The sequence below is a fragment of the Pan troglodytes genome, chromosome 16 (genome assembly GCF_028858775.2).
Source record: "Pan troglodytes isolate AG18354 chromosome 16, NHGRI_mPanTro3-v2.0_pri, whole genome shotgun sequence".
NCBI lineage: Eukaryota > Metazoa > Chordata > Mammalia > Primates > Hominidae > Pan > Pan troglodytes.
The window spans coordinates 70,687,485-70,828,604 of record NC_072414.2 but is presented as its reverse complement, the minus strand read 5'-3'; the positions used below and the strand labels follow the sequence as shown (position 1 = coordinate 70,828,604).

General features: G+C 52.9%; 2 protein-coding genes and 1 non-coding gene across 3 annotated transcripts; 1 reads left to right on the top strand and 2 right to left on the bottom strand.

Moving 5' to 3' along the window:
- The first annotated feature begins 30,867 nt into the window (after positions 1-30,867).
- On the top strand, positions 30,868-83,508 carry ADAMTS7 (ADAM metallopeptidase with thrombospondin type 1 motif 7). Its single transcript, XM_024349314.3, has 24 exons — positions 30,868-31,276; positions 41,858-42,213; positions 44,303-44,468; positions 45,630-45,826; positions 50,990-51,073; positions 51,419-51,543; positions 52,374-52,523; positions 53,842-53,985; positions 64,978-65,122; positions 65,724-65,816; positions 66,232-66,377; positions 67,766-67,935; positions 68,259-68,392; positions 69,306-69,426; positions 70,690-70,934; positions 71,216-71,357; positions 74,239-74,365; positions 75,120-75,333; positions 75,637-77,043; positions 77,980-78,132; positions 78,587-78,760; positions 78,841-78,987; positions 80,134-80,296; positions 83,132-83,508. The coding sequence occupies exons 1-24, from the start codon at positions 31,177-31,179 to the stop codon at positions 83,287-83,289; spliced, it is 5,061 nt and encodes a 1,686-aa protein (XP_024205082.2). The 5' UTR covers positions 30,868-31,176; the 3' UTR covers positions 83,290-83,508.
- A 15,843-nt stretch (positions 83,509-99,351) lies between these two features.
- LOC748774 (golgin subfamily A member 6A) lies at positions 99,352-113,975 on the bottom strand. The gene is given in 18 exon segments (XM_016927716.4): positions 99,352-99,744; positions 99,830-99,986; positions 100,076-100,179; positions 100,262-100,364; positions 100,927-101,018; positions 101,451-101,520; positions 102,858-102,926; positions 103,203-103,753; positions 104,144-104,231; positions 104,424-104,531; positions 104,640-104,726; positions 105,746-105,852; positions 105,949-106,030; positions 106,131-106,181; positions 106,446-106,484; positions 107,338-107,418; positions 109,311-109,430; positions 111,118-113,975. Coding segments are annotated over 18 exon segments (2,208 nt in total). The 5' UTR covers positions 111,202-113,975; the 3' UTR covers positions 99,352-99,529.
- A 7,303-nt stretch (positions 113,976-121,278) lies between these two features.
- LOC741080 (uncharacterized) lies at positions 121,279-130,886 on the bottom strand. Its single transcript, XR_008539362.2, has 3 exons — positions 128,882-130,886; positions 126,049-126,580; positions 121,279-125,888 (listed from the first exon to the last, which is right to left on the bottom strand). It is a non-coding gene; the product is annotated as an uncharacterized LOC741080 (transcript).
- Positions 130,887-141,120: the final 10,234 nt, after the last annotated feature.

Genomic DNA, 141,120 nt, shown 5'->3' with positions numbered 1-141,120 from the left:
GAAGCTTTAGAGCCTCAGCCACCTTAGGCCTGGCGGCCCACCTCACTGCCAGCTGGACCACTGGTCCTGCTGGGTCCAAGTGACAGACTGGGCCTCAGATACTTCTGCCTTTTCACTCTTCTAGAACTCGTCTGGAAGGCTTTATAGCCAGAGAGAGAAACCATGACCCACCATTGGGGTTTGCCTGAGGCTGTCTCAGTGTTAGCAATGAAAGTTCCAGGTGCCAGGAATTCCCTCAGTCCCAAGCAAACCGGAAGCTTGGTCACCCTGTCCGGGCTGGCCTGGCTTCCTCCTGGGACTCTGTCAGACTGAGAGGCAGGCTGTGACATCTCTTCCTTGTGTATCCTCGGACAGCAGCCTCCCTCCCTGGACCTCAATTTCCCCATCTCTAAAATAGGGGCATTTAGGCCGGGCGTAGTGGCTCATGCCTGTAATCCCAGCACTGTGGGAGGCTGAGTGGGCGGATTGCCTGAGGTCAGGAGTTCTAGATCAGCCTGGCCAACATGGTGAAACCCTGTCTCTACTAAAAATACAAAAATTAGCCAGGCGTGGTAGTGCACACCTGTAGTTCCAGCTACTGGGGAGGTTGAGGCGGGAGAATCATTGAACTGGGAGGCAGAGGTTGCAGTGAGCCGAGATCGCACCACTGCACTCCAGCCTGGGCAACAGAGCAAGACTCCATCTCAACAACAACAACGAAAAAAAGTTGGGGGGAGGCATTCGAAAGCACCCCTGAGGATGCTTCTAGCTTACACGTTCCACAGTTTCTGAACCAATGTTTTGTTGATTAATAGCATTTTTGGTCCCTTGCCTATATTCCCAACTCCCTGGGGCAGTGCTGAAAAACCACAGCAACCACTAGATCCCTGCAGGGGTGGCCTCCCCTACTCCCCGCACAGAGTCTTACTTTTTCCATTCTCAAAGGGTGTCATTTAGGAGATGATTATTCATGCCAGCCACAGCAGAAGGGCATTTAAAATGGAGCCGTTCCACTCCCCATGGAATTAAAAATGGGTTTACAGATCCCTGCTTACTTGACATTTTAATCAAGGAGTTAAGAGCAGAGAAACTTAAAGGGGAAAGGTCAAGAGCCAGGGCCACACACATTTCCATTTCAGCAAGGAATATTCCACCGCCCACTCCAGGCCAGAGGCTGTTGTGGGGGAGACACACACAGACAGCAGAAGCATGGTCCCAGCTTCCAGAAGCTCCTGCTCAGCCCAGGAAGGGGGGCCATGCCCACAAGGGATGGAACCAGAAGTACCCTGTGGCAGGTGCTCTTCAGGGCCCCCAGGAACCAGAGGAAGCCTGAACAAGTGCATGACTTAGTACAAACCTGCCGTATCTGGGGGTCTAAAACATTAACTCCATCAGGCCCAAATCACTGTCTGTGGAACCTGAGTGCTTTAAAAGAGGTGATAAAAAATGCTTTGAGAGGCAAGAAGGCCAAAAAGGGAAGCGGGTTCTGACTCAGGGCGCTGAGTCTAGGGATCAGCAGCCATGACAACGGAGCACCACAGTACCGGATACACAAGGGACTGTGGGAGCCCGAGAACACCTCCCACCCAGCAGGGCAGGGCAGGACTGGCACTCCAGGCAGAAGGAAGAGCAGGAAGTGGATTTGCTCAGGGCACAGGCATGAGGGGCATAGCCAGAGAAGACTGGAGAGGGAGCCTGGGCCACACCAAGGCCATGGGGGAGACAAAGGATTCTGAGCTTTACCTTGCTTCTCAAAGTTCATGCTTCTCAGACTGGGGCTCTCCACAGTGCTACTCAGGATATAGTTGGAGTATCTTTCAAGAGCATCAGTCACTTGAGGATGGGGGAAGGGGATCATTCTTTTTTGCTGTAAAATAAACTTGTATACAGTAGGCAGCAGACAACCAACTAGACTACTTTTGAAGACAAAACTCAAGATTTTGGCCGGGCATGATGGCTCATGCCTGTAATCCCAGCATGTTGGGAGGCCAAGGTGGGTGGATCACTTGAGGTCAGGAGTTCAAGACCAGTCTGGCCAACATGGTGAAATCCCATATCTACTAAAACTAAAAAAATTTGCTGGGCTTGGTGGTGCTCACCCATAATCCCAGCTACTCGGGAGGCTGAGGCAAGAGAATCACTTGAGACCAGGACGTGGAGGTTGCAGTGAGCTGAGATTGTGCCACTGCACTCCAGTCCGGGCAGCAGACCAAGACTCTGTCTCAAAAAAAGGAAAAAAATATTTTTCAAAGGCATGCTTCACTCACAACCGAATGCACAGCCCAGAAGTGACAGTGCTCATGCTTTCTCCTCCGTGCCACACTACCTGTACTGCAACCAGAGCCACCTTCACTTTCACACTGTCTGTCCTTCCCAGTCAACTAGCCTCCTTGAGCCCAAAACCTCTGCTGTGGCTCCCTGTTAGACCATGTGGGGCCACTCCCATACTTCTAATCTTGGGCTGGACTTCAACATATTTTTTTGGAGGCGGGGGGACACAATTCAATGCACAATAGCATCTTCTTTCAAATATGTTTGTCAATCTTGGGGTTCATGCTATCTACAACTACCTCCCCCAGCCCCCTTAATAACTCCAGGTGTTCTCATCCCCCGCAAGTGCTCACTCTTCCATGGTCTCCTCTCTTTTCTGTCTTCAGCCTCTTCTGCTCTACTGGCTCCTTCCCACTAGTACCTAAAGAGCCACCTGCTTCTCTCACAAACCTATGGCAACTTCCCATTCTCTTTCTCCATACCAGGTCATGTTGAAAGGGCTGTCTGCATTTGCAGTCTCAGCTCCTCGCCTCCCATGTGCTGACATCGCAGACTCTTCTTCTCACCTCCCACCTATTCCTCCAGCTGCTGTGATCTGGTTTTCCCTGCTCTGCTTCTCTCCCATCCTGTCCTGGGAGGTTGGAATTTAGCCAGGAGTGGCCTTATATCTGTCAGTGGTCAAGACTCCATTTCTCGGACAGTATCTTGAAGCCTCTGCTGCAAACCCAAGTCCACCCTCCTCAAGCAACCCCTACAAATCCAAAAGCCTCTAGGACAGGCTCTGTTAAGATAAAACAACTGTTGGCCGGATGTGGTAGCTCACACCTGTAATCTTAGCACTTTGGGAGGCCGAGGCGGGCAGATCTCCTGAAGTCAGGAGTTTAAGACCAGCCTGGCCAACATGGTGAAACCCCACCTATACTAAAAATACAAAAATTAGCCAGGTGTGCCTGTAGTCCCAGCTACTCGGGAGGCAGGAGAATCGCTTGAGCCCAGGAGGCGGTGGTTGCAGTGAGCCAAGATAGCACCACTGCTCTCCAGCCTGGGCGACAGAGTGAGACTCCATCTCAAAAATAAATAAATAAATAAAATAAAACAACTATAGAAAGTAGCAAGCCATCAGTCACCTCCACATTTACTCTAATCATTTCTGTCTTGATTAACTCCTGTCTGACAACTCTTATTAAAGGCAGTGCAGGGTGGGGGACCTAGGATTGTCTCTCAGCTCTGTTGTTACAGCTCTGTGGCATACAGGAGCAGCTGTATGCCATTCCTCTGCTTGAAGCCTCAGTTTGCTCCTCCAGGAGATGGGAATAATAATGAGATCCAGCTCCCAAAGATGCTATGAGGATTAACTGAGATGATGACATAAAGGGGAATGTGGCAGGCTGAACAAATGTGAGTGCCAGAGAAGACTCAGGCCAGCTGGCCCATTCCTCAAGAGCTTCGATTTTAGAAGCAGCCTTCTGCAATCTATGCGAGGCTTTGGCAGACTCTGCTCAGGCTAAGGGAATGAGGAAAGAGACCGAAGACAGCATCATACACAGGCGAACTGGAGAGTGAGGATGTACCATGTAGAGTGCACTCACATATTGGTTATATGTGTATATGTGTATAAGCAATTCAAGCAAAAGTCAGACACAGACATTGACAGTTCATAATTGAAAAGAAGACAGGAAAACATACTCAGCATTCAGGTTTCTATACTTCACAGGCAAAGCACTGTGCCGGGGGAGCCAGGTAGGCCAGAGGAAGTGCAGGGTGCCCGGGAGTGGAGAGTGACAGCCACAATACAGACAGAGAAAGGGCACAGGACACACGGGGGTGGAGCAGGGGGCACGAAGTGGGAATACAAGGGCCCCTAAGAGAGCAGGCTGGGGCTGAGGAAAAGACTAGAATAGTTTTTTCTTTTTTTTTTTTTTTTTGAGACAGAGTCTCCCTCCATCGCCCAGGCTGGAGTGCCAATCTTGGCTCACTGCAGCCTCTGCCTCCTCCTCCTGGGTTCAAGTGATTCTCGTGTCTTAGCCTCTGGTGTAGCTGGGGTTACAGGCGCCTGCCACCATGCCCAGCTAATTTTCGTATTTTTAGTAGAGACGGGGTTTCACCATGTTAGCCAACTGGTCTCGAATTCCTGACCTTAGGTGATCCATCCACCTTGGCCTCCCAAAGTGCTGGGGTTACAGGCGTGAGCCACCGCACCAGGCCAGGACTAGAACATTTCTGCCTGAGGTTCCAACATCTGGAAGATTCCACAGAGGGGAAGGAGCGAGGTGGAATAGAAGAGAAAGAAAGGCTCAGCTGCTGTCCTGTCTGAAGGGGAAAAGACAAAGGTGACCAGAGTCAGGAGGGGCTCCACGCCAGCGAGGCTGTGTGACTTAGGGTGGGGAGCTCAGAGAAGCAGCCTGCCCTCTTCAGGAGAGAATTCAGCACAGAAATCTTGACAGGGCCTAGCCTGCAGAAGCCAGGCTGCTGTGAGAGGTGGGGGACACCTCTGTGAGCTGAAGATGCTCTTTTGCTACCCACCCACATTTGCCCTCTTGGAGGGGGTGCAGGAGATGGAGAGCTGCCCCTCCCACCCCTCCCCCATTTGCCGCTGAGGGGACTGGGATGTGCTGGGATGAATGACAATATCACACATGCTTATGATTTGCTCAGGACACTGCTTCTCACCCTCCTCCCCTCCTCTGCAGCATCTGACACCAACACCAACCCAGCCACCATTCATTCATTCACCCAGAGCACCTATTCTTTTCCCAGGCACCTGGCTCCTTTGTTGCCTCTATGCACAGGATGTAAGTTCTTATTTGGCCTTTTAGAGCACTTTGCTCCCCTTCTTGGCACCTGGCAGATGAGCCATTAGTGATTATGAGTTTGGAGCCAGGCGCAGTGGCTCATACCTGTAATCTCAGCACTTTTTGAGACCAAGGTGGGAGGATTGCTTGAGCCCAGAAGTTCAAGACCAGTCTGGGCAACATAGTGAGACTCTGTCTCAGTACAAAATAAAATAAAATAAGGTAAAATAAGGCCGGTGCAGTGGCTCACCCCTGTAATCTCAGCACTTTGGGAGGCCGAGGCAGATGGATCACCTGAGGTCAGGAGTTCAAGACCAGCCTGACTAACATGGTGAAACCTCATCTCTACTAAAAGTACAAAATTAGCCCGACGTGGTAGTGCATGCCTGTAATCCCAGCTACTAGGGAGGCTGAGGCAGGAGAATCACTTGAACCCGGGAGATGGAGGTTGCAGTGAGCCAATATCACACTGTTGCACTCCAGCCTGGGCAACAAGAGCAAAATTCTGTCTCAAAAATAAATAAATAAATAAATAAGATAAAAATAAATAAAATAAAAGCTGGGCATGGTGTCATGTGCCTGTGGTCCCAGCTACCAGGGAAGCTGAGGTGGAAGGATCACTTGAGCCTAGAAGGTCTAGGTTGCAGTTAGCCATGATTGCACCACTGTACTCCAATCTGGGCAACAGAGACCCTGCCTCAAGGACAAAAACAAAAACAAAACAAAACAAAACAAATGAAAAACCCCAAGAGTTTGGACTTCAGAATCAGGGAGCTGTGAACTGAAACACTTGCTATGCCACCTTATAAGCTGTGTGACCATGGGCAATTTCATAACCTCTCTGAGCCTCAGCTTCTTCCATACAGCATAAATAATATGATGCACTCAAAACATTTGTGAAGGTTAAACATACACAAAGTGCTGCACCTGCCGCATTGTCAAGTGCTCAATAAATGCCAGCTCATGGCTCTTTTACAAGCTCTGGGGTTTGTTCTTTCCTTCAGAAATCTCACGTACTCTGCATTTCTCTGCATGCATTTCCTTTGTGTCTCTCTTCTCTACTCACTCTTCCAGCCGCCCTATCCAGACCATCTTCTCCATGTAACCCCATGCCTTCCTTTGGAGGCACACCAGAGACCCATGTCCACGCTGTAGCACAGTTCCCAGAGGACTCAAGAGCACAGCTCAGAACTGGGCCCACAGTCCAGTACTGGCAATATGTGTATTTATTTGATCTTCCCCTCTTAAGAGCCAGTCCTCTTCTGGGTGAGCCACTGATGCTTTTATAACAAAAGCCAATAAAATTTCACCCTGACCTTGATAAAAGAAAACATTCAGAAACTAAAAGTTCACTATTTTCTAGGATCTCAACTTTGTGGCAAGAAATGACCCAAAAACAATTTGTGCATAAAGAGTAATTAGAAAAGAATACAGAGTGGGTAAAAATTAACCACTGATCTGAAAAAATGCACAAGGAATTCTCAACTTTTCTCATTTTGTAGATGAGGAAACTGGGGCTCAGAGAGGCAAAGTTACTTGCTTAAGGTCACAGGGCAAGGCAGAGTAGGGGCTTCTGACCAGGCTGACTCCAAGTCGAATGCCTTTGCCTCCACACCCTGCTGTCCACTATATGGTGTTTATGGAGTAACTGGCATAGCTTTCTGCAATATTCTTTAAAGAGAATGGTTTTAGAAGTGACTGTTGGCCAGGATCAGTGGCTCACACCTGTAATCCTAGCACTTTGGGAGGCTAAGGTGGGCAGATTACTTGAGGTCAGGAGTTTGAGACCAGCCTGGGCAACATGATGAAACCCCGTCCCTACTAAAGATACAAAAATTAGCTGGGCGTAGGCCAGGAGTGGTGGCTCACACCTGTAATCCCAGGACTTTGGGAGGCCGAGGCGGGCAGATCATGAGGTCAAGAGATCGAGACCATCCTGGCTAACATGGTGAAACCTTGTCTCTACTAAAAATACAAAAATTAGCCAGTCGTGGTGGTAGGCGCCTGTAGTCCCAGCTACTTGGGAGGCTGAGGCAGGAGAATCGCTTGAACCCGGGAGGTGGAGGTTGCAGTGAGCCGAGATGGTGCCACTGCACTCCAACCTGGAGACAGAGCAAGACTCTGTCTAAAAAAAAAAGAAAAGAAAAGAAAAAAAAATTACCTGGGTGTGGCGGGCACTTGCAATCCCAGCTACTTAGGAGGCTGAGGCAGGAGAATCACTTGAACCTGGGAGGTGGAGGTTCCAGATCACGCCATTGCACTCCTGCTTGGGCAACAAGAGTGAAACTCCATCTCAAAGACAGAAAAAAGAAAAAGAAAAAAAAGTGACTGTTACCCTGGAGTTCTATTTAATAAGGTATTCTTTCTTTCTTTTTTGGAGGGTGGGGGACAGGGTCTCACTTTGTCATCTAGGCTGGAATGCAGTGGCATGATCTTGGCTCACTGAAACCTCTGCTCCCAGGTTCAAGTGATTCTCCTGCCTCAGCCTCCCTAGTAGCTGGCATTACAGGCAGGTGCCCCCATGCCTGGCTAAGTTATATATATATATATATATATATATATATATATATATATATTTAGTAGAGATGGAGTTTCACCATGTTGGCCAGGCTGATCTGGAACTTCTGGCCTCAGGTGACCCGCCCGCCTCGGCCTCCCAAAGTGCTGGGATTACAGGCGATGAGCCATTGCCACTGCGCCTGGCCTCCACCCTTTTAATTCTTTTTTTTTTTTTTTTTGAGACAGAGTCTCACTCTGTTGCCCAGGCTAGAGTGCGGGGGCACGATCTTGGCTCACTGCAACCTCTGACTCCCGGGTTCAAGCGATTCTCCCGCCTCAGCACTCTTTTCATTCTTAGGACTGGTTCTAACTCAGGGAATAGGCTGCAGGAAGATAGGGGAAAGCATCAGTAGGGAATTCTCCCTCCTATTGCTCCCACAAAACACATACCCCTGCACTTGAGGGAGAAATGAGCTACAAATGACTCACTTCATTTATTTTTATTTTTTATTTTTTTTGAGACAGAGTTTTGCTCTTGTCCCCCAGGCTGCAGTGCAATGGTGCGATCTTGGCTCACTGCAACCTCTACCTCCTGGGTTCAAGCAATTCTCCTGCTTCAGCCTCCAGAGGAGCTGGGACTACAGGCATGTGCCACCACACCCGGCTAATTTTTGTATTTTTAGTAGAGACAGGATTTCACCATGTTGGCCAGGCTGGTCTTGAACTCCTGACCTCAGGTGATCTGCTGGCCTCGGCCTCCCAAAGGGCTGGAATTATAGGTGTGAGCCACTGTGCCCGGCCATGACTCACTTTAAAAAGAACACCAAGAAAGGCCGGGCACGGTGGCTCAGACACCTGCAATCCCAGCACTTTGGGAGGCCGAGCCGGGTGGATCACAAGGTCAAGAGATCGAGACTATCCTAGCCAACATGGTGAAACCCGTCTCTACTAAAAATACAAAAATTAGCTGGGCATGGTGGCACGTGCCAGTAGTGTAGTCTCAGCTACTCAGGAGGCTGAGGCAGGATAATTGCTTGAACCCAGGAGGTGGAGGTTGCAGTGAGCCGAGATCGTGCCACTGCACTCCAGCCTGGCAACAGAGTGAGACTCCATCTCAAAAAAAAAGAACACCAAGAAAAATAATCAAGGTTTAGAGCTACCTGTGAACCACTGCATTCTCTTCTTTCTTTATTTTTTAAATGTTTCCTGACTCCTAGAACTGACACTGTGTTTTCTTCTTTCCAAAAATATAACTTTCCTTTTAAGACAACCGCTACAATAGGAGCTAAGATTCTTCCATCTGGAGTACTTTGAAGGAATAATAGTATCATCCACACCAATCAGTTCAGGCACTCTTATTCCATCAGGCGCTAGCTACGGGCATCGCCCCCAATTCGGGCTGCTCTGGGATGATACATCTGTAGACATTTGGGTTGACACAAGGTCCTGTGTAGGCTCCTTGCTTGGACAGCAGGCATTGTGGAATGTGTTTTCCCCTCTATGTTCAAGCATCAAGTCTTTCTCCATTCAACGCATCAGGCATGAAATTTATGAGCAGGTCTTTTTGCAAGTATGCAAATTAAATTCTGACCTCTGGCCATCTAATCTCGAGTGATGTATATTGAGAATGCTGCTTTATGGTGGCTCTGCATCAATATGAGGCTCAAGTGCTGCCTACCAGAGAAAGGATTTAACTTGGCTGTCTTTAGATTAACCTTCAGGTGCTTTTGGGGAGCAGGGGAAGAGAGGATGCTGACTGCTAAGGCTTACATCACGCAAACACTGAAGTTATACTACTACCTGGTCTCATATCAGGTGCAGGGTCTCCAGGCTAAAAGGAATTGCAGAAATCATCTAGTCACTCCACAGCCCCACTAGATGCACCAATTCTGTCTCCAACATTCTTGGTAAGTGATCAGCTACTCTCTGCTGGAATACCTTCAAAGACAGGGAGCTCATGAGGCTCAGTTGCTCAAAAATGGAAAAACTCTGTCATAATTAGGATTGAAATCTGCTTCCTATGACTTTTCTACCACTGGTCCCAGTTCTGCCCTCTGTGGCCACCCGGGCCACTGCTGCTTCATCCAGCCTGGGGGTAGGAGAGGGTGACTACCCTGTCCCCTTCTCCAAACTGCACAGCTCCAGCCCTCTGGCTGTTTCTTGCAGCCCCTTTTCATGCAACATCTAGCACTCTCAGAGTCAGCATACTGATGAATCAGTGCTGCTTGGGGTCAGCCAAGTCCCCAGGATCTTAAGAGGACATGTAACAGGAAGGTCTTAAAGATGAAAGCTCAGAAATCTTCAGCCATTGAGGGCTGTCTTTGAGCCTGATGTTCCTCCATTGTAGGTTTCCAAAAATGGCCCAGACCTCTCCCTGGGAGCTCCCTCCTAAAAATAAAAAGGAAACAAAACAGAAGCCAGGACAGTTAAGTCCCTTAAAGTGCAATGAATGGAGCTCATACTGTTTGCGAAGGCTGTGCTAGGAGGATCAAAGTGCTAGACCTGGCAGAGTCCCCAGGATTCATCTCATCCCCAAACTTTTCAAATGGGGAAACTGAAGCCAGGGGAGATAGGACTCACCTTAGGATACACAGATTAATGGTGAACTCTCAATCTTAAGTAATCTCCACCAATGGACCAACCCTGACCTTCTGAGAGACCCCAGAATACCGGCCTTGACGTCGGACCCTGCTTCTTGACGTCATCGCCCCAACCCGAAATGAGCCAATTTACCCCATGCCCTTGGTACTGACGCAGCGACAAGCGTCCCTCATTGGGAGAGTGCAGCCGCTGGGGCGCTGCCGTGGGAGCTTGCTCGGAGGGGCACCGGCCGCTGGGCTCAGCTACACAGCTCTCGAAGGCCCTGTCGGAAGTGGCGCCGCAGCAGGCAGTAAAGCAGCGGATTGAGGCTGTTGTTGCAGTGCGTCAGGCAGATGGAGACGGGGAAGAGGTAGGCCTGAGCCAGGAAGAAAGCGCGGTCCAAGGGCATGGCGTTCAGTTTGATCAGCACCCCTCAGAGTGTGAACGCTTGGCTGGGCAGCCAGCAGAGCACGAAGGCCAGTAGCACGCAGGCCAGCGCACAGGTGACTCGGGAACGCAGTCGGCGCCTGACCCTCGACGGCCAGCGTGCGCACCACAGTCGCAGGAAGCGCAGCAGCAGCGAACAGGTGCCCAGCGTGGCCAGCGGCAGCACGAAGGCTACTGCGATCTTCTGCAGGTGGTAGAGCACCTGCCATTTGGGGCCGCCGGCGGGGAAGCGCAGCAGGCACGAGTGCTTTCCCCCCACCCTAGCTGCCGTGGCGAACAGGGCGGTGGGCGCCGTAGCCAGGACGGCCATAGCCCAGAGCAGGCAGCACACACAGCTGGCCCGTGATGCGCCCCGATGGCTCGGAGGCAGCGCGCCAGTCACAATGCAATAGCGTGCCACGCTCATGGCACTGAGGAGGAAGATGCTGGCATACATGTTGAGCACGGTGAGCGTCAGCATCACCTTGCAGATGGCACCCCCGAAGGGCCAGCTAAAGTCGCGCACCGTGTCCACGGCCCAAAAGGGCAGCGTTAGCACAAACTGCAGGTCAGTGGCTGCCAGGTTGAGGAGGAAGCAATTGAGCAGCCAGTGGCGGCGCCGCTGCTGGGACCTCACCCGGACTGGCACCAGCACGTTGCCCACCAGGCCTACAGTGCACAGGGCCCAGTAGGCGCCCGCAATCAGCGCCCGCAGCGCCGGCGCCCGGACGGCCCCCGCCACCCCGTCCAGGCCACGCAGGCTGCGGGGACTCCGGGCCGGGCTAGTGTTCTCTGATCCGTTGCCCAGGGAGCTGTTAGGGAGCAGCCCCCGACGCCTCTTCCGGCCAGCTGAAGGGAAACACGGCCCAGACAGCTCGGGCGATTCGACCCTGCCTCTGGCGGATGCCATCGCCGTAGATGGCGATGCAGGGATCCGCTCAGATCCACTCCAACACCGGCAGCCGCTGGGAGAGAACTAGGGGGTCTGCAGTGCCTCGCGGCAGCGCCTTTAAAAAACTGGGGAACCACCTGCTAGCCTGCGATTGGCCAGCTGCACCTGTGGCCCACCCCAAAGGCCTCCGAGCTGCTTCTTCACCCTTTCCAGTAGCTGCTTCTTCACCCTTGAATTAGCGTTGAACTGGGGACCCTTTGCGGGTGAACTGAGACGCGGGGGCCGGAAGCCCCAACCGGAGGAAACAGCGTCTGCAATTCACCCAAGGTGTGGGTCCGCAGCTGCCGGTTCCCGCCCAAGGACGCAGCTCCAGCTTCCCAGTGCCTCCCAGAGGGACTCTGATACTCGGGGGGCGCTGAAGGGAGGTCATATAAATTCTTCCCGTGGAGGCAGTGCGCCCCTCCACCTCCCCTGTTGGCCCCGAGATAGCCAACTGAAGACCAAGGAGGGGTGCCCAAGTCCGACCAGTGGGGCCTGGCAGCCCCCTGCCCGCCAGCCCTGCTTCCTTGAACCCCTGCTCCTGATAAGGCATTTCTCCTCCCCTGCTTTAGCCATGGGTACCCTTCATTCCCACCTTCACTGTGGTCTGCTCTGCAAGTATCCCTGATCTTCTTCCCAAGGTCAGCCGCGCTGCTTACAACTGGGCTGAAGACGGAGAAGCAACTAATCTAGGAGCAGTCAGAGGAAGAGACATGCAAACAGGGTTTAAAAGACCAGTGCTGGGCCAGGCGCGAAGGCTGATGCCTGTAATCCTAGCACTTTGGGGGGCCAAGGCTGCAGATCACCTGAGGTCAGGAATTTGAGACCAGCCTGGCCAACATGGTAAAACCCCGTCTCTACCTAAAATACAAAAATTAGCTGGGCATGGTGGTGTGCGCCTGTAATCCCAGCTACTTGGGAGGCTGAGGCAGGAGAATCGCTTGAATCTGGGAGGCGGAGGTTGCAGTGAGCCGAGATGGCAGGCCTTTCCACTCCAGCCTGGGTGACAGAGCAAGACTCCATCTCAAGAAAAAAAAAAAGCCCAGTGTTGGGAGACTAAGACTGGGTCAGCACTCATGCTCAGCATGCACAGAGGAGGGGCCTAAAGCCTGGGGAATCCTGAAAGGCTTCTTGGAGGAGGTGATTTTTGAGCTGATCCCAATCCTGCCTTGGCTTCCAATTCCAGTGACTTCCTCCTATAGTTAGAATAAAATCCAGATTTCCTGCTTTGGACTACAAGGCCTCATGACAGAGGCACCCACTACAGCTTTTTTTTTTTTTTTTTGACACAGAGTCTTGCTCTGTTGCCCAGGCTGGAGTGCAGTGGCATGATCTCGGCTCACTGCAACCTCCGCCTCCTGGGTTCAAGTGATCCTTCTGCCTCAGCCTCCCGAGTAGCTGGGACTACAGGCGTGCGTCACCACACCCAGCTAATTTTTGTTTTTAGGAGAGATGGGGTTTCATTTTGTTGGCCAGACTGGTCTTGAATTCCTGACCTCAGCTGATCCACCCACTTCGGCCTCCCAAAGTGCTGGGTTTACAGGTGTGAGGCACCGTGCCCAGCCAGCCCTGGTATTTTTAAAAGTGCCTAGGCAATCCCACTGTATGCCAGGGTTGACAAGTCCTCTGTCTGTGGTCTCTCTGCCCACCTCCTAGACCTTGTCACCTACCACTCTGAGCCTTGCTAACTTCACTCCAGACACACAGGCCCTTCCCCAAATACACCACTCTGGCCTGCCTCAGGCCTTTGCCTTTGCTGTTCCCTCTGCCAAGAATGCCCTTCACCCAGATTACCATGTGGCTGCTCCTTCTCAGCACTCTGGCCTCAGCCCAAATATCACTTCCTAAGAAAAGACTTCCCTCTGCCACCACTCTGTTTACTTCCAAAAGCATTCATTGCATGCCCATTATGTGCCAACCACCTTGCTAAGCACGCAGGATGCAGCCTGCAGTGTGTCTTCTACTGGGGGATAAAGACAAACAAATAAATGAGATGAACTCATGGGGGAAAGAGTGACAATGAAACAAAGCAGGGTAACAAGACAGAGACTGAAGGGCAGGGCAGGAGACTCAAGGAAGGGGTATGAGTTTAGGGATGGGAGGGTTCCCAGGGGAGGAGGAGACCATGGTCCCCTTTATACCACTTACCAGGTATGTGTCTTGGGGATAACCAGTTTTTATTTTTCATATTTTATTTTATTTTTGAGATGGAGTCTTGCTCTGTCACCCAGGATGGAGTGCAGTGGCGGGATCTCAGCTGATTGCAATCTCTGCCTCCCAGGTTCAAGCAATTCTCATGCCTCAGCCTCCCAAGTAGCTGGGATTACACATGCCTGCTACCACGCCTGGCTAATTTTTGTATTTTTTAGTAGAGTCAGGGTTTTGCCATGTTTTCCAGGCTAGTCTTGAACTCCTGACCTCAGGTGATCCACCCATCTCGGCCTCCCAAAGTGCTGGGATTACAGGCGTGAGCCATCACCTCCGGCCGGGGGTTAACTAATTAATCTTGCCTATCTGTAAAAGAAGATGCTGATAACCCCTCATCAGGGTCATAGGAGAATTAACCAGCCTCCAGAGAGAAAGCCTTCAGCTCTGTGCCTGGTGCGGAACTCTTCTTCTTGTGATTATTATTGAGAGGCTAGAGTGACCTCCCGTTTTGCTGAAGGCCCTCTCTGGACCTTCTCTGCCAACTTTAGTCTGGAGCTCCCACTGTATGTCAACCCTGGCATATCGTGCACTTGCCTTTTCCTTCTTTCCTACCTCCATCAAGAACACAGGCACAGGCCGGGCTCACGCCTGTAATCCCAGCACTTTGGGAGGCCGAGGCGGGTGGATCATGAGGTCAGGAGATCGAGACCATCCTGGCTAACACGGTGAAACCCCGTCTCTACTAAAACATACAAAAAATTAGCCGGGCATGGTGGCGGGCGCCTGTAGTCCCAGCTACTCGGGAGGCTGAGGCAGGAGAATGGCGTGAACCTGGGAGGCAGAGCTTGCAGTGAGCAAAGATCACGCCATTGCACTCCAGCCTGGGCGACAGAGTGAGACTCTGTCTCAAAAAAAAAAAAAGAACACAGGCACAACATGCCACCAGGAGCTGGGAGGTAGTCCCTAGAGGGCAGATCTCCCTCATGTCTCCTGCCCTCAATCAATCACCACTGCCAGAGGCTCCCCATCACTCCCAGGCCTCTGCCTTGCTTGCCCAGGAGACAGGGAATCTGCAGTTAAGTGACATTCTCTCCCCAGCGGTTAGGAAAGGGGAGATTAACCTACTTACCAAGACATAGACTAGGCCAGAGCCTGGATGAACTGGGAATCTGATCGAAAGTTTGCAAAATTAGATCATGCTTTCCCAGGGTTTCCTTCCAGCAGGGCCTGATGCCTGGGACTTTTTCTTCCTTGAATGGAAGTTGTCACTGAATGTCAAGTGGCCTGGGTTCTAGTCTCTGTGCCCTAACACTCTGTGTAAAATGAAGTAACTGTCCCATTCTGGTCTGTTTTCTCATTTGTAAAATGAGACACCTTCTAATTCTAAGAGTGTTTTTAGAGACAAGGTCTCACTGTGTCACCCAGGCTGGAGTGCAATGGCCTGATCATAGCTCACTGCAGTTTCTTTGCATTGGCTGGGCATTTACTATGTGCCAGGCCCAGTGCCAGGCATTTTATAAGGATCATCTCATCTGGTCCCCATGACTGCTCTGTGAGACAAGGAATGTGATCCTGACTTACACAGGAGGAAGCAGGCTCAGAGAGGGGACTTGCCCAAAGGCCCACCCAGCAGGTGAACAGAAGCCTCCCTCTGAAGAGCCTGTCCAGTTTTCCCTGAGGTGCTCTGCTGACAACACTCCTAAAATCTGCACACCAGGGGAGTCTCCCAAGAGAAACAGTTATTGGTGAGAGAGGGTCACAATTTGGGGATACATTTCCTTTTCTTATTTATTTATGAGACAGAGTCTTGCTCTGTTGCCCAGGCTGGAGTGCAGTGGCTCCAACTTGGCTCACTACAACTTCCACCTCCCAGGTTCAAGCAATTCCCCTGCCTCAGCCTCCCGATTAGCTGGGGCTACATGTGTGTGCCACCATACCTGGCTAATTTTTGTATTTTTAGTAGAGATAGGACTTCACCATATTGGCCAGGCTGATCTCGAACTCCTGACCTCAAGTGATCTGCCCACCTCGGTCTCCCAAAGTGCTGGGATTACAGGTGTGAGCCACTGCGCCTGGCTGGATGCATTTATTTTTCTTTTAAAAAAGTATCTTTATGGTCAGGCACAGTGGCTCACACCTGTAATTTTAGCACCTTGGGAGGCTAAGGCAAGAGGAACACTTGAGCTCAGGAGTTCAAGACCAGCCTGGGCAACATAGTGAGACCCTTTCTCTATCAAAAAAAAAAAAAATTAGCTGGGTGTGGTGGTAGGTGCCTGTGGTCCTAGCTACTCAAGAGGCCGAGGTAGGAGGATCACTTGAGTCCAAGAGTTGGAGGCTGCAGTGAGCCATGCTTGTGCTACTGCACTCCAGCTCGGGCAACAGAGGGAAACCCTGTTTCAAAAAAAAATCCCTTTATGGCCAGGTGCAGTGGCTCACCCCTGTAATCCCAACATTTGGGAGGCCGAGGTGGGAGGATCACTTGAGCAGAGGAGGTTGAGGCTGCAGTGGGCCATGTTCATGCCACTGCACTCCAGCCTGGGTGACAGAGCAAGACCCTGTCTCGAAAAAAAAAAAAACAAAAAACCCTAAAACACAAAACTCTTTATATTATTACTGCAATGAAAATATAGCATTTCCACATGTAGTTTTGTACAAATTATGTGGTCAGTGTTGATTTTTCCCTTGAGAAAACTTCCCACCATGAGATTATAGGTGACTGTGTCAAGTTTTGGTGTCTTGCTGCATAATCCCTCTGATTCCCCATTCCCATCTCCACAATAGGCCACTCGGCCCCTTGCTTTGCTGCACTGGGAAGATCACAGAAATATCAGGGCAGTATTCCTGGAGTCCCTGGAGAGCCCAGAGGAAGTGGGGAGGTCCGGAAGCAACAGACAGTAGGTCAAGGCCATGGCAGGGAGACAGGCCTGGCTCAGGGGCCTTCCCCTCCTCCCACTGCATGAGTGCGTGTGTGCGTGCGTGTGTGTGTGTGTGTGTGTGTGTGTTTTTGATGGGCTAGGGCAGAGTGGGCTGGTTTTCAGCTTGTATTTCTGTAATACAACTTGACTCTTTTAAACCATGAACATGTATTACTTGGATGTAAAGCAAATTAAATAGCAAAAGCACAAAAACCTTTGCAAATTTGATAGGTGGTAAATGCTCCATGGTTGCTTGGATTTGCATTCCTTTAATTTCTGGCAAGGCTGTACATTTCTCAAATGTTTCTGCACCATCTGTATTTTCTCTACACTTTTGGCATTTCCCGCCAGGGAATAGGGTAATGGCTGTGGGGCCTGGCACCTGGAGGCAGACAGATCTACCTACAAGTCCTGGCTCTGCCGGTTACTGGCAAGGGACTTAATCTCCATTTTTTCTTGTCTGTACATTGGAGATAAAGGTTGGGTTTCCCTTATTCAAAATGCTTGGGATCAGAAGTGTTTTAGATTTTGGATTTTTTTGGATTTTGGAATATTTGCATATGTATAATGCAAATCTTGGGGATGGAGTCTACGTGTAAACATGGAATGCATTTATATTTTATATACACCTTATACACATAGCGTGAAGGTAATTTTATACATTGTTTTATTTTATTTATTTATTTTTTTCTTTTGAGATGGAGTTTCCCTCTGTCGCCCAGGCTGGAGTACAGTGGTACGATCTCGGCACATTGCAACCTCCGCCTCCTGGGATCAAGCAATTCTCCTGCCTCAGCCTCCTGAGTAGCTGGGACTATAGATGGGCACCACCATGCCTGGCTAATTTTTGTATTTTTAGTAGAGACAGGGTTTCACTATGTTGGCCAGGCTGGTCTTGAACTCCTGACCTCAGGTAATCCGCCCGCCTCGGCCTCCCAAAGTGCTGGGATTACAGGCGTGACCCACCATGCCCAGTCTATACATTATTTTAAATAATTTTGTGCATGCACACATCCATTCCCAGACCTCTTGAAATCTGTCCTGGGCTCCCTCATCCCACCTCTATCCAGAGGTGCCTAAGTTGCAGGTCCAGCAGAGGCAGGATTGCTTGGTGGTGAGAAGGTTAGGTCTGGCTCAGACCAAATAAGAAGAGATAAAATTTGCCTTAAAACTTGCCTGGCAATGGCTTTGCTGCACGGTCTGAAAACACCCGTTCCCGCCCTCTCGACTGAAATTTCCTTGTGACACAGAGAAGGACAAAGGTCTGAGCCCAGAGTTGACGGAGGGAGTATTTCAGGATTCAATTCTGGGACTCCTAAAACGACGAGGGTGTTAGGAAGCGAGGCACAGGGTGGGGACTGGGAATTTAAGGAGAGCTGGGAACAGATCCCTTAGGTTCAGGAAGCTTCTGCGCAAGCAGTGAGGATGGCTGGGGCTAGGGGGCTACTCCGCCTGCCACACTAGCTGTGAGTTGAGCAAAGCCCTGGGCTCATGGTGCCCCAAAAGCCTGCGGCCTCAATCCTAGGCCTGCACGACACATTCAAAAGGATTGTTTTGTTTTGTTTTTAAAGAAAGATGAGATTGGCTTGGTTCTTCATGGGCACATTTTATATAGCTCTTTTTCTTTTCCTTGCTCATTTTGTTTTGGGGAAGAAATTTGTACTGTATTGAGATTGTGAAGAACATCTCTGCACTCAAACAGTTTACAGAAATAAATATTTTTAAAATAATTTTGTGCATGAAACCAAGTCTAGGTACATTAAACCATTAGAAAGCAAAGGTGTCGGGTATGGAATTTTCACCTGTGGCGTGAGGTCAGTGCTCAAAAGGAGCATTTCAGATTTTGGATTTTTGGATTAGGGATGCTCAACCTGTAGTAAGTTTACCTCATAGGGTTGCTCAACTTTTAACTAGAAAATTAACATAATGCAACATGGTGAAACCCTGTCTCTACCAAAAATTAAAAAATTAGCCAGTCTCATAACTTGGTATCAAAAAAAATAAGTAAGTAAAAATTGAAAAATAAAATAATGTTTTTAAATGCTGTATTTTGTTTTATTTTATTTTGAGACAGGCTCTTGCTTTGTCACCCAGGCTGGAGTGTAGTGGCCCGATCTTGGCTCACTGCAACCTCTGCCTCTCAGGCTCAAACTATCTCCACTTGCCTCTCCCTGACACCCTGGCTCATTTTTGTATTTTTTGAAGTGATGGAATTTTGCCATGTTGCCAAGGTTGGTCTCAAACTCCTGAGCTCAAGCGATACACCCCCCTTGGCCTTCCAAAGTGCTAGGACTACAGGCGTGAGCCACCGCACCTGGCCTGTATTCTATTAATTTTCCTTCCTCCCTTCAGAAGGACATAGTATATCTGTTGTTTGTTTGTTTGTATGTTTGTTTTTTGAGACAGCATCACACTCTGTCACATAGGCTGGAGCGCAGTGGCACAATCACAGCTCACTGTAACCTCCAGCTCCCAGGTTCAAGTGATCCTCCTGCCTCAGCCTCTCAAGTAGTTGGGACTACAGGCATGCACCACCACGCCTGGCTAATTTTTGATTTTGTGTAGAGACAGGGTCTCGCTCTGTTGCCCAGGCTGGTCTTGAACTCCTGGTCTCAAGCAATCCTCTGGCCTCAGCCTCCCAAAGTGCTGGGATTACAGGAATGAGCCACCATACCCAGCCAGATGCTGTATTTCTTTTCTTTTTCTTTCTTTTTATTTTTTTTTGAGACGGAGTCTCACTTTGTCACCTAGGCTGGAGTGCAGTGGCATGATCTCAGCTCACTGCATCCTCTGCCTCCCGAGTTCAAGTGATTCTTCTGCCTCAGCCTCCCAAGTAGCTGGGACTACAGGTGCGTGCCACCACACCAGGCTAATTTTTGTATTTTCAGTAGAGATGGGTTTCACCATATTGGCCAGGCTGGTCTCGAACTCCTGACCTCATGATCCGCCTGCCTCAGCCTCCCAAAGTGTTGGGATTACAGGTGTGGGCCACCGGGCCTGGCCCAGATGCTTTATTTCTAACAAACTCCTAGGTGATGCTCTGCTGTTGGTCCAAAGGGCCACATTTAATGTAGGGAAGGAAACTATACTGTACTAGTAGCAATGGGCTAGCATGGCTGGGCATTAGTCTCTGTGTTTTACTGGGAGATTGGTGGTGTTGTAGTGAGCTAGGTTGGCAGAGGTTGCTAAGGAACTTCCACTGTGACTCACACTAGTTTACAAAGTACTTTCACATATATCATCTCATTTGGGGCATTATTTTGATGCCATAGGGTGTTACTGTAATCATTATTATATCATGGGTCGTTATTTTAATCCCCTGCCCTTTTCTTTTGAGTTGGGGTCTAGCTCTTATGCCCAGGCTGTAGTGAAGTGCTGTGATCATAGCTCACTGCAGCCTCGAACTCCTGGGCTCAAGTGATCCTCCTGCCTTGGCCTCTCAAAGTGCTGGGATTACAGGCATGAGCCACTGGACCCAGCCACCAGCTCTTCTTTTATACTAAGGATTTAAGACTCAGAAGGATTGGTTGGGCGCAGTGGCTCACACCTGTAATCCCAGCACTTTGGGAGGCTAAGGCGGGTGGATTACTTGAGGCCAGGAGTTTGAGACCAACCTGGCCAACACAGTGAAACCCTGTCTCTACTAAAAATACAAAAATTAGCCGGGTATGGTGGTGCAAGCTTGTAATCCCAGCTACTAGGGGGTCTGAGGCAGGAGAATCGTTTGAACCTGGGAGGTGGAGGTTGCAGTGAGCTGAGATCACGCCACTGCACTCCAGCCTGGGCAACAGAGCAAGATCCTGTCTGAAAAACAAAAACAAAAAAAAGGCCGGTCACAGTGCTCATGCCTGTAATCCCAGCATCTTGGGAGGCCGAGGCAGGTGGATCACGAGGTCAGGAGATCGAGACCATCCTGACTAACATGGTGAAACCCCGTCTCTACTAAAAATACAAAAATTAGCTGGGTGTTGTGGCAAGCGCCTGTAGTCCCAGCTACTCAGGAGGCTGAGGCAAGAGAATTGCTTGAACCCAGGAGGCGGAGGTTGCAGTGAGCTGAGATTGCGCCACTGCACTCCAGCCTGGTGACAGAGTGAGACTCCATCTCAAAAACAAACAAACAAAAAACACATAGCAGAGCTGGGACTTGAACCCAACTATATTTAACTCCAGAGCCTGCCACCCATTCCATCATTATGTGCAGCTCCCCTTAAGAACATCCAGAACCTGAATCTAGCCTGGAGGGAGGCAGCTGAGCTGAGCCAGGCCTGTGGGTCTTGTCTCTACCACGAGGTGTTACAATTGGTCACTCAGATGGTTTGCAATTAAGCTTTTGTGGGTTCCTGTTCATAGAGCCAATAATCTCTATTTCTTTGGGTTTTGTTCCTTTCTTGTGAAGCCTCCCTCCTAGGTCTCTGCCTTCCTGTTTCTGTCTGGACTGGTGTCTCTTCTGGCCTACTAACCAGCTGTGATCCCGGAATCTACCTTTACTATTATTCTGGGGGCTCCCATCACCTTATGTTTGTGTTGGATCTGTTCCTTAGGTCCTCAGCCTTTCTCTTTCTTGACTTACTTCTTCATTTTGGTGGAGCACAACCTCTAGTAACTTTTGGAAAAAGGGTGCATGGAAGGCAAATATTTTGAGCCCGGTGCGGTGGCTCACGCCTGTACTTCCAGCACTTTGGGAGGCTGAGACAGGCAGATCACCTGAGGTCAGGAGTTTAAGACCAGCCTGGCCAACATGGCAAAAACCTGCCTCTACTAAAAATACAAAAATTAGCCAGTCATGGTGGCAGGCGCGTGTAGTCCCAGCTACTCGGGAGGCTGAGGAGGGAGAATTGCTTGAACCTGGGAGGTGGAGGTTGCAGTGAACTGAGATCACACCACTGCACTCCAGCCTGGGTGACAGAGCAAGACTCTGACTCAAAAAAAAAAAAAAAAAAAAAAAAAAAAAAAGTTTGAGCTTGTATGTCTTAAAGTGTTCTTATTCCACTTTCTTACACTTGATCAAGACTCTGGGAGTTGAATCCTATGTTGGAAACCATTCTCCCTAGAATTTTGAAGGCATTGCTCTGTTTACCTCTAATCTGTAGCATTGCTGGAGGAGAATTCTGTTTGCACTCCAATTACAGAGTCTTTGGGACTATTTTTCTTCCTTCTCTGGAAAATCTGGAAACAATTTTCTCTAATATCCAAGAGTTACGGTACGCCAAGATATCATGTCTTGGTGTGGGTCTTTTTGTGTGTGTGCTGGAACCCAGTAAAACCATCTAGAAATTCATGAGCTTCAGTTCTGAGAAAATTCTTGTATTATTTATTTGATAGTCTTCCCTCTGTTTCCTCTGATCTTGCTAGGTCTCCTATTTTTTGGATGTTGGATTTATGAAGTTTTAAGATATGGACAAGTTTTTACTTTTCATGCAGGCACATCTATAAACTGTTTTCCTACAGATTTTGCTGTTGATTTCATCTTTAAAATATTCTTCCCAACCCCAAAATTATATAACCAACTTCACTTTTTATGTTGGCAATAGCAGTTTCAAAATAAGGCTCATGCTGTTTTTTCTTGTCTAAGCTGTACTGCAGGCAGCAGAAATGAGTGAGTATTTGTTAGATAAATAAAAGAGTGAAATGATTTATTGATTTAAAAAAAGAAAGATGATCCATGTAATTCATTTTATCTAGCATCTTATTGTCAGCAGGGATTCTGGTTTTTATTTTTTATTTTTAAAATTTATTATTTATTATATATTTTTGAGACAGAGTCTCACTTGTCACCCAGGCTGGAGTGCAATGGTGCGATCTTGGCTCACTGCAACCTCAGCCTTCTGGGTTCAAGCGATTCTCCTGCCTCAGCCTCCTGAGTAGCTGGAATTACAGGTGCCCGCCACCACACCCGGCTAATTTTTGTATTTTTAGTAGAGACGGAATTTCACCATGTTGGCCAGGTTGGTCTCAAACTCCTGACCTCCAGTGATCCACCCGCCTTGGCCTCCCAAAGTGTTGGGATTACATGTGTGAGCCACCATGCCCAGCCGGGATTCTAATTTTTAAATGTGAAAACAAATATTTTCTTTACAAAAGTTAGTAAAATGCATGAAAAAATAAAAGATAAATAATGAGCAGAAAGAGCTCCTAAATATTCAGTAAACACAATAGAAAAGCATTAAAAGTTTTCAAATTATTTCCAGACACAAAAATATGGAACATCCATTACTGAAACAATGGTGTGAACAAAGAAGAAAAACACAATTTTAAAAAGAAGAAGAGGCCACGCGTGGTGGCTCACACCTGTAATCCCAGCACTTTGGGAGGCTGAGGCGGGTGGATCACTTGAGGTCAAGAGTTCGAGACCAACCTGGACAACATGGTGAAACCCCGTCTCTACTAAAAATACAAAAATTAACCAGGCATGGTGGCGGGCACCTGTAATCCCAGCTACTCAAGAGGCTGAGGCAGGAGAATCGCTTGAACCTGGGAGGCAGATGTTGCAGTGAGCCGAGATCACGCCACTGCACTCCAGCCTGGGCGATACAGCGAGACTCAGTCTAAAAACAAAAAGAAGAAGAAGAAGAAGAAAACAGCCAAGCCAATAAGTAAGCTATAGCATCAAGGTGGTAAAGAAACCCAAAGATGGTTGGGTTTGTGCCAGGACAAGGGTCAGGTAGAGTGCACTGGCTCACACTTCCAGCACTGGTTAGACTCTCAGACAGCAGTTTTCTGAGATCCTACTAAGCATCAGCCCATCAGACATGGCCTGTACCCTCTCGGTGTTGATGAGCTAGAAGTGAAGATAAGATTTGACTGCAGGAAAGAACGTGATAGCTATCATTAAGGGTCCCTTTGGAAATCATCATGGCTCTTGGCAATTAGCACTTAGTAGGTGTTCATCAATGAGTCTCTGGTGAAGGGGATGTGGCAGCCTCCCATATATCCAGCTGTCTGACCGACTTAGAAACAACTCTAAAAGGAGGAGTCCTGAAGAAACAGATCCTTTAATGATAGAAGCCGAAATTGGTAATTTGGAGAGGCAGTGATATGGAGCGATTAGAAATCCAGGCACTGGAATTAGGCCAGTCCTGGCCCCGACACTTCCAAATGTGGGACGTTGGGCAAGTTACTTAACCTTTCCATGCCCCAGTTTCTTCATCCATAAAATGAGGAAAATAATATCTGCTTCATGTTGGAAAGATTACATGAGACATTGTGTGTAAGGCACAGTGACAGAAGATAGGATACAGCATTCCTTCACTATCTCAACTTGCCTCCATCAAATCATTATTCTCACTGCCCAAGTGGCGGCTCAAAGGCAGTAGAAGCCAATCATGAGCCTTTTTCCCATCAGCTAACTGATGGCTCCGAAATCTCAACGTGGATAATTTTCATGACTCTTCCTGTGGCATTTCTCCCCTACAGTGTGGGGGCAGGACACACTCCGAAGCTGCAGAGGCAGCTGTGGCCATGGCTTTCGCAGGTGAAGGCCGCAGAGCTCTAGAGAATGGGGATAGATTGAAAACATCCATGTCTCCAGGGCTTCCAGAACAATGACTAATCAGGCCCACAGTGGCAGCTCAGCATCCCTTTCCAAGTCAATCATCCCATACATTTTCAAGGCCAGCTCATACTCCGCCCAGTTCTGTCTTGTGAGGGAGCTTTTTTGAGCATCCTTGTTTAGAAATCTGCAACCTAAACTGGCATTTTCGATTATTTTGCAATCCTTGCAATTTACTGGGGTGGAAGGGACCCACCAAAAATAATGTCTTTAATTTGGCAATACCTGTCTATCAAAGTTACAAATGCACACATTTCTGACAGCAATCTCAGTTCAAGGACTTCATCCTACAGATGTACTCACATGGGTGCATCGTGGACATGGCCAGAAAGAGATTGGAAACAATCTAAATATCCTTCAGTAGGAGATGAGGATAATGGCATATGCACATAATGGAATATCAATCATGTAACATTTATTTAAATATTGAAAATAGCTATTGAACACACAGTATACGCCAGCCACTGTTCGAAGTACTTAGGACACATTAGAGAGCAAAATAAAGATTCCCTGCTCTCATAGATCTCATATTGTGGCTTATGTGCCACAAGCTCCACAACCAAGGATATGAAGCCATCTCCAAGTTTATATACATATGTATGTATGTGTGTGTGTGTGTGTGTGTGTGAGTATATATATATATATATTTTTTTTTTTTTTTTGAGACGGAGTCTCGCTCTGTCACCCAGGCTGGAGTGCAGTGGCACGATCTCGGCTCACTGCAAGCTCTGCCTCCCGGGTTCACGTCATTCTCCTGCCTCAGCTTCCTGAGTAGCTGGGACTACAGGCGCCCGCCACCACGCCCAGCTACTTTTTGTATTTTTAATAGAGACGGGGTTTCACCATGTTAGCCAGGATGGTCTCGATCTCTTGACCTCATGATCCGCCCACCTCGGCCTCCCAAAGTGCTGGGATTACAGGCGTGAGCCACCGCGCCTGGCCTATGTATATATATTTTTTAGACAGGGTCTTGCTCTGTTGCCCAGGCTGGAGTACAGTGGCATGATCATAGCTCACCACAGCCTCTCTGGCTAATTTTTTATTTTTTGTAGTCTCACTGTGTGGCCCAGGCTTGTCTTGAAGTCCTGGGCTTGAGCAATCCTCCCACCTTACCCTCTCAAAGTGCTGGGATTACAGGTATGAACCAGGGCACCCAGCCTCCAAGTTATAGTGTTAAATTTTTTTTAAAAGCCAGGTAAAGATAGAGAGGATATATGCTAGCATGTGTGTAAAATATATCTTTGTGTTTGCAATGCATTTTTCTGGAAGGATTCATGAGAAACTGAAACAAGTAATGGCCCCTCGGAAGGAGCACTGAGGGACCAGGGGTCAGGTTTGGAGGGAATAATTACTTTTCAATGTTTGTAAAGTTTACATTTTTAATTCTGTGCTGTCTTACCGCAAAATACAAAATAAAACATAAAGGCTTTTACTTTTGCCAAATGCCTCAAACCCTTTCTTTACTCCTCTAGAGCAGGGTTTCTCAGCCTTGGTACTATTGACACTTGGGGCTGAAGAATTCTTTGTTGCAGGGGGTTGTCATTTAGCCACATCCCTGGCCTCTACCCATTAGATGCCAGTAGCACCCTCTCCCTGGTTGTGACAACCAAAAATGTCTCCAAACATTGCAAATTCCATGGAGGCAGAATCACCCCCACTTGAGAACCACTGTTCTAGATAACACATGAAATAGGGGTGTAGGGTCACTGTCTCCACTAGACAGATAAGAAAGTTGAGGCCCAAAGAGGTTTTATTTTGTTTTTAAGAATTGTGTGCCTTGGCCAGGTGCCGTGGCTTATGCCTGTAATCCTAGCACTTTGGGAGACTGAGGAGGGCAGATCGCTTAAGCCCAGAAGTTTGAGACCAGCCTGGACAACAGAACGAAACCTCATCTCTACAAAAAATACAAAAATTAGTTGGGCATGAGGCACACGCCTGTAGTCCCAGCTACTCGAGAGGCTGAGGTGGGAGGATCACCTGAGCCTGGGGAGTTTGCGACTGCAGTCAGGCAGTCAGCCCTGAGCATGCCACTCCACTCCAGCCTTGGTGACAGAGCAAGACTCTGTCTCAAAAAGAAAAAAAAAATTGTGTGCCTCATTTTCTTTGTTATTTATTCATTTATAATTTTAAATGGACAGTGTTTTGCTATACTTTCCTACTTTTTATTTATTAGTATTTATTTATTATTTTGAGACAGGGTCTCACTCTGTTCCCCAGGCTGGAGTGCAGTGGCACAATCACGGCTTACTACAGCCTCGACCTCCCAGGCTCAAGCATTCCTCTCAACTCAGCCTCCCGATTAGTTGGGACTACAGGTGTGTGCCACAACACCCGGCTAATTTTTTGTAGAGACAAGGTTTTGCCATGTTGCTCAGGCTGGTCTCCAACTCCTGGGCTCAAGCAATCCTCCTGCCTCAACCTCCCAAAAGCCACCACATACAGCCCTTTCCTACTTTTTAAGCAATCTATCAATATATAAATGGATATATGGAAGCAGAATAAATATAGTTTCTTTTTAAATTTTGATCAGTTTCTGGTAATGTTTTAGCTATGTTAAAGCTTACTGGAGATGTTGGGTCATATAGCATGATAATCATTTAAACAATAAATGAAATAATTTATATCAAGATACGGGGGGGAAGCTCACTAACTGGATACTTGACACTCTGAACAATGACATAAAATATGTGTTGAAATATCAAATCTCTTACTTTGTTCAAAATGTACACTTTGGGGTAGGCATGGTGGCTCACGCCTATAATCCCAGAACTTTGAGAGGCCAAGGTGGGCGGATCACCTGAGGTCGGGAGTTTGAGGCCAGCCTGGCCAATATGGTGAAACCTTGTCTCTACTAAAAATACAAAAATTAGCTGGGTGAGGTGGCGAATGCCTGTAGTCCCAATTACTTGGGAGACCGAGGCAGGAGAATTGCTTGAACCCAGGAGGCAGAGGCTGTAGTGAGCCAAGATCGTGCCACTACACTCCAGCCTGGGCAACGGAGCGAGACTCCATCTCAAACAACAACAACAACAATAAAACCGAAAAACACAAAAACAAAATGTACACTTCACTCCCCGAAATTTGGAGTTGGCTGTTCCTGTTTTTCCAGTTGAATTATTTTTGCATCATGAGGGCATGACTAAGGCTTATCATTTTTTGTATCCTTTTTTTGTATCCTATGGTTTCCGAGAAGCTTTAAAATGAAGGCACCCAGCAGGGTGTGGATGGAGTAAAGACCAGGACCTGGGACAGAGGAGGAAGCAGGCAGGGACTGTCATCAGACGTGGGATTTGAAAACACAAACTCCAAGGCTGCATTTCAAAAAAGCCTCCAATCTACTGTTGGGCCTTGGCAGCATGGAGGCAGTTTGTGGCGTTGGCCAGGGAGGGCTGTGTGTCCCCTCCCCAGATCCTCCTGATCTCTAGGGTTTGCTGTGCTGGTGGCAGGGATCACAAAGACCAAGACATGACCTTAGCATCTCACAGTGTGTCGGGGTTGACAGACCCATAACCAGACAATAGCAGTCTAGTGAGCTGTCAACGGGGATGGCAAAGGGTGCTCTGGGGAACCTAAGAGGTCAGGGGGGACGTTCTGGAAGGGGTGACGTACAGCCTAGGTCTGAAAGGACAAGTCTCAGGGACATCAAGTTTATGCCCATCTTTTATTTATTTTTTATTTTTTGAGACTGAGTCTCGCTCTGTCGCTGGCTGGAGTGCAGTGGCAGGATCTCGGCTCAGAGCAAACTCTGCCTCCCAGGTTCAAGCAATTCTCCTGCCTCAGCCTCCTGAGTAGCTGGGATTACAGGCATCTGTCCGCCACAACGCCCAGCTAATTTTTTTTGTATTTTTATTAGAGGAGGGGGTTTCACCATGTTGGCCAGGTTGGTCTCGAACTCCTGACCTCAAGTGATCCGCCATCCTTGGCCTCCCAAAGTGCTGGGATTACAGGTGTGAGCCACTGCGCCTGACCAGTGTCCAGCTTTTTAAGATTTATTTTTATTTCTAGAGACAGGGTCTCTCATTCTCTCGCCTAGGCTGGAGTGCAGTGGTGCAATCAGAGCTCACTGCAGCCTCGATCTCCTGGGTTCAAGGGATCCTCCCTCCACATTCTCCTGAGCAGGTAGGACAACAGGCATGCATCCCATGCCTGGCTCACATCTTCTCCCTTTCACCTTCACATGACTGGCTCCTTTTTGTCATTCTGGTATCACAGCTTAAATGTCACCTTTTTAGGAAGGCCTTCCCTGACCACCCCATGGAAAGTAGACTCTCTAGTCACTTCCGGTTTTATTTTCTTCAAAGCACCTCTCTGTAGCTGGTCTTGTTTATATGGTGGTCTGAATTGTTTATCCATCTGTCTATTTGCTTGCTGTCCATGGCCTCCTCCAGAGTGGGAGCTCCAGGGAACAGAGACCTTATCCATCTGTTCACAGCTGTGTCCCCAGTGCCCTGGGTCTGCAGTGCATACTTGATCTTATGGAGTGAAGAAGAGATGTGCCAGGTGATGAGGGCAGAGTGGAGGTATGTGAACAGGGAGGGTATCTCTAGAATGCACTGTGCAGGTCAAGGTGGAGAAGGAATTTGGCTTTGACACCAAGATGGGGGGACAAGAGGCTTAGCCTGAGGTACAAATGGGAAAAGGGGGAATCTAGACAACCTTGAGGGAGAAGTTTGACTAAGACAGGGAGCAGATATGTGGGGTGGGAACTAGAGGGGACACCCAGTCCATGGAGGGGTATTATCAGTACTTTTTTTGTTTTTTTTGAGACAGGGCCTCACTTTGTTGCACAGGCCGGAATGCAGTGGCGTGATCTTGGCTACTGCTCATTGGTGGGGCCAGGCCTGGCCCAGCCTCAATCTCCTGGACTCAAGTGATCCTCCCACCTCAGCCCCCCAAATAGCTGGGATCACAGGCATATGCCACCATGCTGGGCTAATTTTTAATTTTTTTGTAGAGACGGTGTTTCACTATGTTGCCTAGGCTGGTCCCAAACTCGGGGCTCAAGTGACCCTCCCACCTCGGCCTCCCAAAGTGTTGGGATTATAGGTGTGAGGCACCTTGCCTGTTTTTTGTTTGTTTGTTTGTTTTTCCCTAGAGACAGTGTCTCAGTATGTCTCCCAGACTGGCCTGAAACTTCTGGGTTCAAGTAATCCTCCCTCCTCAGCCTCCTGAGTATCACTGGGACTACAGGCCTGTGCCACTATACCCAGCTATTATCAGTATCTTTAATAGGAGGAAGACAAGAATGTTTTTAGACTGACGGTCACCAACCCAAGGAGACCAAGGAAAGCGGGGGACACCTGGAGCACACAGGGCCCACAGGAGGGGAGCACACAGGAGGGGAGGGAGCCACAGAGCCCTGGTGGAAGCATTGTCTCTGACTGCTGGAGGGCACCTGTTTCACTGTGTCCAGATGGAGGGAGACGTGAGTGGGTGCCAGCTACAAAGGCTCATTGTATGCAGTGTGCATGGTAGGATGTGGTGGTCTGAATTGTCCCTGTCACTGAGCAGCAAGACCAGCTGGTGTAAGCAGTGGGGAAGAAATGGAAGGTGGTTGGGTAGGGGCCAGGAGTCAAGCAGTGGATGTAGCTGGGAGGGAAGTAGGTGAAGCCAGGAGGGGCTGGTAGGTGGGGCGAAGAGGAAGGTATCAAGGGACTGGAGGAAGAGCAATACATAGTGGGATTGTGAAGGTGGAAAGGACTGCAGAGTCGGGTCTGACAGGGGGGCACCTGAGCTTCGGATTTCCAAGATGGAGCAGTTCTGAGGGATGACACAGCCCAGGCTGTGGCCCTGAGACCTGATGGCTGAGGTGGAGTGGAAGGTCACTGGAGATGAGATGGAGGAAGTAGGTGACCCTGTGCTACACAAATTCCCTAGAGGACAGACAGGTTGAGGGTGGAGAGGAAGCCAGAAGTGAGCTTCCAGGAATTGAATGAAAGGGCCCAGGAGACTGGACAATGAGGAGGTGTGCGGGCCTCAGAGGGCAGGGGGCACACAAAGACTAACCAAGGGGAGGAAGCTGACCGCAACCGCCCCGAGGACAAGACGGGCGTCCTCGGTACAGGGCCATGTTTAGTGACGGCAGAAGGGAGAAAGGAAGCTCCTGGGAGCACAGGGGGAAGGGGAGCCGGAAGCCAGAGCCAGGGCTGGGGCCACGAAGGACAGACGGCCGGTGTTGGAGGCGGAGGCTGGCCTGGGATGTGAGGCTGGGGTTGGCCGGCCTCCAGGCTCCCCGGGAGCCCCTGCTGAAAGTCTGTGGGCGCTGGCCTGGGCGAAGCCGCGGTCCCCCGCCTGTGGGCTCAACTCTGCGCTCTGCTTCAAGCAAACGCACTAGGAGAGGAGTCAGGAGACGAGGAACTGCGGGGCCCCACCTCGCGCGGGCAACCGCTGTCTGTCCAGGGAGGGCCCAGGCCTGTCTCCGCAGATAGCTTTGAAGCAGGGCCCCCGGTGTGGCCCTCGGGAGGCCTCCCGTGTCCCCTTTTGAGGGGCTGCCCTGCTTGGCCTGGGGAACACAGCGAAGGGCACCTCGTGGAGCCCAATTTAGGGACAACACATTAATTCTGGAAATTCCAGATTCTTTCCGGGGGGCCTCAACCGGCCGGGGTCGGGAAGACCTGGCCGGGCTCCGCCGGCAGGGGGCGCTCGGGACAGGGGGGCGAGGGGGGCGGACATCCGTTGCGGGGCGCTGCCTGCGCCGGGCCGGCCAGCCCTTGAGGCGAGCGCGGCCTGCGGGGCCGATGAGGCCGGGGCCGGCCGGGGCGGGGCGGGGCCAGGGGCGGGGGAAGGAGTCCGAGGGGCGGGGCGGGGGCCGGCAGCCGCCCTCCCTCACCCTCCCTCCCTTTCTTTCTTTCTTTCTCTCCTTCTAGCTCTCTTGTCTTTTCTTTGCCTCTGCAGCGGCCAAGGGGGCGGGCCCTGCAGCCTTTGTTGCCCGCGGACCGAGCGCAGCCGAACGGAGTCGGGGCCGGGTCGCCGGGAGCTGCACGCCGGCCGGGCATGTCCTGAGCCGGACCTGGGACCAGGCAGCGACTGGACGGGACGGACGAGAGCGTGCGCGCGGGGTCACCCGGCGGCCGCCCGGTTCCTGCCATGCCCGGCGGCCCCAGTCCCCGCAGCCCCGCGCCTTTGCTGCGCCCCCTCCTCCTGCTCCTCTGCGCTCTGGCTCCCGGCGCCCCCGGACCCGCACCAGGTGGGTGTCCGCCCCTCCCCGGCCAGCCGGCCCTGCTACCCCTTCCCGCTCCCCCAGTCTCGGTTTTGTCCCTCTTCACCTTTGTGGACCCCGCGCCGGCTCCGCTGTGCCTGGAGTTGGTCGCGTCTTCCGCTCCCCGGGTATTAGGGGACAGTAGTCGGGGTCGGGCCGGGCCGGGAGCGAAGCCGCGCTTCTGGGGAAACTTCCTCGGCCCCTGATTCAGTTACTGACACTGCCTGTCGCCTGGAATAAGCCCCTTCCGCTCTTCGGGCTCCGGTTTCCCCACCTCGGGTGCAGCAACGCGCCTCGCTCCCGGGAGAGCTCTCGTCCGAGTGGGCTGGACGGAGCGCGGTTTACCCACTGAGGATTTGGTTTCTCACACTCCTTAGCGGGGCTCGCCTGGAAAGCGGGCTGGCCGGGACACAGCCGGCGAGGGCGCCAGGTCGCAGGTCTTCGCGGGACCCCGCCGCCCCCCCAGCTCCCGCCCACCGCATCTGGGCTGCTGGCGCGGCCCCTGGCGGCTCGGGGGGCCGGGGCTTGCGCGGTCCTTGCACTTCCTGCCTCTCCCTTCCCCAAGTGTGAAGACGCCGGGAGTGGAGCGGGGAGCAGGAGCTTCTTTTCCCGGCCATGGGTTAACTCTCCCCGCCCCGCCGGGCCGGCCTCCGACGAGCCTCTGGCCTGCGTCCAGACTCTTGTTTGGCGGCGACCTGCCGGGCGGCCGCGCTGCTGGCGCGTCCGACGCAGCCGGCCTGGGAATTCAGTAACCGAGGATGTAGGAGACCCCAGGCCCGGTGCTCAGGGAGCTCCCAGTCAGGGGAGCCGGTGGATAGTGGGGAGAGTCCTGCAATAGAGCCGACCGGCAGGGTTTGTAGGAGAGGAGGGGCATGAGGTTGGAGAGACTGGAAGGATGGATGGATTCTGGATGAGCTGGAAGGGCGTGGAGGGAGTGGGGCCCTCTCCTGGGGAGCATCAGTCGGGGGACTGGATTAGGGTTGCTTGCTGGGATGGGGTCGACCTGCCTCCCCACTGGAGGGATTGTGACGAGAAAGTAGTCTGGGCGGGAAGGATGGGGACATTGACTCTTGATCTTAGAGGTTTGGGAAGCCGTTGAGGGGAGCAGCTGATGAAAGCAGTGTTTTGGAAAGATTTGGTCTAGCAGCCATGCGCAGAGCGCAGAGGGAGCGAACATTTCATGAGCACCTACTGTGTGCCAGCCTCACGGGTTCTTATTTCTCATCATCTCCACAACAACCGTGCAAAGCAAGTGGTGGAAAGTCCTTTTATGGACCAGCAAACAGGCTCAGAGTAGAGCGACCTGTGGGGTTGGACTCCTGAGCTTCCTGAATGAGGCTTGTGTTTTCCACTGTCCAGAGCTGGGGGCTGAGGAGGATGAACCGGGCGATGGGAATGAGAGAGCAGGAAAATGCTTCCCTCAGGACTTGGGTCCTGGCCCCCTGGCAGCTGTGGGAAGAGTTGGGTGCGGTCAACCTCGTGGGATTCTTATGAGGATTAAATGAGATATTGAATATGTCAGTTGCTCAGGCAGGACACAGTGACTACAATGTAGTGGTCATTATTTTTATTAATCTGCCAGGCCGACCCAGGACTCCCCAGATGACCTGGACCTGCTGTTTGAGGGTGGAGGCAGGCCAGGCACTCTCTCCAACCTAATCTGGGCACAAACACTCCAAGGGTGGAGTCTGTCTCTAGTGTTCCCATAGATATAGAGCATGGGGTCCTTCATGTTCTGCACTCCCTCAGGATTGGTGACTCTGAGGCTGCTGGCCTGTTTGTCATTTTCTTTGAAGCCCAGGACCTAAGCCTGGGGCTCCTCCTACCACTGAATGTTACCTTCTTTAAGACCAAAGGGCTCATCCTGGGCTCACTTTTAGGAAAATATATCCCTTTTCCCCACTTGTGACTGACCCAGGGACCTGCTAGGGTTTCTGAGGCTGGAGCCCAGTCATGTGTCCTCCTCATGCTGTATGGCACATGTGAACCCTGTGTGCATGTGTTTCTGTGCATACTAGAACTCACAGAGGAGGGCATTCACATACTACCCCCCACCCTGCCAGTTATTTTTCCTCCTTGGCATGAGCTGTGGGTCATTTGAAGGGCTGGATTGTAACTCAGGTTCTTGATAGGGAGGTGAGGGTAAACACCATCTTGGCATTTCTTTGGTAGAAGCTCCAAAGTGACAGTTCTGTCACCCAGGGGAGATATAAAAAGTATTTAACACCCAATGTGGCAGGAGCTTGGTCCAATCAGAACAGACCTCCTGACTTGGCAGAATAGATTTGGCCATGAATCTCTGGCAGTCCTCTTGAATGGTGCCTGTTGCCATCCCACTGTCACTTGAACTCTGCAGGCTCAGCTTTGTTGCAAGCACATAACCGGTCGAGACTGGAACCTGCAATTACTCCTTGCTGGCACTGGGTGGTGCTAGTTTCAGCCACCAACATCTCTACTGAGGTCAACTAGGCTACAGTGAAAGTTACTTATTTTTAAACTTACCCCTGCACTCTTTAAAAATATTTTAATGGCAAAACAATACAAGTTCACTATAAAAAAAAAAAGTAATGCTGGCGGGGTGCAGTGGCTCATGCTTGTAATCCCAGCACTTTGGGAAGCTGAAGCTGGCGGATCACTTGAGGCCAGGAGTTTGAAACCAGCCTGGCCAACATGGTGAAACTCCGTCTCTATTAAAATACAAAAATTAGCTGGACGTGGTGGTGCATGCCTGTAATCCCAGCTCCTCGGAAGGCTGAGGCATGAGAATTGCTTGAACCCAGGAGGCAGAGGTTGCGGTGAGCCGAGATTGCACCACTGCATTCTAGCCTGGGTGACACAGGGAGACTGTCTCAAAAAAAAAAAAAAAAAAAAGAAAAAAAGAAAAAATCTGAACAAAACAAGAAAAAAATTATTGCAATAAAAGTGGCAACATCCTGTAAGTCTATTCTTTTATTGTTGATTAAAAAACATGTTTTAGACCAGACACAGTGATTCACACCTGTAATTCCAGCACTTTGGGAGGCCAAGGTAGGCAGATCATTTGAGCACAGAAATTCAAGACCAGCCTGGGCAGCATAATGAGACCCCATCTCTACAAAAAAATTAAAAAATTATCCAGGCCTGGTAGTCCACGCCTGTAGTCCCAGCTACTTGAGAGGCTGAGGTGGGAGGATTGCATGAGCCCAGGAGGTCAAGGCTGCAGTAAACCACGATCGCATCACTGCACTCCAGCCTGGGAGATCTCAGAAAAAAAAAAAGAAATAAATAAATGAAAACATGTTTTTTGTTTTGTTTTGTTTTGTTTGTTTTTAAGCCATTAGGCAAACAGATAAAACAACAAGTTTTTAAAAGAAAAAGCTAAATATACTTTAGAAGTTCTCTTGCTAATTTTCAGTCATAACTTAGCTCACATTTGCTATGTGCCAGCTGTTGTTATAAGCACTTACATATTAACTCATTTAATTCTTACACAACCAAAGAGAGCAGCTGTAATTATTATCATCCCCATTTTACAGATGGAGAAACTGAGATTCTGAGTGGTTGAGTAATTTACCCATGGTCTCACAGATATGGGTAGCAGAGCTGGGATTCAAACACAGCCTGTCTGGCTCTAGAGCTCACTAATCCGAATGCTTTTCACCTGCGGCATAGCTCTACTTAGCCCTGTCCACATTTTTGAACTTAATAGGATGCTTCTTTGTAAGTCATCTGGAATTTCTGTCTTGCAATATTTGCCCAGGATCTACAGCAGGTATTCTCAACAGGACTGTACATCCGCTGGGGCATGGGTTCTTCTCCAGAGATACTTTATTTTTTTTAAGCTTTTGGGGCCTTTTCTCCCCAGTGGTTGATTCCTCAGTTACATACCTGCTTCCATCCCCCAACCACATGCATTTGAGGACAAAACTTGCCTAAAAGAGTGTCATGTAGCTCCTCCAGTTGAGAATTTTAGAGCTGGTTGGCATCAGTGCCCCCCTGACCTTCAGCTCATCTTTAGCTGCCTTGGCTGGGATTGTCCTTGCCCTGGGAACCAACGTTAATACTCACTTAAAACAAGTCTTGGAGGGTGGGCATGGTGGCCCATGCCTGTAATCCCAGTACTTTGGGAGGCTGAGGCGGGTGGATCACCTGAGGTCAGGAGTTCGAGACCAGCCTGGCCAACATGGCGAAACCCCACCTCTACTAAAAATACAAAAATTAGTTGGGCGTGGTGGCTTGCACCTGTAATTACAGCTACTTGGGAGGCTGAGGCAGGAGAATTGCTTGAACCCAGCAGCCGGAGGTTGCAGTGAGCCAAGATCGTGCAATTGTACTCCAGCCTGGGGGACAAGAACGAAACTCTCTCTCAAAAAAACAAAAACAAAAACAAAACAAAACAAAAACAAGCCTTGGAGTTGTAGCCTCCACGAACTGTGATCCTTGGGAAAGTTAGGAAATCTCCCACTGGGAGTGAACCTGGGAAGTAGTTCTTCCCTATCTCTGTCATTTTCGTCTCCTTGACCTGGGCTCCCTTCCTTACGTTTTCTGGCCTGGATTCTCCAAGCAGATGAGGAAACAAACCCAGAGATATGCAGTGACTCAGATTATACAACTATTAAGTGGCCCACTTGGGCCTGCCCTGGGTCTTGTTACTTTCAAAGCCCATGCTCTATAGTGCATTATTTTGTCCCTCCATTGCCTCCCATTTTACAAAACACATGCCTGGACCAAGATTAAACTTCTTGTTGCCCTTTCTTACTTCTGGCTTTTCCCCACTTCTCTGAGGGTTTACCACACAGTGCCCCTACCACCATGAGGCCCTTCTTGTCTTCACTGTTGAATTAACATATGTTAAGGGACATCTCAAATGCATCCTCCTTGATGAAACTTTTCTTCATTCCAATGCATCCATAAGGTGTCATCCTTTCCCCTTGCTTGGACCTTGTCAGCACTGTGCCAGAGTGGGGGTCTTGGGTCTACTACACCCATTTTTCTGTTTTGTGTGTGTGTGTGTGTGTGTGTGTGTTTCTGGGGGGGGAGTCAGAGTCTCGCTCTGTCATCCAGGCTGGAGTACAGTGGTACAATTTCTGCTCACTGCAACCTCCGCCTCCCAGGCTCAAGTAATCCTCCCACCTCAGCCTCCAGAGTAGCTGAGACTATAGGCATACACCACCATGCCTGGCTAATTTTTGTATTTTTATAGAGATGGGATTTCACCATGTTGCCCAGGCTGGTCTCGAACTCCTAAACTCAAGCAATCTGCCCTCCTCGGTCTTCCAAAATGCTGCGATTACGGGTGTGAGGCACTGCGTCCGGCCATTTCTCCATTGAAGGCAAGGATGGTGTCTTATCCACCGTCCTGGACTTTGGAGCACCTAGTGCCCCCTCACACTTAGTAGCCAAGGGTCACATACCGAATGCCATGGACTAGGCAGGTAACGTAAATGAGCAAACGAGGTGGGTAGGGAGACAGATTTTTCCTGAAACATGGGGCCTCTTGGCCCATCTCTTGTTTTCCCACTTTTGTTAGAGACTCCGTTCTTTACTGAGTGAAAGGAAACACAAGCATGATGGGAAAGGGAGCCTACTTGCAGCCACAGTACTGGGAATGAATATGGAGTGGTGGGGACTGAGGACCGGGGAGCATAGGCCCTTCCTAAAGGGAACTCACTGCTCCACCCCAGCCACTTCTGCCAGGGAGCAATTTAAGCCTGACATGGATGGATGATAAGACTTTTCAAGAAAAGCTGAAAATTGAGATTTTTGTACAAGATCATGTGATTCTTAAACATTGGCAATTGACTAAAACGTTTTTCAATATTTGTGTCAGCCAAAACAAACCAAAAAATCAATAACTGATCAACACAAGCAAATCTGCACACTGTGGTTGAGGAGTTGTAGTCCCATATGCCCTTATTAGGATGTCAGAGCAAGAAGTCGCCTTAAATCATCCAGTCCGGTGGCTTCTGAATGCCAGCCTCTGAACTGGCTAGATCAGAATCCCTGGGAAGGTCTAGAAAAACACAGAAAATACACATTCTAGGGCCCCCAGAGCCCTGGATCTGTGCAACCAGAATCTCTGGGCTGGGTCCTGGGCATCTGCAGTTTTTCAGAGCTCTCCAGGTACTGCTGATGACCAGCCAGGTTCACTCCCAGTGGGGGATTTCCTAACTTTCCTGAGGATCACAGTTCCCGGAGGCTCTTGGTAAAAACATAGCTTCCTAGTCCCTAGTCCTAGTTTCCTGGAAATGCTGATTTAGTGAGTCTGGGATGGGGCCTGGGATTTTTTTTTTTAAGAAATTCATCTGTGAGGTCTGGAAAATCCTTGCACTAGTGGCCCGCTGAAGCTCAGTGATGGGGAAGATTAGCTCAGAGCCACACAGCACGTTGCCCCAGCCTACCCAGTCTCTTGACTCTCAGAGAAAGCTCTTTGAGGCTGGCATTGCTGCGGCAGTTGTGAGCAGAGGGAGATGCTCTCAGCAGGGGCGCAGCACTGGCTTGTGCAGGGCACTCTACGTGCAGTTTGGCAGAGGACAGACTGGAGGGCAAGTTTGGTTTCCGCAGCCTGCTGGGATGGAGCTTCGGGCTGGGCAGCAGCAGAAGGAACCCTGGTGAGATGTCAGCAGGGCACTCAGGCATTCATGCGAGCCTGAAGAGTCTATTGTCGTGAACAGCCAGGATCCTGGGAGCTGGGTATAAACCCAATCGAGAAACTCCAGATTGCCAAGTTCCCTAACTGTGCTCTTTAGAGCCTGGGAACTGCAGAGAGGGAAAAGGGGGGGAAAAGCATGGATGCCGGAGCTCTCCCAACTCCCGGCACATGAGATTTCTCTTGAGACTAGACCTGGTGGCCAAAGAGATTTGAGAAATGTGATATAATTCAACTCTTTCACATTAATGATGGGGAAACTGAGGCCCAGTAAGGGATGGACTGTTGAGAATATAGAGCAATGTTACTGAAGAGACTGAAACCATTTGGGGGACTTGAGTCCCAGTCTCAGCACTGCCACTCTCACTGTTACTGTGTGGCTCTAGGCCAGTCTCTCCACCTCTCTGAGCCTCCCTTTGCTGTCTCACCTAGGAAGCAGTCTGGACACCTTACTGCAGGTGTCCTAACCTGGGGTCCACAGCCTAAGGGACCGTGAACTGAGGGGATCCATGAACTTGAATGGGAAAATATTACATATTTACTTTTTGTAATCTCTCAACAAAATTTAGCATTTCCCTCAATTATGAATATTATTAGCAAATCCCAACAGCACCTGTGGTTTTGTTACCAATACAGCAAACCAAATATTTTTCTATCTCATTACAGTTGTTGCATGTATCTTGAAATAAGGTTTACGTTCATCACTACTTCAAAATTTCCATAGTTGCCAGGCACAGTGGCTCACACCTGTAATCCTAGCACTTTTGGAGGCTGAGGTGAGTGGATCACTAGAGGCCAGGAGTTCAAGACCAGCCTTGCCAACATGGCAAAACCCCGTCTCTACTAAAAATACAAGAACTCGCTGGGAGTGATGGCATGCACCTGTAGTCCCAGCTACTTGAAAGGCTAAGAGACAAGAATTGCTTGAACCTGGGAGGCAGAGGTTGCAGTGAGCCAAGATTGAGCTACTGCACTACACCCTGGGTGACAGAGAGAGACTCTGTCTCAAAAAAAAAAAAAAGACCATAGTTGTTAAATTTGCCACAAAATCTTGTTTAAAGTATAATTCCACACCCTACTTTTTAAATTATTTTTTGTTTTGTTATGTTTCGTTTTTGAGATAATGTCTCACTCTATCACCTAGGCTGGAGTGCAGTGGCGCCATCATGACTCACTGCAGCCTCAACCTCCTGGGCTCAAGAGAGCCTCCCACCTCAGCATTCCAAGTAGCTGGGACTATAGGTGTGCACCACCTTGCCTGGCTAATTTTTTTTTTTTTTTTTGTAGTGACAAGCTCCCATTATGTTGCCCAGTTGGTCTTGAACTCCTAGGCTCAAGTGATCCTCCCATCTCATTCTCCCAAAGTTCTGGGATTACAGGTATGAACGACTATGCCTGGCCTTAAATTATTTTGATAACTGTATTTCAATCTAATCAATTTCCTTGGTACTCCTGTATGTTTTATTTTATTTATTTATTTTTTTGTGGCAGGGTCTCACTCTGTCGCCCAGGCTGGAGTGCAGTGATGCGGTCTCAGCTCACTACAACCTCCACCTCCCAGGTTCAAGTGATTCTCCTGCCTCAGTCTCCTGAGTAGCTGGGATTACAGGCAGGCACCACCAAGCCTGGCTAATTTTTGCATGTTTAGTAGAGATGGGGTTTCACTATGTTGGCCAGGCTGGTATCAAACTCCTGAGCTCAAGTGATTTGCCTGCCTCGGCCTCCCAAAGTGCTAGGATTACAGGCATGAGCCACCGTGCCCAACCACTCCTGTGTATTTTATTTTATGCATTTCAAAACATTGTTCTGAGGAGAAGGGGTTTGTGGCAAAAAAGGATAAGAATCCAGGCCTTACTAGGAAATCCAGGAGGACAGAGCAACAGAGAGGGGTTTTTAAACTGCAAGGGCCTGAGCAGAGGTCTGCCAATTTTTTCCATCCCTGGAACCTTTCTTTAAATGAATTCTTGCATGTAAAAGAAAGAAACCAGAGCTACCCTGTTGAAGTGGTGGTTAGGGGCCAGGGAGCCCCAGTGGAGTGGTCTTTCTCTGTCTCCCCAATCCAGGAGGCCTGGAGACACTTGCAGAATGCTCACGCACCTGAGAGCACATTTTTAAATCCATCAGGCTAATAATAATCATAACAATCATAATTGCCATCATATTCAACCAGTGGCTCAGGCACTGCTAAAGGGAGTAGCTCCACCAGGTTTAATCCTCATGACAGCATCGAGATTGTAAGTGCTGTGGTTATCTGCATTCTACAGAGTCATTCAACAAATACCAAAAAAGGACTAAGTTCTGGACACTTCCTCTAACACTTAAATCTTCAACAAAGAATATAAAGGGCCAAGTGTGGTGGCTCACACCTGTAATCCCAACAATTTAGGAGGCTGAGGTGGGAGGATCGCTTGAGACCTGCAGTTCGAGACCAGCCTGGGCAACACAGCAAAACTCCCATCTCTACAAAAAAAAAAAAAAAAAATTATCCAGGGCCAGCCTCGGTGCCTCACGCCTGTAATCCCAGAACTATGGGAGGCTGAGGTAGAAGGATCGCTTGAGCCCAGGAGTTTGTTTGAGACTAGCCTGGGTAACATAGTGAGATCCCATCTCTATTAAAAAAATTAAAAATAAAAAAAAATTAGCCAAGTGTGGTGGCATCCACCTGTAGTCCCAGCTACTTCGGAGGCTGAGATGGGAGGATGGCTCGAGCTCAGGAGTTGGAGGCTGCAGTGAGCTATGATTGCCCACCTGCACTCCTGTCTGGGCGACAGAGCAAGAACCCATTTCAAAAAAAAAAGCAGGGGCAAAGAATATAGATTCTTGCCTTCCTAGATTACACTGGGAGGGAAGGGAGAAAACAAATAAATAGAAAAAATAATGAAAATGCTAAGTGACATGGTATGTCAGGAGTGCTGTGGGGAAAAATAAAGAAAGGAAGGGGGATAGGGAGAGCTAGGGAGTTGCAATTTTAAAATAAAGTCATTAGAGGAGGCCTCATTGAGAAGGAGACATTTGAGCAACAACCCAAAAGTGAATGGTTTAGCCACGTGGAAAACAGAGAGAAGAGTGTTCCAGGTGTAGGGAACAGCAATGCAAAATCCTGAAGCAGGAGCACGTCTGGCCTGTGGAGGAACTGCAAGGAGGCCAGTGGGTGGAGTGGAGGGAACTAGGGCTGTGTAGCTGGACATGAGATTGGAGAGGTCACCTTGCCTAGGGCCTCATACAGGCCAGAACTTTGTCTTTTGCTCTGAGTGAGATGGGCGCCATTGCAGGATTTTGAGCAGAGTAAGACGATGATCGCGCTGGTTTTGAATGAATCTTTCTGGCTGCTTTCCCTTGGTGAAAACACGAGGGGAGGGGCACCTGGTGTAGGCAATAGTGAAAACAGAGAGACCTGTTAGGAAGTTACCGCAGCAATCCAGGCCGGGCGCAGTGGCTGACGCCTGTAATTGCAGCACTTTGGGAGGCCGAGGCGAGCGTATCACCTGAGTTCAGGAGTTTGAGACCAGCCTGGCCAACATGGTGAAATCCTGTGTCTGCTAAAAATACAAAAAATAGCTGGGCGTGGTCGCGTGTGCCTGTAGTCCCAGCTACTCCTGAGGCGGGAGAATCGCTTGAACCCAGGAGGCAGAGGTTGCAGTGAGCCGAGATCGCGCCACGCACTCCAGCCTGGGCGACAGAGCGAGACTGTCTCAAAACAAACAAACAAAAAACCCAAAACACAAACAACAACAACAAAAGAAGTTACTGCAACGATCCAGATGGAGAAACTGAGGCACGGAAAGATGAAATAGCAGAGTTAGTAGATAGCCCGGCGAGGATTTGAATCCAGATACTCTGACTCCAGCAGCCCCCTCTTGGCCGCTCCCTTCTGGTCCCCGGCCACCAGCAAGGACCCGGGTCTGCCCTGGGCCTAGGCGTTTGTGGTTCTCTCCCTGCAGGACGTGCAACCGAGGGCCGGGCGGCACTGGACATCGTGCACCCGGTTCGAGTCGACGCGGGGGGCTCCTTCCTGTCCTACGAGCTGTGGCCCCGCGCACTGCGCAAGCGGGATGTATCTGTGCGCCGAGACGCGCCCGCCTTCTACGAGCTACAATACCGCGGGCGCGAGCTGCGCTTCAACCTGACCGCCAATCAGCACCTGCTGGCGCCCGGCTTTGTGAGCGAGACGCGGCGGCGCGGCGGCCTGGGCCGCGCGCACATCCGGGCCCACACCCCGGCTTGCCACCTGCTTGGCGAGGTGCAGGACCCTGAGCTCGAGGGTGGCCTGGCGGCCATCAGCGCCTGCGACGGCCTGGTGAGTGCGCTGGGACATGTATACTTGGGGCAGTCTCGGGTGGTGGGATGTGGAGATTGGCTCTAGCCTTGCCACGCACTTGTCTGGTGGCTTTGCCCAGTGCACTTTTTCTCTGCCAGCCTCGGTATTCACGCCTGTAAAGTGGGAGTGACAACGCAGGCCTCGTTGATCTCTAGGACGACAGTTCTCAAAGTTTAATGTGAAAGCCGGGTGGTGGTGCACCTGTAGTCCCAGCTATTTGGGAGGCTGAGGCGAAAGGATCACTTGAGCCCAGGAATTCAAGGATGTAGGGTGTGATGATTGCGCTTAGCTGGCGACACAGCGAGACCCCAGGCACTCTCAAAAAAAAAAAAAAAGAAAGAAAAGAAAGAAAGAAAAAAAGAGAGTTTAATATGAGCTCAAATCACTTTCAGGCCCTGTTTAAACAGAATTTTTGCAGGATAGGTCTGGGATGGCGCCCAAACACTTGGATTTCTGAAAACATCTCAGGTAATATTGAAGATGCAGGTCCAGAGATCCCATTTTGAGAACCTCCGTTTGACTGGACTAAGTAACTGAAAAAGCAGTTGACTTCTCTTCCTTGGGGCATCAGTTATGACTGTTCCTTCACAGGTCCCTTTAGGCTGCTTTTCTCCAGGAAAGCCACCCCTCACCCTGTAGCCATTATGCAGGGTGTGGTGAGGAACCCCTTTCAGCCCCTCTGCTCGAATCAGAACTCCGGGAAAAGCAGGCCTCAGCTTCCTGGCTTCGCCTGGCTGAAGGGTGGTGCTGGCTACTGCCTGCAGCCCTAATTGCTCCCTGATTGGGTGCTGATTAGAGCAGCTTCCACTCCAGGCAGAGTAGGGCCCCTTTCTGTTCGTGTTCAGGTGACCAGCCCCACTCTCCTAGCTCTGGAGGGTGGAGGTTTGGGAGGAGTAGGGGATGTGTGCACACTCTCAGCATCCACTGTTCTCAGGAGGCCCTCAGCTTAGATTGCTCAGGCAAAAACCATGGGCTGTGGCCGCACAGGGCTTAATGACAGGGCAGCCCACAACACAAGCTGCACAACGTCTGGACCTTTGAAGGCCCATCTGCCCTGCACAGTATTCTCATTTATGGAGCCTGTGCCTGTCCCTTAATGTACAATTGATCTTGTTGAGCCTGTGCAGCAGCTGTGCACATGGGGCATCATTCCCATTTCACAGATGAGGAAACAGGCTCAGAGGAGAACTTGCCCAGGGTCACCTAGTCATTCAGTGAGTGGTGGGCGGGAGGGGGGGACTCCGCATTCATACCCAGGTCTCCAGACCCAAGAGCTGATGCACTCTCCAGCCCTCCCTCCAGGCCCCCTGGTCCTGTGTGACCCAAGGGGCAGAATTGGTGCCTATGAGGGGAAGTCCGAGGGATGTAAAACCTTCTTCCCTGTTGGAGCCCTGAGCTTCCTCAGGAGGTAGTGGGCATCAAAGATGCTTCCCAGGGCCCCTCCCCTCCCTGGACTCTGAATGCTGGCAGACATGTCCAAGACACTCCTGCCAGCTTCCCTTCTCTGGGCAGCCCTGGGCCCAGAGAACAGGGTGTCCTGGTGGCCGTGGGCATCTCCTCCGCTCGGGTGTGGCTGTGGATGCTTTTGGAGTGATTCATTGCCTTAGGGAGATAGAGGGAAGGTCAGAAGCCCTGGCCAGCTGGGAGGGAGCACAATGCTGGAAATGGCTGGCATGCAGAGGAGATGGAGAATAGCCTGGAGGCCTGGGCACAAGCTGCCCCGCTCAGGATGGCTGTCTGGGACTAAGACACCGTTTTGTCAGATTTGGATGCAGACACATTTCCCTCTCCTAATGGGGTGGGTGTGTGGGGCAGCATCCCCAGGGGCGGAGGCTTCTGAGCTCCGCTTTGAAGGTTTGGCTGTGTGTGAAATGGCAGAGAAGGGCTTTCCAGATGGAGGCTACAGAGTGAGCAAAGGCCCAGCGGGACGGAAGTGCAGTGTGTCCACGTACAGTCACAGGTGGTATGGGCAGTGGGGGCTCAGCTGAGCAGGACAGGCCTCTGGGACGTGCAAGAAGAGCAGCTGAGGGCCAGCCCTCCCTGTGTGACCCTGGTGCTTGTTCCCCAGAAAGGTGTGTTCCAGCTCTCCAACGAGGACTACTTCATTCAGCCCCTGGACAGTGCCCCGGCCCGGCCTGGCCATGCCCAGCCCCATGTGGTGTACAAGCGTCAGGCCCCGGAGAGGCTGGCACAGCGGGGTGATTCCAGTGCTCCAAGCACCTGTGGAGTGCAAGGTATGCTCTTCTGCTCCCAGTTCTCGGGTGGGTGCTGGGCCTGGGGACATGAAGGGGCCTTTCTAGAAGCCCCCCTTAACATCCCCATGCCCAGTGCCCCTTAGACCAGATGACACAGACAGACAGATGGATACATTACCATAGCCTGTGCCCTTAATTGTGCCACAAGACTGTGTCCTCTGCCTTTCGGACCTGCCCCAGTCAATCCCCTAGACTGACCTTCCTCGCTCCATCTCACCTACTTCTCCCACGTTGGGGCTCAGCCTCCCTCTGCTCCCTCCCCCACAACAGCCTATGGTACCTGGCTCTGCCAACCGTTCTTCCTCCAGTGCCCAGGCCGGGTGAGCTGTGCCTAGCTCCAACAGGGCCACTAGCCAGGAACTTCCCTCCCCCCACCACTCTGCTCCCACCCTAGAATAACTAACCTCTATTATTGGGACCTGGAGTGTGGTACCCAGTGCCTCCTCTGCAGAGCAGCAGTAGTGCCAGCCAGTCCAGGTGAGGAGCTGCCTCCTAAGGGTTGCTGGGGTTTGGGGAATGCTTGGCTGGCAAGCCAATCTCAGGCTGCCCACAGCTCTGGTACTGCATTTGCTGGAGCACATATCCACAGAGGCGTGCTTCTTGGCCTCAGTTTCCCCAGCTTCATAGATGTGCTTCCTCTTCTGATCTGGAGCAGCCTGGGTCAGGGGAGCAGGCCCAGTAGGGCAAGCTGGGCTGGGTCTTGGCCAGCCTCCCCAGGCTGGGGTTTAGAGGGTGGGGTCAGCCTGTGTTGGGATGCACTGACCCCCCAGGGTGGGAGGAAGTGACACGGGGAGATAGGGGCCCAGTTGCCAGCTTTGTCAGGCCCAGGAGTTCCCCTCCCATGGACACAGTACTTTACTGTGTTTATATCCACCATTTCATTTGCCCTTTGAGGTCCCCCTGTGAGGCAATTTATTCCTATTTTTAGTCAGGGAATCTCAAGATCAGAAAAGGAAAGTGACCAGGCAGAGCCACACAGCACAGATCTGGGGCAGAGCCAGGAGGCGAATTCAGGCCCCTGGCCTCTGATCCCTGTGTGGTTCCCAGTGCCCCAGAGAGAGCTCACTGAGGAGAGGCCCTGGAGACGTGTGCCCTGGGCCTGTCCACTGGCAGCTAACTCCACCCCATCTGGGCCTCCAGTGTACCCAGAGCTGGAGCCTCGACGGGAGCGTTGGGAGCAGCGGCAGCAGTGGCGGCGGCCACGGCTGAGGCGTCTACACCAGCGGTCGGTCAGCAAAGAGAAGTGGGTGGAGACCCTGGTGGTAGCTGATGCCAAAATGGTGGAGTACCACGGACAGCCACAGGTTGAGAGCTATGTGCTGACCATCATGAACATGGTGAGTCTGTGTGGGCCAGGAGCGGGTGGCGGGGATGGTGTTGGGGGGTGGGGTGCAAAGAGTGGGTGCAGGGCAGGAAGGCTGTCAGGCTGGACCCCAGACCCAGGTCTAGGCCCCAAGTAGGAAGAAGGGTATCCAAGCTCCTGAGGCCAGGAAGGGGTGGGGTTCTTGGCAGCTAGTCACTGTGAGAGAGCCTGGGCAGAGGGCTGCTGTGGGGACACCATAGGGTGTCATGCCACTAGGAGGGGGAGCAGGAGTGGGAGACTGAGGTAGCCACAACCCTGTGCTTGCCTGGGGGGCTTGTAGACTAGTTGGGTCATTCATGCTTCCCTGCACAGATACTTCCTTCCTTTGTGTCAGGACCTGTGCTAGATGCTGGAAACACAGAAATGCCTGATCAGACCACACTCTGCCTGAGACTCTGCCTGAGACATCAGCACACATTACAGTTAGAAGAATCTGTGCAGTTCTATGGTCGCTAGCTGGTAGCCTTGGGCAAGTCACTTGCCCTGTCTGAGTCTCAGCCTGCTCATCTGTGAACTGGGCATGACGACAGTACCTTGTGGGGTGGGCAAACTGCTCTTGACCCCACATGATGGATGAGATATCAGAGGCCTTCAGAGGGCGAGTAACTTGCCCAGGTCACACAACCAGGCAGGGCAGAGCCAGATGGGAGCTCAGGTGTCCTAAGTCCCACCAGGGGCACTGTGGCTGATTGCAGCTGGGATTCCTGGAGCCGACTACTGCAGAGCTGCCACTCCCTGCTCCTGCCCTGTGGGTGCCCGTGGAGGCCTCAGGCTCCAAGCTGCTTCCTGCAGCCCCTGGGAGGAAAGATCTCTGCCCCTGGCATTCTTAGCAGCCACCTGGTTGGCAGGCCACCATATAACCCTGTTTCTCTCCTGGGCTGGGTTGTTGGGGGCAAGGTAAGTGTGTGTGCTATGAACAGGATAATATCTAAAGGAGCCCTGGGGCCAGGATTCTATGCTGCTGCTTCCCCCTGCCAGCCCTTCACCTCCTGCAACCCTAAAGGAAGAACCCTCTGAGATCATGCAGTGTCTGGCCCCCTAGTTTATCGCTGTGAAACCTGAGGCTCAAAGAGAGGAAGGGGCTGCATCCAGGGCTGTTATCTCTACCTACTGGCCATCACGTCCCCACTACTTGAGTCCTCATCAGTGAGTGCAGCTCTGGGCCAGTTCTTCCCTCACTGGGACACCCTCATTGGCTCCCTGTTCCATATGGAATAAAAGTCACAGCCTTCTGCCTGGCATTTGAGGCCTTGAAGGCCCAGATCAAGCTTCATCTGCCCAGGGAGGGGAGCCACTAACAGCCAGGGTTCAGCAGGGCTATTGCTGGACAGCAGGGCCCAGCCCCTGGGCTATAGGGGTGGAGCAAGGGGCAAGGCCAAGTTCTCAGGCCCTGAGGTTCCCTCCTTCTCATTCTCAGCACTTTGGGGGCTCAGCCTGAAAGACCCAGGAGGCTGACTGGAGCCACCAATGGTTAACTGGGTTCATTTCACCCCCACTTTTCTGAGTGTCCCCTATGCTCCAGATTCTGGGCAGAGTAAGACGCACCCGACTGGGTATTGTGGTTCATGGTTATAATCCCAGCACTTTGAGAGGCCAAGGTGGGCAGATCACTTGAGGTCAGGAGTTGGAGACCAGCCTGGCCAACATGGTGAAACCCCATTTCTACCAAAATACAAAAAATAGTTGGGTGTGGTTGTACACACCTGTAGTCCTAGCCACTTGGGAGGCTGAGGTGGGAGGATTGCTTGAGCCTGGGAGGCGAAGGTTGCAGTGAGCTGAGATCGTGCCACTGCACTCCTGCCTGGGTGACAGAGCGAGACTCCATCTCAAAAAAAACAAAAACAAAAACAAAAACAAAAAAAGACCTGCCCAACCCAACAGGTACCCCATAACTTAACCTGGGTGACAGGATTCAGGTGTTTTTGCCCCAGGGCCTGGCCCCTTCCTGGCTGCCTTGCCCTGGCTCATAGGACCCGCCCATTCACTTGGTGAGCCCCATCCTCGGGGAGAGGGTGGGACTGGTTCTCACACTCACCTGCTCTGACAATATCAAGCTTTTCTGAGCTGGTGAGCCCAGCATTGGTCAGGACAGGATGGGGGCACCTATGAGCCTGACAGTGCTGGACCCCCTAGGAGGCTGCAGGGATGGCAGGGACATGGGAACCCATATGGCCAGCCTCTGAGGAAGGCTGGACTGTGGAGCCGTGGCCTGAGGCCCTGGTGGATTAGGGCTGGAGCCTTGTGAATATCTGTCTACCTTTTGTGCAGTGTTCAACACCCACCACCTCATCTAAGCCTCACCCCCATTTTATTATTTATTTACTTCTTTAGAGGTGGAGTTTCACTCTTGTCACCCAGGCTGGAGTGCAATGGCACAATCTCGGCTCACTGCAACCTCCGCTTCCTGGGTTCAAGTGATTCTCCTGCCTCAGTCTCCTGAGTAGCTGGGATTACAAGCGTGCCCCACCATGCCTTGCTAGTTTTTGTATTTTTAGTAGAGAGGGGGGCTTCACCACATTGGCCAGGCTATTCTGCCCGCCTCGTCCTCCCAAAGTGCTGGGATTACAGGCTTGAGCCACCACTCCCGGCCCTCACTCCCATTTTCAAGTTGAGGAAACAAAGATTCAGAGAGGTCAAGGGGCTCGCTCAAGGTCACGCAGCTAGTAAGTGGTACAGCTGGGACTGGAGCTCAGGTCTGTCTACCTCCAAAGCCCCATTCTGTCCCCTGTGCCCCTTAACCTGCCCTGGAGAGGGGCAGCTGGGAAGCCATGGTGGCCGGGGTGGGCCAGAAGGATGGGGAACAGATGTTCCCTCGGGATCAGATGTTTATTTAAGACTGACTTGTTGAGAGCCATCGCTCTACCTGGGATAAAGTGATGGATGTGGAAGAGCACGATCCTACACTTGGGGACTCTGTCTCATTGTAGCATTTCCCAAGGAATATTTCAGGGAGTGTGTTCCAAAGAATGCCAGTAGTGCACTGTGAAAAAAAGATGCTGCTGTTGAATAAGTTTGGCCACACAGGGTTAAAAAAAGTAAAACGGGCCAGGCATGGTGGTGCACACCTGTAGTCCCAGCTACTTGAGGGGCTGAGGTGGGAGGATTGCTTGAGCCCAGGAGGTGGAGGCTGCAGCGGCTGCAGTGAGCCGAGATCATGCAACTGCACTCCATCTTGGGTGACAAAATGAGACTCTGTCTCAAAAGAAAAAAAAAAAAGGTAAAACAGACTTCGTTACTACAGGACTTCTCAGACCCTTCAAAGTAAATATGCATTGAGAATCCCCAACAGAATAGGCAGGCAGCATTCCCCAAATTTAGGAAATAAGCAGGGGCTTTGAAGCAGCGAAACCTGGGTTCTGAGCCCAGCTTTACCCTCTCTTTGAGCTTCACTTACCTCATTTGTAAAACGAGGATAATTGTGCCTACCTTAGAAGTAAGAAGATTAAATGAGATAATGCATGCTAAGCCCCCAGCACAGGGACTGTACGTGTTAAGCTCGATCGAGGTTGGCTGCGGCTATTTTTTTGGCTGCTGCAGTATCTGACCCACAGCCACCTTCAGGACAGCCTCATCTTTCTTTACCAACGCTACCTACAGACCCCAATTTATCAGCATTCTCCCCGTGCTAGACTCAGACCTGAGTCCTAGAGCTTGGGTGGGTCTGTCCCAAGGATAGCAAGACAGGTCCCTTTTTACCCCATTTTCTTTCTTCTTTCTCTCTCTCTCTTTCTCTCTTTCTTTCTTTCTTTTGGAGATGGAGTCTTGCTCTGTCGCCCAGGTCGGAGTGCAGTGGTGCAATCTCAGCTCACTGCAGCCTCTGCCTTCCCGGGTTCCAGTGATTCTCCTGCCTCAGCCTCCCAGGGGGCTGGGATTACAGGCATGCGCCACTATGCCGAGCTAATTTTTGTATTTTTAGTAGAGACGGGTTTCACCATTTGGCCAGGCTGGTCTCGAACTCCTGACCTCAGAGGCAAGGGGAGGTCAGAGAGGAAGGCAGGGACCAGATCCAAGAAGCCTGTTGGCTAGGCTGGGGACTTCTGTCCTTTTCCTGGACAGTGAAGAACCACTTACTGCTTTAGGCAAGGGCATGTCATGATGGGGTTTGCATTTCAAAGATCGATGGTGGAGCTGCTAGGCTGCAGGTGGTCTGGAGGGGCCGCAGAATATGGGGACACTCGTAGGAGACCTCAACAACTGAGCAGACGAAATGATGATGGTAACTTGGACGAGGCAGTGGTGCCCTCTTAACAGTGTTTGTTTGGTTCCTTGCTATTTGAATATTCTTTTTCTTGATGCATTGCTAGAAGCCAACTCACAACTGGCCTGTTCTGCCATCCCTGCCCTCTGGGAACCTGCCAGCTGTCCCCAGTCATGGGCTGGCCTCTTTTTTGTTCTGAAGGAGTTTTAAAAGAGCAGATGGCTTTCCCCAGCCATTTCCCCTCACCTTGGCTTATCTTCCATCTTTGGGGATAGCCCCGTCTCCTGGGTCTCAGTAGGGAGCCCCATGTAGCCATGGGGCCTCTGATAGATGTGCACACCTGCCTCCTTGGCCCCATGGCTGTCAGCCCCGGGGAGATGGAATAGCAGAGCAGTGGGCAGGCTCCATAGGCCTGTGCCTACCCTCACTCTACCCTCTGAGCCCTGCCCAGTTCTATGCCTCATTGGAGGGTGCACTCCTGGGATGCTGGTCCTGGCATCCCCAGGTCAGGAGGGCACTGCTATCCTAGCCCAGTGGCAGTTGTAGGACTAGGGCCCTGAGACAGGCCAAGAAACCAGCATTTGGAGGTCTGAGCTGCCATCGCCTGTGCTGGGTGGGCATGGAGTTGGTACTGGGAAGCAGATCCCAAACTGACGCTCAGGAGAGGCTGCAGCTCTGGGAAGGGGCCTCGGAGGCCTCTTGTCCTCTCCAGGTTCTGCTGCTGCCACATTGGGGCAGTGTGTGTGAGGTGTGGGGACACTCATGCATTGGTGCACATGCATCGCCTGTCCACTGTGCAGCCTGTGTGCACCAGTGTGAGAGTCCCTGTGTGTGAGCACGGGTGTGCGTTGCCCTGCGTGGGTGGGTGGGTTGGGGTGGGCATTGGCTGCTTGTATCCTTCATCCTCGTGACAGCCTGACCCCCCCATCTCTTGGGCAGGTGGCTGGCCTGTTTCATGACCCCAGCATTGGGAACCCCATCCACATCACCATTGTGCGCCTGGTCCTGCTGGAAGATGAGGAGGTGAGCGGTCATGTGGTCCCACGCTGCCCAGCAATGGCTTCGGCTGCCAGAGCCCTCCTGCCACATGACCTGTGCTGCTCTTTATGGAAGGGCACAGTGAAGGCCTCCTTGGCCTGGACCGTGTCCCCTGCCACCCCCTGGTTCCTGACTGACCCTCTCTCAGGTCCCAGGTCCTCTGCAGGAGGTTCCTACAGGAGGGATGGTCAGGCTGGAAGCTCGACTGGTGCCTGCGGTCCTCCCACTGCCCTGCTGGGCCTCTGTCTCCTGCCTTCGTATGGGGGAGAATTGGGCCTGACCTTCTTGGAACTCAGGGGAGGCATGAGCAGTCACTCTCTCTGCCCCCAGGAGGACCTAAAGATCACGCACCATGCAGACAACACCCTGAAGAGCTTCTGCAAGTGGCAGAAAAGCATCAACATGAAGGGGGACGCCCATCCCCTGCACCATGACACCGCCATCCTGCTCACCAGGTACTGCAGCCGCAGGAGGGTGGGAGCCTGCATCTCAGGAGGTGCTTCCCGGCCCTGCGGAAGAAGCCCTGGTGGAGGAGGGGGCCGTGCTGTCAGGGAGCCCAGTTTTGAGGAGAGTTTGCGCACCTTTGGCCCAAGGCTGGATTCTGTCCGCACTTGGGGAGGTCTTTTTATTTTGAAATAATTGTGGATTTTCATGCTGTTATCAGAAATAATAGAGAGAGGGCCTGTGTAGCCTTCATCCATTTCCCCCAGTGGTAACATCTTGCATGACTAGAGCACAGTATCCCAATCAGGAAACTGACACTGATACCATCCACAGACTTACTCAGATCTCATCAGTTCCACATGTACTTCCCTTTGTGTGTGTGTGTGTATTCAGTTCTTTGCAGTTTCATCATTGTGGGTTCACCTACCCACCCCCACAGTCTAGATACAGATCTGTCCCATCAGAAGGATGTCTCGTGCTACCCGTTTATAGTCACAGCCACCTTCCTCCCCTAACCTCCGGCAACTGCTGATCTGTCCAGAGGCAGTTATTTTCCCTCTGCTGGACTCTGGAGGCATCTGTCAGCACCCCTGCTGGATAGTAACCAAAATTGTTCTGTGCGGGTCTGTGCTCTCAAGGGCCAAAGAGATGCCCAGAGGGTTGTGTGTAAATGAGAGCACCTGCTTCCCAAGCGGCCACCGTGCTGGCCTCATGTCACAGAACGGTGGGAGGGACATCCTTTTTGCTTGGGATCAATTCGGGGGACCCTTCCCTGGCCTTAGCTCAGGTGGGCCTGGCACTGGGCCAGGTTAGCCTGAAGGCCGCTTCTTTGCCTGTGCAGGAAGGACCTGTGTGCAGCCATGAACCGGCCCTGTGAGACCCTGGGACTGTCCCATGTGGCGGGCATGTGCCAGCCGCACCGCAGCTGCAGCATCAACGAGGACACGGGCCTGCCGCTGGCCTTCACTGTAGCCCACGAGCTCGGGCACAGGTACCGTGCCTGCCCCCATTGCTACACTGAGAGCCGAGCTTCACCCTCGCAGCCTGGGGGCACCGGGTATCCAGCCTGTGGGTCACAAAGTCCAGGGGAAAGGAAGCTCTCTGGAAAAGGAGCCCCGACTGTCTGGCCATGTGCTGCCCCTGCACTGTCCCCTCCCCACAACCAGGCTGCTTCCCTGTAAAGCAGGAGAGAGGGCTGCCTGGGCATCTCTAGGACTGGCCTGGAGGGAGTCTTATTTAAAGGGGAGTTGTGATGGGCCGGAAAGTCATTGTAGGTCTTTGGCTGTCCCTCCCCATTGCCCTCAGTGCTGTATTTTTTACTCTCGATCCCTGTCCCTGTTCCTCTTTGCTCTGTGGCCTGGGCCAGTGCCTGCCCTCTCTGGGCCTCTGTGTGCTTCCCATAGATTGAGGGGTTTGGATTCAGTGATGTCCAAGGCTCCTTCCATCTGACACTGCTGCCTGAGGCTTCTGTCTTCACAGGCCTCCAGCCACCTGTGCCCTGGCTGTTGAGCTGGCGAATATGGCAGCATCTTAGATTGTCTAGCAAGCCATCAAAGGCAGGCTCCCAGAACGTTCTGTGGGTCAAAGCTGTTGGGGTCATCCATTCAGACGTCCGGGTTTCGTAGGCGATGGCCGTGCCTGCAGGACCTTGAAGCTGCTTATGGCTGCAGAAAGAACAGCCTGCCGCAGTACTGCAATTTCCTGGCTGTGTTACCCTAGCTAGTTCCTTAGACTCTCTGAGCCTTCCTGAGGGTAATAATGAGAACTAAGTGAGATTGTGTTTCTGAAAGTGCTTAGCATGGCCCCTGGCACATAGTAGATGCTCAGGAAATAATTTTTCTTGTATCCTTCCCAAGGATGGTCTCTGGAGACCTTTCTGTGATACAGCAGCTCAGATCCCTTAACTCAAGTGCACAGCCTTGGGACAAGGACCTGTGAGTGGGAACCGCTGTCAGACTGTTCTTGAGGCCAGTGAGCTTGCAGGGGCCATCACGGGCCCACATCTGTGCCACCTGATTTGCCATTGCTGGCTGGCCCCCAGGCAGGGGCAGGGCTGCTCTGGGTCCCTGGCCCTCATTTCAGGCTGGAACAGGAGCCCTTGGGATACTAGCTGTCATACCCTCATTTTACCTTCAGGAAACTAAGGCTCAGAGAGGGGAATGTGACTTTCTGCAGCCATTGGGTGTGGCCATTGGGTGGCAGAACCAGCCCTGGGAACTAGGACTGTGCACCTTGTGGGTGTCCAGGGGAGGGCAGGCTGGCAGCCTCCCGCCGGCTCACCCGCCCCTGGGGCCTGTGCTCTCACACAGTTTTGGCATTCAGCATGACGGAAGCGGCAATGACTGTGAGCCCGTTGGGAAACGACCTTTCATCATGTCTCCACAGCTCCTGTACGACGCCGCTCCCCTCACCTGGTCCCGCTGCAGCCGCCAGTATATCACCAGGTTCCTTGAGTAAGTCCCCCAGCCCTGGGCCCCTATACCTTGATCCATGAGGTCAAGGTCTACTAGGAGAGATGCAGACAGTCATACTGCAGGGCCGGGGTAGAGGGAAGCAGAGGGGCAAGGTCTTGATACATGAGGTCAAGGTCTAATGGGGGTGATGCAGACAGTCACACTGCAGGGCCAGGGTAGAGGGAAACAGAGGGGCACCTGGCAAAGATGTGGTGCCGGCATCCCAAATGTCCTCCTGGAAGGAGGCTTGAACTTGGAGGAGGAGCGAGAATTCACACATGTGCAGAAGGGAGAAGAATGGTGTTCTTGGTAGAGGAAGCCTGAGAAAGGCCTGTAGCGGTAAAGGAGCGGGAGAGCTTTCAGGTAACGGCGGAACCCTGAGCAAGGCTGTGGGAGCCAAGGCTGCGGGAGCCAAGGCTGCGTAGGAAATGAAGCTGGAGGAGGTGAGGGCCAGCCACAAGGTCCGGTCAGAGGCAGGAAGAAGGGGCCATTAAGGGAACTGAAATACGAAGCTTTCTCCTTTTTTTTCATGTTCTCTTCATTTGTTCTGGTGTTTTTGTTGTTGTTGTTTGTTTGTTTTTTGAGACAGAGTCTCGCTCTGTTGCCCAGGCTGGAATGCAATGGCACGATCTTGACTCACTGCAACCTCCGCCTCCCGGGTTCAAGCGATTCTCCTGCCTCAGCCTCCTGAGTAGCTGGGACTACAGGCGTGTGCCACAACGGCTGGCTACTTTTTGTATTTTTAGTAGAGACGAGCTTTTGCCATGTTGGCCAGACTGGTCTTGAACTCGTGACCTCAGGTGATCCGCCCACCTTTGCCTCCCAGAGTGCTGGAATTACAGGCATGAGCAGTGCACCATGCCCGGCCTGTTCTGGTGGTTTTTTTTTTTTTTTTTCAAATTTGCTATTTAATGTTCTAAGTAAGAAAAAGTTTTAAATTTAAATTATTGGCATAAATTGTACCATTCATCTTTATTTTGTGCAGTGCCAGTTTTAAATGCAAATATGAGTATAGCTGACCCCAGAACAACTCGGGGGACAGGGGTGCTGACTCCTGTGCAATTGAAAATCCACGTATAACTTTCGACTTGCCCAAAACTGCTAATAGCCTACTGTTGACTGGAAGCCTTACTGATAACATAAACAGTTAACACATATTTTGTATGTTGTATATAATATATACTGTATTCTTACAATAAAGTAAGCTAGAGAAAAGCAAATGTTATTGAAATCATAAGGAAGAGAAAATATGTTCACTGCTCATTAAGTGGAAGTGGATATTCATTAAGTGGAAGAGGATCCTCATCCTCTTCATGTTGAGTAGGCTGAGGAGGGAGGAGAAAGGCAGGGGATGATCTCAAGGGTGGCAGAGGTGAAAAAAAATCCACATGTAAGTGGACCTGTGCAGTTCAAATCCATGTTGTTCAAAGGTCAGCTCTATTAACTTGTATGCAGAGTCACTGAAATTATACAATTCGTCTTTTGTAGCTCATATTTACCAGAGGATGAAATAGAATAAAATTATCTCAACTGGTTTCATCTCACTCCTTGGTATGTGCACATTCTACCCAGGCTGTCTACCTTTTCTTACCAATGAGGAAGGAAAGACTGAAAGGAGAAGGAACTGTGGGGTTCTCTTTCCTCTCGTGTCTTCATTTTCTGCATAGCGATTGGCTAATACAGGGGTGTTAACATGGGTAAGAAAGGATGATGGGGCTCCTTGGTCATTGTCTTCTTTCTGCATTTGAAGTAAGTCTGGTTCAAATGGAAAATGCAGCCTCTGGGCCTGTCAGTGCTCTCCTGTCCCTTACTCAGTTGTTGACATAACATGTTTAACATCTAATTGCTTTGAGTCTCACCGAACTCCTACACATTATAGGTTCTGAGCTCATGGACCAAAGTAAATGTGAGATGCAAATGGGGCAGCAAGGAATGGTGGACACAGACATTGCCTGTGTCTCCTCTGCTCAGATACAGGCTCTTTTGTCCCATCAGACCTTGCTTACTGGCTGGACCTTGCTTGTGGTGGCTTATGCCTGTAATCCCAGCACTTTGGGAGGCTGAGGCGGGTGGATCACTTGAGGTCAGCAGTTCGAGACCAGCCTGGCCAACATGGTGAAACCCCTTCCCTACTGAAAATACAAAAATTAGCCGGGTGTGGTGGCGTGTGCCTGTAATCCCAGCTACTTGGGAAGCTGAGGCAGGAGAATCACTTGAACCCAGGAGGCGGAGGTTGCAGTGAGCCGAAATTACGCCGCTGCACTCCAGCCTGTGCCAGAGTGAGACTCCATCTCAAAAAATAATAATAATCATAAAATAAATAGACCTCGCTTACAAGGCACAAGGTCAAAGATATGAAGAATTCAAGATGGCAGGCCGGACACAGTGGCTCATGCCTGTAATTCCATTTCTTTGGGAGGCCGAGGTGGGTGGATCATCTGAGGTCAGGAGTTCAAGACCAGCCTGGCCAACATGGTGAAACCCCCTCTCTACTAAAAATACAAAAAATTAGCTGGGCATGGTGGCAGACGCCTGTAATCCCAGCTATTCAGGAGCCTGAGGCAGGAGAATTGCTTGAACCTGGGAGGTGGAGGCTGCAGTGAGCCAAGATCACGCCACTGCACTGCAACCTGGGCAACAAGAGCAAAAAAAACTCCGTCTCAAAAAAAAAAATAATAATAGAAGATGGCAACAGGAGAGCATTGTACACCTGCCCCACTTCTCCCCACCCTCCATTGCTTTTTCCTAGGCAACCACCTTCAAACTTAACACTGTTAGCTTTTTCTTGTATTTACTTTCCTATTTCCAAAAAGTATTGCTAGACTCTCATTTATTGATTTTCCAGTTTAGATATTATCTGGAAGTTTGGGATTTAGCACCCTTGCATCACTTCCTGTACATACATTTGTCCCCTCACTTTTCATCCCAATTTAGTGTTAACATATTTGGATTAAGTCCATATTCCGCATTTTCATTATTATGGCTATAAATCTTGATGTCTGAACTAAGTGTTGTAATAAGATGGCATTTCTTTCTTTCTTTTCTTTTTTTTTTTTTTTTTTTGAGAGAGTCTCACTCTGCTGCCCCAGCTGGAGTACAGTGGTGCAATCTCAGCTCACTGCAGCCTCTGCCTCCTGGGTTCAAGTGATTCTCATGCCTCAGCCTCCCAAGTAGCTGGGATTACAGGCACCTGCCACCCCTGCCCAGCTAATGTTTGTATTTTTAGTAGAAACGGGGTTTCCATGTTGGCCAGGCTGGTCTCGAACTCCTGACCTCAAGTGATTCGCCACCTTGGCCTCCCAAAGTGCTGGGGTTACAGGTGAGAGCCACTGCGCCCCATCTAGATGGCATTTCTTTTTAAGAACAAGTTTTTTATTTGCTTGGTTTTCATTGCTTCTCCAGGCCTTCCAGATCCTTTAATAGTTTTATAAGATGTCTTTTAATCCAGTTTTCCCAAAGGTAATCCCTACCAGATAATCCAGCAGTTCCCTTCTTTCTTGGACCCTCCTCCCAACTTCCCTGTGTCCTCCAGTTTAGACTGGATGCTTTCTAGACCTGCCCCAAAATATTCATGGAAGGTCTTCCTGTTTCTTGGATCCCATGCTACTTTTTTTATGGGGAGGTACCTTTTTTTTTTTTTTAATTTGTTTTGGTGGAGCACATCCTCAAGCAGCTTTCTGAGAAAGAGTGCATGGAGGTAAATGGTTTGCCTGTCTCAAAGTGTCTTTATTCTTCCCTCACATCTGCTTGATATTTTGATTTGATATCAACCTCGGGTTGGAAGTGACTCTTCTTCAGAATGTTGAAGGCATTTTTCCGTTGTCTTCTAGTTTCCAACATTGCTCTGTAGAGGTCCCATACCATTGTGATTTGAATGTGACCTTTTAAAAAATCTGGAAGCTTTTAGGACTCTCTCTCTTTCTCTCTCTCTTTTTGGTGATTTTAAATTTTACAGTATATGCCTTGGTCTATTTTAATTTGAGGGAGCACTCATTGGACTGTTTTAATCTAGAAACTTGTGCCCTTCAGTTCTTGAACTGTTGTTGTATTATTTATTTGACAACTTTCTTACATTTTCTCTTTCTGGAACCCTTAATATTCAGCTATTCTCTCACTTTCTTATTTTTAAACATTTTACAATTTTTCATCTCTTTCTATTTTCTTTTCTTTTCTATCCTCCCTCCCTCCCTCCCTCCCTCCCCCCTCTCCCTCTCCCTCTCTCTCTCTGTCTTTCTTTCTTTCTTTGAGTCTCGCTTTGTTGCCCAGGCTGGAGTGCAGTGCCACAATCATGGCTCACTGCAGCCTTGGGCTCCCAGGCACAAATGATCCTCCTGCCTCAGCATCCCGAGTAGCTGGGACAACAAGTGTGTGCCACCACACCCAGCTAATTTTTTAATTTTTAATTTTTTCTAGAGATGAGGTTTTGCCGTGTTGCTCAGGCTGGGCTTGAACTTCTGGACTCCTCCCTCAGCTTCCCAAAGTTCTGGGATTACAGTCGTGAGCCAGCGTGCCCAGCCACCTGTTTCTATTTTCTAGGGGGCATCTGATTTATCTATACTTTACAATCCTTCTATTAAAATTTTCATTTTTTTCATTGTACTTTTAATTTCTTAAACTTTCTCATTCACTAAATACACATTGAGTGTCTCATCTGAAATACTTAGGACCAGAAGTGTTTTAGATTTTGGATTTTTTTTTATTTTTGAGTATTTGCATTATACTTAGCAGTTCAGAATCCCCAGTCTGAAAGTCCAAAATCTGAAGTGCTCCAAAGAGCATTTCCTCTGAGCATCATGTTAGTGCCCAAAAGTTTTGGATTTTGGAGCATTTGGATTTTGAGATTGGAGATGCTCAACCTGTGCACCTTTTGATCCTATTCTTGTTTCATGGGTACAGTATGTTCTCTTATCTCTGTGAGGTTATTACTTACATGGATTTGACTTTTTTCTTCTGTTCCCTGAAATGTTTTTCTTTCCTTTGGGTTATTTTTTAAAAAATATTTGTTTCATGTTAATAGTTTCCTTGGCTAGGCGTGGTGGCTCACGCCTGTAATCCCAGCACTTTGGGAGGCTAAGGCGGGCAGATCTCTTGAGGTCAGGAGTTTGAGACCAGCCTGGCCAACATGGTGAAACCCTGTCTGTACTAAAAAAAAAATACAAAAAATTAGCCAGGCCTGGTGGCTGGTGCCTGTAATCGCAGCTACTCAGGAGGCTGAGGCAGGAGAATCGCTTGAACCCGGGAGGCAGAGGCTGCAGTGAACCGAGATTGCGTCACTGTACTCCAGCCTGGGCAACAGAGAGAGACTCTGTCTCAAAAAAAAGTTTTCTTAAAATGCATTGGCTGTATTTCATATATAGCAAGGAGATGCAGAGATACTCATTGTGCAGTTTGTGGACTTGGGCAGGACTTTTCCAAGTCTCTGCTGAAGGACTGGTTTGCATGGGGGCTATTTTGGGGAGATCTTCTAATTTCAGTATCTGAGGTCATTTTTCTGAGTGATTCAGTTTTCCGAGAGGAATCCTCTAGGCTTTTCCTGGGAGAGTGTATGTCTGGCTGCAGCATTCCGGCTTGGCGTGTTTCTTACCCTTCAATGTGTAGACTTTTGCTTGTCCCCTTTTCTCTGTAGGTCCTTCTGCCTTGGGCCTTCATGTATGTCTACCATTCCTGGGCCAGAGCCTCCTGGTTCACCCTCCCCAGGGAGTGATCCTCGGCCCTCTGCTGGGTGGCAGGTGGCCGTCACTTGGCTACTCAGGGTTGGGGAGGGGATCTAGGGTCTGATCGGTTCTTACAGACTTTCAGCCCTACTCTCTTCAGCCCTCCTGGCCCTAAGGCCCTGAGGGGTCCCTGGAAACTCCATTCCTGAGCCTTTCTGGGCCTCTCCTTCTGGGTGGTTCCTCCCTGCAGGCAGTTGGCTCTCAGCTTTTATCACTCTACCAAGTCAGCTACTGCCTGGCCATCTGCTTCCCAGCTTCCAGAATCTTGTTGACATCCTTCATTACCCATCATCACCCCTTATGGATTTATGCCTTGTTTATTTCCTCTACTGTCATCATAGTGGAATTTTGGAAGGGAGCAGCGATAAATCTGTCTGCTCAACGTGCCATGTTTTTCTAGAAGTCCACTCACTGTGGGGCTTAAGCAGGGATGTGACCAGGTCCATTAGGGATGTAAGAGCAAGGATGCTGGCCTCCAGTGGAAGAGGCAGTACTGGGGTGGGGGGTGGGATTGGAAGCAGAGAAGAGTTTTGTTTGGTGGTTAAGGACCTAGACTGGCCAGGCACGGTGGCTTACACCTATAAACCCAGCACTTTGGGAGACTGAGGCAGGCGGATCCCTTGAGGTCAGGAGTTCGAGACAAGCTTGGCCAACATGGTGAAACCCCGTCTCTACTAAAAATACAAAAATCACCTGGGTGTGGTGGTGCATGCCTATAATCCCAGCTACTCGGGAGGCTAGGCAGGAGAATTGCTTGAACCTGGGAGGTGGAGGTTGCAGTGAGCCAAGATCACGCCACTGCAGTTCAGCTTGGGCGACAGGGCAAGACCATCTTGGGGAAAAAAGAAGAACCTAGACTGTGGCCCAGGCTTCTACCTGTGTTGGCAGACAAGTTATATTAGCTCTTAAGCCTCAAAAAATGGACATGATGATGGGCCTGCCTTGTGCATGTGATACGAGGAATAAGTGAGAAAACGCGTGCAGTGCTTAGCACAGTGCCTGCCACACAGTAAGCATTTCACGCACGCTCGTTACTATTCCTTCCACTGTTACCAAGTGATAGATGGGATGGACTTGAACCAGGGAAGTGGCCTGAAGGTGGGGAGGAGGGTGTGTCTCCTTCCCCAGAGAGAGGCAGAGAATGAGAGAATGGCTTCAGAAAATCAGAATAGTAGCTGCCCCCACAGCACCCCCAGGGCTTGTTCCCAGCTGCCCCGACCCAGGGTACCGCCCAACAGCCTGGTTCTAGGACAGACAGACAGACAGACAGACAAGTCTCTGTCCTCATTCAGCTGCTGGAATGCTTGAGGGACTTGGCTCGGGGCCTGGGGTGAGGGTGGGAGGACAGGGTGAGAGTCAGAGCCAGCCGGGGCCTCCCAGAGCCTGGGCACCGGGGAGAGCCAGACAGAAGCAGAGCAATACGTGCCTCCCCAATGGAGGGGTGTTTGGGAGGAAGAAGAACCCCATCCTCCCAAGGTCCTTTCACACTTTCACCTTTGCATCCTGGGAGTCAGGCAGCAGGGCCCTCCCGAGGCCCAGGAGGTGGAAGGAAGAGGGTGTGCGGAGGTGGGGAGGGTGGCAGCAGCCTGTCTTCCAGCCTGCAGCCTTTGGTCTCCTTGCTGGGGATGGGACAGGAGAGAGAGGATGGGCCCCACCCAAGCAGGTTGGGGGACAGAATGAGTGAGATTCACCGAAAGTGCCAAACAGTCAGGCAGTGTTCCTAGGACTTGGGGGCGTCGCAGAGGCACTCACAGACCACCCTCTCATCCTGGCTGGTCCTGAATCCCTTTGGCTTCCTGCATATAGATGCTTATCCAGCCAGGTAGACCCACAGGGCTGAATCCAAACTCGTTCTTGCTGTGTCCACAGACTCCATGTCCATCAGGCCCTGTGTGTGGGGACCGTGGTAAAGGAGACAGACCTCCAGGTGCCTGTCCTCCAGGCCCTCACAGCGGGGGGAGACGGACAGATGACAGTTGGGGATGATTGGCACTGAGGCATGCAGTCCTCGTGGGTCTGTAGGAATGGGGAGAGGGGCACCAAGCCCTCCTGAGGTCAGGAACAGTGACTCGGAGAAGGAGCCTGCCTTCTAAAGGCCAGCTTCCATGCCGAGGAAGAAGGGTGCTGCTGTAAGTGGAGGGCAGGCTGGGCAGAGGCTGGGGCCATGCGAGTATAGGGTGGGGCAGAAGAACCCTCAGGAGGTGGTGGGGGGGCGCTGGAGGGTAGCTTCTGGAGCTTGTCCAAGAGGGTTGACCTGAAGAACTCTAAGAACCTTTCTGGACTGACAGGTGCTTTAAGGGACCCTGGGGAGAGGTCACAGCATTTCACCAGTGTCAACTTGGACCTGGGTGGGGAGGAGGGGAGGCCCTGGTCCCTGCTTTCCTCAAAGCCAGCATTTCTACAGGGAGAGAGGCAGGCTGGGTCACATGTGGGGTCCTTCACTTCACCCCGTGGACCCCCCATTCAGTGACTCCATGACCAGATCCCAGGGGTGGCCAGGGGAGCGGGCCCACAGGTCTCTCCTGTCAGTGGCAGGCAGCTCTTTGCAGTCTCAAGGTGAGAGTGAGGCTTCTGACCGGAGTCACCTACTGTCTCCTTTGACCTCTTGTGGGACTGCCCAGCCCCGCTATAATTAGCTTAAGGAGGGGCGTGGAGGGGAAGGGCTGACGGGTTTGGGGATCCGGGTGTGTCGGCAGCGCAGAGGACCTGGCAGTGAGCCTGCCAGAGGAAGGAAGGGCTGGCTGCCGGCCGCCTGTGTGATTTTTCCCAAGAAGACACTGCTATTTATACCCCTGTAGCTTGGGATCAGCCTCTTGTAGATGAGGACGTGAAGGCCCAAGGCCACACAGCATCTACAGCCAGGCAAAGAGTAGAACTTGGGTTTCTGACTCCCAAGACAGCACCTCGGCCTGATTCTCACAGTGGATTTTGTGAGGGTCGCCTCATGCTCCCGACTTCTCCCACACACCCAGGGTGGGCTGAGAGGTTGTTGTGGCTTCAGCTGCCCAACAGCAGGCCCGCAGGAGCCACATGTGCAGCGAGTCAGCACTGGGGCAGCCAGGAAGCAGAAGGGCTTAGCTGCAGCCCAGGGACTGTTGGTGCCGGGATGAGGTGCATTGGACCCCTCAGCCCCTGGGTCAGAGGACCCCCTGGCTGGGATGGGTGAGCCCCCAGTCTACCTCCTCGAGCCACAGAATGCTAGCGGGAAGGAGGGAGCCCAGGGCCAGCTGACCCCACCACCCGCCACTGACACTCTGCCCCGGGTGCAGGCCCAGGGAGGCTCAGGGAGCCCCAAGCCGCAGGAGCACTTGGGACACTCCTTTCTCCCCGCCAGGTCTCGCTGCCATGGTTTTGAACTTGTATGTGGGGTGAAGTATTTGAGGCCAGGCTCGCGGTTGAATGGGAGGAGCCCTGCACTGGGGGTAGCCCAGTGAGTAGACACAGCCTGGTGCAGGCAGCCTGGGCCTGGCTCCAGATCCTGGCCATCACATCTCTCTTGTGCGACCCGGGGCCAGTGACCTATGGGCCCTGAGTGCGTGAGGGGAGATGATGGTAGAGTCTGCCCAGGATGTTGTGAGGAGCAAATGAGAGGGTATGCCCCCAGCACCCTGGACCAGCCTGGCACGTGGTCATCTTGGGCACTAGGACTGCATCCAGCAGCTGCTCATCTGCCAACGCCCATGTTAGAGGATCTGTTTCCAGCCAGCATGGGCAGTCTGAGTGATTCCAGGAGGATTCCAGGGTTCTCAGTAGAAGTTTGGTCACCTTGGCTTTCTTCTCCACAGCTCTGGGCAGGGCCGGGGGCCTGTCACTGGTCAGGGGACTTAGGAGACCATGCAGACACCCACTCCACCCTGGATCTCCAAGCTGTCAGGCCCCCTCCTCTGAAATCAGGGCTTCGGGAGTCCATGGTCTGATCCACCCTCCCAGCCTCTCTCCACACCTGCCTTCAGTGGTCTTGGCCCTGTTTCCTGACCCTTTCGTGTTCTCCCAGCCTCTCCACATCTCGGAGTGTCTCTTTCTCTCCCTGCTGGACTCCAGGATCCATCACCTTTGCCCTTCTTCCCTGTGCAACCCCCTGCCTGTCCCAATCAGGACTGTATGCTCTGTCCTGGCGCCACCTGCCCTGAGGCCACCCAGACTGGAGAACTGGAGGGTTTGTGCCTCCCCATCTCCTCTGCCTGGCTAGAGGCCCCAGGTCCCGCGGGTCCTGCCTCCCTCCATTGTTTCTGCCCAAGTCGTGGCTGCCTGGGTCATCCCCAGCCCTGCAAGTCTGTGTGGCTCAATTCTCCCCAGCCACTCTGCCCCCAGAAGGCCCCAAACCTTCCTCCAGTTCCTCCAGGACAGCAATGAGCCATGGGCAGCGTGGTCAGCATGCCAGGGCACTCCTGCTGCTAAGCCATAGTGGTGGCCACCTAAGGTCCAGCAGGGGCAGCAGGCTGGTCACTGGTCCCAGAAGCAATAGCATGCCTGAGGGTTGTACAGAGTGAGGCAGGGGCAGAAGCGGGTGCCAGAAGGGCCTGGGCCACCCTCCCCAGGGTCCCTGCTTCCATGCTTCCTGCCTCATGGTGTTGTGTCTGGGCAGCCTTGTCTTCGCCACACCGCAGCAGCAGGAGTGTGTGGTGGACACAGATGGCGCCTGCTTGTGTCTGCCAGTTTCCCTGCTACCGCTGCCAGGGAATGCCAGCTGGAGGAAGGCAGGAGTAGATAGGGTATGACAGAGGCCGGAGGCCAGCCCTGTCGGGGGGTGGGGGAAACGGGACAGGCATGGCTGCCCTGGGCTCTCTCCCAGGGGAGGGGCTGCTTTCCAGACCTCGCCTTTCCACAGATGACCCGAGGTCTCTGCCTGGGTGGGGCCGTCGGAGGCTCTGTTGTGTCAACTGTGATGTGATGTTTTCCGGATCCTTGTCGGGCCTGGCTCCAGGGTCTGGGCTCAGACACGGAGGTTGCAGGGTCGGAGAGCAGGGCCACATGACGGCTTGGCGGTCCAGGAGGCCTTCTGAGGGAAGGGCCCTGGCAGCGTGTGCAGAGGCCTGGGATTGGGGTTGGGATTGTTTAGCCAGCTGGAGTGCTCAGGAGGTGAGATGACAGAGGCCGGGAGGGCCTGTGCTGCTGGCTGCAGGTGGAGGATCGGCTGAGCCGAGCGGGGAGCTGGAGTTTCCTACAGTTGTAGGGCTCTGTGCCCCCTCCCGCCTCTCCTCCTGTCCCGGCCCCACCGAGGCTTCTCTGATGGGTCTCACAGGCTGCGCCCCCCTCCATCCTCCCGTCCCATCTTTAGCCGTGGGTGGGGCCTGTGCCTGGACGACCCTCCTGCCAAGGACATTATCGACTTCCCCTCGGTGCCACCTGGCGTCCTCTATGATGTGAGCCACCAGTGCCGCCTCCAGTACGGGGCCTACTCTGCCTTCTGCGAGGACATGGATGTGAGTGGGGCCGGTGTGGGTGTGGGGGTGTGGGGACCCGGCAGGAGGGCTAAGGGGGCAGCTCTCACCAGCCCGTGGATGCCAGCCTGGGAGCATCTCTCCTGGCCTGGGCTGCGCCCCCGAGTGACACTGTGAGACGTCAAGTGGCCTGTGGGAGAGGCCAGGGATGGGCGGCCACAGACCCAGCTCTGAATTCTGGGTCAACCATGGACCAACTGTGACCCTTCGGACAAGTCCCTTCCCCTCTCTGGAGCTGGCTCATAAGAGGGAAAAGGAACCCCTGTGGAGAGGGTCTGTTTATCCTGGCGAAGATCGCCTGAAGTGATCTTCTAACAGGAGTGTTTCCAGAGGAGGGGCTGGGCCGGGAGAGGTGTGGACAGCTGGGGACCGCTCTGAGCAGTGCAGCCCCGGGCGCCCCACACCACCACATGGTCCTGGGAGGAAGGTGGGAGCAGACACACAAGAAGGAACCTCTGGGGGTCTGTGGGCCCCTGCCATGTGGAGGGGTGCCGAGGGGACCCTTGGGGACAGGGAGGGGGACAGGGTGGGTGGCGGCACTGGGGAGGGTGTGAGGGTATGGCCCATGCCCTCCTCCTCGCAGAATGTCTGCCACACACTCTGGTGCTCTGTGGGGACCACCTGTCACTCCAAGCTGGATGCAGCCGTGGACGGCACCCGGTGTGGGGAGAATAAGGTAGGGGGTGCCCCCAGTCCCGGCAGTGGGTGTGTGAGAGGCCAGACTTCCTGCTGTGACCAGGCCCTGGGGTCAGCCCCGGCTCACAGTCTTGCTTGTGCTCCTAGCAGAGCCCCACGCTCTCTGCAGCCCAAGCCCCCATCTGCAAAGTGGAGGCATTGGGGCCAGGGCTTGATTCCATGATTCCCCAGGGTGTCTTCAACTGAGTCAGCACGTGGGCTGTTTTACTCCCCGCTCAGCTCCTCCATGTGGCCTGGGTCACAGATTATTGTGATGATTGTGAGGGTGCCTCTCTCACCTTCCATCCTTCCCCTCTGTGCCTTTCGCAGCCTTCCCGCCCACCTTGTTCTCACTAGGGTGAGGATGACTGATAGGCTTGGGGGTGGGGTGGCTCTACCTCCGTCTGTCTCAGTAGTGGTGTCTCAATGGGGAGTGCGTACCTGTGGGCTTCCGGCCCGAGGCTGTGGATGGTGGCTGGTCTGGCTGGAGCGCCTGGTCCATCTGCTCACGGAGCTGTGGCGTGGGCGTACAGAGCGCCGAGCGGCAGTGCACGCAGCCTACGTGAGTGTGGGGCCCAGGGTGCCCTTGGGCAATGGGACAGAGGGACCCAAACAGTCAGCCGATTGCAGGAGCTTGGCTCTGTCCCAGCCCCTGGCTCTTAGAAGTGTCCTGATAATGGTCAGTCCGAGTGTCCAGGCCACCTTAAGTCACTTTCAAGGAGTGTTCTGGGGGCTGACAGGGTCCCCACTTCTGACCCCTTTCCAGAGAGGGGGACACTGAGGCCCAGAGACTAGAGAGACTCATCAGAGGCCACATGGCAAAGCAGCTGCTGGCTGGAAGGAGGCAGGAGAGGGCAGTGGGGAAGAGCATGGGCCCTGGACCTTAGATGGCTCAGGGTTCGAATCTCCTCTTCACCCCTTCTCTGGGCCTCCATTTCCCCGTCTGTATAATAGCAGTACCCATCCAGTAAAGTTGTAGTCAGGGGCAAATGCAGTTTATGCAGGCCAGGCCCTCAGCCCTGCAGCTCATCTGTAGTGGGCACTCAGCGGGAGGGGCTTGGTGGCCTCAGAGGCTCAACAAAGCTCTGAGATGAGACGGAGCAGCTGGGAGGATGGGACAGCACTGAAGGGGTGGCCTGAGGTGAGCGACTTCACCTCTCTGGGCCTCTGTTTCCCCATCTAAACGGGGGGGTGCAGGGGGTGTGAAGATCTGGTGAGAAGCAGAGGCCAGTGGTACTGTAGACCGAGGCACTACCCGGCTGATCTTCACTTCAGGAGGCCACCCGGGGCAGGCATGGGGTTCACAGCCAGCCCCACCCAGGGCCCTGCGCTTACCCAAGACTGGCCTGTGCCCCTCCCTGCCTCTTGGCCTCCAGGTCTGAGCTGGGTGGGGGCCAGCGACCCTGGCCTAGATGCGGAGGATTTCAGGAGCTGTGCTAGGTCAGACCTTTCAGCTGGCTGGGGCCCTAGGCACTTCCTTTAGACCCGGGCTGGGGGTACTGCCACCAGGAGGAAGGCTGAGGACTCAAGGGCTCGTTAGGATGCTGGTGTCATGGGCTGGAGACTCGGAGCAATCCCTCCAGCCAGTGCCAGTCATGCCTGCAGCTTGTCCCAGCTTCTCAACAGCCCTCTGCAGAAGCAGCCCCAACCCCACTTTATACATGAGGAAACTGAGGCCCAGAGGGTAGCCGAAGACTTGCCCACAGTCACACTGTAGGTTGGGGGCAGAGCTCAGGCTTCCTGCTGCCACCTCCTCACAGGTCCTTACAAACAGGGAGAGTGTGTCTGGGCCAGAGGGTGGGCAGCCCAAGGGAGGGGAGCAGCGTGCACAAAGCTGGGCAACAGGGATCTCAGGGTGTGGGTGCAGGAGGAAGCTGCTTGCTCTGGGCTGTGGCCACGCAGTAGCACTCACTGGGCCCTCACTGGGGCCCACCCCGGTTCTCCCCACAGGCCCAAATACAAAGGCAGATACTGTGTGGGTGAGCGGAAGCGCTTCCGCCTCTGCAACCTGCAGGCCTGCCCTGCTGGCCGCCCCTCCTTCCGCCACGTCCAGTGCAGCCACTTTGACGCTATGCTCTACAAGGGCCAGCTGCACACATGGGTGCCCGTGGTCAATGACGGTGAGTGCTGCCCCCCATGGAGACATTGAGGCTCAGAGGGCTGGGGGTGTGTGGGTCCAAGGTTACCCTGTGATGCAAGCAGGAGACCCAGTCTCCACCCCAAGCCTGGGCCACTCCCACTGTCCCCTGGGGCTGCTGCTCGCCCCTAGCTCCCCAGTCTGCAGCCTTGCAGATAGCTATCAGCCCAGCCGGAGCCTCCAGCATGTTGGTGCTGCTTGGGAGCCTCCAGCCTGCCATGGATGTGTGTCACGGAGGGGTCTTCCTGGTGGCCTGCATACTCCCACCCCAGCTGTGGCTGATGACTCTTCTACTTGGGCCCCCAGTGAACCCCTGCGAGCTGCACTGCCGGCCCGCGAATGAGTACTTTGCCGAGAAGCTGCGGGACGCCGTGGTCGATGGCACCCCCTGCTACCAGGTCCGAGCCAGCCGGGACCTCTGCATCAACGGCATCTGTAAGGTGTGCCTGGTTAGGAAGAGGCTCTCCCAGCACTGCCTGCCCCCAGCCCCACTGGCGGGCCCCAGGTTCTCTCTTGGGTCCCTCCTGATCCTCCTTGGGCCACCCTCCCCATGCTCTACCATCGGGCTTCCCAGCCCGTACCCTCTATGACCTCTAAGGCAAAGCCCCTACCACGCCTCCTGGCACTGGGGACCCTCCCAGTCAGGCCTCGCCCCCCTGTGTCTCCCTGGATGCCTGCACCAGCACCGCCCCAGCCAGGAAATCGGAGCTCAGGCAGTGGCTTGACCTCTTGCTGGCTGGCTGACCACAGGCAGTGGTTTGCTCCCTGATAGAAGGGGTTAAATGAGGTGGCATAGGTGACACAAAGGGCTCTGAGCTGCGAAGAGTAGCCCTCAGTGTGTGGTAACAATTTCTATTCTTATTTTTAATAACAATGACGGCCTCTCCTCTTTGCCCTTGTCCCCAGCCACCTACTTGTCCCTGCTTCTTGCCCTCTAAGCCTCTTGGGTATCAAGGCCTGGGCTCCGAGGAGGACCAGGAGGGAGGTGCCAACTCCCAGTGCCTTTGACGTTGAAATTCCCTGCATGCACTGCTCAGGAGCCCGTGGCGTGTCAGAACCCCTGCCTGCCCGCAGCCTTTGCAGAACTCTTCCCTTCTCTTGTCTCTTGTGATGCTCATGACATGCCTTTAAGGGAGGGGTGGGTCTCCCCGTCTCACGTCTGAGGAAACTGAGGCTTAGGGAGGTAGAGAAGTTCACCTGGGTCAGAGGCACAGCTGAGGTGGGGCAGGGCCAGAGAGAGGCCTCCCGACCCCAACTCCCAGCTTTCTTCTCCTGACTCTGGCTGGCCCCGGGGCTGGGGCCACAGAGGGCTGGCCGCCAGCACCAGGGCCCTCCCCTCCTCGTGTGTTGCAGAACGTGGGCTGTGACTTCGAGATTGACTCCGGCGCTATGGAGGACCGCTGTGGCGTGTGCCACGGCAACGGCTCCACCTGCCACACCGTGAGCGGGACCTTCGAGGAGGCCGAGGGCCTGGGTATGGGGTGGGACCGCTGTGGGGAGGGGTGTGTTCTTCACCTGGTGGCCCCTTCCCCATCTCCCCTGGGCCCCTGTCCTTGGCCTCGTGGCCCCCACCCAGCCTGGAGATGGCTAAGCAGGGAAGCCTTGCTGGGGTGGATTCTTGCAGGAGTCAGGGGACCCCTGGCCCATGTACAGAGACCTGTCCCCATGGGGAGTCCTCCTGTCCCAGACATCCCAGATAGGGCCAACCTGGCTTGTGTGTGGCCCCTGGGCCTTCCAAAGAATGGTAGTCTCCTCCTGAAGCTTCTGAGACCCCAGCTCCGTGTCCTCACCTCCGGTCTGTTTTGCACACGTTGCTCAAGTACTGACTGTGTGCTAGGTGATGGGGACATGCAGGTGAAGCGCTTAGTCCTGGAGGGGGACAGAACCTTCTGGTGTGACCAGTGCAGTGGAGGGAGGCCCAGAGGGCTGTGGGAGCACTGAGGAAGAAGGTCCTGGCCTGGGGAAGTCAGGGAAGGTTTCCTGCAGGAGGCGGAAGTTGAGCTGAATCATAAAACTCAGAAGAGATGGAAAGGGCATTCCAAATGGAGGAAAGAGCTTGTGCCAGAGCCTGGAGGCAAGAAGGGAAGGCAGGGCCAGCTATGGGGCCTTGAGTGCCAGGCTGAGAAGCTTAGATTTTCTCCCAGAGATGCAGTGCAGTGTGGTGGATAAAGCACTGGCTGTGGAGGCTGCTCATATCGCAGCAGGACACTCATGTACGTTACTATCCCCATCTGCCTCACTTTGCTCATCTCTAAAATGGGGATAACAATAGTACCTATGCTATAGGGCCATTACCCATGAGCTTACACATGTGAAGTGCTGAGAGTAGTGCCTGGCACGTGATGGGTGTGATGGAAGTGAATGAATAAAAGCAGGCCGCATGGGGATGAGGAGGGTGTCCCAGGAGAAAGGCCTGGGCACTTTGGTTTTTTTAGAAAGAAGATGCCAGCCGGCCCTTAGAGTAGGGGATGGATCCAGCCTTATGATGAGACCAGTGTAGGTCCCCAAGAGAGGAGTGACGGGGCACGGCCAGGGGGTCAGGATTTGTGGCACCTCTGCGAGGTTTTGGTGACCCAAGACAGATCCGAGCAATTTAGGGAGCTCAGACTTTAAAGCTAATGGCGAAATCTTTGGCATCAGCAGGCGGAGGCAAGTGGGGAGAGATATGAGGAGAGCGGGTGGGGATAAGCAACCCTCTCACCCTGGGCACAACCTATGCACAACCCTTGGCTGACAGGGTATGTGGACGTGGGGCTGATCCCAGCCGGCGCACGCGAGATCCGCATCCAGGAGGTTGCCGAGGCTGCCAACTTCCTGGCACTGCGGAGCGAGGACCCGGAGAAGTACTTCCTCAATGGTGGCTGGACCATCCAGTGGAACGGGGACTACCAGGTGGCAGGGACCACCTTCACATACGCACGCAGGGGCAACTGGGAGAACCTCACGTCCCCGGGTCCCACCAAGGAGCCTGTCTGGATCCAGGTGCCTGCCTCCCGAGGCCCAGGCTGGGGGAGCAGAGGTGGAGTCCCCAGGCCCAGCACCCTAAATGGCAGGTCTTGTCCTGGAGGAGTGAGCCCTGGTTCAGTCACAGAGCCTGGCTCTGAGCCAGGCCCTCCTGCTGCGGCCTCTACCTCAGTTTCCCCATCTTTAAAATGGCCCAATCTTGTAGCTGCAGTTCACAGAGGTGGCTGGGGTCAGCTCCTTTAGGACTGGGTGGATGGAGAAGACACCTCGTGCTCACAGGCCCCCGCCTGCCCACCCAGCTGCTGTTCCAGGAGAGCAACCCCGGGGTGCACTACGAGTACACCATCCACAAGGAGGCAGGTGGCCACGACGAGGTCCCACCGCCCGAGTTCTCCTGGCATTATGGGCCCTGGACCAAGTGCACAGTCACCTGTGGCAGAGGTGAGAAGTGGGGCAGGCACAGCCCCACCAGCAGGGGCTTAGTGTCTGGACAGGGACGCTGGCTTCAGCTCCCAGCTCACTGCTGGGCCACCACGGGTTTGGAAGTTTGCTTCTCTGAGCCTCAGTTCTCCATCTGTGAGATGAGGCTAGCGATTGCCCTGTGTCCCAGGCCCGCTGGGAGGGTACATGGATGAGGCAGGTGGGTGCTGGCTCGCGGCGTGTGCTCAGTGTGCTCCAGCTCTTGGCGTTCTCCCTCCAGGGGACACAGCTCCCCCTCGATAGACCAGTCCAGTGGCCCCTCACCACACTGACTTATTTCCCTAAACTATTTATAAAAAGTAGGGCAATTTCATTAACTCTGACTCTTCCTCCCCAAATTTCCCTCTCTCCCCATGCTCCTCAGTCCCCTCTCTCTCTGTCTCCTCCCCACTGCTCCTCAGTCTCCCCTCTGCCCCTCCGTCTCCTCCCATACTCCTCAGTCTCCCCCCATGCCTCTCAGTCTCCCCCCATAGCCCTCGGTCTCCCCACCATATCCCTCGGTCTCCCTCCAGCCCTCCAGTACCCCCGCCACACCCCTCAGTCCTCCTCTCACAGCTCGGTCTCCCCCACCATTCCTTGGTCTCCCCCCAGCCCCCTAGTCCCCCCTCCACGCCCCTCAGTCTTCCTCCCCCTGCTTGGTCTCCCCTGCCGTTCCTTGATCTCCCCACACCTCAGTTTCCCCCTTTGTCTCTTAGTTCTCCCCTTTTCCCCTCAGTCTTCCCATTGTTGACACTCAGTATCCTCAGGGTCTCAGAATCGGGAATCTGAGATACAGACATTTGAGCATTCCTTCAAATGCTATTATGATGAAAAAGTGAAAATGGAGAACTGGGCAGATACCTTCCAAAGCTAGGAAACCCATTTTATCTAATACAGCTGTCTTTATTTTATTTTGCTATTTTATTTTATTTTATTTATTTTATTTTATTTTATTTGTTAGAGATGGAGTCTCACTCTGTTGCCCAGGCTGGAGTGCAATGGCGCAATCTCGGCTCACTGCAGCCTCCGCCTCCCAGGCTCCAGCGATTCTCCTTCCTCAGCCTCCCGAGTAGCTGGGATTTACAGGCATGCACCACCATGCCCGGCTAATTTTTTTATTATTAGTAGAGATGGGGTTTCACCATGTTGGCCAGGCTGGTCTTGAACTCCTGATCTCAGGTGATTTGCCCGCCTTGGCTTCCCATAGTGCTGGGATTACAGGTGTGAGCCACTGCCCCTGGCCTAATACAGGTGTCTTTAATTGGACAAACTTGAAAACCAACAAATACACTTGCAGCACTAGACATTTGGGGAATTGTCTTTCAGCAAATTGGCTGCTTCGCAGGTGGACCACTTAGGAGCGTCTGCAGAGGCAAGTGCCCTGTGGTGGCTGGAACAGACAGGGGTTCTTTGTCTCAGGCAGGAAGTCCCAGATGCACAGTCTAAGCTGGCGGGACCTGGAGCTGACTGGCCCTCAGCCACACCGTCCTTGTCACAGCAGCCTCCCCTCCACTCCTGCTTGCCACAGATGGTGTCCTCCCTTCCAGGGCTCTTGCAGTGTTCTGGGCAGGAAGAAGGAGAGGGGAAAGGGCTGACTCCCAGCGAGGGACTTGTGCCTTTTTCTCCCGAGCCAGGACTGTGTCCCAGACCCCCCTAGTTGCAAGGGAGCGGCAGTGGGGTGTGTTTTCAGCAGGTCCCACTGCTGTCTTGAACAAAATCAGAATCTGTTGGTGAGGAAAGAGGGGGACGGATGTGGGACTGGCAGCTCAGGGGAGGGACAACTTACTCTCGGGACCACGGGGCAGGGGGTGGAGCAGAGAAGGCAGAGCCACCAGCAGAGGGGGTCCTGCAGCTGGGCCTCAACAGGCAGTATGGAAGTGAGTGTCCAAGGTGAGGAGCGTGGCTGTGCAAAGGCCCCAGGGTTGGCAGTGACAGAGGGTGTGAAGGACAGGAGCAGTGCCAAGCCTGGTGTGGGGATGGAGAGCAGGGGCTGCCCCTTGATGCCCCATTTCTTGTCCAGAGGTTCTCTGAGCCATTGGGAAGGGTGTGGATGGTGGGATGATGTGTCGGTGGCCCCTGGACACACTGGGCCCTGAAGGCTCAGGCAGCGGCTCCTCCAGCCACGAGCTCTTCAACAAGGTTGACTTCATCCCGCGCCACCTGGCCTCATGCCCTTCACCCGCCTCATCACCCAAGCCAGCCCCGGGAAGGAGCAGAGGGAGTCGGGCTTTCATTCTGTTCCCAAGGCTGAAGCCCCAGCCCCAGGTCACCCCTCACCCCAGCCTGGGCCAGCCTGGACACTTGTGGTCCTCCTCTTTGGGTCCCTGGATGTGGAAATAGGCCTCAGGTCACGCTCAGTTTCCCTGAGGGGAGGGTGGCAGGAGCCACGGCTGGGTTTGCAAGCTAACAGCAGCGGTTAGGATCGAGCTCTTAGGATGTGCCGGGCACGGGCCGAGCCTGCACATGCAAGAACACACGCAGTCCTCCCTCCAGGACATGGAGGAGGCAGGATTGTTGCTCCCACTTCACAGAGGAGGACACTGAGGTTCAGAGAGGCCAAATGAGCTGCCCAGGCGTCTCAGCTGGGATGCAGAGGGTCTGGGCACCCAACCCACTAAAAATCCACACTCTGCCACCCCTCCAGTCAGAGGGGAGGCTACATAGGAGAGGGGGTGGGTGAGAACCAGGAGGACAGAGAGGAGGCGACGGTGGAGGTCTGCCTTCATCCTGACATGGGCAGTAAGGCATCCTGACACGGGCAGTAAGGCGCTGTTCTGGGAGGGTTCTGGCAGAGAGGGTGTCTTTGGGTCTTGGGCGGTGGGCACCTGGGTGCCAGTCCCAGGCTGAGCCCCGTGGCCCCTAGGTGTGCAGAGGCAGAGTGTGTACTGCTTGGAGCGGCAGGCAGGGCCCGTGGACGAGGAGCACTGTGACCCCCTGGGCCGGCCCGATGACCAACAGAGGAAGTGCAGTGAGCAGCCCTGCCCTGCCAGGTGAGCCCGCCCCCATCCCCCACCAACTCCCCACCACCATCCCCCACCAACTCCCCACCCCATCCCCCGCCAACTCCCCACCCCATACCCGCCAACTCCCCACCCCATCCCCCGCCAACTCCCCACCCCCATCCCCCGCCAACTCCCCACCCCATCCCCCCCGCCAACTCCCCACCCCATCCCCCCCGCCAACTCCCCACCCCCATCCCCCGCCAACTCCCCACCCCATCCCCCGCCAACTCCCCACCCCATCCCCCGCCAACTCCCCACCCCCATCCCCCGCCAACTCCCCACCCCCATCCCCCGCCAACTCCCCACCCCCAGGCATCCTGGGTCTGCCACAGGTCCCTACATCTGGGTCCCTGGAGGCCCCGGGGAGGAGCAGAGGGAGCCGGGCTTTTATTCTCTTCCCAAGGCTGAAGCCCCAACCCCCGGTCACCCCTCACCCCAGCCTAGGCCAGCCTGGACACCTGTGGTCCTCCTCTTTGGGTCCCTGGATGTGGAAACAGGCCTTAGGTCATGCTCAGTTTTCCTGAGGGGAGGCTGGCAGGAGCGGAGGGGCTGTGCCATGTCACCAGGCTTTGAGGGCAGGACACTTACCTGAGCTTGGAGCTCTGGAGAATCAACCACTGGCCTCAGTCCCAGCTCTACCCAAACGCCGAGGGCCTGGAAGCCCAGCCTGGCCCTCCCTGCTGGTGAGCCTGCAGGCCACCTGTCTGATGCCACACTGATGCCACCTGTGTGCCCTCACCAGGTGGTGGGCAGGTGAGTGGCAGCTGTGCTCCAGCTCCTGCGGGCCTGGGGGCCTCTCCCGCCGGGCCGTGCTCTGCATCCGCAGCGTGGGGCTGGATGAGCAGAGCGCCCTGGAGCCACCTGCCTGTGAACACCTTCCCCGGCCCCCTACTGAAACCCCTTGCAACCGCCATGTAACCTGTCCGGCCACCTGGGCTGTGGGGAACTGGTCTCAGGTGAGTGTGGGTGAGTGTAGTCTTCGGCTACAGGGAGGCGGACAGCCTTCCTGGAGCCCTGGTGGGTGGGAGGGAGCCTGGGCATTCCAGGGTCCAGCCCCTGACTCTAAAGCCTCAGGGATCAGGAAGCCCCTGGCAAGCATGGCCACAGTCATGGCCTTGAGCTGGGCAGGGCCAGAGAGGGCTGGCTGGGGTCTCTGCCACTCTGACATCGGGCAGTGGACAGATTACCCAGCCTTGCCCCAGCGTCCCCTGGCAGCCTGCCTCCCAGGGTAAGCCCCTCACCCTGGCTTTCCCCTGCAGTGCTCAGTGACATGTGGGGAGGGCACTCAGCGCCGAAATGTCCTCTGCACCAATGACACCGGTGTCCCCTGTGACGAGGCCCAGCAGCCAGCCAGCGAAGTCACCTGCTCTCTGCCACTCTGTCGGTGGCCCCTGGGCACACTGGGCCCTGAAGGCTCAGGCAGCGGCTCCTCCAGCCACGAGCTCTTCAATGAGGCTGACTTCATCCCGCGCCACCTGGCCCCACGCCCTTCACCCGCCTCATCACCCAAGCCAGGCACCATGGGCAACGCCATTGAGGAGGAGGCTCCAGAGCTGGACCTGCCGGGGCCCGTGTTTGTGGACGACTTCTACTACGACTACAATTTCATCAACTTCCACGAGGATCTGTCCTACGGGCCCTCTGAGGAGCCCGATCTAGACCTGGCGGGGACAGGGGACCGGACACCCCCACCACACAGCCATCCTGCTGCGCCCTCCACGGGTAGCCCCGTGCCTGCCACAGAGCCTCCTGCAGCCAAGGAGGAGGGGGTACTGGGACCTTGGTCCCCGAGCCCTTGGCCCAGCCAGACCGGCCGCTCCCCACCCCCACCCTCAGAGCAGACCCCTGGGAACCCTTTGATCAATTTCCTGCCTGAGGAAGACACCCCCATAGGGGCCCCAGATCTTGGGCTCCCCAGCCTGTCCTGGCCCAGGGTTTCCACTGATGACCTGCAGACACCTGCCACCCCTGAGAGCCAAAATGATTTCCCAGTTGGCAAGGACAGCCAGAGCCAGCTGCCCCCTCCATGGCAGGACAGGACCAATGAGGTTTTCAAGGATGATGAGGAACCCAAGGGCCGCGGAGCACCCCACCTGCCCCCGAGACCCAGCTCCACGCTGCCCCCTTTGTCCCCTGTTGGCAGCACCCACTCCTCTCCTAGTCCCAACGTGGCGGAGCTGTGGACAGGAGGCACAGTGGCCTGGGAGCCAGCTCTGGAGGGTGGCCTGGGGCCTGTGGACAGTGAACTGTGGCCCACTGTTGGGGTGGCTTCTCTCCTTCCTCCTCCCATAGCCCCTCTGCCAGAGATGAAGGGCAGGGACAGCTCCCTGGAGCCAGGGACTCCCACCTTCCCAACCCCAGGACCAGGCTCATGGGACCTGCAGACTGTGGCAGTGTGGGGGACCTTCCTCCCCACAACCCTGACTGGCCTCGGGCACATGCCTGAGCCTGCCCTGAACCCAGGACCCAAGGGCCAGCCTGAGTCCCTCAGCCCTGAGTTGCCCCTGAGCTCTAGGCTGCTGTCCACACCAGCTTGGGACAGCCCCGCCAACAGCCACAGAGCCCCTGAGACCCAGCCACTGGCTCCCAGCCTGGCTGAAGCGGGGCCCCCCGCGGACCCGTTGGTTGTCAGGAACGCCAGCTGGCAAGCGGGAAACTGGAGCGAGGCAAGTGGTGTGGGCTGGGCGGGCAGGGAGTTTGCACAGGACCTTGGTGGCTGTTTCCTCATCTGAAAATGAGCAGAGTGGGACACAGGTGCCGTCTGTTTCGCCTTCCTTGGGGCAGGGGTTCCCAGGATTAGGGGAATGAGGGGACCTGGGGCCCATTCCTGGGCAGCACAGGGGGCCTCAGGGAAGGCAGGGGCAGGCACACTCTGGCAGCACAGCACGCCCCAGAATGGAGCTGGCTCAGACAGCTGTGCAGTGGGGAGGGTCCCCGCGTGGCCGCCAGGCCCAGTCCTCCCCAGCAGGCAGCGGCTTCCCTGAGGCTGGACCTGGCTTCTCCAGGCTGGGCTCAGCCCACTGCCACCTGGCTCCGCCCTCAGTGGCTCCACCCTCCTTTGGCAGTGAACTGCAGGGGTCTGAGCTGCCAGAAAGAAGCTGGCTAGTGCCCCTCCCTGGGTCCCCAGATGGTCACTGCAGGAGAAGGAAGCTTCTGTTCAGATCCCTAATTTTGGGGTGGGAAGGGGCAGGCTGAGGCCCACAGGGCTTGTTTTGCGCAGGGATACCCAGCGATTTGGCTGCTGGTACCAGGACCCAGCCTTCCTTCCCTGGTGCCTCTGGGAAGCAACGAGGCTGGTCAGGATAGCTGGTCGGGGTGCCCACAGGGTCCCCTCCCCCCACCTCTGCACCAATGACACTGGAACACAGGCCCTTTGTCCCATGTGAGCAGGGACGGCTGGTTGCTGAGGGGATTTGACTTTTCATTCTCACGGTCTTCCTGGGAGGTGGGTGGAGGAGCCTATTTTGCAAATAAGGAAACTGAGGCCCAGAAGAGGGCCCCTGTCTTGCTGAGGTCTCGCTAGCCTAGGTGGGTAGTTTCCTGGCTGTGGAGGCCTGGCAGGGATGGGATCTGCCTGGCTTTCACGGGTCTCTGCCCCGCAGTGCTCTACCACCTGTGGCCTGGGTGCGGTCTGGAGGCCGGTGCGCTGTAGCTCCGGCCGGGATGAGGACTGCGCCCCCGCTGGCCGGCCCCAGCCTGCCCGCCGCTGCCACCTGCGGCCCTGTGCCACCTGGCACTCAGGCAACTGGAGTAAGGTGCGTGAGGATGGAGCCAGGACAGGCATTCCCAGGGCATGGGGTGGAGCCCTGGTTCCCCACGGCCTGTGTTCTGAGAGCAGCAGGGAAGGGGAGGGCCCCAGGCTGCACATCTGTGTGCCCGATCGCACCGGATTCTGAATCTCTTGGGAGTCTTCTCATCTTTGTCTGGCTTGGCCTGTCTCCTTTCCTCTGTATCTTTGACCCCATCTGGACTTGTCTTTCACCAGCTTGCCTTTGTTCCTCCCTTTCTCTGTCTGTCCTAGCCCATGGCAGCCCCTGGCCATGCCACCTTTTGCCTGGGGCCTGCCAGCCTTGGCCTCTCGCTGGGGTTCTTCAGATATTCCCCCGGGCTGGGGCATGGGCCTGATGCCTTTCCCGCCACACACCTCACGGGGTCACGCCTGTGGGCCTGCACATGGGGATGTGTCCATACACGTCTCTCGATCCCCAGTGCTCCCGCAGCTGCGGCGGAGGTTCCTCAGTGCGGGACGTGCAGTGTGTGGACACACGGGACCTCCGGCCACTGCGGCCCTTCCATTGTCAGCCCGGGCCTGCCAAGCCGCCTGCGCACCGGCCCTGCGGGGCCCAGCCCTGCCTCAGCTGGTACACGTCTTCCTGGAGGGAGGTGAGGCCTGGGCGTTGAGTTGGGGGGAGGGGACGCCCTCAGACCCTGGCTGTGCCCTGACTCCTTCCCTGCCCACCCAGTGCTCCGAGGCCTGTGGCGGTGGTGAGCAGCAGCGTCTAGTCACCTGCCCGGAGCCAGGCCTCTGCGAGGAGGCGCTGAGACCCAACAGCACCCGGCCCTGCAACACCCACCCATGCACGCAGTGGGTGGTGGGGCCCTGGGGCCAGGTGAGCCGGGCTGCGGGGAGGAGCAGGGAGCAAGTGCTTGGTGGCGCCTGGTCAGTCTTGGGTTGGGTGAAGGAGCTGTGGAGTATGTGCTGTGAGCCAGGCTCTCTGTGGCCCCTGCACATGCAGCAGTCACTGGACGAAGCCCTGCCATGCTGGCGCTCACACCTGCCAGGGAGAAACAGACAAGGAAAGGGCACGTGTGCTGTGATGTCAGGGAAGGCCTTCCGAGGAGGGGTCTGGGGTTGAGACCTGAGGGAGGAGTCAGTGATGCCAAGGACAGGGATCGAAGGGACATCAGGTGTGAAGTCTGAGGCAGGAATGACGAGCTTGAGGGGGCCAGGGAGCCCGGCAAAGGCCAGCGGCAGAAGGGGGCGTAAGAGGGGCCTTGGATGGGCAGGACACCTTCTGCTGGGCCTGTTTGGAACTGAGGGGTTCAGAAATCTCAGATTTGGGCCCTGAGCTGGGTCCTGGAGTCAGCTGGGCCAGCGTTTGAGTCTTTGTCCGACTGGCTGCTGAGTGACTCTGGGCAGGTTGCTTTGCGTTGCTGGGTCACTGTTTTCTCATCTGTAAAACTGGAACAGCTTAGGAGAGGAGGGTCAGGAGGATTAAATGGAGGAACGCAACGAAGCACAGGGCCGGGCACAGCATGACACTGGCACAGACTCAGCGCATGTTTAGGGCTGATAACAACGAAGCCTGGCGGGCTGGGCCCCGGCTGTGAAACTGTCTCCTGCCCTCCTGCCCATGGGCTGCGGCAGGTCCTCTGCCCTGTCCCTCGGGCACAGCGGTGTCTCGCCCACGTCTCTGCCCACTGCTGCATCAGGGCTCCATCCCGGGGCCCCTGCCCAGGCTTCTCAGGCATGTCCTGTGTGAGGGGCTCACTGCCCTGCAGCCCCGAGGGCTGTCCCACGGTTCTCACGCCCCTTCCCTCTGCAGGAGCCGATCCCACAAGTGAGAGTGGGGTTCCAGCACCAAGTGGGCTCTAGGAATGGGACCAGGTGCTCCAGGAGGCACTGAGGGGGCGGCTGGGAGCAAGGCCAGGCCAGTCAGGCACAGGGTGCAGGGACGGCTTCCCAGAGGAGGTGTCCCTGCCCCCACTGCTAGGGCTGGCCCTGGAGACACTCATTCCTCCCCCGCTCCCCCCAGTGCTCAGCCCCCTGTGGTGGTGGCGTCCAGCGGCGCCTGGTCAAGTGTGTCAACACCCAGACAGGGCTGCCCGAGGAAGACAGTGACCAGTGTGGCCACGAGGCCTGGCCTGAGAGCTCCCGGCCGTGTGGCACCGAGGATTGTGAGCCCGTCGAGCCTCCCCGTGAGTCCCCTGACCCCAGGCTCCCTGCTGAAGTGAGGTGGGGTGGGGAGGGTGATGGGGAAATGGGGTCGTCAAACCATTGCGCCCACAGCACTGGCTGGTTCCATCTGTAGTCTGGGCTCAGGAGCCACGTGGCCACTGAAAATTCTGATGCCACAGGATGCCATGCTGGAGGCTGGGCCGTGCTGGGAGTCAGTCAAGGGGAGTCCCGGCCACACAACATCCCATAGGCAGCTGTCTGACCTTGGGGGAGTAGAGGGAGTGGCCCTGGCCCCTGATTTGCTGTGTGAACCTGGGTAAGCTCTTTCTCCTCTAGGTCTCAGTCTTCCCACAGTGAGACCAGGGATGTCCCTGAGGCTGTGTGAAAACTGGGCCTGGGTGAGTCCCTGTCCCCAGCCCTGGCCTGTCCATTCCCTGGCCAGAGGACTGCCTAGAGTGAGCAATGGAACCACAGGAAGGGCCTCCTTTCCAGGGTCCTGCTAATGAGGTAATGGGGTTTGAGGCAGGAAGGTCTTCCCTTCCAGGGTCCTGTTAATCCCAGTGGTGGGTGGTTTCCTGGCCAGCTGGGTCCTGGTGGAAGGGCCTGAGGTAGAGGTGGTTCTGGACACCCCCGCCGCCGCCTCCAGCGCGTGTGCGCGCGCGCACACACACACGCAGACACACACACACACACACACACACACACAGTCATACACTTCCTTCCTGCAGCCCCAGCTGCTCCCAGAAGTGCTGAGGGCAGGAAACGGGATGGCCCTGGAGTGTCACCTAGGCTCCCTTCACCAGCTGTGTGGCCTTGGGCTCCCATTTCCTCTCAGGGCCTTCATGTGCTGAATAAAGGGGCTGCCAAGCCCCATCCTTGCATAAATGAGGTCTGGGCATGAAGCACGCAGCACTGCGTGGGCATCCAGGTGGTGCTCAGGGAAGGCGGCTTTTTCCCCTCCCCCACAGCCACTGTCATCCCCAATTGCAAGGTCAGGGAGAGGGCCTGGGGCTGACCCTGCCAGTCTAAGGAATCCAGAAGCCGTGGCGTGAAGAGCTGTGTCCCCTGTGCTATTTTGGCTGTCTGCTCCCTGCCCCTAGGACAGAGTCCTCAGCCAGGGCACTCACGCTGGCATTCAGGGCCCCCTGCAATCTCCCCGGTCTGCCTTCTCCCCTTGTCCAACGCTGCCTTCTCTACCTGTGCCAGCTCCTGGACAGCCCTCATTCAGGCTCAGAGTGGCCCCTGCCATGCCTCGCTACCTTGCCTCTGGCAGGGGTGGCCTTCCTGCCTCAAACCCCATTACCTCAAGGTCCAGTGGCAGTGCCCCCACCCTGTCCTGCCTGTCCTCAGAGCACCCAGCCAGCATCTCAGAGCACTCCTATGTGCTGCCTGAGCTGGGTGCTGGCACCACGTCTCTCACCTTCATGGCTAGGGCTGGCCACAGGGAGCGGGGTGGTTATGATCCCAGTGGGGGAGGACCAGATGGAGCAGAGAACAGAAACTGAGGCCCCTGGGGGCCTAGAACCAAGGACGGATGGCCCAGGAGGCTCTGGGCTTGCAAGGTCTCCCAGGGGCGGGTGTGAGTGGGCTGCAGGGAGTGGGCTATGGGGGCTGGTTAGGTGGCTGAACTAGAAGCTGTCCTAAGTGAGTTTTCTGCCATCAGTGAACAGTGGAGGGGGGCTGGGAAGGTGTCTTGGACTTGGAGACCTGGAATTCCCAGATGTTCTGCTGGTCTGTGGGACAGTTGGCGGGACATGTGGAAAGCCGGGAAACGCGTGTGTGTGTGCTCACTGCAGTGACACAGCATGGCCGTATCCGTTTGCTGTGGAGGTGGGGTTGACAGAGGAGGGAACCGAGGCCCAAGAGGTGAAGCAGCTTGTCTGAGGTCACCCCGGGCGACCAGGATGCAGGCCTGCAGATGTGCACTTTGGAGCTCTGCCTGGAGCTGGGGTGGAGGAGCCTGCCTGCTGCCTCGTGCCCTCTGCCGGGCCTGGGGGATGTCCCAGGCCCAGGGCTGGCTGCTGCCTTCCTGCTCCTCCTCCCCAGGGAGGTCTGCTGGAGTAAGCAGGGCCCGGGTGGCAGCTGGGGGCTGTCAGCAGTGGCAGTGGCATCAGGAGCAAGGCCAGGAGGCTGGAAACAAGCCACTTCCCAAAATAGCTCTGATAACCACGGGGCAGGAGGGCCCAGCCAAGCCTCAGCCCTGACAAGCAGAGCCTGCAGCTGGCCTCCCTCCCCAGCAGGCTGGGCTCAGTCCCTGGTTTCCGCTGACGGCCTGTAAGGCCCACTCACTCTAGGCTTCGTGGCCCACCTGAGAAGTGGGAGGCTGGCCTGGGAGATGGGACCCTGTGACTCAGAACCCGAGGCTGAGTACAGCCCCTGTGGCTGGAGGTGGTCACGGAGGCCTGGCAGGACAGATGCACTGGAGCAGGGGGCGGTAGCGGGAGTCGGGGGCAGAGGCCACTGCAGGCTGGCAGGAGGCCCCGGGACCACAGTTCTGTGCCAGGATCTGTCCGGGAACACCAGGGATGAGCAAGGATGGAGATGGGGTGGCAGGGCGTCACCCTGGGCAGGCTCTTTAACAGGCATGTGAGGGGGTCAGGGTGGGGTCTCAGGACCTTTCCTCCAGAAACCTCAGCCCAGCAGCGCCCGTTCTCGAGTCCTGGGGTTGGCCATGAGTAGGTGGGACAGAGACAGCAACAGTTGGAGACCTGCAACTCCGGTTCGGGAGCCGCTCCAGAAACCGGGGCTCTCTGGTGGGGAGCTGCTGGAGCCTCCTTAAGGTGGTTGGCGTAGGGAGCCAGGTTCTGGGTACCCCAAACTACTGGTTCTGATGCCTCTCTGCCCCCCCACTCCAGGCTGTGAGCGGGACCGCCTGTCCTTCGGGTTCTGCGAGACGCTGCGCCTACTGGGCCGCTGCCAGCTGCCCACTGTCCGCACCCAGTGCTGCCGCTCGTGCTCTCCACCCAGCCACGGCGCCCCCTCCCGAGGCCATCAGCGGGTTGCCCGCCGCTGACTGCGCCAGGATGCACAGAGCGACCGACAGACCTCAGTGCCCACCACGGGCTGTGGCGGAGCTCCCGCCCCCTGCGCCCTAATGGTGCTAATCCCCTCTCACTACCCAGCGGCAGGCTGGGGACCTCCTCCCCCCTCAAAAAAGGTATTTTTTTATTCTAACAGTTTGTGTAACATTTATTATGATTTTACATAAATGAGCATCTACCATTCCAAAGCACAGCGTGACTTCGTCTTGGATTTGGAGAATCTTAAAAGTGAGAAATTCTTCCCCCCACCCCTCTGCCCAAAACTCCACCGCCACAGCACCTCGGCAGGCGCGGCTTCTCACCTGCTCCTCTGGGACAGATCTGCAGGGGGCAGCGTAGAAAATGAGTCCATGAGAGCATGGCATCTGGTGAGGCATGGAAGGCCTCAGAAGCTGGGGGGCTGCTCCCCAGGGAGGGCTGTCTGCAGAGGGTGGGGTTCTGGGGGCAGGAAGGTCTTCTGGACAGGGGCACAGCTTGGCCCTTACTTGCTGCCTGCCTCCAGCTCAGGCTCCCAGCCTTCCCTGGGTCCCCACTCTGTGGTCCTCAGAGACCTGTTCCACAGGGATCGAGCCCACCTTGTCACTTGCAGGGACTGCCCTCTGGAGTGATGGGGACTGGGGCCCCCATGGGGACCTCCCTGGCCCTGTCTGTTCTATCTGTTGACTCTTCTGCAAAAAGCAGGCAGAGAGGGGAAGAGCAGGCTGGCCAGCTGTGCCCTACTGTGTCCCCACGTGTCCCTTCATCTCTGTGCCCAGAGATAGGGCTGGGCTAATTGTCACTGCTTCAGGGTGGCCCCTTTCCCACCACCAGCCCCAGCTACAGGTTCCTACCACGCTGATCTGTGGTCCAGCACCTGGCACCTGCCTACCCACAGCCCCTTCCCCTCCCATAAAATCTAGTCCCATGGAGCCAGACAGTGGTGCCCACAGCTGGGAACAGATGGGCATGAAGGTACTTTGAAGAGGGTCCTGGCCTGGCCAGGGGCGGGAGGCTGGGGAAGGGGCGGACACTGTCCCCCCAGGCCCAGGCCCAGCCCTGGATCCCACCCTGGCCTCTGGCTGTGAGCCTTAGACTCAGCCGTTGACAATTTCCTCCTCAGCCCTCCCCCTGGAAGGTATTACGCCCCTTCTCCAGGTGGGGGACACTAAGGTTCAGAGAGCTCGCCCTGCAGCCTACAGGGGTCACCTCTCACATTCTACTCTCCAGCGTATGACATCCCTGGACGAAAGGCGAGTGTAGCCCTGGAGCCTGCATGTGGCAGCCGCGGCCACTTAGGGCTGGGTGTATGCTGGGGATGGAGGGGACACCACTGAAAATCACTCCTGGCTGGGCGCGGTGGCTCACACCTGTAATCCCAGCACTTTGGGAGGCTGAGGCGGGCGGATCACCTGAGGTCAGGAGTTTGAAACCAGCCTGCCCAATGTGGCAAAACCCCATTTCTGCTAAAAATACAAAAATTAGCCAGGTGTGGTGATGGGGACCTGTAATCCCAGCTACTTGGGAGGCTGAGGAAGGAGAATCGCTTGAACCCGGGAGGCGGAGGTTGCAGTGAGCTGAGTTCGCACCTTTACACACCAGCCTGGGCGACAGAGCAAGACTCCATCTCACACAAAAAATAAAATAAAATAAAATTACTCCTTAGGGGCTGAGACCAAGAAACAGTATCAGAGGCTGAACCCCTCGGCGATGAGCGTCTGTCCCAGGACTTGGAAAGGAGGGAGGGAGCATGGCCACGGCAGCTGCCTGCAGGTGCGTGTCCTGCTGCTCCCCAATTCAACATGCTCACCTCATTTCACACCAACAAGCCCGATCCTCAGAGGAGGAACCCAAGGCTCTGAGAGGAAGTACCTGGCCCAAGGGCACATGCCCTGGTGACACAGGCCCATCCTAGGCTTCAACTGCCCACCTCCAAGCTCCAGGCCACCCTGAGCAGGTGGAAGAGGGAGAGGGCCCCAAGCAGGTCCCAGTGGTGGCTTTGCACAGAGAGGGCAGCCTGCCAGAGTTCACGCAGGAAAGCAAGTTGCCGGGCAAGCTAGCGTGAGTCCCAGCCCCGCTGTGCTGCCCGAGGGTGGAGGAGCCTCAGGCGTGCTTCCTGTCTGTCTGCAGCAGCCCGGCTGGCCCAAAGAGACCCTGGGGACCCACGCTCTGAGTCACGGCTTCCCAGGCCTTAGTCAGAACGGCCCCTGGTGGCACTCCCTTCCAAGGGGTGGGGAGCAGGGCCTGTCGACTTGTTCCTGACCCACACACCGAGCCAGTCCCTGTCCCAGCTCTGCCGCCGCTGCTCTGCTGCGTGACTCCAGGAAACCCCAGCCTCGCTGAATCCATGTCCCCAGAAGAGAAAAGCCTGCCAGGCCTTGGCCTGCCCTGTCTGGGAATCCTTGCTGGAGCCACCCCGAAACACCCCTATGGAAACCCCTTTGGTCTTCATCATTCTTGGGTGTTTTCCACTGATGACTGGGGGTGTCCCCAGTGGCAGCTGGGCCTGAGCTGTCAGCCAAGGCAGGAGACAAACAAGCCTGTGACTCAGGCAGGGCATGGCACAGCTGGCGGAAGGAGGCATGCCTGTTCTTGTGGCTGGGCGGGGGGTTATCCGGACACAAGGAGTCTCCAGCTTCCGGCTTTCCCACCTCGGTGCCCCCAGCCCACACCTGCAGCTTGGCCATGGTTCTTGGGGCCTCCCAAGGCTGCCCCTGCTGGCAAAGGCATCCTGACACACCCGCCCCAGGGTGAGCCAAGGGCAGAGACACCCAGAAACGCCAGGCTGGAAGGTCAGAGAGCCCCTCCTCGCCCCCCGCAACACCAATAAGCCCTGCCTCACCCTCCAAGCCCTTGGGGTGAGCCCCATCACCAGTGACTATAACTGAATTTCAAAGCAGAATATTATACAAATTAGTAGTTTATTTCTTCCTTTAGTATTACAGTTCCAAAACGTAACTTGAAGGTCAGCACAGGAGCTGCTGTGATATAAAAGGAGAGAGTCACCTGGCGCCCCCTGCAGTCTTCCAGTTGCCCAGCAGCGGTGGGACGCTCAGTGGCACACACTGGGTCTCTGTATGGCCTCCCACCTGCAAGGACTTCCCCGGGCAGGCCCAGCTGCCCAGAAGCCCCGGAACACACAGGAAGACAACACTATAGGATGGCATGTGGGGATCTGTGCAATACAAACATGTAGCTAGAAAACCCAACTGAGGATCTGTCTAGAATACTTCCGATATCAATATACCGTAGTTGAAACCAGAACCATCTCCAGCTGTCAGCAGTCTTGGTGGCTACTGTACAGCTGTCAGCATGACTACAGGCAGCGCCCGAGGCTACCTGGGGTAAGAAGTGGGCCCGCACATCACATCGGTGAGTCAGTGAGAGCCAGGGCCAGAGGGAAGAGCAACTCGAAGGCTGAGGCTGGCACAGATACACACAAGGGAGTCACACACATAACATAAGAACTTGTTATATAAAGTAGATATGTGGAATCTAGAAACACCTTGAGAAAATAGCCTATAAAAATATAAACTGTAGTGAAAGTGTACAAAAGTATTAACACAGGTTCAACCCATAAAAAACCCCATCCATTTAAAAGCTGGCAATTCGCAGCAGGTGTGGGGAGGGAGCTCCCCTCGGTCCTGGTGCACGCATTTGGACAGGGCTTTGGGTTTCCCAGCTGGCAAGGTCCCCCTTGCAGGGGCCACGGGCTGGGTGTTGGGGTGAAGGTTCAGAGGAGGAACAGCAGCTTGGGGCAGCCCCTGTCAGAAGGGCCCCCTGCCATGGCAGCCAGTGGAGGCCAGGGACCTTCAGGGCACTGGAGGGGACAGAGCAGCTCTTTCCTCAGTGACCCGAGGGAGGGGAAGTGTTAGCACGAAAGAGTGGGGCCCACAGTCCAGGAAAGAGGAGTTGGCTCCCTCCTGTTCCCAAACTGGAACCAGGCGGAGCTGCCCTCTCTTGGCTTCTGGACACGCATCACTTGATTCCAGGCAGGAGAACCTCTGAGAAAGTGTCCCCAGTCCCTTTCCTCCAGGAACTCTCCTGCTCTCGCACACACTGCCCGGCAGCTGCTGACAACTGCCTGGAAACACTAACATACCACCGTGGGTTGCAGCCACGACGGGTCCCTGGTCAGGTGCATCTCTCAGGGCAAACTGGACAACACGAGCCTGTCCCTAAAGGCAGCTCTTAGCCCCAGGACATGGCAGTGTGTGCTGGCATGTTCCAGGGGCCATTGGCTCGGAAAGTAAAACCTGAGGGCAGCTGGTGCTGGCCCACAGGCCCAGCCCCATTCCTGCTGCACCTCCTCAGCAGCTGCCCCCCAGGCTGACAGCTGTCGTTTCACGATGGGCTGAGGGGTGGGGGGGGTTCCAACATTTGATTCGAGCAGACTGCAACGCCCAGCTCACAGGACAACTGAAGGAGTCAGACCTCAAATTGCTGTTCTCAAAGACAATGACAAAACCCATTTTTGATGCCTGAAAAGAGGCAAAGGCTTCTGGCTAAATATACAGGCCAGCTCCGTCTACCCCGTGAAACATTAACCAACTCCACTAAAGACACGAAGCCGGAGCTCACTCTAGCGTGTGCTGAAACACCAACTTTGCCGTGGCATTGCTAGAAAGTTGACAGCAAAAAATAATAGGAAAAAAGTACTTCTTAAAACTGCATTACTTCAATTCTTAGCCTCAGTGTGTTCGTATCAACAAAGGATGATTTCCAGTTTTTTTCGGGTAATATGAAACATTCCACTGAGACCATTTCTCTTGTATTTTCATAACACTGTGCCAGAAAACATCCTCTCACATCTACGCATCAGGGATGGTCTAGAGGGATTCAGCAAAAACAAGCTCCTTGCTCAAAGCCTCTCCCCAGCCTTCAGAAAGGCAGTCCTCTGAGTTCCCAGAAACTGCTGTGTCAGAGGCAACAGTGCCCCTGCATCCTGGCAGAGAACAAGGATGCTTTCAGGCAGTGGTGGGGTGGGCACACATCTGGGAGAGCTCGCCCAAGCCTGCCCCAAGCAAAAAAGTTTCCCAGCCCCAGGCACTGGCAGCCAGCCTCCTGCACAACCCAGGCAGGTGGAGGAGACACCAAGAACACTGGCCATCCCCAAGGAGGCCATGGTTTTCAGCTGTCCAAGAGCGTTCACGCTGCGGCTGCACCACTGCCCTGCAAAGCACCCCCGAAAACATTCCTCCATCCCCTCAACCAAGGCCAGCCCAGGCGTGGGCCTGCTTTGCAATATGACGGTCCCCTGTTTACTTGGAATCCCATCCCATCGTACTTGGTGAATGATTTCCACGAGTCAAGAAGGGCATTCCACAGAATCTCACAGAGCCATGCCTGGCACGGGGCAAGCTGGGGACAGAGCAGCCCAGTGATCTGCAAACACAGGCTGGCCATGAGAAGTGAGGGTGGGTGTCTGGGCAGCCAGGCCCTCCCAATGCAGGCTGGGAGCCACTGTTGGAAGAGTTGTGTGTGGAAGAGCAAAGGCTATTCTAGAAATGGGGCATGGCTGGCAGCTTAAAGCCACTGGTGGGAGGTTCACAGGCTTTCTACAGTGGCCATTTCTGAACAAGGGATGTGCCTGCTTTTCTAAGGCAGCCCCTTTTCATACCAACCTTATGCCTGAGGCAGCAACCCTCTGGCCTACAGGTGCCTGAAGCACAGCTGGCATCCTTTATAGCACTGCCATTCAAAACCACACACCACTGCCCACTATGTACAGGAGAGAGAACATGGGGAGATGCCCAGCAAAGCAAGGTTTCAGAGGGTCAGAGCACCGACAGGCTGACGGAGGCTGGAAACAGGCTCTTGCAAATAGCCACTGGTAAGCCCGAGGATCCACCAACCAGGCAGAAAGCGTGACTGAGATACGTGTAACCAAAAGCATGGCACGGAAATGGCTGTAAACAGATTAGACCTCCCACCCCTGCCCCCCGCACAGTGGGAAATGAGGAAGGGCAGCCTGGCTTGGGACATCTGCCCAGCAGATCCCCAGAGGCCACACACGTTACATTCTGGCTTTTAAGTGCACTTTCACCCTTTGGGCACACTTTGGTTGTGAAGGAAGGAAGAGCAGCATCCCGGAGCCCACTCAGGTATCCTCCTCCTCGTCACTGACCAGCTCACCCTTGTCAGGGCTGGTGTCCCGCTCACGCAGGAAGTCCTCACGGATGGCCTCCAGCTCGGTCAGCTCCAGCCGGACTTTCTCCAAGTGGTAGGCACGTCAGTTCCGGATCTGGCGTAGGGGGAAAGGGTTCAGGTCCCCAAAGGAGATACTGATCAGCTTCCTGGCAGGACGCAGGGGAGAGACAAGAGAATCAGCAGCGCTCCAGAGAGTGCTCACACACAGCCCTCACAGGCACAGCAGGTGGCCTGGGGCAGGGTGGGAAGAGCACTGGCCAGGCTTGGGGCCTGATGCAGGGGACAAGGCCCACCTTCTGCAGAGAGGTGACAAGGAACAAAGGCCCAGCAAGAGGCAGGTTCAGAATGATGGCCTGGACTCCAGCTCTGCCACATGCTTGCTGTGTGACTGAAGTCATTGCCTTTTGTGGCCTCTGATTCCTCATCTGCACACTGGGGTAACAGTAGTGCCACCTCCTAGGGTGTGGGATTACTCGTGTTCCCACACATAAGCGCTGAGAAGAGCTCCTGGCACTTGCATGGTGATGGTGGGTGTGTCTGCATCCTCGGGCAGGCACGAGGCCTGGCACCGGGCACGAGTCCGGGACGTCTGTGTCCCAGGATTCATTGACTGGGAATGAACACAGGCCCAGGCAGTCCTGGCGATGACTGTCAGACCCAGTCGGCAATGTGACAAGTGTCCAGATGCAGTCTACAGAGAAATGTGCAGCTCGTGGGTTTCACATCCCCAGGTCAAGGCTCCAATTTTCAATAAAAATGTTAAGGTTATGATCCACTTGCTCCTAACCACTGGTCAGTGGCTTAATAAAAACAAAACCAAAAGCTGTCCTGAGGCCTGGCTATGGATTTGTAGCACTAATGGGTCAGTCACACTGGTCTCTGGGGATCACAAAATAGGCCAGTTCCTCCAACACTGGGACCACCATCTTCCCCTCTCTGGATTCTGCCAGGCCCCAGATGCTTTGTATCCACCAACATGGGCTCATGCGCTTCCCTGTCAACCAAAGGCCCAACAGACTCACCAGCCCCAGGAAAAGCTGTGATGAAACAGAAATGCCCCGAAGGACTTCCTGCCTGTCCCCATCAGAGCAGGCCATTTGCTCCTGCTGCTGTCGGCTGTGTGGGCTCCTTTTAACACAAGGCACACACGAGGGTGCAACCTTTTATGTTTCAAAACACCCACTACTGCCTGGACATGCTTAACTCTCGTCCAGAGGCTTAAGGTCAGAAAGGCCAGCTTTATTTAAATTCCGAATTCCCCAGTGTGTGTTCTGGAACATGGGAGCACCAGAGAACAGAGAACGCCCAAGCACAGGGGTCCCCGCGTGTGGATTTCTCGGGTTCCGCCTCCTGCCTGGCTCTGCAGACCGGGCTGCCAGCCCCAGCAGGCGGGAGGAGGCTCCGTGTGAACGGGGCACAGGGTCCCCACCACCAGTCCTTTCTCCCCAACAGCTGTCAGCTCACAGCCCCCACAAACCCCAAACCTACGGCGCCCAACCCTCCTGTGCTGCAGAACACGAGCCCGAAGTATAATTCTTCATTTGCTCCTCAGTCAGGAGCTGACAGAGACCCCTCAGCCCAGGCTGGCACCCGGGAAACCAGACCCCACCTCTGCCTCAGGCCTGGAAGGTTCCTCTGGGAGATGAGAAGGTGCCCCATGGTCAGCTAAATTTGGGAGACGATGCTCAGCGCCTTAAAAGGCTCCTAGAAGTCCTGCTGCACAACGTGGTTCAATCCTGTGTAACTCCCGTCTCCTGAATGCAGCTGACCACACAACTCCCTCCCTGTGTTTCTGAAGGCCGATCGCTGTGCTGCAGGACTGGCCTCCTTGCAACCACTAGTCTGGGGAGCTCATTAAAACACTGAGGCTCCAGCCCAGAGGCGGGTTATGGGCCCCTGCAGTCTTGATAACAGCAGGGAGCCTGCCGCCGCCTTGGCACCCCTTAAAGCACCTGTTGGTGTGGCGACCCCGCTTTCTAAAGCAAGCTGCAGGAGACCGTACCGCGAGCCGCTCACAAGGAGGCGCTGCAGGACCATGCAAGGCCCAGCAGTGTGGGAGGGGCCAGGTCGGCCTGCGGTGCCAGGGAAGGGGCGGGCACTCGCCAGAGCCACGCCCACTCGCCTCGGCTCCTCCTGGCAGCGCCTGGGACCCAGTACAGAACTGAGGGCAGCGGCGCTCCCAACACAGCCCTAGCTGTCGGCATGGGCGAGCTCACTCCCTGTCACTCTCGGCAATCCTGACCCAACACGAGATGAACAGAAACCCTCCAGGCTCACCCCAGGACTCAGAATCAAACTTTCCCCCGCAGATATGATTCCCATATCCCTCCTCATTTGGCAGAAATCAGGGCACTCTTGTTGGTGCTATTAGTAAGCCTGAAACTATTACAAACACACTCCCCAGTAAAAGACTCTAAAAATAGCGATGACCTCCAGGAAGCCTGGCATGGCCTCAGCCAGCACCTCAGCTCCCATTGTCCAAATCGGCTCTCAGGGTCAGAGCAGCCAACAGCTGTGGTCCAGGGGATATACGGATGAGGGTGGCCCAGAACAGGCAATGACCGTGTGGCCAGGGAGGGTTCCTGAATACTTGGCTGCCCAGGCCAGAAACACAGGGCTCTTCCAAGTCAAGGATCACTTGAGCCTGGGAGTTTGAGACAAACCTGGGCAACATAGTGAGAACTGGTCTCTACACAAAAATTTAAAAAATAGCTGGGCTTGGTGGTGGCACGTGCCTGTAGTCCTGGCTAGTCAACAGGCTGATGTTGGAGCATCACTTTGAGCCCAGGAGGTTGAGGCTGCAGTGAGTGGTGATCTCATCCACGGTACCCCAGCCTGGTGACAGAACGATATCCTACCTCCAAAAAAATTTTTTTTAAACTGACTAGACAGGTGTCTTGGTGGCATGACAGGTCCTGGGCCCCTTCCAGGTCTGTGACCTTGGACAGGTGGCTTTTCCTCTGGACTTCAGTGTCCCCATCTGAGTGAGAAAAGGCAGTGGGGACGCAGATCTTCAAGTTGAAGCAGTGTGGAAGCCGCGTCTGAAAAGCCATACTTGGGGCTCCAAGTCCAGCACACAGTCCTAGCAGGGCCCAGCGGGGTGGCCAGGGTGGCACAGGTATCAGGTCCCAACCTCCTTCCCTCTTTGCCCACTCTCAGACCAAGGAATTCATCTTCTCAGAGCTGCTGTCCAACCTGTACTCGCATGGGGACCAGAACACGCTAATGGAGGAGTCGGCAGAGAAGGCACAGTGGGGAGACGACATGCTGCGCAAGCGCCACGTGCTGACGGAGGCACCCGGCAACATCGGTGACATCAATACGACCACTGTCAGCACGCCCACGGGGGCCCGTGGATGACTCCTGGCTGCAGGTGCACAGCATCCCGGCTGGACACAGGTACCAGGGCCAGCCCCCACGGTCCCAAAGTCCCCCAGCCTCCATGGCTGAGCCTGGGGGCTCTTGAAACAGGCTCCGTGCCCAAGCTGGCAGATGTGGGTGCTCTCTGGAGCCATCAGAGAGGGCAGAGAGCTCATGGTTTATGGTGTAGGGGCTGGGAGCTTGGAGGGGGTTGTGTGTGGGGCTGGACTCTGAGGTGGGCAGAGGCCTAGGAACATCATCCTGGGCACGCCGTACCTGTTGTGCAGTCTGAGTCATGCTGCCAGGTCAGGGTATCCAGCTCCCAGCCTGGGAGTGTCAAGAGCCAAATCCACTGCAGAGCAGTGGTGATAGTCAGGGTCCCACCTCATCTATCTGTCGGCAATCCAGTGGCCATCTAGGTGAGAGTCCCATACACACGGTCATCCCACAACACACTTCACAGGACAGGCAGGGACAAAGAGCCCCCTTCCCTCCCTCCCAGGTACCATCATAGCTGCTAGCGTGTGGCCGAAGGCAGGGTCCCTGGCCCCAACAGAAGCACTACCGCAGGCCAGCGGTCTCATGCACCTTGGCCTGTTGCTCCTAGAGGTTACCTGTGCTATTCAGCCAACGGGACCACAGTGCCTGTTGGCCCAGCTGAGCTCTGCCTAGCGAGCCCATCTGCCTTTCCTGCCACGGACTCTCACTCTTCTGCTTTTCCCAGCAGAAAGGGCCCAGCCTCACCTATGCAACCTGCAGCCCCACCCCCGCCAACCAGTTGAGGCTCCCCTCTTAGACTTATAAGTCTATGGCCAGTGGCATCTGGCTACCTGCCCTCCCTGCCTTCCCCAGGGTCCCTTCAGAGGGCCCTGGGCTTTCTGACCACCCAGAGGGACCTCCGGCACTCACTGCAGCCGTCCATCCCTTATAGCTTCACCATTTTGGTTCAAGCAGTGTTCCTTATCAGGCCAGGTGGCTGTTGGGTGGGGTTCCCCAAGCAAGAGGTGGCCCTGGGCCGTGGGTTGGAAGACAGGGTGACCAGAGAAGAGAGAAGCCCAAGGAGGCTGAGCATTGGTCTGAACTATGGTTGGACTGCCTGGGTGTCATGAGAGAGGACAGCGTGTGTGGGGTGGAGAGGACCGCCGCAGCCTCCAGGCACTACATGTGAAGCTCCGGCTCCTCCCTCCATCTTCCTCCCCTTTCCCTTCCAGCCCCTCTTTTCCAGGAACCTTGCGACACCCACACCTGCACCCTCCCTTCCCCGGCCCTCCCACAGCCACTGCGGTGCACCCGTGCTCTGCACTTGTCTCACAAGCTCTGGCTTTTCTTTAACCCATTTCCTCTCTGCTTCTCTCCAACTGCCAGCTGAACAGGTCAGACAAGTCTATCCCATCCTGAGAGCCCCAGGCCCCGCTTCGACCTCTAAACAGAGCCTCCTCTTCTCAGCGCCCTCTCTTTCCAAGCCTGCCTGAGCCGGTGTCCTGTGACTTGACAGTGGCTCCCCAGCCCAAACCCAGCCCCCTTCATCTGTGACTTAGTCTGTTGTAGTGGTGAGCTGACACATCCAGGTGTGACCGTTGCTGAAAACTTGTGGCCCCTCTGTGGTATGCCCCTGCCCTGTTCTATAAATAGCTATAAATACCCATATATATATATACATATATATACACACACACACAAACACACACATATATATATACCTAAACATGGCCGACTGCCTTGCCTTTAGCGCTGGCAATCAGTCACCATGCTGTCCTTGTGGAGTCTTGTGGCCCAACAAGAGGAAGGTCTCCCCTGACATTGCCCCTCCAAAGCATGCCACCTCCAGTGAGACTCCCTGTCATGCCTGGCCTGTGGACAGCCAGCCCCTGTCATCCCTCCCACCCCCCACCAAGCATGGGGGTGCTGTGCAGGCAGCCATGTGGCCTACAGTCTCTACCAGTCCTGCTGTCCCTCGGCTGAGAATCAAACCCATTTCTGGATGACAGGGAATGTGTCCTCTGCTGGCTGTGTTGTCTGTGGAGCTCAGGGGAGGGAAAAGGCCAAGCCATTTCTAGGGTGCTGTTGGGAGTGGTGAAAAGGCCACAACCTTTCCAAGGGACACTTTTCCTGGAAAGCCCCTGGAGCTTAGCTGGCTCTTATCCTGTGAAGCTGGCTCTGGCCACTAGGGAGCAGGGCCATGAACTCAGCCTGGAGGAAGCCTGTGGGGCAGCCAGCACTAACAGGCCACCAGGTGCACTGGAGGGACAGACAGAACAGGCCACCAGGTGCAGACGGGAGAGGGAGGCAAGGGGACGGAACGGAAGACACGTGGGGTGGATGGAAGTCAGTGCCTTTGGGTGCTGGTATCTGCCTTCTCGGCCACCACTAGATCAGGCCTCAGAGCCTGTTGGCTGTCAGGGCTGGACTGTGCCCCATAGGCGCCATAGCAGTCCCCGTGAAATCCACCAGGTATCACCAGGCAGCATACAGGTAACAGGCCTGGAAGGTCCCCAACAGCCCAGCAGGACATACTCACTCTGGGGCTCTTTGTTCAGCGGCACAAACTCTAGGACCCAGTGAGGGAAATGGGAACCCACCAGGCTGAGCAGTCTGGCTAAATCCATTTATTCCAAAATGAAAAGCAAAATAACCAGGAGTCGCATCACCAAGGCAGCCAGGACCCCATCCCCTCCTCCTTCCTCTGTCCTATGCTATCATTAAGTAAGTTTCCCAGCTGTAAATAATGATTACAACCTCCTCCTAATAAGCCAGCACCAGCCTCTGCTATGTACAATATAAGGGATGGCCTTACCCCCTGGAATATGCAAAATGTTACACAGATACTATATGTACACTGGGGAAGGGGGGCCACCACAGAAGCCCATGCCCTCGCCTGCTCTATGGTTAGCTCCACTGTCCCACCTCAGCTGCCTCTCTGAATAAGATGGGAGCCCCCGAGGGAAAAGTTGCTTTGGTGAGAGTAGGGAGGCCATCAGGCCTCCTCCAAACAAACCAGCTCCACCAGCCTCTGGCTCTTAAATAATTATCATCATCATCCAGAAATTTAAGGACTCAGCCTTGGTCAAGGTGGCAAAGGGTCTGTTTTTCTCCCCCCATTAGACAGGGGTCTTGTCTTGCTACCCTAATCGTAAAGGGGTGACTGGGAAGGGGTGGTTGGTACATGGTGTGGGTGAAGACTCCAGTACCACTTCTCCAGGCTTATGCTGACAGAGGCCTGCTTTTATTTTTATCCCATGACTTAAAAAAAAAAAATCCCATAACTTCCTTTTCATAACTTTTTAAAATACTTTTCATAAAACATTTTTCTACTTTTTTTCCACAACTTCTTTTGCCACAACTTTTCCACAGCATTTTTTATCCCATAACTTTTTTAAATTCCCGTAACTTCTTTTTAGTTTATGTTCCTTTAATAAACACACTTGCAGAGTTACATTACAATTTTGTAAAAATAAAAACTGATTATCTCATGCCAAGCGTGCCCAGCATTTTCACAGTCTCAATACTTTTAATACTATAGTTTTCAAGACACATAAAATTTTAAGGCAAAAACAGCACTTTGCAACAATTTAATAATTTATTACATTACAGTAGCATCACAGTAGCAGTGAATAATCCCACTTTAGGCAACAGTGTTTCTGTATTTCCATTATACATTCTGTTTACAGGAATTCATCAATTGGTAAAAGTCATTTTAAGAAAACTTGGCAAAAAAAGGTTTGGACTGGAATTGGCATCTCTTTCTCTACTTTTCCTTCCTCCAGTTTCTTTGTTTTAAACTACAGTATTCATATCTTAAAATGTTTCAAGTTATTTCAAAACATTAACATAGCAGTTACATTTTTGAATAGTTATATTCTTTTAAAGCAACTGTAAGATAGTTTTAGCGAAAGTATTATGGATAGGGCTGAGTTACATTTTCACATTTTCTAAAAATCAGCTTTGGTTTTAGAACTGATTTTTTTCATTTCTGGAAAACCTATCAGGTTTCATCAGATACTTTAAAAATAATGACCATATATTGCAATCTTTAAATAGGTATTTTGATTCTTTACTTCTTACAGAAACAAAATTTATTCAGTTGAACTCACATTTTAAAATTCTATATTTCTGATGAACTCTAACCTTTTAGTGTTGCCTTCTAAGCAAATTGAAAGCTGCCTTATACTGAATGAGGAAGAGAACAAATACTTGGCTGAATGAGGTATTGCAAAAGACTGCATGAGCTTTGAAGAAAGACTTAAGTTTTTGTCATAGGATTTCCATTCTTTTTAGCTTTTTCTGAAACATAGGACAAAATACCTACACAAAGAGTGGTATTTCAGTTAATACAGTACATTTATTTTCCAGATTGACATTCAGCTTAAATATGCCAGTATGTGATTTAATTCATAGGTACCTGATGAACACATTCTTGTCAGATTGGTTACAGTTGCTAAACGCTATCTGAAGGTCATTCCTAGTCATTTATCTTTATCAGGGTAAAAGTGAAGTGATTTAAACTATAAAATTTCCTTTGAAATAATTTATCAATGTATTAGGTAAACCCAGTTTCAGAATTATAAAGAAAAACTGTTAGACCAAATACGGTGGCTAATTAACAGTGGTACGATTTCTAGCCCGAGGGTTTAAAATGGACTTAAAGTAACTGTCTTTCAAGTGAACTCAAATAATGCAAAAGCGGCAAGTTCACAAAATAGAAGGCAAGAACAGGACCTTAAGTCCATTTTAAACCCTCAGGTTAGAAATCGTACCACTGTTAATTAGCCACATTATTTGGTCTAACAGTCTTTATCATTCTGAAACTGGGTTTATGTAATACACTGATAAATTCATACAATTTGGAAGAGTCAGTTGAAGTCACAATAACCCAATATTTGCACTCTTTCAGTGAATGCAGGCAAATCTGTTATTTCATCTGTAAAATCTTATTATTGCCCTTCTATCAATGTCACATTTATAAAAGTATCATGAGGATGTCAAGTGCTAAAAATGGAGATGGTCTAGTAACTAGAAATGCCCACCCCAGGGAGTGCACATGCATCTCTCCCTGTATCCTAATAATGTGACGTATTTTGGAACACAGACATTAGAACTTCATGAAGTTTTCACTGTTAATTCTTTCCCAAGCATCATAAAATTATGAGTTAGGCAATGTATGACTGAAATAACTCATTCATCATGTATAGGCACATTAACATAAATATGGCACAAAATATGCCTCTAACTGAAACTGAGAGGTATAAAAACATATTTCACTGTTCGTGAAGAACTCTGTGAGGAAATATAACTCTGTGATTCTATAGACACTTTTCCTCATAATACTTTGACTTTCACAAACATTAGATTGCACTGCGGTTTGTAAACATTTTAAGTTGCATAAACTTCGCCTTGATTTTCATGGGTAGTATAATACTGTCTACTAAAACTCCTTTATGTTTCAACTGAGTACTCTCTCATATATTGGTTTATAATAATGGTTGTTATTATTTTTAAAGTGTTTTCCATTCAAAGAAAAGAAGTAAATTCCTATGTCAGAGTAACCAATGTGGTTGAAGAATAGGTATTAGCCAGAGAGGTCTAGATGGTAAAAATCAATCTTCTAGCCTCAAAGAAGCTCCATGAACAGAGAGGAAGGCCAAGTGTCACACAGCTTTCCTTCACTTGAATTCATTCTTGACTAGAGCCTGTATGCCTCTTCCAGGGACATTTAAACTCTTAAAGGATTTCTTCTGATCTTTACTAAATACCTTAAGAAGAATGCCAACCGGTGCCCTTTTGTGTACTGGGACATATACTCATGTGATTAAAACAGGTAACATGAACTCTGACTTTAAAATGTATTGTAGATATAAATGCTCTAAGCTAGAAAAGGTTTTCCACATCCACAGTCAATGATGGGAGCCTTTCATTCCTCAGAAATAATCCCTTTTTTGGTCATCGAGAAAGGGTACAACTGCTGCAGCTCATGATGCAATATCTTCATGAGCCCAGAGCACACACAAATCCTAAGGAAGCCACCATAGTACAGCGCTCATTCTTGGCACCAGAACAAATGAAACACACTGTATCCTGCACACACCTGCCAGAGCAGGCCACTTTCCTCTTCTGTGAGATTTAAAAAGCTCCCCAAAATGTTATGACTCCCATCCCCAATACACAGAAAATAGGGGAAAGGCTGTTTCCAGTTCTCGGCCTTTAAACAACTCTAAATGTCAATACTCACAGTGGCATATTACAAAGTAATAAACGGTGCGCACTTGAGGGCAAACCACATATTGAGCTAATGAAGAGCTCACTGTGGTTAGGATTCGATCAAATGTAACAGCAGAACATAAGCACATTTTATCTGAATTCTGTAATGAATATACATGCTGCAATAACATTAAAAAAGCATGGCAGCCTATTCCAAACCAGCCAGAATAGTTTTGTGCAAATAGTGGGTCTTTGTGTGTTTGAACTCCCACCACCTAAGGGCAAACTCGATATGCATGCTAATGACCTACAATTATCAAATTAAAAAATGAAAATTCTAAAGGATGCCAGAGTGAACATCAGGGAAAGACCAACTCTCCCTTAACTTTTTACAAATAAATTTAAACGGTAAGTTAGAAACACAAATAAACATGACTGGCTCTAACATTCAAATGGAGTAAATGAATTGTGTAGGAGATGAACCCCGTAACTTTTTGTTGTTGTTGTTGTTTTAAATTTCTTGACCAGCTCTTAGATGATGATGATGTTTATCTCCCTGTTCTTGGCTGCCTGGTAAAAGAATGGTATGCAGGGGTTGCTGGGCAAGCCTGGGTGCTCCTGGGTGTCCTGCATTACAGGAGGTAGCTGCACGATCTGCTGTGCAGTGGGGTTGTCATGGGGAGAACCCTCTCTGGCCGCTGCTGGTGCACGCTCCACGCTGTCGTCCAGGCTTATCTCATAAAAATCTTCGGAGAGAGGGAGGCGGGGGTCTGAGCACAGTGCTAGCCTCCCCTGCTCCTGCCTGCCCACCCCGCCCGGGGCTCTACTCACCATCCTGCTCACCGGCAGCCCCAAGTTCCTGGGGGGCTGGGGCCCCTGGAGTGGGCTCATCAGCAGGGTTTTGGGCAGTGGCGAGGAATTTGTCATGCCCTTCGTTGTGGTCGCCCCCAAGTGGCAACATCAGCTCCTGCAGCTCCAGTAGATTCGCCTGAAGGGAGGGGTGCTCAGCTGCCACTCCAGAGCCGGCACTAGTGCCCATGCCAACCTCCACCCCCGCAAAGATGTTGCACACCCTACCTTCATTTCCTCCTCATTCTGGGCCAGACTGATGACATCCTCCATCTCCTGGTGCTGCGTGTTTGGCACTGCCCCCTGGCTCTCATATACGGTGACGTACTCTCCTGCCAGAGGACATGGCTCAGACACTGGGGCCCCTCCGACGGCCCCGCAGCTCCCCCTGCCATGCCCTGGCCTCCCACTCACTCATGCCATCTGTTGCTCCAGAGAGCTGGATGAATCCAGTCTCTAGTTTTTCCAACTGCTCCTTCCTGTCTGCCTTCTCCTTCCGGAGGTCCATAAAGCCGCTCTGGAGCCAAAATAATGGGGTCACATCTCGGGAGTGACCTGTCCTGCCCCGCCCCCACTTCTCTTGGCCCATGCCAGGACTCACTCACCTTCACCTTCTCCATGGCCTCCTTCAGGGCCCAGTAGCTCTCCCCACACACAAACTCACCCCCAGTCCCTGGGGCTGGGGCCTCTGCCTCTGGCTCCTTCCAGGCCGAGGCCACCAGATGAGCCAGGTGCAGGCGGCACAGCCTTTGCACCTTCCGCTGCCCACATAGCCATGCCTGCTTCTCCTGGGAACTGGCTCCAGCGGAGTTGAAAAATGCCACTTGAAGGCAAGAGGTGAGTATTCTTGTAGGGGCATACACAGAACAAATGGGGCAGGGAGGTGGAGCATGGCCCCTTCCCTTGGGGCCTCAGAGAGTGCACCTGTTGGTCACAGGTGAAATGGTGTCTGACCACTGGCTCCCAGAAGGGGTGAGGGTCCACAGCAATCAGAAGGCTGGGAAACCAAGACCATAAGGGGGTCCGGGAGGGACCACAGAGGAAGGTGGCAAAGTAGGGGCAGGGAAAGTCAGGCTCACCACGGCCTCCCGGCTCTCCAGGTCTTCTGGGATGTTTGGCATGGGCTGAGGCGCCTGCTCCTCCTCACTGTCCAGATGTTCTCCTCCATCTCCTGTGGGGAGGTGGCCAGAGGGGTCCTCAAACAACCCAACAGGGGTGGTACTGTGAGCCCACCTCTGTCCCCACCCTTAGTGTGTAACCCTGAGCCAGCCCCTCCCCAAAGGGGAATGAGCTGCTGTTCTTTATTTTTCCTTTTAAAAACCAAGATCTTGCTATATTGCCCAGGCACAGTCCCACTACTGGTCGGTGTGGGAGTTCTGACCTGCTCCCTTTCTGATTTGTGCCAGTTCACTCATCCTTAGGCAACCTGGTGGCCCCCTGCTCCCAGGAGGTCACCATTTTAATGCTGAACTTAGTGCGGACACCCGGTTGGCATAACGACCAGCTGTTCTAAAGGTCTCTTCCAACCCCTCAATCCTATGCTGCTAGCAGTCCCCCCTTCCTCCTGGGGCTCTCTCCTCTTCCTCTGAGTGGTCTCCTGTACCTTCTCCAGGGAGAGCCACGAGGCTTAGCTGGGTCTCTGGCTGTTGGTTCTGGTGGCTGGCAGCTGGTTCCTAAGGGGACGGGAAACAGAGTGAGAAGGCACGGAGGTTGCCAGGTCATCCCCCTCGGGGCCCCATCCTCAGCAACTCCCTCCCCTGGGTCTCCTGCAACTTTTGGTGGGCCATCTCAGCCACCGCTTTGCCCCAAGCTTCCTGCTGCTGCAGCTGGTCCATGAGCTGGGTGTGCAGCAGTAACTGCCTGTGCAGCGCCTCCTTCTCAGAGGTCAGCTGCTGATAGGTGGCCACGTACTGCTGCAGGTGACCCAGGTACTAGTCTCACTGCTGCTGCAGACTCTGAGACTCTTGGCTCTTCAGCTCCACCTGCAGGAAAACCCTGGGCATGAGGGCACATGGTGGCTGGCTTCCAGATTCTGGGCCCATTAATAGGGTAGCCAGGGCACTGTGGGGCTCTGTTACCTGCCCAGGACCCTGGTCCCTTGCTCCAGGCCTAACAGACTTCCTCCCTTGCCTAGAACCCCATGCCTCCTTCCCCAGCCTCAAATCTCATGTCCTTCTTCCCACCATTTAAACTGTAGGCCACAGACTGGTGGAAAAGCAGAGGGAGCCAACCACCATCTGCCAAGTGTGCTACATGCCTAATGCTTTCCAGGTATTCTCTCATTCAATCCTCAGCACCTCTGCAAGGAAAATGCTAACTTCCTTTTGAAGTTACAGAAACAGAGACTAAAAGATGAAAAGTAGTTGAATGGTGACCAGTGGAACCGAGGCCGGAATCCAGTTTGAATCTAAGGAGGCTTTTTTGTTTTGTTTTGTTTTGTTTTGAGACAGTGTCACTCTGTGGCCCAGGCTGGAGTGCAGTGGCGCAATCTCAGCTCACTGCAACCTCCACCTCCCGGGCTCAAGCGGTTCTTGTGCCTCAGTCTCCTGAGTAGCTGGGATTACAGGCATGCGCCACCATGCCTGGCTAATTTTTTGTTGTTGTCTTAATTTTAGTAGAGATGAGGTTTTGCCATGTTGGACAGGATGGTCTCAAACTCTTGACCTCAAGTGATTCTCCTGCCTCAGCCTCCCAAAGTGCTGGGATTACAGGTGCGAGCCACCGTGCCCCGGATAAGGAGCCTCTTGTACCACTGTCTCTTCCCCCGATTGGGGGAATCCATGCCTCTAGCTGGGATGATGATATCCAGACCTGGGAGGAGCCCAGGGCTACCCACCTCTAAAAGTCAGAGGGCAGGAAGCAAGAAACATTCATAGGGCTGCCCTGGAGGGTGCTGGGGTCACCTGCCCCCCAGCTGGAGCTGCCTTTGGCCTGGCACCTCCCTTCCCCAGAGGCTGATGCCCGCCTCCCCGCCCTTCTTGGATGGGGTGGAGGTTACCATCTTCTTCACCTCGACTGGCTTCTCCTGCAGCTCCTTTACTTGATTCTCCAACTGTAGTGTGCTCTTGTTCTCGTTGTTCTGGACAGAGAGAAGCAATCAGTGGCCATCCACTGCAGCTGGAGACCCCTGAACTTGGTGTCTGCCTCCCATGTCACCGGGAAAGGTGGAGTCGGGTTAGAAAAATCATCCCCTCTCCCCTACAGCCATCAGAGGAGGGCCTGATGAGCTCTGGCTCACAGGTGCCTTTAGAAGTACCATTTCATGTGAGGGCTACACTGCCCCATTTTACAGGTGGGGAAACAAAGGCCTGGAGGGACAGGGATGAGGGCAGGCTCCCCAGGTGGGGCAACCCACCAGATCCTCGAAGCCACACTGTGGCTCGGCCAGCTGCTTGTCAAGCTTGTGGTTCTGGGAGAGCGTGAGCCTCTCCTCCTGCTTTTGTAGCCTCTCCTCCTTGTCCCACAGCCTCTCCTCCTGCTTTCGCAGCCACTCCTCCTGCTTTTGCAGCCTCTCCTCCTGCTTTCGTAGCCTCTTCTCCTAGTCCCACAGCCTCTCCTCCTGCTTTCGCAGCCGCTCCTCCTCCTTTTGCAGCCTCTCCTCCTGCTTCTGTAGCCTCTGCTCCTGCTTTCGCAGCCTCTCACCCTGCTCCCCCAGCCTCTTCTGCTGCTCCTGAAGCCTCTCGTTTTGCTCACACAGTCTCTCCTGCTCCCGCACCCTCCGTTCCTCCTGCTCTTGGAGCCTCTCATTTTGTTCCTTGCTCAGGAGACTCAAGGCTTGGTTGTTTTCCACCTGGGATGGGAGCTTTCCCTCCAGTCCCTCCACTTCCTTCCTCAGCTGTTTGGCCTCATCTTGTAGCTGCTCCAACTCAGAGGTCCCTGCTGGGGGTGCCGGGAACCGGGGCTCAGCTGAGAAATGAAGCAGACAATAAGGGCCTCTGGATTTCCCCCCCTACACCCTACCCCTCCAAAAAAAACCCCTCCTTTTGATGCACAGCTCCTCTCAGGCTTCCCAAACTTGGCCTCACTGCTAATGATTCCTCGCACCCGTTGGGAGCCGATTCCCAAGCCACTTTCACATAGAGAGCACTGTGGGTGGCTGACAACGGGCGCTCCTCCCTCTTTGCTGATGGGGACCCTGAGGCTATGGAGATGACAAAACTTCCCGTCTCCTGGCACAAACCTCTTTCCCTCTGCCTCAAAGCCCTTCCATCCACCCACCTCCCTGGGGCATTCTAAGCCACCCCCACAGACCTCTGATGCCAGTCCTGCTCCCAGGTCTCGCCAGCCCCATCTTACCCATCTGGTTTTGCAGTTCCGACAAGCTCCTCTCCAGCTCCTGTATCCGATGTATGTCATGCTTCTTCTCTTCCTTCAATGTTCGAGCCTGTCCAAAGCACGGGGGAAAGGGCCCTGGAGAGAGGGGCTGGTGGCTGGACAGGCTACCATCTCCCTCTCTGTCCCCACCTCCACAAAGCCCAGACCCATGACCACCTCTGGCTGTACTATTCCCATTTTACAGATGCCCAGAAAGATCCAGTGACCTATCTAAGATGGGGGCTGAAGGGTCAGGTCTTACCTCCACCGACGTTTTCCACATCCTCTCCTGCCACCGGGCCCTCTCTCCTTTTATGTGTTTAGCATATTCGTCCTGCTCTAGTTGGACTTGTTTTAGCGACTCTGTCACCTGCAAGAAATGGGCACAGAAGTTAGGAAGGGCTGTCACTGGTCCTTACCTGCTCCTGGCCACCTGGGGTCATCTTCCTTCCACATCCCTCCCTCTGCAAAGCCTCACCTGTGTCACGTGTGCGTTCAGCAGTGCCTGCTCCTTTATGGTCTGCTGTAACCACCACTGGAGGACCACTTCTCTGCAGCTCAAGGACTGGATGGTGAAGCGTGAGAAGTTTCGATCTGGGGAGCCTGGGCAGTGCCCCTTAAAAGGGCTAGAGCTAGTCTCAATATACAACTTGGTCAGTAACGATCAAGGCATTTCCAAGCCCGTGGCCTGGTTACTAAAAGAACTCAGTAAAGTTGGAAGGGACAGGGAAAGAGATCGAATTTACAGCTGGCTAACAGAGGCCCAGAGAGATCAGATAATGTTGCTATTGTTATTACTGTTATTACTACCACCGTTTGAACCTTTATGGAGTGCTTCACCAGGTTCCATGCTAGCAATCCCATTTAATCCTCACAACCACCATATGAGACAGTTACTAGGATTACCTCTATTGTGTAGATGAAAAACATGGAGTATTTGAAGTTAAGTGCTTGCCTAAGATCACTTAGACAGAGCTGAGATTTGAACACCCGAGTCTATCTGATTCTCTAAGCCCATTTTTCTTGCTGGGGGTGGGGACACAGATAGGAAGGGGAAATTAATCTTTTGTTCACTTTTTGAAAGGATGATACATTCGCATAGTCTAAAACACAGAAGGTATAGAAGGGAGGTGTCTCCCAGGCACCCTGTTGCTCTCTCCTGAGTTTTTTACAAACCCTTGCAGACATGTTTTATGTATCTTATCATAGCATGTACACACACACACACACAACTTTCCTTTCTCTACAGAAATGGTAACATACTAAATGTACTCTACTGTACCTTCACAGTACAAGTACCAAATACACCACCTAGGACTTGGCCAAGGCCACAGCCAGGTAAGGGCAGGGCAGGAACTTGGCCTCTGAGCTCTGCATCCAGTGCTCACTCCCAACAGTGCCCCCCAACTCAGCCACAGCAGCTGACTCAGCCCCAGGCTGCCTCTAACAACCATACACAAAAGCAGCGAGAAATGAGCATGCTGCCTTCTGGGCAGGACACTCCATCCTGCAGAAGGGACCTTTAGGCTCACTCCTCCATCTTGGAAGGGGCTGCCAGGGGATGGGGCAGCTGGTCGGACTCACCCTGTCCTCTTCCTGCTGCTGTGTAGACACAGCACAGAGAGCCCGCTCCAATTCTTGAATACGCTGTAAGGAGTATTGCAGGTGGCCATCCAGATCCTTGGACTCTTCTGTAATGAGAGAGGTTGAGATGGGGGCCAAAAGACTCCCCCTAAAGACCTGTCAAAGTGCCAGGTTGAAGGATGACGGGATGCCCCGATTCCCACCTTCGAAGTGTCAGGCAGCACGTTTAGTATGGTAAAGGGTGGTCTTCAAGTCTGTCTTTTCCAACGTGAGGATGTTGATTGTCTGGAATTGAATGTTTGGGAGAAAAGCCAAGCAAGTGCTGAAAGAGAAGGAAAGAAACATTCTCCGGAGGGCAGGAGAAAACTCTCCACTCTCCACTCACCTGTAACTGCTCCATTTGTGCTTTGTGTATTTCACTGTTTGCTTTCTTTTCCTATAGGAAGAGGAAGACAGAGCTCTTACCATGGGGAGGCAGACATGGCACAGCAAGAGACATGCCCCCAGAATGCCACCAATGCCCCAGGACAGGCCCACCCATGGGACCAGGTTATCAGGGACCCTGTGGGGGGAATGGGGTGGAATCTGAGGGGTGAGCCTTCTTCCCCACGCTGGGAGTGGGTGAGACGAGATTGGCGCCTCTACATCTGAGTGCCCCCCAAACCCAGCAGTCATGTTGTAAGCAAAGAAATCACGTTACTTCTTCCAGTTGATGTTCCACTTGTTTCTTCTGTTGTTTCTGTGGGGAGAGTCAAATTCAGGTGACTGAGAGTGGCCCCCTCAACTCTATTCCTCAGACCAGGAAGCGGTAGGCAGGGGCCAGGAATGGATTTTAAAGGCAATGTTCTCAGAACCAATGGCAAGAACTGGTCAACTCTCCTCAAGCTCCCAAGGACAGAGGATTTGGGTCTTTGTTGGCTTTTGCCCACAGCCACAGAACTCAAAGTCTGAATCTGGATTCTCTCAGAAGGACAGTAACATAAACCTCTAGAGACGGAGACTCAGAAAGGCCCACCCTTCTGCCTGCTTGTGATTTAGAAAGGTGCCTTCATTCCACAAACAGTTACTGAGCACATACAGGACAGGTATGGTTCTTCACAGCAGGTATAGGATGGAATAGGATAGACAGGAGCCCTTGGCCCTGAGGTTTCCATTCTAGGGGCCTTTTAATCTCGGACTTTCAGAGCTGACAGAGACCTTTGATGCTCTACCTCCTCCAGAAACAGGAGCCCAAGGAGGAGAGGTGGCTTTTCCAGACTCAAAGCAAATTAGGGACTGAGTCAGGGCATAAATATGGGGCCCCTGACAACCAGTCAGGCTAGCACTTCCCTGAGATTTGACAACCCCAGGGTGTGTGTGGCAAGGACTGGAGCAGGGGTGTCTGGAGAAGAGAGAGTCGGCAAAGAGGGCAGTGACAGAAGAGCCATGCTGCATGCTCCTTGCTCTGGGATCCCTCCAGGTGAGGCCTGGGTGCTCCAGCTCCCCATTTGTCCTTGACACCAGGGGCCCCCAACTCCTTTCTTCAGGGCCCCAAGGGGAACTAAAGCCCAGGATTGGCAGCATGGAATCACAGGAGCCCACTGGACTCTTACCAATGATTCTATGTTTTCATTTAGTTGATTGACTGTCATGGAGCTTGAGTCCAGGGCTACTTCCAGTTCTTGGTACCGACTCTGAGGCACATGCAGAGAGGAGGAGTTGGAGGAGGATTGTGGGGAGAGGTAAAGAGAACAATCATTAGGGCTGGGGTGTGTGTGGGCTGTCGGGCTGTGTCAGCTGGCAGAGGGGCACCCAGCCCCTGCTGTGAAAGGAGGTTGGAGGGCTGGCCTGCAGAATCACTGCACCTCAGCCCAGGGCATCTTACTTCCAGATCCTTCAGGGTAACAGATGATGCGGGAGTAATAAAAATGAGAAAAAAAAAAAAAAACTTACATGGGAAATAGTTATGTATATAAAGAAACTATAATAACAGCAAGGAGCCGGGCACAGTGGCTCACACATGTAATCCCAGCAGTTTGGGAGGCTGAGGTGAGTGGATCACTTGACGTCAGGAGTTCAAGACCAGCCTGGCTGACGTGGTGAAACTGCATCTCCACTAAAAATACAAAGATTAGCCAGGCATGGTGGCAGGTGCCTGTAATCCCAGCTACTCAGGAGGCTAAGGCAAGAGAATCGCTTGAACCCAGGAGGCAGAGGTTGTAGTGAGCTGAGGTCACACCACTCCACTCCAGTCTGGGTGACAGAGTGAGACTCTGTCTCAAAAAAAAAAAAAAAAAAAAAAAAGCCTCAAATCCCATATGCCTGCTCTGTATGTTATTCCCAAATTACGTTTAAACTTTTAGGTCTCACCATTTCCAAGATGATAAAAGATGCGGGAAAGGAAAAAAACCAATCAATCAAGCAGGTGAAGAAGCAGACAGAAACAGGCTGAAGGTTAATGGCAGCAACATAAAACAAGGCAGAGGCCAAGTATCCCCTAAACCAGAGAAGCCTCAGGGCCATGCACAGCTGGAGACCACAAGCCAGAGAGGGGTCTTGGCACTGCCTCAACTTCCACTTGTCCAATGGGGGAGTGCTACCCCATTGGAGTGGTTAAGGTTGGACACCAGCACATTCAGAATGTCCTGAATCTACAGGAGGTGACAAGGGAAAAACAAAGGCAGGGGGCAAAAGGTAGGAAGAAGATGTGAGTTCAGGAAAATGAAATGCTGAAGAAGAGCAGAGGAGATTAAAACCATGGCCTGTGCCATTCTTCCAAATGGCCACCTGCTGCCTTGCCAGGGGCAGGAACAAATAGATGGAAAAGTCCCCTGAGTGACACAGTCACAGAGTGGAGTCAGCTGACCAATGCAGCTCTTAATACACTCACTGGACCCCTCTCCTCAGGCCCAGGACATGGGCGATGAATCTGGTAGAGCTCCAGACCTCCACCTCCATTAAAAAAAACAGACTCCTGAGTAAGGCTTCACTTGAACTAAGGGGACTCCAGCTAAAAAACAAGTTTGAAAGACACTGATCTTATCCAGTATCATCTTACAGAAGAGGAAACTGAGGCCCAGGGGAAGAAGTGATTTTTCTGTGGTCACCCAGCAAGCTGGTGGCAAGTTAGACCTTCTCTTGCTCCTAGTGCCTGGGGCTCTCCTCACCACACCCTGGGCCCCCTTCAGTGACTCCTAAAGGGACAGCCTGATGGCAAGTGGCTGTACTCATTGGCCCAGCTTCCCCTTGAGAATGCGGATCAGGAAAATCAAACAGCAATGACCATTTCCTGGGTATCCTGGGTGTTTACAGCAGGCCACATACTAGGGGTTAACATGAAAACAACAACAATAAGGAATCTCATTTAAACTTCACAAATGGAAGTCAAACAATACTCCCCCTATTTTACAGATGTGAAAAGAGAGGCCCAAAGAGATCAAACAGTTTGCCGTAAATCAGATCCCTAGAAGTTAGAGAAGCAGGATTCAAACCCAGAATTCTTAACCAGTACCCAGCAATCTTAACAATTACCCTCTACTACCCCTTGTGCCCCCTGTCCCCAGGAGCCTGGCCAGCCAACACTCACATCCCCAGGTGAGTGGCAACCACCAGAAGTGGTTGTCTCAGGGCTACTGCCAGTTTTTTTCTTTTTTGTCTTCGCTCCTGCTGGAACACCAGGCCTGTTCCTCTGCTGATATTCTTTTAGCTGTGGGAAAGAAGAGCAGTAATACACATGAGAACTACCAGCCCCTACAGCCACACCCTCCTTACAGTTTTTGCAAAATACTCTTATACACCATCTGATTTAATGCCACCAACAACTACAAGGTGTTGTCACAGTCACTTAGTGATAGACAGGGATGGATATTATGACTTAAAAAAGGGGGGGGCGGGTGGGCAATAATGGAACTTAAATTCAGTCTTCTGACTCCAAGCTCCGGGGTTTTGCCATGAATCAGCAACTCCCAGGGACCAAAACCAGATGCAGAGGAAGAAAAGTAAACATTACATAGGCAGGAACTACACGCTGTGTGGTTTAGAGTCACACATCCTCACATGTCTGTTAGTGTGAAGAAGTGCACCAGTATCTCTCAAACTTTTATATCAATGTGTCCTCATGGCAGAAGGCAGCTATTTTGTTAAATCTGGGAATTTATCAGAAAGAGGACAACCCAAGTCTCATTTCAGAGAGAAGTCTGGTATACTCTTAGAAACCTATGTGAGGGTCATCCCTAAGTACATTAATGTTTTTTCTCTCTCAAGAGAATCAAGGGAAACTGATGCTTCAGAAAGATCTCCCACATTTATCCTGTGGCACTCAATGTACCCCAAGTTGAGATGATATGAGGAAGATTCAAGCTGTCAAGTTCAGTTTCCCAAGATCTATTCCACAGAAGATGAGCAAATCTCACTTCAGAGACCACTGACTGAAGGGCAGTCTGGTCCCAGAACCGTGGAGAATTAGAATATGAGGTGGAGAACTCAGAAAAAAATGTTGAAGTCTGTCTGGAGAGTAGAAGCCTGGGAGAAAACCAAACCAAACCCATTTTCCCATTACCACCCAGAGATACTGTCAACGTTTTGAGCTCATGGGGGAAGTGTAGGCTTTTCACACTGTCAATGTCTATGTGAAGGGAGTAAGGCAGCCTGAAACCTCTTGCTCCTAGGTCCCATAGTCCCCATTTCCCTTCTAGCTGGAAATTTGTGCTGTGACCAGAGGAACCAGAAATGGGGTGAGAATGCTTAGGGGACCGGGTTGTAAGATCAAAGTCCGGTCTTGCAGCAGTAATGACAGTTACTAGGGGGACTGTGACATCACTACATTCCACTCCTCCTGGGGGTGGGGGGAACCACATCAGTGCAATGGCCGAGTTGCCGATCCACGATGGGGGAGGGGGGTGTAGGGCTGGGACCCAGGTCCTTGGAGATGCCAGTGCAGAGAGCCCAGGGAGGTCGGGCTTGGGTCAGCAGGAGGGGAGAGCAGAGTCTGCTCAGGGAACCCCCAGGAGTCACCAGCCCAAAGTCACCCCGGGATGACTGGCGATGCTGGGGGGTTGGGGCTGGGGGACCCAGGTCCTTGGAGAGGTGAACCCAAAGAACCCAGAGAGGTTGGGCTTGGGACAGCAGGACCTGAGGGCCGAATATGGAGCAGGGAGCCCCAGCAGTCACCCGCCCAAAGTCACTGCAGGGTGATTGGCGAGGGCAGAGGCTGGACTGCTTGCTGAAGGGGCGGGGCTGACTGACAAGACTTTGGTGGGGGGAACCCAGAGGCGCCAGGTGAGGGGACAAGCCTGGTGTGCCTCAGGAGTGGTATGGACTCTGGGAGTGGTCTTGTCATCAGAGGGGATCTCTGGCTAGGTTGGGGGGCCATGACCTTTTTTTTGGCTTTTTACCTTTTTCTTGGCTGCTGCCAGTTTCTTCTGTCGAGTTTCTTCTAACATCATGGGGTCGGGAGGGAGGTAGGGTTGGGGCCACATCAGCAATCACCTCCAGTCACCTACCAGAGGGCTGTGTGACTGAGCCAGAGGAGGCGTAACCAGGGCCACACTAGAATGCAGAATAGGGGTGTGGCCTTAATGCTCCAATCCCATTGGTCAATGAGAAAGATGAAAGGGAAAGGAGGCGTGGCCAGGCCGCAGTGTGTCCAGAGGAACCTGTGGCATCACAAGGAAAGCTGCCCATGCGACTGCTGTCCCCGCCCACTTGGGGAGAGGGGCGGGGCCTGCCTACTCCGGGAGAGGGGAGGGCTGGGTTTTGCCTTAAAATGTTAAAAATAAACTTTAAAAAATATATGTGTTTATACTTTATATATATGTGTGTCAGTGTGTGTGTGTCTACATGTTCCTCCAGAGCTGTCTTCATTATCCAGCTTCTATGCGTGGTCTATGATTTTGGCCTACATTTTTCATCTTCAGATGGAGTATAAGAATTACCAGTATTACCCCAATTAAGACACAAATCCTATAAAAATGGAAAATCCATAGCATGTTTGATAATTAATGAATGAAGTGGACTATATTATCCAACATTCCAATAAGTTAAAATAATCACAGTGATTTCTCTGTTCTGGAAAAAACATTTCTCTTATTCTCCTACATTATTAAGATTTTTTTAAAAACAAGAAACATGTCTAATATCTTTAAAAACACAAAGATTTTGGGCTGGGTGTGGTGGCTCACACCAGTAATCCCAGCACTTTTGGAGGCCTAGGTGGGTGGATCACCTTAGGTCAGGAGTTCAAGACCAGCCTGGCCAACATGGTGAAACCCTGTCTCTACTAAAAATACAAAAACTAGCCAGGTGTGGTCATGGGTACCTGTAATCCCAGCTACTCGGGAGGCTGAGGCAGGAGAATCAATTGAACCCGGGAGGCGGAAGTTGCAGTGAGCCAAGGTCATGCCACTGCACTCCAGCCTGGGTGAAAGACTGAGACTCCATCTCAAAAAAAATAAAATAGTCAAAAATAAATAGAAACACAAAGCTTTCCATTTAATAAGCACTCAAAGCTCTTTACTGGTTTAAAGCAAATACAAGGCCTATTTTTCTAGAATCACCTGGCCTCTCTAAGCCTTGCAAATGAAACTGAATTTCTCACTTGATACTTGGCTATGACTTGCAATCATGAAAACCAAGAATTGTGTTATGTCACTGTGTATTGACTGTTACCTGAATTCCACACGAGGCTGGGATCAAGGGTTGAATCTTTCATGATTTGCTCCATAACCTGTGAGCTTCCTTTCCCACACCAAACTAAGCTTTGTTCTAGAGTTCTACAATTTACAGTTAGTAGACAAGAGGGGTTCTCAAAAATGTAGCCTCTGGACTAGCAGCACCAGCAGAACCTGAGAACTTTTTATAAGTGCAAATTCTCAGGCCCCACCCTGGACCTGGTGAATCAGAAACTCTGGAGTAGGGCTCAGCAATCTGTGCTGCAGTCATCCTTCCAGGTGTTCAAGAACCTCTGGCATACAGCAGGTAGAAAAATGTGTTTCCTTCTGTAGGTCCAAAGCCAGGGATACCATATGTTCTGTCTTGATATGAAACAATGACATGCAATTAAAAGACATAAATCTCCTTCCTATTCCCACCCTCCAGCCAATGTGTTTTATTTTTATGAGTTAAATAAGAAAACAAATGGCAATCAGAGATTCAGCCTAAAAAGTATATTTACAAGTGTCAGTTCTCATCCAGCCTGATCTCATACAATACCATTTACACCCTCTTACCTCTCAAGTTTTTAGTGTCTTCACAATGTAAGTCTCAGGCACACTAGCACTTCTATAATAAAACACCAAGTAGATCAGAACGTCCAAACTTACTAGAGAAGAAAAGTGGAATCACTGGCTGTATTTTCAAATTGCAATCAAAAGGAAATGTAAGTTTTGAATTCTTTTCACCTTCACACTTCCAAGTTAATAGCATTAAATCAGAATACTTCATTCTTCCAAAGCCTCTAGCCAGGCAAAGTTTTACTGTATTACTTCTTGCTTTCCATGGATATAAAGCAGAGTCCTGCTAGGCACATTTTGTATGCCTGCAAAGATGCAGAACTAAACAGTTCCATCTATTCAATATTAAAACAAAAGTCCTTTAAACCTCGGATGGTGAGTGTAATACTTCAGCACTAGCACCAAAGCCTCAAATATAAAAAGATACCAAGATCGCCACTAGCAAACAAAATGAGCTCTCGGCTGGGAGTAGTAATTCACTCCTGTAATCCCAACAGTTTGGCAACCCAAGGTGGGAGGATCACTTTAAGTCAGGAGTTCAAGACCAGCCTGGGCAGCATAGCGAATTCGCATCTCTACAAAAAATTTTAAAAATTAGCTGGGCGTGGTGGCACACACCTGTAGTCCTAGCTACTTGGGAGGCTGAGGTATGAAAATTGCTTCAGCTCAGGAGTATGAGGCTGTGGTAGCTATGATCATGCCACTGCACTCCAGCCTGGGTGACAGAGCAAGATCTAGATAATTACAGTCTGTCCTGCTCCTGTTTATATTAAAATGTTTTCAATCAGCAGGATAAAAATTAAGTGAAATGTGACTTTGGGGCTTGGCCAGAAAATAGGCAATGCAGAAACAGGCACTTCCCACAAGAATAAAAATGGCCAATAAACATATAAAAAAGATTCAAGGCCAGGGCCGTGGCTCACGCCTGTAATCCCAGCACTTTAGGAGGCCGAGGCGGCTGGATCACCTGAGGTCAGGAGTTTGAGACTGGCCTGACCAACATGGTGAAATCCCATCTCTACTAAAAAATACAAAAATTAGCCAGGCATGGTGGTGGGCACCTGTAATCCCAGCTACTCAGGAAGCTGAGGCAGGAGAATCACTTGAACCCAGGAGGTGGAGGTTGCAGTTATCTGAGATTGCACTGTTACACACCAGCCTGGGTGACAGAGCAAGACTCCATCTCAAAAAAAAAAAAAAAAAAAGTTTCAAAAGCACTAGAAACCAAAGAAATACAATGAAAACCATGAGATTTTCTCCTTAAATATCAGCAAAGAGGACAAATGGAAGGGGGACACTGGAGCTCTGCCCCTGTTGGGAGTATAAACTGAACCAATTTTTCTGCAGGATAATTTGAAAATTTCTATTAAAAATCTTAAAACTGTTTTATGTTATTTTCCTCCAGAAATTCTACTTCTATGAATTCAGCCCCAAAATGCTTGCTTGCATCCATTAAAAAATATATATAAGAAAATTTACTTCTGGGGTGGCAATGATTAACTTAATACACATCAAGCTTTTAAAAAGATGATGCCAAGGATATATTTACTGCCATAGAAATATGCCCAAAACATAGTGACAAAAGACTATGTATTACGATTCTACTTTTTAAAATGTTCATATGCATAAAAAAGTATAAAAAGCAACAAACCAGAATGTTTTCAGTGGCAAAACTAAAGACTTTTCTTCATATTTTGTCTTCCAAATTATTACAAAAAGAATGCAATTTTCTTTATAATCAGGGAGAAGTATTATTTTCATTTATTTACATATAAATTTCTTTTCTTTTCCTTATTTTTTCTCATGTATGTTTCACATGTACCCTAGAGAGCTTGAATCCCTACCTCTTGAGGTAGATCAGACCATTTCCGTCTCTATCAACTTGCCTTTTTTGGACATATCAAATAAATGGTATTAGACACTATGTGGTCTCGTGTCTGGCTTTTTTACTTAGCTAATGTTTTTGAGGTTGGTCCATGACATATAACAGGTTTTGGTAGTTTGTTCCTTTCATTACTGAGTAGAAGTCCACTGATGGATATATACCACATTTTGTCAGCAGAGAACATTTAAACTTTGCTTTCAACTTCCCGTGGTCTAAATGAAACCCCTGGAACACAGGACTTACAGCGAAAACTGCTGTGCATGTCAAAAGCACTACTTATCAGAACCAGCTTTGTCATCAGGAGCCTGAACTGCTGCAGAAATTTTTACCATTTTGTAACTTCCCTTTTACAAGCCACTTTTGTGCTACTACACAACAGGACTTTTGAAGCATCTGATACATCCATCTAATAAGTATGAGCATGTGTCTGAGTGGACAAGTAAAACCATCTATGCTACATTGCATATTTTTTCCTCCCCCAGACTGGACCAGGGAATCTCTCCACTTCCTAGAGTATCCTGTCTCCATTGACAAAGCTGAACAGTATTAAAGATCCTGCTGCCTTTGTTAGGCAGATTTGGAAGGGAGGCCCAAGAGCAAGGGTGGAGAGGAAAAAGAGAGGGGAGTTTGTGGAACAGGAAGCCCCCTGGGGTCTGCGCATGGCTCCCAGCTGTTGAGGATGTTGTGGATGGGGAAGTGCTGATGGTGTCCCGAGGCAAGCCTAGCACCTGCACTGGGCCCAGAAGGTCTTGACTTTGGCCCCTTACCCACGTTCCAGAAGTGTTTACAAGCTGGTTTTGCTTTTCTTCTTTTCCTAAATAATCATTACTTGGTAGTTAGTTATTAACCTTTCTTTGGGAGAGAGACAGAGCTTTAAAACTGAAGAACATAATTTTCATTAAAATATCAAAAATGGAAAAAAGTTACTTTGTAAACAATTTGCTATACAAACCAAACGGCAGCTGTTGAGAATCTCAATAAAATGTTAAATGCATTTGCTGCTGTTAGAAGAAATACAGAAAAAAAATTTTAAATAAAGAAAAAAATGCATTTGCTGGCAGTGGTACCATTTTGCCCAAGGTTGGATTGCTGTGTCATCATACTGTGGTGGGGGTATATGTGGTGTATATGTGTGAAACTTTTCATCTCAGGATGGATCATAATGTGAGCTGCAGTTTTCCTTCCAAATAGGGCTACAAAGTAGTAAAACATGGGCTTGGAAGTGACAGACCTGAGTGAATCAGCCAAGCTTAAAGGAAATAATAAAAAATTATTAAAAACTAACTTTTAATAATCCTGAGGTTGGTTTTTGAAACGATACAATGATTTACTCTAAGCATCTGGTTACGATTTTCAATTAGTAATACGTACTGTCTCAACCCTTTTTTTTTTTTATGGAAACAGGTTTCACCCAGAAAACCCCAAAACAGTGCCTTTTTTTTTTTAAGACAGGGTGTCACTCTGTCGCCCAGGCTGCAGTGGAGTGGTGGATCTCAGCTCACTGCAGCCTCGACCTCCCACCTCAGCTTCCCGAGTAGCTGGGACCACAGGCACCACCGTGCCTGGCTAATTATTGTATTTTGTGTACAGATGGGGTTTTGCCATGTTGCCCAGGGTGGTCTCAAACTTCTAGGCTCAAGCCATTCACCCACTTCAGCCTCCCAAAGTGCTGTGTGTACAGGTGCGAGCCACTGTGCCCAACCTGCAGTGACTTTTTAAAACATAAGTTCAAGCATCTCTTCTTAACTCCTTTAATTGGAGGTATCTCTTCTCTCATTCTCCTCATCTTTGGTGTTCCCCCACAGTTCACTGCTGTCCGGATGTACAACATATATTTCAAAGTCAAGGCTGGGCTGGGTGCAGTGGCTCACGCCTATAATCGCAGCACTTTGGGAGTCCAAGGCAGGCAGATCGCTTGAGTTCAGGCAAGGTAAGGCAGGCTCCCAAGGCAGAGACTGAGGCTGACCCCTGCAGCCCCACTACTGCAGGGAGGAACACCAGGATAGGCAAGGGTCTTAACCTAGAAAGCTCCAGCAGTTCCTGGGCCCATCAAGACACCATTGAGGCTTGGCAGTGGTGGAACCCAGGAATGGTCTTTGAACCCACCACCTGGAAGGGGAGCCAAGGATAGTCCTGGCCCAAAGGCTCCCCTACTTGCAGGCAGTGGGCAGGCCCAGTGAGCGGACCCCAGGAGCCCAGACCATGAGCTTACCTGGCCAAAGACAGCAGCCAGCAACAAGACACCAAAGAGGGTGGGTAGAAAGATCTTCACATCGGGGTTGACTGCGGCCGGCACCAGGTTCCTCTGTACTTCTGGAACACACAGGCCTCTCCTTCCTATCCCTGAAGTGCCCCTGCCCCTACCCCAGCACCCTGAAGACCAGCCTAACATATGCATTTGTCCTGGGTCAGTCCCACTGTCCAAGCAACTGCAGTTTCTCACTAGAGAGCCAGGGCAGGGCAGGGTATAGGAGGGGTCCCTGGAAGATGCCACCCGGAATGCCCTGATGCCTAAAACGTTCCCCGTTGGGCCTTCTCAGGGAGGGAGGGTTAAGACAGCCTTGTTCTCTCCAACTACCTCCATCACCACTGGAGCCCTTACAGGCATCAGGGGAGAGAATTGGCTCACTGGAGCCAGGAACAGCATGGACACAGCCCTGGGGCTGAGGCTGAGTGGGCTCTGGGAGACCATCACTCTGTCTTTAAGCTTTGGTCTCCTGGCCCTCTACAAGCCAGGCTGTTTCAGGCTTTGCATTAGGACTTGCACAGAGACAGAGTTCAAACACAGCTGGTGGACACAGTGGGCTTTAGGGAGGTGGCACATACCTGGGGGTGGGGGCTGGGTAACAGGGAACGGAGGCCCTGGGGCTAGCATGGCCTGCCTGGAGGTGGCACAATGGGACCTGCACCACATGAGGACAGAGGGTCCACCTGGAAGACTGGACCAGCCAGATGGCCACCAAGCTGGATGGCCACCGCCAGAGCCTGCAGGACAGCAGAGGGGGCTGGGAAAGGACAGAGGATAACTGAGGGGCAGGGAATGTGGGTTCCTCCATACAGACACGAGTCTTCCCTAAGTGGATCTTCCCCGTGGGGGTGAGGGGGCATTCAAGACACACCTCCAGCCCACCTCAAACCATCTCAGGAGGCCACCACCAACTCACACTGACCAGTTGCATTGTCACAGTGACCCCAGAACAGCACAGCCCTGTCCTTCAGATAAATAAATGGAGAGAGTGACGCATATCACAGCCAGGAGCTGGGACTCAGACCCAGGTCCAGCTGCAGTGCTGCCTCGATGGCTCCGCCTGCACCTCCTCCGGGACTCAGTTCCTGCTAACAAGTGAACACTTGAGTACGGGTGAAATAGGTGCTATTACCCCTTCTGGCTGCTGGGGAAAGGGAAGCAAGGCACAGATGACTTGCCCAAGGCCAATGTATCATGGCTGGTTCAACCCCATCTGTCTCAGCCAGCACATCCCCATGGCAGAGGCTTTACTGTGATCCAAACCCCGAAGGTGGAACTCCTTCCACTGTCCCACCCAGGGCACAGAGCATGCAGCCCTATGTTTGGGGAGGTGACAGGGTGGGGAGGTGACAGTGTGGGAAACAATCCGGCTAGGCCAAGGCCTCATGGAGCCCAGGGTTCCCTAGGGCCAGGAGAGCACTGGAGCCCACGCCGACACCCATTGGAAACCTGGAATCCGCACCTGCCGGAGATCAGGAGAGGGGTTCGGCCTCTGATGCATCTGCAGCAAGGTGAGACAGGCACAGGTGGGCGCCCTGCTTCCAACCAGCATCAGGAGGGCAGGAAGCAGATCTCCTGCCTGACCTTCCTCTCCTGCCTCCCCCAAGCAGAGAAGAAGGGGCAGCCGCCCATCAGGCCGTTGCCTAGATTGAAGCCGCTGAAGCCAGGTCCCAACAGGTGAGTGTGACCCCTTGACTATCCCAGGCCTGGCCCAAGGCAGTCCTGTCTCTGGTGAGGACCTGGTAGACAGGAGATGTGATGTCCCCAATTGGCTCTATAAACCTCTTGAGGATAATCAAGGAAATGGGCAAGACCATCATGCTCAGCCAAGAACCTGGCAGGCATGAAGGGGAACAGGGGCAGGTAAAAGTCAGTTTGGGTTCAGGCCTGGCCCCTGGAAGGATGGTGGATGAAGGGCCAGCCACGGTGAAGGGGAATGGATGGCCATGGGCTGTGTGGCCAGGACTGTCAGCTCCTGCAGCCCCTGCAGAACATCCGCCCAGGCCTGGCTCTGCGCTCAGCCTTCTGCCTGGAGCCACAGGTGCCTGGACACCAGCCTCAAGTAGGGATGGTGGTAGGAAAGGCACTTGTGGCCACATGTGGGCACCTAAGCATGGGACAGAGGGGTATCATGCCCTAAAGAAACCATAGAGGCCAAGAGCTTAAGCATATGTGACACCATCAATAAATCCCCTTGTCCTGGGTCACATCAATTAAGTCAGAGCCTACCCTGACCCTGAAGCTGCAGCTCAGTCTGGTTGAGACTCACAAAGAGACGTTAGTGCTGGGCAGGGGGCCTGGCCCAGCCTGCGATGTCCAGCAAAGCTGTGGGCTGGACAAGAATCTCTGAAGATTAGTCCAGGACAAGGAGAGCTGCATCTGGGCAGGGAGTGGGGGCAATGCCCAGGGGGCAGGAGACCTGAGGACCTTTAGGTACGGTGCCAGGTCAGGACGTGCAGAAGAGAAGGTGGCATGGCAGCTGCCTGAGGCCAGGCTATAAACCTAGGGGCCACCCTGTCTACCCTAAACCATGCTGCCACCCAGATGCTATCCTTCAAATGTGAGGCTGGGCTGGGAGAGCCCCCAGACCCCTCATCCCTTTCGCCCCAAGCTGCTTCCCATCCCTCACCAGAAGGAAAGTGAACTCTTCTACGGGGCACAGCCTGCCAGGTTCTCTATCACCTGGTGGAAGGGGCAGGTGGGAGGGGGAGCTTCAGCTGGGTGAGAAAGAACCCAGGTCTCACTCTGTCCCTACCTGACAGGTGACCTCAGGCAAGATGCTTTCTTTGCCTGGGGCCAAGGAGAGTCACAGGGGAAGGGCCAGGTTAAGAGGGCTCCACCCTGGAGCTCAGAGCTACCCACAGAGAAAACCTCCCATCCTCCCAATTCTGCTCCCAGCTCACACTGCTGGGATAACATCCTCCCCATCAGAGAGGCTGTGGGAGGTAGAGGCTGACCCCTGCTCCTTCAGGCACCTCAGCGGGTTTGGGTCCGCCTTCATCATGATCAGGGAGTGGGTCCCTGGGATCACAAAGGTGAGGGGCAGCTTCTTGGGCTCCAGGTGCTCCAAGGTAGACCTTGCAGGGCACCAGAGCTAGAAGGGTGTTAGGGAGGCTGAGTGCAGTGTCTCAGGCCTGTAATCTCAACACTTTGAAAGGCTGAGGTGGGTGGATCACAAGGTCAGGAGATCAAGACCATCCTGGCTAACACAGTGAAACCCCATCTCTACTAAAACTACAAAAAATTAGCCGGGCATGGTGGCACTTGCCTGTAGTCCCAGCTCCTCGGGAGGCTGAGGCAGGAGAATCACTTGAACCCAGGAGGCAGAGGTTGAACAGGGCTAGGACCTGAGCTCTGCCTGGTCATGGTGACTCTGAGCCAGGTAACACTACGTTAGTCTCAGTCTGTCACTGTGTCTCACGGGGGATGTTAGCATTACCTTTGGAGTCAAAGTAGGTAAGCCAGGGTAACCAGAGGTCCCAGCAGGGACCAAGACCAAAGGGTGCAGGGGTTGGGCCTGTCCGGAAGGTCAGGCTGGATGAGGGGCTCCATGAAGCTGGGGCAGCTGAGGGCCTGCCCTTCAGGTTACAGGCATGTGGGTCCTGGTCTAGATCCTCATATGCCATCCAGAGACCCAACCCTAGGGACAATTCCTCCCAGGCTGGTAGCAGAGAGTCAATCCTTGTACTCACCCTACCAAAAGCTCTGAAATGAGGGGCCCTATGGGTGGGGGAAAGACTCTTCAGAAAAAGGTTCTCAGGGGCAGGGAAGGTTTGAGCTGGGCCTTAGGGCAGCCAGAGAGGTAGGTGACAGGTCCCCTCACAAAGCCTGCCAAACAATGCAGGAGGAACACAGGTGTAGTGGTGGGAATGTTCTGGAAGACAGCAGGAAATCTCCCACTCACTGATGGGGCTGAGTGAGGTCAGGTCCACACACCAGTAGGTGGTGGCATCCACACACTGGTACACTTTGTTTCTTGTTTTAGAGACAGGGTCTTGCTCTGTTGCCCAGGCTGGAGTGTGGTGGTGCAATCATAGCTCACTGCAGCCCTGACCTCCTGGGTTCATGTGATCTTCCCACCTCAGCCATCTGAGTAGCTGGGACTACAGGCACATGCCACCATGCCTAATTTTATTTTTTTAGAGACAGGGTCTGGCAATGTTGCCCAGGCTGGTCTCAAGCGATCTTTCCACTTCAGCCTCCCAAAACACTGAGACTACAAGAACAAGCCAGCACTCCTGGTCATGCTGGTGGATTTTGGCTGCCATGGTGCACAGGAGGTATGAGCTGGGGGGCAGAATCTGCTCCTGGAACTCTACCCAGGCCTGCACCCAGACTGACTCCTGGGCTGCAGGGAGCAGGTGTGGAGAGAACGCAGCAAGCAGAGCGGGCTAGCCCATGATGGAGACCCAGGCTGGGACTAGGAGAGATAGGGCTCCAACCCTCGGGCTAGTGGCCCTGCCCAACCCCATGGGGCCAAGATGACTTCCTAGGAAGCCAGGCATGGAAGCCAGCATGCCCCTGAACTGAAGACGGAAGACTCTGATGAGAGGGAGGGGGAGGCCTCTGACATAGTTTGGATACTTGTCCCATCCACATCTCGTGTTGAAATGTGATCCCCAATGCTGGAGATGGGGCCTATAATGTGAGGTGTTTGGGTCATGGTGGGGGATCCCTCATGAATGGCTTAGTGCCCTCCCCATGGTAATGAGTGAGTTTTCTTATTTTTTATTTTTTATTTTTTTATTTTTTGAGGCAGAGTCTCGCTCATAGCCCAGGCTGGAGTGCAGTGGCATGATCTTGGCTCACTGCAACCTCCACCTCCCAGGTTCGAGTGATTCAATGAGTGAGTTTTCTATTAGTTCACAGGAGAGCTTGATGTCTCCTCTGTCTTGCTTCTTCTCTCACCATGCGACACGTCTGCTCCCTCTTTGCCTCCCACCAGAAGTAAAAGCTTCCTGAGGCTTCACCAGAAGCCTAGCAGATGCTTGTACAGCCTGCAGAACTGTGAGGCAAATAAATCTCTTGCATAAATCACCCAGTCTCAGGGCCAGGAGCAGTGGCTCACGCCTGTAATTCCAACATTTTGGGAGGCCGAGGTGGGTGAATCACTTGAGGTCAGGAGTTCAAGACCAGCCTGGCCAACCTGGTGAAACTCGGTCAACTAAAAATACAAAATTTAGGCAGGCATGGTGGTGCATGCCTGTAATCCAAGCTACTTGGGAGGCTGAGGCATGAAAATTGCTTGAACTGGGAGGCAGAGGTTGCAGTGAGCTGATCACACCATTGCCCTCTAGCTTGGGCCACAAGAGTGAAACTCCATCTCAAAACCCTGTCTCTACTAAAGATACAACAAATTAGCCAGGCATGGTGGTGCATGGCTATAATTCCAGCTACTCAGGAGGCTGAGGCAGGACAGTAGCCTGAACCCAGGAGGCAGAGGTTGCAGTGTCCTGAGATGGTGCCACTGTACTCCAGCCTGGGTGACAGAGCTAGACTTCATCTCAAAAATAAATAAATAAATAACCCAGTCTCAGGTATTCCTCTAGAGCAACGCGAAGTGGACTAATGCAGTGTCCACTGGACCTGACACTCAGGGAACGGCTGGTCTTGACTCTGCCATTAACAGTCAGACTATGACAGAGTTGTTCCCCTGCTCTGCCTCAGTTTGTCCTCTCTCAGCTGAGCAGGGCAGGGATAATTGCTTCTCATGTGGGCCACAGGACAAAACAAAGCCCTGAGTCCCACAGGAAGGTAGGTGGGCTATGTCCAAAGGAAGACAGACCTGGGGCAGAATTTTATGTTCCCAGGGTGGCAGAGGGACATGGAGAAGACGCCTCCTTTGTGGGCAAAGGAGAAGGGAAGATGAGCAGAGAGGTGCCAGGCACCCGCCTCGCCCCCACCTCCCCCACCCCACACCAGGCCCATTCCCACTCAGCCCCCAACTCAGGCTGCACCATTCCCCTTACGGTCAGCGTGACTTCCCGGCCAAGCTGACAGAAGCTGACAGCTTGGATTCATCAGAGACAGCACGTAGCGTAGATGATGTGCAGGACGGAAGTGGAGAGGGGACATGGGAGCCGTGGTGTCAGGTCTGGGGCTGCCAACATGATACCTGCCCTGGCTGGTCCACCCTGCCAGATGTGGCCTCTAATTCTAAGGTCTCCAAGTTCCAGGCCAGGACTGGAGCCAGACTCCCCTTGGGGACAGGCGACACAGTCCACATAGACATCACCTGGGTTTTGGGCAAAGCCAGCTGGACAAATGAATGAAAGGGGCCCTGCTGGAGGGTAAAACTGGGCCTGGACTACTCAGTCCTGCCTCTGGGACAGCACGGTCCCATCCTTCCAGTCAGACTCCTGAGCTGGAAGCCCACCCAGCCAGGGAGTGGGGAAGGGGTGGCCTGCAGTCTCCCTTGAGTCTGTAGCCCCTCCCACCCACGGGAGCTCCATAAAAAAAGATGCAGAAACACCACGTGCTCCTCCCAGCTGCTGGCTGCTTCCTGGCATGGCCTCCAGGACCCTGGATGAATCAAGACGGGGCTGCCAGCAGCTGGGGGCAGGGGGAAGCTGGGTCCCCAGGGTGGATGCCTAGCAGGAACATGCAGGAGTTGCGAGTGATGGGCCCTCAGGGCTGAGCTCCTTCTGCCCAGGGGACCTTGGTGACACACCTGCTGCTGAGCTCAGCCCAAGGAGTAAGGGCCTGGTGCCAAGTAGCCTCTCTGCTTGCGAAGACAGTCCTGGGATCGTTACCCCTCTGCCCAGGGCTCAAGTATCCAGGCTGGGGAAGGGCCAGCAGTCAGAAAGAAGGAGGCCATGCGTGTGGGTCCCCTAGCAGTCAGGGGCCTTGGTGGACCAAGCCCCTATGAGGGGGATGAGGGGGAAGGGAGACTGAGCTGTACCCCCTACCCTGAGATCTGTGGTACCAGGCTCCAGAGGGGGCCCCGGGGGGAGACCAGCATGACAGGAACCGCTACGATGCCTCTGGGCACCTACTCTGCAGGGCTGGGCCAGCCTGAGATTGGCAGCAGAGGGGTGGGCCAGGCACCACCAGGAATGAAGCTTCGTTTGCTAGAGCTGTGACCCTCTTCATCCTCTCCTGACCCCCAGCTGACCCTCGTCCTCAGATCTCTGCAGAACTTTGACCAAGTGGTGGTGGAGGAATTCCGGTGGGTCCAGGGTGGCCCTGGGTGACCCAGGGGTCAGAACAGCATTGTGGGGTTGAGGACAGGAGGCTGGAAGACATGACCTCCCTTAGTCCCGCAAGGCTGCACAGTCCCCTGAAGTCTGTGATAATCCTCTCAGCAGGCCGGACCCACTGACCGCCAGAGTGGGTGCCACCTTCTTCAGGGTGGCGCCAGCCCAGGCCGTCGTGTGGGACTGTGCACGCCAGGGTCTGCACACCCTGTGGGAGGCAGAGGGCCTCTTGGTAGACACGGTCATCACCTCCTTCCCTCTGCAGGCCCGCCTCCCTCTGTCCCTCTGCCTCCTCCCTTGGGCTCGCTGCCTCCACATGCCCTGATCTGAAGCCTGCCTCCCCTCCTCATGGAGCCCTCCAGGGTGCTCCTAGTCCCAGCTCTCTGGTCCCGCAGCAGCTTCTGGGCCCAGATTCTGTCTTCTTAGAAGTCTGGGAGGCAAAGCCCCACCAGGCCATGGCCTTCTTGCTCTGCTCTAGGCACTCCCAGCCCGAAAGCCTCCAGCCTGCTGGATGCCTTTATCTCCAGCTATGCTGTGGCTCTCCTCATCCTGGGCCTCCTGCTCGTCACAGTTGCCCTTGTCCTGGTGAGTGTCTGGCTGGGCCAGCTCTCCTTCCTGAGTCGCAGGCTGAACCTTTGACGCCTTGAACCTTTGAGCCAAGCTGAGGGGTGAGCGGGCCCCTTTACACCCTTGATTCCCCCATCCAAGCTCAGCATCTCCTCATCCTCCAGCTGGGGCCGTGGGATTTGGGGCCAGAGGGTTGGGCCTGATCCCAGTGTCCCCGCCCTTCTTGTCAAAGTGCTAAACTTGAGGGCATGCCTTGGGTGCTGACTTTCCCAGGAACTCACAGCCAGAGAGGGCCAGGCACCAGCCTGAGGTCACACAGCCATGGGCTTCTTCCCTCCTAGACCCACAAGGATTGGACTTGCAGGGCTGGGACAAATGTGGGGTGGGAGAAAACAATGACTTGTCCACCCACGCAGGGAGCCCCACTCCCATCCCCAAGGTGCATAAAGTTGAGGAACACCCCTGCTCCCACGTCCATGCTCACTGCGTCCCTGCTCCAAGTGCTTGGCACTCACACCAGCCTCCTGTCCTCCATGCCACAGGTATCGGTCTCATTTACAGAGGGGGAAATGGTGGCCAAAAGCCTCCCCCAGCACACACAGCTAGACCACACAGAGATCTTAGGTGCAGCTGAGGGGTCCACAGTCTCTGCTGTCCCTTCTGCCACTCGTGCTGCCAGGGACCATGCTTTGGAGAGGGAGGAATGAGAGTGAGCTGGGTGCTCACACATGGGGCACAGGGGACTAAGGAAGGGTCAGCCAGGAGGAAAGGGCAAGGTCTGATCCTGTACGTACACATCACAGAGCGCGCGGAGTCAGGAGACTGAGGGCCACGTCCCGGCTCTGCGGCTGCTCGGTATGTGACCATGGTTAGGTCATCTCCCTGGACTCTCCATGCACTTTGTGTGCTGCGTGCACCTTCTAGAATGAGCCTGGACCCTGGCTGGCCTCATACTTACTGCATAGGCTGCAGACCCGCAAGTGCTTCTGCAAGGGGCTTTGCTTCTCCTCATAACAGCAGCACAGGCTGGCCGCGTGCTCTGGGGGTAGAATGGAGAAGCTCTGGAGGTAGCAGGTGGGGGCTGGGCTTGGGTTTCTGGCCCAGACAGGGAAGGGTACACCTCAGGTTCACAGGGCCTGGCCCGCTCTCTAGCAGACCTTGGCCCACAGACTGTCCAGCTGCCCAACCACAACCCGTACCTTTGGGCAGCCCCAGCTGCTGCAGTTCACTGGCCAAGGATTCGCCATCGACACTGTGCTTGGCAGCACTGGAGAGCATGAAACTCAGCACTGCCACTGTGGCCTTCACATCGCCTGACCCTGAGGGACCCATGGCTGGGACAGGGGGTGTCACTGTGGCCCCAGCCACCTCCCAGTTGCCCTATTAACTTCAGCTCAAGGCCCCAAGGCTTCCTAAGGGTTGTGGGCACTGCTACTGCTCCATCAGGAGCTGGCAGAGGACAGGAAGGTGGGACTGTCAATGTCTTTCTTTCCCTCATGCTCCTCCACTAGGGAAGGCAGGTTAAGGATGCTGCTGGGAGGGGTGCGGGGACCCTCTGTACCAGGCACCAGGCCAAGGTCCCAGGGTTGCCTGGGGCCTGTGGACTCAGTGGGGTACTCACCAAACTTAGCGTCAACTGTGAGCTTCAGGATCTTCTCATACTATGGGGAAAGGAGACCTTCAGCGGGTGCCAGGCCCCTGCTCACCAGCCCCTCACCTACAGCCTGGATCCTGCAATAAGGAACAGACCGGCTGGAAAGAAGTATGGGAGGTGCCCAGAGAGGTTGCGAGGCCAGATCACCCGTCTCCCTGGGCCTAGTGCAGTTTCAGGGCAGGAGGGGTCATAAGGGCATGGGACAATGGGGTGCTGGTTCTTGTTCTCACATTAATCCCCTGTCCCAGCAGCTCTTTAGTACCTGGCTGCAGAGCAGCTGCAACTTCACAGAGGACTGGAAGGGAAGTCCTTACATCAGCCAGGCTGGCAAACCTCACCCCTCCTTCCTGGGGACTGGCTCAGAGCAGGCCAGCCACTGATCAAGGTCACAAAGCATGGTAGCACAGGCTGAGAGCACTGAGGCCCTAGCCCCAGAGAAACCTCACCATCATCTACACCCACAATCCCCACCCCCAACACCCCTCCTCCACTCAGACTACACCCTGTGCACTCAACCATCTTGGCCAGCGTGCTGATCTCTGCCAGCACCCAGTCGGGACAGTCCAGATCACCACAGAACCAGAACCTCTGCAAGGGAGGGAGGCAGGTAATCAGGCTGGAGGGAAGGCTGAGGTGTGGCCGGGATCCGTGTGTCTCCCACACTGCTGCCCAGCAAGGACCCCTGGTCCCCATCATAGATGGACACCCTCTGGCCATTTGTTCTCCCCTGTCACCAGGCTGTTGAGGAAACTCTCTCCCTGACCCACCCTGCCACCAAACCCTGCTCTTTGGTCTACTCCAGGCATTCATCTGCTCAGCAAACATCAATTGAGCATCTTTCTTTGTGCTAGCTCCCACTCTAAGAGCTGGGGGTACAGCAGGAGATAAAACAAAGTCCTGTGCCTCACACAGATGAGTGACCTCTCTCCCCTCTTCCCCATACCCACACAAGTCCAGCCACTCCAGCTTCCCTGCTGCTGCTTGGGGACACCAGCCTCGCTCCCACCTCCATGCCTGCTGCACTCTCTACGTGGCTTGCTATCCTTTATTTCATTCCACTCTCTGCTCAAGTGACACCTCATCAGACCAGCCCCTCTTTTTTTTTTTTTTTTTTTGAAAGATGGAGTCTTGCTCTGTTGCCCAGGCTGGAGTGCAATGGCACAATCTTGGCTCACTGCAACCTCCACCTCCCAGCTTCAGGCAGTTCTCCTGCCTCAGCCTCCCAAGTAGCTGAGATTACAGGCATGCGCCACCACACCCGGCTTTTTTGTATTTTTAGTAGAGACAGGGTTTCACCCCGTTGGCCATGCTGGTCTCGAACTCCTGACCTCAGGTCATCTGCACACTTCAGCCCCTCAAAGTGCTGGGATTACAGGCGTGAGCCACTGCACCGAGCCAGGCCCGCCCTTCTTGATCATACTTCCTAAAATAGCCCCTCACACAAGGAAATTTTGGGGGCCAGTGGATATTTCATTATCTTGATTGTGGTGATCCAACAGTCAGGAAGATTTGGTCTTTACTTGTCCAGCCTCATCCTTCCCTAACCTGCAGATAATACTCTCCCAGCTATGGGAAATGCATTCATTCCTGGGGAGTCATGCTCTCTCTAACCTGAAGTCTCTGCACATGCTGTTCCCTGTCTGAAGACACACGCCTCCCACCCTTGCCTCCCAACCCCTGGTACACAAACTGTACTTCAGCCAGCCAGCTCCTGCCATCCGCCTTTAAGGTTGAAGGCACCCTCAGGAAGCCCCCTTAGCACTACACACAAGGCGCAGTTAGGTCTCTGCCCCTGGAGCCTTGACTATGACTCCAATTCAAGCCTCCGATTTCCCCTTCCCTCGGCAGCTCAGGTCCTCCCAGTGCCCAGCACACTTCATGGTATAGACTAGGCGCTTAGAACGTAGGGATGGATGGACTGGATGGATGGATGGATAAGTCTCAACCCCAAAACTACTACTTTCTGGCTCTGGAAAGAGCGAAGGGGCTTCCTAACAGTGTGGAAGTGTGATCCTGATTCTAAGCGCGTTCTTGTTTAAGTCCCACAGCAGGGCTGGGGAAGGGAGTGTCCTTGGGAGGTCCTCTTGTGGCTGGGGAAGACCCGAAAGGACTCCCAGCTCCAGACAAGCCCTAGTTCCTGCCCCGGGAGGTAGGGGCCCTTCCTTTCCCCAGGGAAGCACGGGGACTCTAAGCCGGCCGGCCTGCGCTGTCTTACCCGCCCCCCACCCCCGCCCCTGTCTCGGGAGCGGAGTAGCGGTGGACTTTTCTCACGCCCGCACACACTGTTTGCGGAGAGGCCAGGGCAGACAACCTCCACCCGTTTCCGGAGCCACTGGCGCCCCCTCATTCCCGCTCCAGCAGCCCATGCCTCGCTTCACCCCTGGTGCCTCATCATCGCGCCAGGAAGCCAGGGCCCGGGGATTTCTTTTTCCGGTCCGACGGGGTCAACTGAGTCGACGATCACTTGACTTGGACTAACGGCCTCTGGGAGGGCGGGGCCTGCTCGAGTGAGGCCGGGAGCGGACCGCAGCCCAATCGAGGGGCCGGGGGCGAAATGCTGGCGTCTCCTCCTCCGTCTCCCAGAATCGTTCCCTGGAAAAAAAACAGCGCCCACCATCAGTTTAACTGAGGACCGAATTAAGGCATTAGGAAGGACAGTGGAAGTTATTTCATTTGTTTAACTTAAGGGGGTAGGATCCTGGGAGCCAGGGGGATTCAGGTCATTGCCATGTTTTTCACTGTTAAGCGAATAGCATTATACACAGCTGCGGGGTGTGGCAAAAGACATTTTAAAAACTATTGAAGTCTACTACACATACAGAAAATTGTACCTATTATAAATATAAAGCTTAATAAGTTTTCATCAACTGTGCACCTCACATAACCAGCACCCAGATAAGGAAATAACCAGATAACTTCTTCAAGCGCATGGGTATTTTATTTCATTTTGATGAATCGTCTAGGTGCCTAACAAAAAGGGCTGTCATAATTACTTGCTCAGGAAAACTCCCTACAGCTTCAACATCAACAGATGCTTAATTTTTGCCAATCTGATGGGGAAAAAAATCGGTTGCTTAGATTGCAGTGGTAGTCTGCTTACTGGTAGCTTTGAGCTAATGGTAGTCTAGAACAGCTAAGTTTCCGACATTGACTTGCAGAGGCAAAAACAAAAAGACAAAACAACAACAAAAATACATCAGAGAATAAACTAATAACCAAAGAAGAAACTGAAGACAGTCATCCCTTAGTAACTTCAGGATATTGGTTCCAGGACCCCAGAGATACCAAAATTCACTGATGCTCAAGTCCCTGATATAATATGGCATAGTATTTGCATATAACCTATGCACATCCTTCCGTATACTTTAAATCATCTCTAGATTACTATAATACCTAATACAACGTAAGTGCTTTGTAAGTACCTGTTATAAAGTATTTATAACTTTTTGCTTTTTATTGTTTTACTTTTTCCAAATATTTTTGATGCACAGTTGGTTAAATCCAAGGATCTTGAACCCGAGGATACAGAGGGCTGACCGTAGTTTGAACTCCCTCCTCAATTCCATGCCTATCCCATGCACCAGGTGCAGCTGGTTTTATTGCTGCAGGCTTTCAAGTTTTCAAAAGACAGAGCTCATGACAAGTAAACTGCTCTATAGAATAGAAAGAAATGGAAAGTGTCCCAATTCATGGTAAAATTGAGCTCATCTCTGAAGAGTTCTTTTACAGATCATAAGCGCTAGCCTGTTGAAAACCACAGTATGTTAAGTTACTAGACTATCCTATACCATGTCAAAGAAAAACTTTAAGAACATAAGACCTGTAATCATAGCACTTTGGGAGGCCAAGGCCGGTGGGTCGCTTGAGCCCACAAGTTCTAGACCAGCTTGGGCAACATAGGGAGACCCCGGTCTCTACAAAAAATTAGCTGCTTCTGCTGGTGCACACGTGTCGTCGCAGCTACCTAAGAGGCTGAGGTGGGGGGATCTCTTGAGCATGGGAGGTGGAGGCTGCAGTGAGCCATGATGTCGCCACTGTACTCCATCTAGCCTGAGCAACAGAAGGAGACCATCTCAGAAAAAAGAAAAAAAAATGGCTGGGCGCTGTGGCTCATGCCTGTAATCCTAGCACTTTGGGAGGCTGAGGCAGGCAGATCACTTGAGGTCAGGAGTTGGAGACCAGCCTGGCCAACATGGCAAAACCTGTCTCTACTAAAAAAAAAAAAAAAAAAAAAAATGAATTGGGCATGGTGGCGGGTGCCTGTAATCCCAGCTACTCGGGAGGCTGAGGCACGAGAATCGCTTGAACCCGGGAGATGGAGGCTGCAGTCAGCCGAGATTGCACCGCTGCATTTCAGTCAGCTTGAGCAACAGGGTGAGACTCCGTCTCAAAAAAAAAATAAAGGTAAGAATGGTTCAACTTTTACTTCATCCTATCAATAGGTTAAAGAAGAGTAAAATGGACAGATTTGGAAAACCATTTTTTATTTAAACAGAGAAAATTAGGAACAGATGAAAACTGTCTTAAGAGTATTTGAGAAACAAAACAGCAAATTTAACATCAGACAAAATATCTAAATTGAGAAATAAAGTTAAAAGGTGGATGGTGCGCCCTTTTAATGTTATACGGGAGCATTGTTTCATAGATACTTGTTTTACTATTAAAGATTGACTATTTAGAGCCGTGGTCCTCACACATTAGAGTGCATCATCATCCCCTGCAGGGCTTGTGAAACCGGCTGCTGGGCCTCACACCAGAGTTTCTAACTCAGTAGGACTGAGGTGGGGCCTAAGCATTGCATGTCTATGTTCCCAGGTGATGCTGATGCTTCCAATTTGAGACCATGCTTTGAAAAGCACTAGTGCAGGGAAATATACTACAGAATATGTTATGAATATACTGGAGAATATGTATATATGTTAGCTTACAGATTTCTGTCCAGTAGAAAAGATAACTCCCAAAGATGACGTTTTTATTTCCCAATATGATTTTCTTTTTAAGTCAGAATCTTGCTCTGTCACCCAGGCTGGAGTGCAGTGGCATGATCTCGGCTCACTGCAGCCTCCACCTCCCAGGTTCAAGTGATTCTCCTGCCTCAGCCTCCCAAGTAGCTGGGACTACAAGCACCCAGCACCGTGCCTGGCTAATTTTTGTATTTTTAGTAGAGACAGGGTTTCACCATGTTGGCCAGGCTGGTCTTGAACTCCTGACCTCAAGTGATCCACCCACCTTAGCCTCCCAAAGTGCTAGGATTACAGGCGTGAGCCACCATGCCCAGCCTCCCTATAGGATATTAACAAGTTTTGTCTCTATCTCAGAATGCATTTCGGAATGCCCTTCCTGGAGCACTACAGACACTGTCTCTCAAAACACTCCTCTAACTAGCTTCACTGTGTTGCTGACTCCCTTGTAAATTAAAGAAAATATCTTATAGATATTCCTTCATTATCTGTATGAAAGTCAAGCTTTTCACATTGTGAAAATTATACTTCAGGCTGGGTGCAGTGGCTCACGCCTGTAATCCTAGCACTTCGGGAGGCTGAAGTGATGGGATCACTTGAGGCCAGGCGTTTGACACCAGCCTGGCCAACATGTTGAACCCCATGTGTACTCAAAAAAAAAAATCAAAATTAGTTGGGTGTGGTTGCACACACCTGTAGTTCCAGCTACTTGAGAGGTGGAGGCACAAGAATTGCTTGAACCCAGGAGGCAGAGGTTACCGTGGGATGACATCATGCCACTGCACTCCAGCCAGAGCCAGAGCAAGGCTTTCTCTCAAAGGAAAGAAAAAAAAGAAAGAAAAAAGAAAATTATACTTTGATACAGTATGCTAATATAAAGGATATGATATGGTTTGGCTCTGTGTCCCCATCCAGATCTCATCTTGAATTGCAATAATCCGCACGTGTCAAGGGTGTGGGCCCAGGTGGAGATAATTGAATCATGGGGGCAGTTTCTCCCGTGCTGTTCTCGTGATAGTGAGTGAGTTCTCACGAGATCTGTTGGTTTTATTACAGGCTTTCCCCTTTGCTCGGCTCTCCTTCTCTCTCCTGCTGCCCTGGGAAGAGGTGTCTTCTGCCATAATTGTAAGTTTCCTGAGGCCTTCCCCAGCCATGCAGAACTGTGAGTCAATTTAAACCTCTTTTCTTTATAAATTACCCAGTCTTGGGTATTTCTTCATAGCGGAGTGAGAATGGACTAATACAGTGTACTAATAACAGCCCAGGCAGTAGTATACAGGTACTAGTATATTTTGATGCTAGAGGTATTCCCATTAAGGTCAGGAGCAGTATGTGCTATCATTACCGTGATCTAACATTGTTCCAGAGGGTTTTAGGTCAGCAATTCTCAAGTGGAGGTGATTTTGCTGCCCTGGGGATATTTGACAATATCTGAAATCATTTTGGCTGTCACACTGAGGAGTGCTACTGGCATGTAGCAGGCGGAGGCTGGGGATGCTGCTAAACATCCTGCGAGGTGCAAACAGCTCCAGAACAGAGAATTATCCAGCCCTAAACATCAATAGTGCTGCTGTGGAGAAACCCTAGTCTAGACAAATAAAACATGGGAAATCCATTAACATAAACGTGGGAAGATAATAAACTAGTATTTGTCAATGGCAGTCTAGCAAAGAGGTCCAAAAGAAGCACCTGAAGAACAGTTTGATTTTGCAGGGGCTGCATGGTGGCTTATGCCTGTAACCTCAGTACATTTTGAGGTCGCACTGGGAGGATCTCTTGAGGCCAGGAGTTCAAGACCAGCCTGGGAAACAGAGTGGACTGCATCTCTATCAAAAATTTAAAAATTAACCAGATGTGGTGGTGTGCTCTGAGAGGCCCAGCTGCTAAGGTGGGAGTATCGCTTGAGCCCGGGAGCTGGAGGCTACAGTGAGCTGTGATCATGCCACTGTACTCAAAAAAAATTTTTTTGAAACAGCGTTTTTCTCTGTTGCATATGGGGTCTTGCTATGTTGCCCAGGCTGGTCTCAAACTCCTAACCTGAAGCAGTCTTCCTCCCTCCGCCTCTGAAAATGTTGAGATTACAGGTGTGAGCCACTCCCCCAGCCTTAATAAAAAAAAATAATAAATTACATGGTGTTATGTGGCCCATTGAAAGATGTTGGAAAACAGTTGTGCATGTGACCCAGCTGTAACCAGTTATAAAAGTATCAGGATCATTAAGAAATGTACTGCATCTGGCTTTCCCAAGTTTGGGTTCCTGCTGAAGGAATGAGATGGACGTTTTCTGCCTCCCCTCCTCACCTCCCTGCAAGAACCAGGATTGTGCATTTTGACGGGCAGGCTCTTACCTCTGACAGGCCACAGGGGGCATGCAGAGCCTTTCCGCATGTGCTTTTTGGGCACTCGGATAAAGACCCCCTGTCCAGGCCTTTGTTTAGGATATTTGGCCCATGGAGAAATGAGGCTGGAATCACCTGGGAGGGATAGAGGCTTCAACTGGAAGGAGGAGTGACCTGAACTCCAGGTTGTGGGCCTACGCTTTGTTCCCATGCAGCACCTCGTTAGTGGTGACTGAGGCCTGGAAGTCGGGGACCTTGGTGACCAAGTGTTGGGTGGACAGGAGGAGCTAAGGGAGGTGAGGGACATCTCTCCAGTACTGACCCCTCCCCATGCCCAAATCAATGCCCTCTATCAGCTCAGACACAGCCCCACCCAGCAGCAGTGCGGGTCAGGAAGGGCAAATGCAGTCGGCACGGATCTGCTCCATAGTCTCCACCTCACTTCGTCTCGGGTTGAGGGGAGTGAGTCCCCACAGCACTGATATGATATCCTGTCAGCTGAGAACATCCAGCTTGATTTAGACAGATAAGGTGGGACATCTCTAGGGCATGGTGTGTGGAGCAGTGCCATCCCTCTGTGGCAGCGAGCCAAGCAATAAACCAGAATGTGCAAAACCTGTGTCCCAGAATCACCATTCCTGGAGGAAAAGCCTATATTGTCAAGATGCCCACAACTAAATTAACCCAAACATTCCACCCAGCCTCGAAAAACCAGTAGAACTTTGACGTTAATACACTAACCCTCAGTTCTATACGGAAATGTGTAAGAATAGCCAAATAATGTAACGTGCGGTCATTGAGAGAGAGAAGCCCGTCAGAACAAATGGAACCAAGTCCAGAAACATGTCTGTCTAGGTGCAAGATGCCAGCATGTGTGTCAGCCAGGGAAGCAGACCAGGAGGAGATATTAAGATTTAAAACCCAGCTCTGTAGCTCAGGCCTATAATTCAAGCGCTTTGGGAGGCTAAGGTGGGAGAATCACTTGAGCCCAGGAGTTTGAGACAGCAGTAAGCTATGATCGTGCCACTGCATTCCAGCCTGGATGACAGAGCAAGACCCCATCTCAAAAAAAAAAAAAGAAAAAAGTGCTCAGATGCACCCTTACATGAAGCCACCTTTGGCACAGCTTCCAAGACTGGCCAGGCCTCACTCAGGACCATGGGTCCCAGCCATAGCTCAGTTTCCACTGCCTGAGTGGCACAGAGTCCTCAGTCCAGTCTCTGTTGGGTCTCAGATCCCCCGATCATGCCCCTTCTGCCCAACCTCTGCCCCATTATGGCCTCCACTGACCACAGCCTCTTCTACCTTCCCCAAGGGGCCCCTGCTCATGTTCTCCAGCCCACAGGAGTGCCTGCTTCTCCAGGCAGCCCACCCTGCTAGCTCTGGGCTCTATGTAGAAGAGCTGGGAAGGCTGGATCCTGCCACTGAGTTCAGTCTTGGGGGTCTCCACCCATGCTAGGCTTCCACTGATGGGACATAAGTGGCCTGAGGGTTGTTTACATCCACACAAGAGCCCCATGGTGACCAGGAATGGGGTTCTGAGAGGTTACATGACTTGCCCAGGGTCCCAGAGCTGGCTAGAATCCTGCACTGCCACATTTGGGCCTCCCAGTTGGGGTTCCGGACACCCCTCTGCATCTACCAGTCTGAGAAACACGTGTCTGCTGCAGCTTCCTCCCAGTGACTTACAGCAGCTGCAAATTTTTGGGGGGCCTTCTACGGGGCCCACCACAGCAGGGAGCCAAGAACTCTTAACAGAGCCCTGTGTTCTCTCTCCGCCCGCTTCAGCTCCGAACTCATGTACTAGCTGCTCTGATGTAAGAACAGGCCTTGGTGAGGGTGTTGGGGCTCTGGTCAGTAGCCCAGGCCTTCAGGAATCAGGTGATGTCAATCTGGAGAGGAGGTGCCTGCTGCGGGGAGCAAGCATGGGCCAGGGTCCTGGCCCCCTGCAGGGGTAGCCCCTCTTCCTTCCCATGGTCCCATCTGAAGGCATCCAGGGTAGAGTGCAGTGTTCAGCTGTGTCCTGGGGTCCAGGAGAGCCAAGGAGAAGTTGCTCCACCTGCTGTCCACCAGGTACCCCAGCAGAGAACAGCCTCAGCCCACCCCAGCCCAACACCAGATCCCAGGGATGGATCCACCTGTAAGAGGGCAGCATGAGACTGCCCCCATTGCCCCCAGAGAGTCCCCTCAGTCATGGGCTCTGACCAGGGTGCAGGTGGGTCCAGCAGGCTGGCCCAGCGTGGGTGTGGCTGCCCATTGGTCCTCTGAAGAGCCTCAGGGGCTTGTGGCAGCAGGTGTATGTCTGGGCTTGGAAGCAGAGGATGTCCCCCAGCCAGAAGGCAGGGGGCACTTGTTTTGCATTCCAGTCCTCTGCAAGGACAGGGACCCCAGGCTCTGGGCACCCCAGCTCTGCCTGCCCTACCCACAGCCTAGCACCATTTGGCCCAGGCAAGTTGCCCTGGCTCCCACAGAGGGAGCCACCCTTCCCACCTCCTGATGTTTGCCCACCCCAGTCAAGTTCCATTCTGGAAAAACCCTCCACATCCTTGGGAAGGCACCTCCTCCTTGACTCCTTTCCAGTGCTATCATCCCCACTTCCATTTTCTACCTATCATTGGATGCAGAGACCCGCTTCTTCCCTGGGCCAGGGCTGCTCTGGAGGCAGGGAGGTTGTGACCAGGCTGTGGGGTATAGCAGAGCACCGGGTATAGACCAGACTCCCCAGGCACACCTGGGCAGAGAAGTCAGAGACCCACAGGTGAATGCCCCTCTTTCCAGCCCCACCCACCTCACAGGCAGAAAGAGGGAGGCTTCACAAGGAGGTTGAGGTAAATAGGGAGCCCGGGTCACCTCTGTCTGATCTCCTGCCCTCCTGGGACAAAGCCAGAGGTTGGAGCTGGGAGGTGTTGAGAGCCCTGGCCCAGCCCTGGTTTCACTGATGAGGCTCAGGGAGGGGCTGGGTCAGCCTAAGTCACTGGGTCCATAAGGAAGGGCCCTTTCCATAACCCAGGACCCTAGAGCTAGCCGAGGCCACATCCCTTTCCCACGTAGACCAAGTAGGGGCATGAACTGGCTTCTGGCTTCTAAGGCTGAGGCCCAGCACACCTCTCCCTCCCCTTGCCTGCAGCTGTTGTCACACATCAAAAGTGCTTTTTGTCCCCCGAGGTGCTGGAGGCGCAGCTCCTTGGGCTGGACCAGGTGGCCAATCCAAACAAGTCCTTGTGTGTCCCCCACCAGCCAGGAATTCTCATGCCATGCAGCAGCTGGGGGCACTAGGATACCCTGGGGGATTTCAGGGATGAGCCCTCCCTGAGGCTCCTACAGCAGCACTGCCACCCCCAGACCTGCCACCAGCTCCGTTTCCATGCAGCCTTCAAGAACCTGGCCCCTCACACACACCTGCCCCACTCCTCATACCTGGCTTTCCTGTGAAACGTGGAACTGGTTCCACCTGGGCCAGCTGGAGAAGTGCCTCAGGAAATCACCATTTAGGGGGTTTGTTCCAATCATTCATTCATTTATTCACCAAATACCCACTGTCCACCTTTCTGTACCAGGCCAGGGGTGATGGGTCAAGCAGAACACATGTCCCAAGGAGCTTTCCTCTCTTTAGAGACAGGCAGGCGGACTCTCATACCATGAGGTGCCCTCTGGGCTAGGGGGTGCCCAGGGCTGGATGCAGGGGCGGCCCTCGCCCACAGGAGGTGCTGGTGGGTACTGACGTGGAGGCCACCAGGGGGTGAGGGTGTCCAGACAGAGGACCTAGCATGTGCCCAGGCCCAGGGTGTGACCTGGGGCAGGTGCGGTGCTGCTCTATCTGGAAGGCTTCCTGACTCTGCCAATGATAGGCTGTGGCTGGATCAGGCTTCATGTCAATTTTTAACATTTAATAAATTTTGATTATGTAACTAAACGTTGTGATAAAAATTGTGAAATATAAAAGTTAAAAACACAAAAACCAGCAAACCCCTTCTCTCCCCAAGTAACTACTTCAACAGTATTTTCAGACTTTTTTTCTCATGTATCTGCAGCTATAAACATAAGCTGCACAAGATAGTATCCTTCCCCATATTCTACTTTGGAGCTGGATTTTTCACTCAGCAGTGAATAGAGGCAGGTTTTAAACAGGCCACGCATTGTGAGGGCCCTGGGAAAGGAGACTGACCATGTTGCTGGGTGACCTTGGGCAAGTCTCGCCCTCCTCAGAGCCTGGATTTTCTCAGTCCAGTGAAGGGCAGGAAGGGCTGCAGTAGGACTACATCAGCGCTTCCCAAACTCAGAACCGCCACGTGGAGCTGTGTGAGCTGTCACTGCACAACCCCAGGGGCAGGAGCATTCTTGTCACAGCCTCTGTGAGTGGGGCTCCTGCCCAAAAGTGTGCTGTGCCAACCTGGGGCCCACAAGAGGATTTTAGGCGATATGCGGATGAATTGATTTTTACCATTACCTTCTATCAGTAGTAAATGAGACCGATTCTCACCGGGAGGGCTTGTTAAACCACAGATCACTGAACCCACTCCTCAGAGGTTCTGATTCAGGAGGTCTGGGGTGGCACCTGAGAATCTGCATTTCTAACAAGTTCTCAGCTGATGGTGATGCTGATGTTGCTGGCTCAGGGACCACACTTTGAGAACCACTAACCACAAGTTTCTTTTTATTCATTTATTTAAGGCAGGGTTTTGCTCTGTCAGCTAGGCTGGAGTATAATGGTGCAATCACAGCCACTGCAGCCTCGACCTCCCAGGCTCAAGCAATCTTCCTGCCTCACTTCCTGAGTAGCTGAAACCATAGGAACATGCCACCATGCTGGATTTTTTTTATTTTTTGTAGAGACGGAGTTTCACCATGTTGTTCAGGCTGGTCTTGAATGCCTGGGCTCAAGCAATTCACCTGCCTTGGCCTCCTATAGCAAAAGTTTCCTTTTTAAGTACATTTATTTAGGTTTTAAAAATGAGTTAACTTAAAGCACATGAATAGATCCTCAACACTAACCACTGGGGAAATGTAAATTAAAACCATAGAGCTTTGTTACCCAGGGGGTGGTCAGTGGGCCAGCAGCATTGGCTCACCTGGGAGTTTGTTAGACATACGGACTGTCAATCTCACCCAGCCCAGCTGAAGCAAATTTGCATTTAACAAGATTTCCAGGTGACTCCTATGCTCTTTGAAGTTTGAGAAGCACTGCCCGGGAGAGGAATAGAGATTATCCACTTCAAGCCTACTCTTGTCCAACAGTTGAGCAAAAGAGTCACAGCTGACCTCTCCCGCCATCCTCAGAATCATCTGTGGGGAGGGTGGGGCATAGGGTGGAGAACCTTCAAAGTCCGAAGAGTTTGACTTTTGGGGCTCAATGCTGCAGGCCATAGGGAGCCATGGAAGGCTCTTAGGTGGGTCAGACTCTCTGACCTGAGGTAAATAAATGACAGCTGGACATTAGTGAGCAAGCCCTGTCTCCATGAGCAGCACCGGTGGTCCTCTGAGCATGCCAGGCATGAGTGTGCAGGGAGCTGGTGCAAATGCCTCTGTGTTTGGGTGAGCTTCTGTGTTGTGACTCTGCTCACATGTGTGCTTCAGTGTGCCAAGTGGCTGCACACCCCAGATCTGTGCTGCACGTGCCAGCCAGTGAGGGTGCTGGGTACCGGGAGGTGGCGGGGAAGGAGGCGTATGCGTGTTGTGGACATGTGTGTTAGCGTGTGCATGCCGGCTGTGCATGCTGTGGGGCCTCATAGCATGTGTGTGCACACCCCGGCATGTGCGTGTGTGTGTGTCCCCCAACCCCAGGCCTGCCCCACCCATGCGTGTGACCTGCCATGTTGATCTGATGCTTTCAGAATCACTATCAATGGTCCCTGAGGAGCATCAGCCATGGTAGGTACATGCCTCACCGCCTGCTGCATGAATGGTGTTCCCACCCCGCTGCACCGGCTCCACACGGGGGCGCACCTGGGACCTCAGATCCAGGCTCCCTGCCCCTCCCTTCTGGAGCTGCAGATTTGCTCTTTCCTCTTTCTGTCCTCGTGCTGCTGGCTCTCTCACCTCCCTTCCCTGCAAGCCATGGGACTCAGCGCCACTGCCCAAGGCCTCCATGGCTGAGCCTGGGGGCTGTTGGAACAGTCTCCATGCCCAAGCTGGCAGACATGGGTGCTCTCTGTAGTCATCAGAGAGGGCAGAGAGCTCATGATTTATGGTGTAGGGGCTGGGAGCTTGGACAGGGTTGTGTGTGCGGCTGGACTCTGAGGCAGCTAGAGGTCTAGGAACGTCATCCTGGGCACGCCGTACCTGTCGTGCAGTCTGAGTCATGCTGCCAGGTCAGGGTATCCAGATCCCAGCCTGGGAGTGTCAAGAGTCAAACCCACTGCAGAGGAGGGGTGATAGTCAGGGTCCCACCTCCTCTATCTGTTGGCAATCCCTGGTGATCTAGGATAAAACCTTAAGAGTCCCATACACACAGTCATCCCACAACACACTTCACAGGCCAGGCAGGGACACACAGCCCCCTTCCCTCCCTGCCAGGTACCACCGCAGCTGCTAGCGTGTGACTGAAGGCAGGGTCCCTGGCCCCCGCTGAAGCACTATCGCCGGCCAGCGGGCTCAGGCACCTTGGCCTGTTGCTCCTAGGGGTCGCCTGTGCTATTCAGCCAAGGGGACCACAGTGCCTGCTGGCCCAGCTGAGCTCTGCCTAGTGAGCCCACCTGCCTCTCCTGCCACAGACTCTCCCTCTTCTGCTTTTCCCAGCAGGAAGGACCCAGCCTCAGCTATGAAACTTGCAGCCCCCCTCACCCCGCAACCAGCTGAGGCTCCCCTCTTAGACTTATAAGTCTATGGCCAGTGGCATCCGGCTACCTGCCCTCCCTGCCTTCCCCAGGGTCCCTTCAGAGGACCCTGGACATTCTCACCACCAGAGGGGCCTCTGGCACTCACTCCAGCCATCCATCCCTTATAGCTTCACCATTTTGGTTCAAGCAGTGTTCCTTATCAGGCCAGGTGGCTGTTGGGTGGGGCTCCCCAAGCAAGAGGTGGCCCTGGGCCAGTGGGTTGGAAGGCAGGGTGACCAGAGAAGAGAGAAGCCCAAAGCGGCTGAGCATTGGTCTGAAGTGTGGGTGCACTGCCTGGGTGCCATGGGAGAGGCCAGTGTGTGTGAGCTGGGGAGGGCTGCCGCAGCCCCCAGGCACTACATATGAAGCTCTGGCTTCTCCCTCCATCTTCCTCCCCTTTCCCTTCCAGTCCCTGTTTTCCAGGAACCTTTGCTACACCCGCACCTGCGTGCTCCCCTCCCCAGCCCTCCCACAGCTGCTGTGACATGCCCGTGCTCTGCGC

Excerpts from the sequence above, each read along its gene's own strand:
- ADAMTS7 (XM_024349314.3), top strand. The coding sequence starts at position 31,177 with ATGCCCGGCGGCCCCAGTCCCCGCAGCCCCGCGCCTTTGCTGCGCCCC. Across the intron at positions 31,277-41,857 it reads CGCCCCCGGACCCGCACCAG|GACGTGCAACCGAGGGCCGG; the intron begins GTGGGTGTCCGC and ends CTCTCCCTGCAG. Across the intron at positions 80,297-83,131 it reads TGAGCCCGTCGAGCCTCCCC|GCTGTGAGCGGGACCGCCTG; the intron begins GTGAGTCCCCTG and ends CCCCCACTCCAG.